Source organism: Mytilus galloprovincialis, chromosome 3 (genome assembly GCF_965363235.1).
Source record: "Mytilus galloprovincialis chromosome 3, xbMytGall1.hap1.1, whole genome shotgun sequence".
Taxonomy (NCBI): domain Eukaryota; kingdom Metazoa; phylum Mollusca; class Bivalvia; order Mytilida; family Mytilidae; genus Mytilus; species Mytilus galloprovincialis.
Genome location: NC_134840.1, coordinates 47,680,009 through 47,824,187, shown reverse-complemented (window position 1 = coordinate 47,824,187; position 144,179 = coordinate 47,680,009). Strand labels below are relative to the sequence as shown.

Sequence of the window (144,179 nt, the reverse complement as noted above, 5' to 3'; positions counted from 1 at the left end):
AATTTTGTAAAATACAGAATGACTGGAGAATTTCAGCAAAAGTATCATAAGTCATAGGTTATTGGGGACAGGAAAATGTTTTTTTACCCTCCACCTTTATTTCCAAAGTCCCCAATTTTTGGTTTTCTATCAATTTCAATATGAACATACATTTAGTATGTTATGAACATTTATTTAAGTAAGGAGCCTGTAATTCAGTGGTTGTCGTTTGTTTATGTGTTACATATTTGTTTTTCGTTCATTTTTTGTACATAAATAAGGCCGCTAGTTTTCTCGTTTGTATTGTTTTACATTGTCATTTCGGGCCTTTTGAAGCTGAGTATGCGGTATGGGGTTTGCTCTTTGTTGAAGACCGTACGGTGACCTATAGTTGTTAATATCTGTGTCATTTTGGTCTCTTGTGGAGAGTTTGAAGCTGAGTATGCGGTATGGGCTTTGCTCTTTGTTGAAGACCGTACGGTGACCTATAGTTGTTAATATCTGTGTCATTTTGGTCTCTTGTGGAGAGTTGTCTTAACATGGCAATCATACCACATCTTCTTTTTTTTTTATGTAATTAATGAATTTTGTAAAAGATTTAATGACTGGAGAATTTCAGAAAGAGTATCAAAAGTTCACATGAATAATTTTAGCGCTTATCTGTATATTATGAACATTCATTACTATATAAATAAAGCGTATTTACTTTCAATTCTAAGTTTACTAATCGATCCATGGTGATCATTGATATATTATACAGACCCTTTCTATTTAATAAACTCTGTGACCGCCGTGGATAGTAAACTTGAAAATGATAGCAGATAAAATTCTGAAAATACACTTTATTCGTAGTATATGTATGTTCAAAGTATACAGAAAAACGCAAACCGGAAGTCTAATCTGACTTAAAATTTCGTACAATGACGGGACAATATCCGGATGCCTTTTTTCTCGTTTTTCTCCTAAAATAACTCAATCTGAATAATCATATGAATGGATGACAAATGCGACTATGCACTGTACCTATAGGACACAGAGGCGTGTTGATTAATTTATTCTGGAAAGAAGAGAAGCGACACCAAAAATGAGGTCTTCTCGTTTAATAGTATAGATAATGACCATTCAACTGTTACCGTGATCATTTAAACCTTAACATTTACATCATTATTATCATTAAATAAAGGCAACAGTTGTATACCGCTGTTCGAAATTCATAAATCGATTGAGAAAAAATAGATCCGGGTAACAATCTTAAACTGAGGGAAATACATCAAATATAATAGAATAACAATGACACGACAGAAACACTAAAATGCAACACGCACAAAAACAAATTTTATCATAACAATGGCCATTTTCCTAACTTGGCACAGGTACATTAGAACATTACGACAAGCTTATAGTCATTAAAGATATCAGGCTTATAGTTTAATACACCAGACGGGTCTTTCGTCTACATAAGACTCATCAGTGATGCTAAGGTCAAAATAACAAAGAAAGACAAACAAAGATGAAAACATTGATGACCAAAAATTCCAAAACGTTGTGCCAAATACGGCTAAGGTTATCTCCCTGGGATAAGAAAATCCTTAGTATTTAGAAAAATTCATACTTTTGCAAACAGTAAATTTATAAAAATGACTATATAATTGATATGCATGTTAACATAGAAGTGGGGTCACCTTTATAGTATTCAAGATATCGTGCTGTCGCGCTGTGTATGAAAGCAATCATTGCAGCAAGTTAAATGTATTCATAAATAAGATATGCATCAGTACGATTTCACTATGTTTTCTGTATACATGTTAATATATCGATAAATGATACAAGTCATTATTAGTATATTGATCATTCATTTAGGCATCAATAAATTGATAAATGATTCTATAATTTATTTTGTCGCACTAAGGCACAACTTTGACAATTGCGTGCTATTTAAAATGTTTAAAATAAAGAAATGATATATAAATTGGAACATCACTAAATATGCTTTACATTCATAAAAACTGATTGTCTTATATATATATATAATGAGCTTATATTTTGGATTGTGTCAGACTGTTTATAAAAAATAAGTAGATTTGGAAACATTGTCATCATACCCTTAATCCGTTATGTGTGTACTAGTTGTTATTTCATAAAATTCATAAAATCAGTCAGGTAAAAATGATTTATTCCTGACACCACTGTCCCGAGATAGAGGAGGTATTGGTCGCTCACAAACACAATAAACATCTACTTATTCTTTATGCATTTAGTTGAACTTAAAAAACCGAAAGAATTAAAAACACAAACTAATTCTTTATCTCTCCAAATATATTTTTAGCATTCTAACATGGTGCAAAATTCTTATTTGGATTTCAACACGAGATAGCAATAATATGGATAGAAAAGTGATACCCTTTCCTTATATCTAGAAAAGATACTCTTGAAGATGCTTGCCAAATACTTTTGTGAAATAATCATGATGAAAAACGCATTTCACCAAACATGCGTCAATAAATATATAGATTTTTTAAACAAATTAACTAAAACTGGTCAGGTTATAGCAAATATAAAACATTTTGTAAACGGATATTTTCGAATATATATATCAAAATTTTTTTTTAAAGGCAACTGAACTGATGGTACACTCTGAATACACTATCGATCATCAGCGATAACATATCAGTTGCAATTGATAAACATAATTTACCCTACCACTTTTAAAACTTGTCCATTGTAATAGATTTAATCGTTCAGCTTCGGCTTGAACACTGCCCATCCCAGACCATTAAGACTGGTTGGCACTACAAAAAGTAAGACGTAAAAACAAAAAAGAACATTAATGTCAGCAAAAATCAATCAACGGGAAACGTAGGATTCAGTTAAGGTTATATTAAGACAAATATAAGAAGAAAAAAAACAAAGATATTTTTCAGAATGCGAGTCCTTATGATTGCAATCCTGTCCAATTTGCATTATTGGCATTAATAAAAACCTCGCAATAATTTCTGAATTTACAGTTTGTACCACAGCATCAACCACTTGGGACAGGCATGTAGAGATGGTGGCGAGGTTAAACATGTTAGCGGGCACCTTTTTTTTTGCTTCTTTGTATCATATTAGTTTGTTTTAGTAGTGATTAAGATCATAACACAATGTTGACTGATGTGCCTCTATTCTTTGACATTTTACCTATTATGTCTGTTTGTTCACACATCGTTGTCAATATAATGGAATTTTTCGACTGTCGTACAAGTAAGAGGTTTGGCTAGATATAAAACCAGGTTCAATCCACCATTTACTACGTAAGAAAATGCCTGTACCAAGTCAGGAATATGACAGTTGTTGTCGATTCGGTTGATATGCTTTATCATTTGATTTTGCCATTTGAATTGGAGACTTTCCGTTTTGATTTTTTTTCGGAATTCGGAATTTTAGTGATTTCACTTTTCACCAAACCCTCCCCTAACCTACGACAGTGGTGTAAGCGTATAACATAATAATAAACTAAACAAAATCAGTTGAAAACGGTTGAACTCCTCGAATGGATAAAAATAAAAATACATCTTAACAAAAAAACACAGAGTGGACGTGGTTAGGTACTTGTATAACAACACAAAAAACACTAATTTAAGACTAAATTATCATTCAGTACACATCCAACATCTAATGGATTAAGTGTAAAGACCTTATAAATAGTCAGAGAAATACATGACCTTGTGCAATGCTCAGATACAGATAGTAGAGCCATGAATATTTATACGTATATAATAACTTTTAATTTGCTTTTAATTTTCTGATGACAAAAAAAATATTAATTCAATTAAAAAGAATATTAAAAGATCTATTTACAGTGTTGAACTATTAACCATTTAGAATAAGTTTATTTAGGATCGATAAGTTTACCAGGATCGTCTGGTACGGTGACATCTCAGACAAAATGACCATATGTTATCCCGTTTGACATAAGTTTTCTACAGGTTCTTCCAAATTTCAATACCAAATCTTTAAATCCAGGGAAGAATGTAGTAAAGGTTTTAAATAATTTGTGGTAACAGAATCGACATAAGAATTTACCAGTAATACATAGACTTCGTTTATTAAAATCCAAAACGTCAGAACAAACACGAGCATAACGAGTTGTGATATGTAAACACCATCAGATGGTGCCAGAGGAACAGTTGTGTTCATATCACAGGTAGTGTGAAACTACTTTTTATCTAAGTGCCTCTTTTCGTACAACAGTAGTAAACAGTTGATATTCCTCTTTACTCATTCTTTATTCTTATCTTAAAAACGGATTGAAGGAATTAGTTGAACAGATATTTTATTTTAAGGATGCACTAAGGTGAAATTTTAAAAAGTCAAGAATTTAAAATTGACACTACCAGTCAAAAGAGCAATAGTTAAAAGTATTGACAGGTAATGGAGCTACTTTACGAGATATTTGAGTTTTGAAAAGTGGCGAAAAAAGTTTGACTCGGAGTTTTGCCTTAAATTTGCATTGATATTATTTGGAACTCAAATAAAAAGAAAAGAAATCAAGACCAGCTTAAATTTGGGTAAATAACCGTTTATGAGCTATTGAAGACTTATATGAAAAGAAAAATGTGTTATGATGCAAAACATTTCATTCTGTATTTTAGGAAAAAAACAAGAAGTCCGAATATCTAACACAAATTCCAAAACCTCACATAAGTACAAGGCCAAACAAGCTTTCTAAAACAAACACTTTGAAAAGCTCAAAGTACGTTGATTTTGTTGAACGAAGAATGCTGCTTTCTCAAAAGCTGCTAAGGCAGGGCTATGAATCAATCAAATTAAGGTCATCAGTCAAGACATTTTACGGTCGCCATCATGAGCTGATTGGCCATTATGACAAAAGTGTGTCAGAAATCATATCTGATATTCTTCCTCAGTCATTATAACCTTCCATCTTTACCGAACTGAACAAAGAAATAACACGACGGGTGTCGTATACGGTGCAGGAAATGCTTACCCTTTCGAAACACCTGATTTCACTCCTGGTTTTTAGTGGAGTTCATGTTGTTTCTTATTTATTATTTATAACTGTTGATGTAAATGTCCTTTGGTTTTGTGAGTCTTTGTTTGCTCCTTGGTTTTGATTGTTATTGTCTTTTATTCAAACATAAAGTTCACTGAAACTTTATCATCTTGATGCTGTATTATTTCATTTTTAACATCTTTGTTAAGTTTGCAGTGTGTGTTTTCAATACAAATGGTATCATTATAGGAAACAACAATGACCCTTTGTTTGAAGACTTGTTGTTTTGTTTTAAAGGGTTTATTTATGAGCTTTTCAAAATGTCATCTTCCGCAATAAATAAGGATGGTCGTTTTTCACGTAGTCCTTCACAATATCGTATCTATGTTGACTACATCTATCCCAATGAACTTGAAATAAAGGATACCACGGATGTAGTAAAGAGTAGCTACTCTCTTGACTTACGGCTGGAAATTGACAACAAAAAACCACGCTGAAGTACGTCCTTTATTCATTTTTCATTATTCAAAATTCAATAATGAATAATGAAATAGTTCATTATTCACTATTCAATGTTAAGTGATGAATAATGAATATTCAAGTTGAAGCGGTGAATAGTATTTTTTTTTTATAAATGACTGTGACACTATTGCTGTATCCCGTATTTCTTATTTCGTCTTTTTTGGTGTTCTCTAACAAATATTCAGATTAATAAAAAAAAAAAACAAAAAAAAAAACACTCATTGAATTTTTTGATTTGATTAGTTTATCTAGTTTCGGAGGATAAACTAGTGGGTTTTCCTAACTATTTTTTAATCTAAATGTATGGACGACCTGAATACCAAAACATATGTATTTAAATTAAAATACTCAACATTGTCTTTTTTTTATTTTCACTGGACCTTTGCTATTCTTCACCCTCTGATTATAGATATTACAAGTCAATTGTGCTACTATGACCATTAGAGGGGTTACGGAGGACCTAAATGCCAAAATACGCGTGAAAATTAAGAATTAGCCAATTTTGAATAATGAAATGGATATTTTGAATAATAGAATGGACTGCTGTGACCCTTCAGCCCCTATTTACACATATACCTTATACCTCATTCGAAAGCTAACGAAGAGAGGAACAAAAGGAATGTAGTCAATATGATCCGTAACACATATTAGAGGAGTATCGAAGGACCTAAAAGCCAAAATACGCGTGAAAATTAAGAAATAGCCAATTTGGAATAATGAAGTGGATATATTTATAGATGTACCTTATAACTCATTCGAAATCTTACGAAGAGAGGAACAAAAGGTATATAGTCAATATGTTCTGCAACGCATATTAGAGGAGTATCGAAGGACCTAAATGATAAAATACGCGTGAAATTTAAGAAATAGCTTATTTTGAATAATGGAATGGACTACTGCAACCCGTTACCCCCTAATTAAGGAAAAATGTATTCACCAAATTACAGCTTATTGATAGAGGAATACACTGAAAATAAACAATATGTGCTGCAATGACCATTAGAGGGGTTACAGAGGACCTAAATGCCAAAATACGCATTAAAATTAAGAAATAGTCATTTTTGAATAATGAAATGGATATTTTGAATGATGGATATTTTGAATAATGGATATTTTGAATAATTGAATAGACTGCTGTGACCTTCAGCTCCTAATTACAGATATACCGTATACTTTATTTTTGTTTTGTTTTTTGTTCTACTACCCGAACAAGTTAATACTAGTAAGTTGCGGAATGATATTGTGAGTCTATCCTGCATAATAGGAATTAATCTTATGAAGATAGATGATAAACGGAAGGGCAGATAGTGCATATGTTAAAGTGGCACGGTAATATTTCCTGACCCATAAGGGATAATGATAGCCTTTTAGAATTTTCTCCACTTTCTAACACTGCCAAAAATTCTACGTTCACAGTTAACTGAAGTACTTTTATTTTATTATTCAGAAATGAATTTGAATGTCCCTCATGACCGTTTACCATGTTTACTTGTTTGCTAATAATTATTTAATTAAAACTGTTTAATTGTTAATTTGCAGCCTTTTCTACTATTCAGCTCGGTAGTTATATTTTTTCAACAGGGAGAAGGCTCTATTCGCTTTATTTATCTGCAATAGGGGAAAGTTTGAAATCTTAAACCAACACTAGTTTATTTAGTCAAAATGAGCATGTGCTTGTCCTAAGTCAGGTAACTCTTCAGTAGTGTATGTCATATCTAAATAATTTTGTTTCAAAGTGCTATTTTGCAAATTGAGGGTTGATTGCAGATCTTCGATTGTTTATGTTTAATTTGATCAGCATAATCCTAAAGTTAACTACTCATATTTTGATCAAACGGATGATACTATTTTCAGCAATTACGATTTCTAAAAGTTCAAAATAACAATCATACCTCAAATGGATTGAATTTTTACCAAGTACAAACTCATCTTTATACGATATACTTACGCTCAGGTGTTGTTTTTTTTTATTTATTTGTTTTTTTTTTTTTTTTTTGGGGGGGGGGGGTATTTTTGTGGTAATTTAACTACACGATGAGCGCTCAGAGCAAAAACAAACACAACTAGGTAAACCCCAAAAGTGTCTTTAACAATATCAAAATATGTCCAATCTTAGTCTGCCTCCCGGTTATAGAAGATTGAACGGCAAATATATGTGACGTATAAAATTTTCTGACGTTAGACACGCGAATCAATTAATGTGTTTGTAGATAGATGTTTTTGTGTTCTGTTAAATTGTTCCTTTTAAAATTGTTACACGATGATGACTGCTGTACCCATATTTTGACTATTTTATTTATTATGTCTGTTTAGTTCACGCATCATTGTAAATATAACGGAATTTGATGAGACTGTCATCAAAGAGAGGTTTAGAGCTACAAAACCAGGTTTAGTCCACCATTTTCTACATTTGAAAATGTCTGTACCAAGTCAGGAATATGACAGTTCTTGTCCATTCGTTTTTTATGTGTTTTGGTATTTGATTTTGCCATGTGATTATGGACTTTCCGATTAGATTTTCCTCTGAGTTCCGTATTTTTGTGATTTTACTTTTTATAGATAGAACATCCAATCACAAGATAAAGTAAAATAACAAAGATACCGAACTCCGAGGGAAATTTAAATCGAAGACAAATGGAAAAATCAAAAGGTCAGACACATAAAATTATGAATAACAACTGTCTTATTTTTGACTTGGTACAGGTATTTTCTTATGTAAAAAATGATGGACTAAACTTGAATTCATAGCTAGCCAAAACCTACTATACTCGTGTTTTCATAACTCAGGCCGTTATGTTTCTGGTTTGAATTGTTTGATATAATCATTTCAGCCAAATTCAGGCCAAATGCGTTATAAGTTTAGTTAATTATGGAAAGTGACGGATCATTATTAACTTCTATGTTAGTTGGTCTCCAGTGGAGAGTTTTTTCATTGCCAATAACGAAAAAAATATATATATCATTTTTGTTTATACAAATAGAAATATTTTTTTTTCTTTTTGTTTTACAAAAACAAACTAAAATATTGATATCAATTAAGTTTAATCTGCAAGTATTTTTTTATATAAAGGTATAATAAAAAAGTAATAAAACGAAAAAAACAATGACAGCACCTCTATTTTCAAAACATTTCAAAACTCCCTGTTTTACAACTAAAACTCGTCGTTTGATATCAAGTGCATTTTTGTCAAAAAATGAAACAGGGTCGTGTATTAATTATCTGTATTTAGTGTTCTATGTTGTGGTTAAAATGCTGTTGTTTGTCTTTTGGTCTTTTACTGTTTTAGACATGGCGTTATCAGATAATTTTCGAGTTTGAATGAACCTTTTGAGACATTTCGTTTTTCTTTTATTTCAATTTTTTGCAGTCTGCTTTATATTCTTATACATTTTTTGTAGCTTATTTCTCATGAGTAGAACTTTTCCATGTACTATGTTGAACTTGGGCGAGTGGTGCTATCATTTTTGGACATATGCAGCTACTTCTTTTGCGAAATCTGAAAGTCCTTTCAACCTTTGTTTTACATTTTTATAATCTACCAAAAGATCTAACAATTTCCGTATTATTGGGTTCACCCTGTCATATTCCCCGCTGATATTATCATCTTTATCCTGGTGGTCTAACAAAGATGAAAAGATAGATGTATCCTCTTGAACAAACACTTTACCATTACCGGTGTAAATTTATGTTTTATGCGAAACAGTATATAATCGTCTAGATGGGCAATTCCCCATTTTCAATTTAAAATAAGTGGGATTGTTAGGCAGTTCTCGGGTTTTAACTTTCAAAGGTACACTTTCACAAGATATGCGTCTATGATAAAAAAAAATAATGACACACATTTGATTTTTGGTCTTCCCGCAATTTTACTCATTTCTTTAGTAAGGCATTTTTTTCCATTCTGAACCAAAAGTGCATAAAACTAGTTAAGCCATATGTATCCATCATCTGCACCTTTAAAGATGCACATTTGTAAAGATATATATTCACTCTGTTTAAAAATCTATACAGATTATTTATTGTTCCACACATGAGTACATCTATATGAGTCACAACCTACTATGTACATTTTATATATAGCTCTTTAGATGTCCAGTTTATAAATCATTTTAATAACAGCGTAGACAACCACAATACTTTTATTGGTCATAATACTAAATCATTTATCTTTAATTGGTTTGTTATCGACTATCGATAACAGTGATTTTATGCTCACTCAGTCTGTCAGAAGCCTTCAAATAGGGATTTAAATAGAATAAAAGAGTAACGTACATGCAGGAGCACGAGAGAAAAAAAGGTGTGAGCATTCAACATTTAAATCAACACACAATGATTGTTTAGGCTTTTGGAACTGTTGTCGACCCCACAGTCCAAATGTATATTACACGTACGATATCACAAGTTGGTGTTACAGACGGACATTAACATAATTAGACAAAGTCAATTGATAACCTGAGCGCGCAAAGAAATGGTCCTGTCCACGCTGTTATGAAAATAATTCTATTTATCTTAACAGGTACACAGCTAATAGGCATATTACAGAATGTGTATCAAGAACGATTGTTCTGCAGTAGCTGAACTAACTTTCTAGATGAATAAACTTTATACAATGTAGTTTTATTAATAACTTTTGCTGCCATTAAGAAAGTTCTGAGCACATGGTAGTTTTCGAAAATATAGTTATCGTCTCAGAGACGTTTGTTCCTAATCGGATTAATTTTCATAACATGAGATGAACTTTTAAAATATTTAATATCCATTGCTAAAGGAACAAGAATACCCAACCAAGGCAACAAGAGACTATCAAGTTGTCTTTACTACTTACTCTATTTTGCAAAGTAAATCTATTGGGGAAAAAACACGAAATTTTAGTATACACGAAAGTAAACGAAACCAAAAAGAAAGGAAACAAGTTAAAAACATTGATCAAGTAATTGAACTATTTCATAACTGATTAATAGAGAGGCATATCAAATAAGGATATAAAAAAAGAGGAAAGTATCTTGGCACTAGGTTAAGAACCTGCTGGTGGACATTTTGTGCTCGGTTATATTACTAGCAAAGTAAGCGGCGCTCTTGTCTTGACATTAAATATAATAAATATGTTCTTCTGTTAATATAATGTTAAAAAAAATGATTTTTGAAGGTTATTTAGGATTTTTAATATCCCAAAACATGGATTGCCTTAAATATATGCGGTTAAAATAAACTGTTTCAAAAGCTCTTCTATTTGAAACTGATCTCTTACCATAGACGAAAGACCTCATAATCATGAAACGGGAACAATTTAGATATTGGAATGTGAAAACATTTTATATTGTTGAAAAAAATTGTAAATACTGATGATAAATAAATATTTCAGGTATAACAACTGAGCTGCGTCGAATAGAAATCGACCTCATGCAATTGCACGAATTACCTATATGAGCTTTTGATTGCAATTTTGAACATTCAACTAGGAAACAATAGCATAATATTTGTCTGTTTTGTGAGGTTCTTATGACAACTAAATTTTAATTAATAATTGGTCACTTTCCGTAGAGAAATACAGTTTAATTTTACAAAGAATCTCTCGACGATAATTATAATGTTGTTCCTGTGGACAAAACTTCAAATGATTTCGCCTTTGTGTAAAGATCGTACTAATAAGAAGTTTGACGGATGACATCACTAGTTGGTAGACAGTTATGGAATATCCGTTTCACCTAATTTCTAAATTCTAAACTAAAATCCAGTCCCCTTTTTCCGAATGTGCCTAACCGAATTTCTAAATTATTATAGGATTTGTACTAACATGTTACACGCCGGTTGCGACATGTGTAGCAGGATCTGCTTACCCTTCCGGACCATCTGAGATCACTCCTAGATTTAAGTGGGGATATTGTTGCTCAGTCTCTAGTTTTCTATGCCGAGTCGACTTATGAGTTGGATTGTCTCTCTGGTATCTCTGATATCTTTCTATTTGATTGACAAACACTATGTCTACATTGTAAGGGGTCATCAGAAATACTATGAAACTATTTACTCTCGTAGTGGAATTAACCATAAGTACAAATGTTTTGGTAATATACTTTTGGTTTGGCTCGGTACTTATACATTCCGTCACTGTGCTGTTGTTCTATGGTAAATGTTTGTATTCTTGTCTTTCTCTTTTGTTTGTGAGCTATTTCTTTATGCCATTTGGTGATCTTTGTTGCCAATTTGTTTTTGTTTTTATAGTGATTAAGATTATAATACAATGTTGACAGCTGTACTTTTTTTGGACATTTTTACATAGCATGTCTGTTTGTTTTGATCACCCATTGTTTTCAATATTATTGAATTATATACGATTGTCATACGAGTGAGGTATTTGGCTAGCTATAAAACAAGGTTTAAACAACCACTTTTTTACATAAGGCATTGAATGTACCAAGCCAGGATTATGACAGTTGTTTTCTATTTGTTTGGTGTGTTAGATCTTTTGGCTTTGTCATGCTTTTTTGTTATTTGACTTTTTTTGGACTCTTTGTTCTTTTTTGTCTTTCTTTAATTATATTTTGTATTCTCCCGGCCGATCTTATGATGCAAGCCTTTTCAACTGATTTGTATAATGTGTTCTACTGTCATGTTATTACTTTACTGCCTAGTGTTATATGGGCGGTTGACCGCTAACAAACTTGTTTATCCTTAACACTGCACTATTCTTCGTATGCACGTTTGGAGCCTGTTATTAAGTCGATTTATTTGATTACTGTCTGCCATGATTGTTTCTAGTTTATAATTTTTAGCCAAAATCAGGCCGTTGGTGTATTCTTTTAACTTCTTTTAAACTTTGTTATTGTGATTCCGTTAAAAGCTTACCTACTGTGTAATTACAGTCAGGGTTCTACTTCGTCAAAATTATCTCCCCATTACGCCAGTTCATGTTCACAATCGTAGAAATGGAAGCCTTTGTAGGGATGACGCGCTGTCAATTTTGCTCTTGAAAACCGATACATTAGCACCATTACGATACTTATGTGTCAGTTGTAAATTTAAAAGACAAATGTATCTACTAGCTAATGAGCATCAGTTCATGATGTTGTCTGCATTGATTCAACTTAAAACTATTGTCTGATCGGTTGTCAGGTGGAATTTTCGAAAATTCCTAAACATTTAAAAAAATTCTAATTAAATATTTCGTGGAAGGGCAGACTAAAATGTTTCAGTGGTTGAAGACTATAAACCCTAGTTATCATTCACAAAGAATTATATATTTTCGAAGATATGCATTTTCATCATCCAACTTAAAAGACTGTCGTTAGACTGTCTTTTAGTAAACAAAAATAGCTATTCGAACACACCTACTCTGTTTTTGTGATTCATAAGATAGGTATTTCACTTGACCCATATATTTCATCTTTTCGTATTGTGATTTTTTTTTTATGTTATAAAGTCAACCTGTAGCTTTGATATATAAAAATGATAGAATCTGAAGCGATATGATATATCAAATACTCTTGCTTTGAACGATGTGTTGTTTATTCTTTGGTTTTCTATGTTGTGTCATGTGTGCTATTGTTTTTGTGTTTGTCTTTTTCATTTTTGGCCATGGCGTTGTCAGTTTGTTTTAGATTTATGAGTTTGACTGTCCCTTTGGTATTTTTCGTCCCTCTGTTAAGGACAAAATAAACACCTCAAACACGCCCTAACATAAAAAGGTGCAATCGATTTTCTCTTTTCGATACAATTGTTCCACATTTTTTGGAATTTTTTCTTGAGTCACATAATGGAAGGGCAGACACGAAAATAACTGAACTAATACATTGATATGTTCTCTGTCCCTTGTATTTTTTTTTAAATCGGAGGTTATGCATTTTACATCCAACTAGATAGATACCCATGTCGTCGACTTGATATCTAATTGTTCTGCATTACTATGTAATAGATAAATTGAAAACTTATGCAAATGGTGTTTTTAAAATAAAACACTTCGTTATTGAGAAGAAAATTGTCGTTTTATTATTTGTTTCTATTAAATTAAAAAAAACATTACAGTATGCATTTTTCGCCTTCTCTAACAAAGAGCTTCGATTCTTTTGTTCTATTTCAAATGGGTTTCCGCCTGATTTACTTTGTATATTGTAAAAGTACATACGATGACCTATATTTGTTTACCAATATGAAATCAAAATTATTTATTTGTATTGAATGATAATTGTAAGTACAAAAATCACATCTTGTAGATTTAGAACACCAATTAACAAATCGGTAGAATATTAACAAGACTTTATTACAATCTTTTCATTCTTTAGTATCAGCGAATTTAGAGTCTTGTGAAATAAGGTTTTCTCCTGGACGTTTGTAGTGTTTAGATTTCTGACTGCTCTTGCGTCAGACGCTTTCTACAGTAGTGTTTGCGTTGAAAAAGTATTGTAGTTATAATACAGCCATTAATTTTCTCTTTTAAGGTACCGAACCACTAATTCAGGTCGATCCATACAAGAAAGTAGTACATATTTCAAACAAAATAACTTCTCGGCATAGCTGCATCTTTGTCAACAGGTGAAATATTTGGATAGTTTTGGTATCAAATTAAAGTTCGGGGAATTTGAAATCCCTGCAGAAACCTTTTTAAAAGTTTTTTTTTTAATAATAGAGTAGTATATGAAATCAGAATATGAGGGCACATTTTCCCTGTTGTACAGATCAGGAGTGCCGGTTTTTGTACTATCTAATGTGCACTTAAGGTATGTTGATTTTCCCGCAGAAGTCAGGATATGTTTTAACATGAACTGATGCCACTTTTTTTTAACTTAAGACAAAGTAGAGATTGCTTGAAATTTCAGAATTTAACATAAAAAAAACCAATGGGGCTATGCATTAGTGGTTTTATACCTATTAAAATCTTTCCCTCGTTGTTTTAAAAAAACAGTACAATCACAAAAATACTGAGCTAAGAGGAAAATCTAATCAGAAAGTCCATAATCACATGGCAAAATCAAATGACAAAACACATAAGAAACGGATGGACAAGAACTGTCATATTCCTGACTTTGTACAGGCATTTTAAAATGTAAAAAATGGTGGATTAAACCTGGTTTATAGCACTAAACCTCTCACTTTGAAGACAGTCTCATCAAATTCCGTTATATTAACAATGATGCGTGAACTAAACAGACATAATAAATAAAATAGTCAAAATATGGGTACAGCAGTCATCATCGTGTAACAATTTTAAAAGGAACAATTTAACAGAACACAAAAACATCTATCTACAAAAACATTCATTGATTCGCGTGTCTGATGTCAGAAAATTTTAAACGTCACATATTTTTGTCGTTCAATGTTTATACAAACAATTTTAAAATTTCACATGGGCAATGTTAGCATACAGTGTTAAAAAATCTAAATTATGTAAGAATTAATTTCAGAAATAGACCGAGATTTAAAATAGTCCAAAAGTTCTGTGGAATTTATAAGAATCCACAAATAGTTCATTCCACCACGCGATTGAATAATTATGACGTTTGTGATTAAACGTATTTTCTAATACATAATAGAAATATATCATAATGACATATTATAGAACAATAACATACTGACGGGATCTTTTAAAGTACAGATTCACGTTATATGAACCAAAGAAGCATAAAAAGTCGTATATACAAAACACACCAGCAAAAAATGAAAGATAATACAAACACATTGACGGAATGTTTAAGTTTAACTTTTACTAAGTTTGCATTTGACATCGGATTTATTGTGCAATTTTCAGTTTTGCATAATATGAAACCCTTGTAGAAAAGCTCTTTTTTCAATTTATTTTTATTTTACATAATGTTATATATTTAACTGAACTGTATCATTTGATATCATTAATTGTGAATGCACTGAAGATCATGGAAGTTGCTACTTAAGAAGAAATCGTTTAGATTGTTTGATTATTGTCTATTTATTTTATACCCCAAGGGTGACTGGGGTATAGAAATATGGTCACTTAGTCTTCTCCCGACCGGCAGTAAAACGCTTGCCGAAGTGGGGCGTCCGTTTGGCTGTGCGGGATGTATGAAGTTCGCAGTCACGTCCGGTCAGAAGGGGGACGTTAAATCCGATGCCTCGTGTAAAAAAGAGTGCCACGCTCTTTGCACGTTAAGAACCCTTGCAACAACTCTTCAAGGGGTCCGTAGGTGGCCTGTTGCAAGGCAAAATTTCTGTCACTATCCAATAAACCCTCATTTGCCAGTGGCAGTCCAAATTTCCCAGACCATAATCCCAGATGGCCTCTATTGTATCAACCTACCTATTGTATTTATTGGGAATTTGTTTTCGTCCTGAATATGCATGAAATATTTGCCACTGGACGTTAAGCAACCAACAATGAATCAATCTATTTATTGTAGATTGCGTTAAATGGCAGAAGTAAAACAAAAGCATTTCAATCTTTGAAAGGTTGTATTTGAAACCATAAAATGAATTATATATTTTATATATCACGTTCAATTTCTTACCATATAAGGTTTGTGTAATTAGTTTAAATGCAACGTAGTAAATATCGTAGTTCATTCTGACTGAACAACTGTCGATTTAAACACATAGGAATCAAAATATAGTTTCTTTCTGATAGGATAGTTGAATGTAAGTATTACACTGGTTTCACATGTTTAAAAATACTTTAAAAGTACAAAAAAAACAAATGTATTGATACATACACAGTTATGAGTGTGTTCATTTACTGTGTAAACATCACATGACACGAAAAAGATACTGAGACCATCTGGATTAAAATGATAATCGAAATTCAGAGAAAGGTTAATCAACGAGAGAGAAAAAACTATGCACAGATGCAATACCTAACATAAAAAGACCAGTACAATCAGATAAAATGATGTATTACGAAAAAGTTTGGTGGTATTAAACTCCCGCCGATTTAAAAATGACAGCATTTGTTCTGGAAAAAATTTCCACAAATCCTAGTATTAAGTACTACTGTGGATTCATTATTGTTCGTTGGATACCAATATTCGTGGGTTTCGTGGGTACAGGTGAACCACGAAATCGAATGTTCAATGAATAATATATTTTGATACTTCCTTTGTCTACAGAGATTGGCAAATCAACGAAATATAATATCCACGAATATACAAGTTTTCAGCAATCCTCGAAAATTGATATCCGCGAAAATAAATGAATTCATAGTATTTGGGAAATCAAGTGAGACCTTTATTGTTTTATCTCGTGCTGTCAAACTATTTGATATGCTTACATTTTTAATGAGCGAAATATCTTTCGTAAAACTTAAATTATATATTCACAGAACAATGTATTTGAAAATATTCATTTTTTAATACGCTTGAAAGATAGTTCCGCGAAAAACTAGTTTTACTCAGTGATGTGTTTAAAGAGACAACACATAATAATACAATAAAAGACAGCAAAATATATTTTCTTTTCTCGGCTACCATGGACTTTTAATTTGAATAACTGTGCTTCAATTTGGTTCAATTGTAAATGATATTTATCAATTTAGTACATGTGTATTGTTCAATTTAATTTTGTTTCAGATGGTATATAATTTCTCAGATATATATATTCAAGAATGAAAAAGTATTCTTCAATTTAAATGGTTTCATTATTAATCAAAATAATAAATTTACTAAGTAGAATTATATTGGATTGTTTGAAATCAAATGTCAAAATTAATGAGCAAATGAGATCATATATATAAATAAGTAGTTTTTATGTTTTTTTTCAGGTTATGGATATGATCATAACAGACGTTTGGTTTGGTATTATCGCGATTTTTACGACCATGACTATAATCCATTGTGATACATATCATGACTGTGGGGCGTCTTGCAAGTGTCTTCTTAAAACCTCTGGAACTGAAAGGACAATTTGCAATGGATATTACATTCCAAACTTGCCAGTATATGTTTCAAAAATTGAAATAAGAAATTCTAACCTGACATATATCGGGCGTTTTGCCTTGGTTAATCGTACATTGCATAGAATACATGCGCTAGTGTTTTCAGGAAACTCCATACGTCACATTCATCAAGAAAATTTTGTGAATTTAACATGGCTAACAGTATTAACAATCAATAATGAAACTTCCTTAAATGTAGAAGTTTTGAAGCAAGCACTTACGAAAGTGTCATCAAAATCTCTAAAAACGCTCCGGTTTACTAACAACAACTGGCAGTATCTTCCAAATGATATGTTTGATTCGTTCAAAAATACAAAGATAAAAAAGTTTATCTAACAGGGAATCAATTTTTCAGCATCAATGGATCAGCATTTAGATTTTTTTACTTTGTGAGAGGTTATTTCTTGAGAACAATCAACTTACAAAGATATATTTCTGGAAAATGCATCGTCTTAAAAGGTTAGGACTTGAAAGAAATAGGTTAGCAAAGGTGCCAAATTTCTGCAGTTTACACGACAGTTTATTTCCGAGACTAGAAAGATTGTCTTTGAGCTACAATAATATCGGGAATATTGATAAAACGTCATTTATTTGTCTACCTAAACTTAAGGATGTACATTTAAAGGGCATTTCCATTGTATAGTTGCAAAACAATATATTTTTCAGTCTTTAAAAACTAGAATATGTGAATTTAGAAATGATTAATACATTAAAGCGGATTGAAGATTTTGCGTTTAACAATACGTCTTTTAAGAAGATTCTCATGCAACACTGTAAATTTCGCTTTGACATAGTCGAAAGATTCAACCCCGTCACAATCTTTAAATTCTGTCCAAATGTAAATTATGTGAATCTTGGAATCAATTATCTGCCAAAAATTCCAAATATGCTTTATTCAATGTTCATACCACTTGATAGTCTCGAGACACTTAAGTTATATTCCAGCAATCTCGTTAACTTACCATTTGGAATTTACTTAACAATTAAGGAAACTTGCGTAAGCTGAATCTCAAAGAAAATAGTTTCAATAACTCGCACCTGAGTCATGTTACATGCGATGAACGTTTAAATTACGAATATCATGCATTATAATATTAATCACGGTGGGTATGGTTGTCCTGCGAGAGAACGTTCTGTGCTGGTGATTTGGTCCTGTCAGGTGCTGGTGGGTCCTGATTCTGTGCTGGTGGGTTTGTTTACATTGTATCAGAACGGCAGAAAACGACTGTTTTGTTGCTTAATTTTTCTCTGATGCGTCATAAGTCCTGGTTCTGTGCCTTTATATTTTAGTTAAAAGTGGCATATATTCAAGATCATTGAGATGTACTGTTATTGGCTAATTAACTGTTGTCTGCTTTCTTGAAATTGACATTGTTGTGAATCTGTTTACTGTTATTATGAGAGAAAAAATACCCCTATATCTTTTTTTTTTAAATTAACTGTAATCTTATTTATTGGCCTGTTAATGGAACCCTTCTTGCACCCTTTTAAGATAAGAAAATGTGTTTACGATTTTCGGGATTACGATCATTTTGCAAGATCACCGAAATACGTTGTAAATTATACAATACTTATATAAAGTAGATGATGTGGTATGTTTGTTGTCAATGGACAAATTTCCATAAGAAACCAAAGGAAATATGTGTTAACAACCATACGTCATCGTACGACCTTCAACAATAACCCATAAAATAAAAATGTAAAAGGTTTTGCATAAAAATGGAGAGCAAAAATATAGAACAAAGGACTTTCTGAGCGTTTGAATCATATGTCTTTAGCAGCTTAAAACACATTTGTTTGTGAACAATTTAGTGCTGACTATAAGAATGACAATAGTATTGCGGGTTTGTTTGTTTGGTTTGTTTGGTTTTTTTTTTTTGGGGGGGGGGGATAAGTTAGAGCGAGATTACAGTGAAAGTTTTAAGCTTGGCAAATATAGTTTCTCGTAAGATTTAAAAGTTGTATTTTAAAAGAAAAATGTATCTTATAGCTATTAAGAATCACTTGCTGTATCTGTAAGATTTTTTCAACATAATTTTTTTGTCTGAACGGTTATCAGGTATATTTTTTCGAAAGTTCGATAGAACACTAAAAAAAATCACTATTTTATGAAAGGGCAGACTAGAATATGTCAGAGAATGAAGACGAGATAACCTTTGTACAGAGATGTTTGTTATGTTTAGCATGGGATCAACACAAGGGTGCATTATCCTTAAAGATCTATTTAAAAGTACCATTTGCTTTGTTAATTGTGCCTTCAATTTCAAAAATTAAAATATCTCCTAGCTTCATACTACCAATTGAGTATAAAACAAGTATATAAGTTTAAAAAAGAAATTCTTAGATTAAACACCTACATTTAACTTTAAAAGGTCATAACAGTTTAAAACAATACAAATCTACACACACAAAAAACTGGCTTCAATTTCAACTGGTTATAAACCCGAATCGCTATAAGATCATATATAAGCTCACCTGTGTCGAGGGGTCGTGTGAGGTTCATGTATTGTCTTGGCGTCCGCAATTACAAAAAGATTTTTCTGAAATTACTTGACCAAATGTTACCAAATGATTTTTCAAGAGTGAATCTAGGAAAAACAATATTCATCAACAAACACGACCACTGTCTGTTAAAATGTATTCGAGCTTTTAGTTACAGCCGATTCCATTGAGTATGTAGGCAAAGGTAATATCTTTGGTTAACTTGCTTGTTAGCTAAACCGTGAAGTCCTTGTTAGGTAATCGGCTTTAATATAGCAAAAGTTCAAGCAATTAGGGCAAAACTTACCGAGTAAAAAAAAATTAAAAAGGCTGATGTCTATCTACCTTGCACATTGTTACAACGAATCATTTTAAATACAAAAATACCTGTTGCAGCCTTTTGTTTATCTATTAATATATGTATACGGATAAAGTTATGAAAGGCTGCAGGGTCACCAGGGTGAGGAGTCCATGTCATCTGAAATAAATGCTAAGCATAGATCTAGAAAGCGACAGATAATCATGACATTAAAAAAACTCTCTTCTTTTCGACTTTTTTCGAACAAATTGACACATAAAATGAATTATATAGTATTGTGAATTTTAACTTGTGTTCAATTCATTGGTTACATCTTTATTAGGTCAACAATCCTGTCAAGTATGAGCTGGGTAAAATATTTCAGAAAAGAAAATGGAAATGTGAAAGTTTCCGTGCGTCAGGTGAAACAGCATACGAACAGCTAACATGCCTCGTCAGGGTGGAAGCTAAAAAGTCCATAAAAATTTGATTTAAAACCTTTATTCGTTCCAACAAAGTTATTGAGATTTTGTTGAGGATTTAACCATCTACGACAACAAGAATTTTTTTTTAGAATTTACAGCTCTTCTATAAATATATGAAAAGCAAACTATTGATCAAATTGCTTGATATAATTGTTTTGATGTTTGCAAACGACAGGTAAGTAGTCTGTTTACTATATACTAGAATTTGTTTGGACAATAAACATTAACTTCAATTCCTGTCAGTTTGTATTTGTTTAATCAAATCCCAGTATGTATTGAAACTCCGCCTACCTATTGTTTAAAAACATCCAAGCAAACATAGCAAGCAAGTCAATCAAAGTTTTATTTTTTGCATGCTTTTATAGAAGAGCTGTACTATATAATGCAAAGAAGCGTTTAAGTTTTTCGCCAAAAAAATACTATCAATTTCTTTTTGTCCTATGTAAACTTCCGTACCATTTCCTTCCATTCATGATCATTAAATTGAACTGTAAAATATTTCTTGGTACCTTCTTAATTCCTTTATAAGTCTAATGTAAATATAAGTATGACAATAACTGTTGTGAGCACAAGATTCACTGCACACTTTTAAAGTTCTGCTTCATCAAACATTAAAATGTGAACTTAAGTTGTGAGACTTTTTTAATCGACACGATTGGGATTTTTGTATATGAGAACATGGTTTATCTATTAGTTGAAAATGCGGCTTTGAACTAGCTTTCAGTACCTGCGAGCATTCGTTGTTCAATAATGTGTGTCTTTGTGTTATTATTTTATGTGATAAATTGTTGTGTTGGTACACCACTGTAACAATGAAGGAGGAAATGAGGAGGGTTGGTTGGGTGGAAGTGGGGAGGGGTATGCGGAGCGCTAACAAACATGTCTATGCGGCATGGGCTTTGATCATTGTTGAAGCATCAATGTAAGGGGCATTTAATATCTTAATAAAACTATTCTTATTTTAGATACTATATATTGTTATCTTATATTGGACGAAAGATGTTGCCCTTTTATGTAATTATGTAATTTTACAAGTTACGATCATTTGAAAACTCATATTAAACAGCCAAATGGATGCACAAGAGCTAAAATAGGAGTCATAGATCCTATTGACAACAACTATCTGCCCAATTGTATTGATTTTGTAACATTTGTTTCAAATATGACCAACTTCTTATCCAAAATCACCAGCACCGTATCAGGACCCACCAGCACAATGACAGGACCCACCAGCACAATGACAGGACCCACCAGCACAGTATCAGGACATGAAAAAATTGAGAAAATGCTAAATTTTAATAAATTGCAATGTTTTTTCACAAAATAGTTTTGTCGTGTGGATTGCGGTATAGAAAGCGGACTCTATGAGCATTTTTGTTTTATTTTTTCAGTTCTAGATTTTCTGAAAATGAGCATTTTTGTGTTACGCTTACTGAAACAGTTTAGAGGGTCAACTTTTTAATAGTTTATATATGAACCCATAAGAAACAAAATTGAAAAATCTCAACTGTTTTCTTCCATTTTTTATGAGTGAAAACGTCAAAAATCATCATTTTCGTCTTTGTTTATATTTTTTCATTGATCACCAGCACCCGTCAGGACCAAATCACCAGCACAGAACGTTCTCTCGCAGGACAACCATACCCACCGTGATTAATAATAATATCTTTATTTAGAGAGAGTAACTCATTTGGATTACACCAATTTTCAATAAGGCTCTCTTAATACAATAATAATTACATTAAGAATAAAAAATGCATCAACAATAATGTTAAATAAAGATTATATACAATTTAAAATACAATAAACAATTATGATATGGCATTACAGTACAAATATGATGGTAATGTTAAAAGTACATAGATTTGTATTTATGTTCAAATTCTGATACTGTATTTGATTTTATGATTGAATTAGGAAGAGCATTCCACACTTTTGGTCCAGTATACGAGAAACTAGACTTATGCAACTCTGTATTTGGTTTTGGAATTATAAAATTATCTGGGGATGAAAATCTCGTATTATATTTTTGGTTTACAGAAGCTGATACAATAAGATTGGACATATATTCTGGAGCTAAGCCATGTTTTGCCTTTTGCATTCGTTGTATACTGTGATGCAGATAGAAAATGGGTAAACAACGTTTTTTTTTTTTTTTTTTTTTTTGCAGAGAATGGAAAGTGGAGAAGGTATAAAATTTTGCATTCACTAAAGGGATAACGATATTGGAAAAAATATTACTCGCAATATTGACAAATATCTTGAGAAAAAACTGGATACCTTGTTATTCAACACTCAATATGATTAGTCAATTCCTGTCATCTCCATCAATGCTTCGATAAGGATGAGTGATAGGTATAGTATCCATGGCGAAAAAATGAAAACAATGGAAACAGTCTACAAAACACCACAAGGAAAATAAAGATTTCATTAATTGTCTACTGTATATTTAAAAGTGTATTCTATTTCATTTTCTATATACAGAAACATAGCATAACAAAGGTTAAAATATAGCACTAAAATATGTAGTATTTTAACACTACATGAAAAATATATTAATTCAGTTTTCTCTACACGTTCTAAACTAAATATCAGTTGATTGGATACCAGTAGTTTGACTTGCCTTCATAAAATGAGCTGCGTGTCGACGTACTTTAGATATGCTTACTAACTATTGGCAGGAAAGGAAAATCAATATTTTGAATCAAAAGTTATCAAGGTCTTTTGCCATGGAATGATAAGGTAAATAAGTAAAAAAAAATGAAATCTCATAGATTTGGAATGTCGATTAAAAAAATTAATAAACTCAACATAATCGTAAATTCCAATGACTTATGAACAACATCTGTTTTACTATCATTTACCAGCGAAATTAGTTTCTTGTGACAGATCTTTTTTCCGGGAAATTGATATTTCAGTTTATGATAGCTCTAACGTCAGATACCTTTTACATATTATGTTAAGTAGGAAAAAGTATTGAAGTTGAAATTAAGTTATAAAAGTTCTCTTTTGAATTGTCACAAATTGCGGCGAGGGAAGAACAAAAAATATGTGAAAGCAAATTTACAGATCTAACATTGTTGGGTTGATGTTTAGACGAGTTGTATATATATATATACATATATATATATCAAGCGTGCATCTATCCAGGTGAAATGTAGATGATAAGAAACTTTTGCAGCTCGACGTCTATGTTGCACTTAACTGCCTTTAAAATAAGAAAATTTTGCAGCTCAATGTCTATGAGCAATTGAATTTAGCTGCTTGGAAAATAAGAAAATTTTGCAGCTCAATGTATATGTTGTATTGGATTTATCTACCTTAAAAATACATAATTGGTAGTTGAAGTTAGCAACGTCCATTGGCCAATATTACGGGATAAAAAGAACGATGCTTTGTTTCAAATTATTCTTTATCTTTCCTGTATCTTTTTTCGTCTTTTTCGTTAAGACCATCAGGTTCTATTAAAGTGTGGAGTTGGTGGATCCAAAAGTTTTCTCTTCTCCTTCTCGCCGTGGTGTCCCATTCGTATTTTCAAAGCAGCTAAATTCAATTGCTCATAGACATTGAGCTGCAAAATTTTCTTATTTTAAAGGCAGTTAAGTGCAACATAGACGTCGAGCTGCAAAAGTTTCTTATCATCTACATTTCACCTGGATTGATGCACGCTTAAAGCTAGTTGGTCTAGCCAAGGATTTGTATAGTAAGAAGGATTGGAATCTCGCGGTTTATCGTAATCTCTTCCGCGGCGAGACTTCGGTACTCGCCACTATTACTACTACTACTACTCGTCACTTACGATATCGGAACGTGATTTTTTGTACACATGCATCGAGTTGTGTTCTTATTTTTGTCACGTATAGACAATGTTGTAATGGTTAAGGACTTTATTCATTCTTAAACGCAATAATTATTGATTTTCACTCAAGTTTCAATTGACGAAAAAGCATAATTTAACAGTTTTATTTGATGGACATTGTAATGCAATGTGAATAACGGCAGTTGACAATGTGTTTGTATCTTCGGAAACTCTTTCAAAAACTTTCAATCTCGGGAAACAGGTGCAAAACATTTTTTTGTGGCAAAAAAGAACTGACAACACATTTCAGGACGAATTACTGCATTGCGTTTTATATACATAGTGGCTAGCCATTATCATAAGTTTGGAACAAGTACTGTTACAGAGGGAGCCCACTGGTAAACCCTATAAAACTGCCTCTGCATGTTACTGTAGCAGGTTTCAATCATCATAAACATATATAGGCATAAAAGAAACGTTAGCCAGTGTGTTATAAATTATCAAAGCAAGCAAATTTTTTTAATTGTACTAATAACATTACATCTTTAAATGCACTTTTGTTTCTTATCAGAGCTCTTTCATCAATTTGTGCATGAATTTGATAGGGCAATTTTATAGTGTCAGCTCTCTGTCATACATGTCATACATGTATAACTGCCTCTCAAGTAGTCAGTCATGGAATTATTCCTGGTTATGTATTATTCACGTATAATACAGAAATTAACTTGAAAAGAGCGACTTGTCATATATCAAAGAAGACTATCTTTTTCTGATTGTACATTGGTACACTTTCATATGAGGTACGCAACAGCAGTTTACATCAAGTATTAAAACAAAAGTAATACTTTTCTGTTTGTAACTTTCATGCTTGGTAGGTCTAAACTGTAGTGTATATAGATATCTATCAATAAATGTCTTTGTAAACATAACTAAAATGTTTCTTGTCTAACAGAAGATACTTTTTGTACAATTTTGCCTTGTATTGACTTTATAGCGCACAGTTACTAATATGCATGTACAAAACTGACTTTTGTCTATCAAGGAAAGATTGAATAATTGCTTACCGGTACTTCAACATCATTTGAACTTTGGTGAACTGAGCTGTCTCATTCGATTGACAATCATACCACATCTCTTTACTCTAAGGTCTTAACTTCAAATTTGGTATAAAAACTATTTTTACAATAAATGTCTTTGTTAAGACGTACATGATAACTATAAAATGGTTATTATCTAACAGAAGATATACTATACAAATCCTTGGTCTAGCGAAATATTGCGTTTATTTTCATCATTTTGTAAATATTTTAAACATTCTTATATTTACATACTAAATAGTGTGTTAAAATTACATTGTTAGGCAATCTATAATTTTATTTGTGTAATTGAATTAATCTCTGTACTGATTAATCCACACTCCCTTAGATTTGTTTGTCATGTGCTGCTATTTATAGGCACTTATATATATATATATATATATATATATATATATATAAGAAGATGTGGTATGAGTGACAATAAGACAACTCTCTATTCAAGTCACAATTTATAAAAGTAAACCATGTTAAAGTGCGGTCTTCAACACGGAGCCATGGCTCACACAGAACAGCAAACTATAAAGGACACTCAAAAAATATCAATGTGAAGCCATCTCAACGGGAGATTGCATTTGACATTGGATTTTTATGGAATTTTCATTTTGGCAAAATGTGATACCCCACGAAGAGAAATTTCTGTTTTCATTCATTTAAATTACATACTGGGATACATGCTACTGCAATTAATCAGATGATATTCCTAATGAAGCGTGCACTTAAAATGGAAGTTGCCACTTAACAATACATCTTTTAACCTTTCTTTGTAACGTACATTGCGATGAATTGTGGAAGTTAAACAAAAATTTCCAATTTATGATTGGGTGTGTTTGAAACTATCAAAGTAATGACAAATCTGTTATATATCACGTTCATCATCTTGCCAAATAAGGTTTGTGTATTTAGTTTATATGCATTGTAGCAAACATCTGAATTCATTGTGACTGTCGAGGTTATTTTTATTTTATAGTTCAATGTAAGTATCTAACTTGTATCATATAATAGAACATTTAAAATATGTATATATATAAGTACGTCTGAGTCAGTGACAACTCTACAACAGATGTATCCATCGGATCGCCATCAATGATGGTGATACATGGCTGTGTACATAATGTATATACAACTCGTCTAAACATCAACCCAACAATGTTAGATCTGTAAATTTACAATTTGTAAAAAATGTTTAGACGAGTTGTATATATAGGTGGTCGTGTGGTCTAGCGGGACGGATGCAGTGCAGGCGATTTGGTGTCACGATATCACAGTAGCATGGGTTCGAATCCCGGCGAGGGAAGAACCAAAAATTTGCGAAAGCAAATTTACAGATCTAACATTGTTGGGTTGATGTTTAGACGAGTTGTATATACATTATATACACAGCCATGTATCACCATCATTGATGGCGATCCGATTGATACATCTGTTGTAGAGTTGTCACTGACTCAGACGTACTTATAAATATAATTATTTTCTGTGACTGTATATTACATTAATTTGTAGGATCCTTTACTATAGATAATTTAGCTGATCTGTAACAATAACATCTTCATGCCTTATATATCATGTACTGTAGTACGCCGCTAGATTAAAACTGACGAGGAAAGGTAACACACGGCCAGCGAAAGCTCTTTTTTGAGAGCCCAGGTGGTCGTGTGGTCTAGCGGGACGGCTGCAGTGCAGGCGATTTGGTGTCACGATATCACAGTAGCATGGGTTCGAATCCCGGCGAGGGAAGAACCAAAAATTTGCGAAAGCAAATTTACAGATCTAACATTGTTGGGTTGATGTTTAGACGAGTTATATATATATATATATAGGAAGATGTGGTGTGAGTGCCAATGAGACAACTCTCCATACAAATAACAATTTAAAAAGTAAACCATTATAGGTTAAAGTACGGCCTTCAACACGGAGCCTTGGCTCACACCGAACAACAAGCTATAAAGGGCCCCAAAATTACTAATGTAAAACCATTCAAACGGGAAAACCAACGGTCTAATCTATATAAACAAAATGAGAAACGAGAAACACGTATATATTACATAAACAAACGACAACTACTGTACATCAGATTCCTATATATATATACGTATACAAATTGCGGCTTTTATCCAACGCAATCATAGCTTAGAACGTTGTTTTCAATTTAGACTTGTTTATATTTATTTCGTTTTGGCTAGTATTATATTTTCCCTTCGGTTAATATATGTCTCTGTTCATACTATTTCGACTCAGTCTTTAAAATTCAAGAGTGTATCCTAAGTTGGGGTTGATCCCTAACATCACTGAAGAGATATCAATTGTCGAAATCTGGATATGGTGTAAAAAAAATATAACCTCATGTTTGTGGTTTACCAACTTTGTCGCAAGTTTATTGTTTTCTGTTTGGTATTAAATTACTATGAAGATCCGTTTTGTTACATCTTGTGATCAATTTATTTAGCAATCGTCAATGGCAGTCATTAGGGTTTGAGAACATCAGTTGTTCGACCTGTTAGTCAAAGGCATTTGTTAAAATATACCTTTCACTTTTTGTCTTTTGGAAGATGTTGTTTGTGAGGTATTTAGACCCCTCAACAACGAAAGTGTATTATATTCACACGTATAAGAATTGGGTTTTTATCCAACGCAATCATAGTTTTGGACGTTGTTTTCAACCTGTTTGATATTTACAGCGATAAGTATGGATTTTAGAGGAAGGTTAAATAATAAACAGGTTTGATGACTAACAATGCAAGTCCTTAAAAAGCAGATAACATTTATTAAGAAATCTTGAGGCAGTTTTAAAGTCGGCAAATTTAAGAATGATATAATTGGTTCTGACAGACATTTCCGCAAATCCTTTTATTAAATACTGTTTTTTGCAAAACTATCAATCTTTATAATTTCTTACTTCATCTTGTGATTTTCAAAAACTAATTACTTTGCCTATTTTAGTGTACGAAACCGATTGAATATCTTGTGTTAAACCTGTATATTAAAGTCACCGATAAAAAAAAATACGTCTAAATATATGCATGTCTTAATATTCGTGGAAAAATAATACTTCAGAAAATTAGTTTTACTCATCCTTGTGTTTACGAGCTTTGTTGGAATAAATGTTCTCGGCTACCATGTATTTAAGAAATGAACAACTGTACTTAACCTACAAATCAAGAAGTACTTTTTAAGTTTTTTTTTTAGGTTAGAAATATGATCATAACAGACATTTGGTTTGGTATTCTGGCGATCTTTATGATTATGACAATAATACACACTGATACGGATCTTGAATGTGGAAAGTTTTGCAAGTGTCTTTCCAGACGATTTAAGAGAGCCATTTGCCATGGATCGTATATTCCAACATTACCAGTATCTGTTTCAGAAGTTGAACTAAGAAACTCTAACCGGACAGATATCGGGCGTTTTGCCTTGGTTAATCTTACATCACACAGAGTGACTGAATTTGTATTGTCAGGAAACTCCATATGCCACATTAATCAAGAAGCTTTCGTGAATTTAACATGGCTATCAGTTTTAACAGTCAATAACGAAACTTCCTTAAGTGTGGATCGTTTGAAGAAAGCACTAACAAAACTGTCTTTAAATTACACTAGAAAACTCCGGTTTACTAACAACAACTGGACGTATCTTCCAAATGATATGTTTGAACCGTTCATAAATACAAAGATTAAGGCAGTTTTTCTAACAGGGAATCAATTTTCCTATATCAATGGATCATCATTTAAATTTTTGACTCTATTAGAGAAGTTAGTCCTGGAGAACAATAAACTCATACAGATACATTTCTGGGAAATGCCGCGTCTTAAGAATTTAAGACTTAATGGAAATAGATTAGCAAAAGTTCCAAATTTCTGCAATTTTGAAAACAGTTTATTTCCGAGACTTGAGAGTTTGTCTTTGAGCGATAACAATATTGGAAATATTGATAAAACTTCTTTTTTGTGTCTGCCAGCACTTAAGTTTTTAAAAATGATGGGCATTTCAATTGTTGAATTAAAAAACAACATATTTTCTGGTCTTACAAAGCTTAAAGACGTAAGTTTAGGAAAGATAAGTACACTAAAACGGATTGAAGATTTTGCGTTTAACAATACTTCTTTAAAAAGGATTTTTATGAATAACTGTAAATTCCGCTTTGACCGAATAGAAAGGTTCAACCCCGTCACAATCTTCAAATTCTGTCCAAATGTGAATTATGTGAATCTTGGACTCAATCATATGCCAAAGATTCCAAATATTCTTCATGTTATGTTTAAACCACTTGATAATCTGGAGTCACTGCTGCTGCATTCCACCGGAATCCTTGATTTACCAAGAAATCTGCTCTCAAATTTCAGAAAGTTGCGCGATTTGAATCTACAAGACAATAAATTACATTTTACCTTTGATCACAGCATAGGAATATTTGGTAATATCACATCCTTGAAATCTCTAGATCTCAGTTCTAATTTGATTTCAATCATAAATAAGACATTGCTATCGTCAAGATTGCTAAATTCATTGGAACAAATAAATTTCGGATTCAATCCCTTTTCCTGTACATGTGACCAAAAATGGCTTTTGGAATGGATAAAGCAAACCAAAGTAAAAATTGTCGGTTATCCTAAAAATTATAAATGTCGATATCCAAATGAATTAGCAGGACAATATTTAAACAGTTACACCCCTACGGATGATATTTGCAAACCATGGAATCAGTTATATACTATTGCGATAGTGTTGCCCTTATTTGGAGTATCAACACTAGTCATTATCATTTTCATTTGGATATGTCAGAATAATATCAAGAATAGCGTTTACCTGCTCCGAGTTGTTTACAATCACATACAAGGTCATGTTGTATTTAATGAAAGTTTAAATTACGAATTTCATGCTTTCGTTGTCTACTGTGATGCAGATCGAGAATGGGTTCACAACGTTTTTTTGAAAAGAATAGAAAGTGAAGAAGGAATAAAACTTTGCATTCACCAAAGGGATTTCGATATTGGAAAAAATATAACTGGAAATATTGACAAATATATTGAGAAAAGTTGGAAAGTGGTTGTTGTGATGTCAAATGACTTTGCCAAAAGTGAATGGTGTCAGTGGGAAGTTGATGTAGTCCAGGAAAGACGACGACGTCAAGGAAAAGACGCTTTCTTGTTAATAATGCTGAAGACAATTGATTCAAAACACATGACAAGTCCACTCCGTACGTTACTTGAGAGTACTCCTCATGTAAGGTACCAGACAGGCGTAGGGGAAGACCTGTTCTGGAGGGCCGCAGCAAAGTCTTTACAAAAACCACTTGGTCTTCCTCCTGTAGCCGTTTTGTGATAACTTGCGATTTTTAACATTACCATCAATAGTTTTCTGCCAATTGTGTTAGCCAAAGGGCCAAATTATAGTTAACGCCAGCCAAAATCAATAAACGGGAAACGTTATTTTAAAAAACTTATGGATTCAATCGATATGGGAAGATGTGGTGTGAGTGCCAACGAGACAACTCGATCTACATCCAAATAACAATTAATAAAAGTAAACCATTATAGGTCAATGTACGGCCTTCAACACGGAGCCTAGGCTCTCACCGAACAACAAGCTATAACGGGCCCCGAAAGCACTAGTGTAAAACCATTCAAACGTGAAAACCAATGGTCTAGTCTATATAAAAAACGAGAAACAAGAAACACGTATAAATTACATAAAAAAACGACAACTGCTGTACATCAGATTTCTGACTTAGAACAGGTGCAAACAATTGCAGCGGGAATAAACGTTTTAATGGTACCAAACCTTCTCCCTTTTTCTGAAACAATAATATAACTTCACAACATAGAAAAACACACGATGAAATATCAATTGGAAGGCTTAACTCAATCAAAAAACGTAATTTAACACACTTTAAACAAATAAATTTCGAAGTAAGCCAAATCCTTGAGGTTGTTGAAACCAACAAGGGAAAAAAATTAACTAAGTCTACTAAACCTCTCGCAATAAATACTCAAATATTACTTAATAGTTTCCTACTTCCATGGCAAATACTAAGCTTTCACTGCAAACAAAGGCACATTATATTTGTTGCAGGTTAAATTCATTTGGTGTCTACAATTTATTTGGAACCCCTTCATACCACCTACCAAAGAGTAAACCCTGAACAATCATAGGTAATCTTTTAAGAGGCGTTACAAGAACGATATACCGCTGTGTCTGCCATACACTCTTCAAAACCTCTGTCCAAATTATTAACATTCGATTTTTTATCAACCAAACCCTAGCAAGAAATTAGCATAATGTTGTTTTCATTTCAGAGTTTATGTGAAACTCCCTTCTCTATGTTTTTGCTATTTTCACATTTGTTGATCGGTGTGAGAAAATAGTATTCTTCACTAGCTGTTCTCGGCAAATGATTTATCGATTTTCTTGGTTTCCAATTGTGACGTCATGAAAAAAGGCGCATACGTCACATATCAGGAACACAACTTTCTGCAAATCTTTGAATAAGGAAGGATAAAAAATCATTAGCAAAACAGATTCCCTCACTTTAACTAATGTTTTACGATATTTCTCCACTCTAAACAGTTAAATTTTAAAAACTCGACAAGCCTCGATCGTTATCTTGTTACTGTATCGAGTAGAAAAGTATCATTATAACACACATGTTGCAGTGGTGTCATCTATATATGTCTATAAAGTTGATATAAATCAGAAGTGCATATAAAAGAATAAAAAAATATCTGTTAGAGAATTTTCAATCAAAGTCCCTCTCCTCATGAAATAATATAAAACTATTGACTTTTCTTCTCTTTACACTCACAGTCCTCGTTCTAGATTTAAAAAGAGTTAAAAAAAAATGTCAAGCAAATATCTGGTTTTAAGAAAAGACCTATTATCTCTGAAAAGACCACTATGATTCGAACAAAATGTTGTATGAAACGTTACATCTCCAACATACTAACTTGTTTTATTTAGAGCATACCTGTAACGTTTGCAGGACGTGTTTTTCAAAAGACAATCGATATACTTAATAACTATGGAAACCAATAGTGTCCTTCTGTTTGCCAATTTGTTCTTTTATTTTTAGGACTTCGTGCATGTGCTTCTTAAGACTTCATCTTCCGCTATATAAATAATATCATTTCACTAAATATTTCATCATATGATGCCTGTGTGGACTGCATAAATCTCAACGAACTTGACTTGTTATAAAGGGATACGTCTTTTTGTTTTGACTTTACATAATAAAATCAAAATTAACATTGAGGGCCGATTGAGAACTAAACTTGACGACAAACTAGATGTCTTCATTCTATTCTATTGTGAACTTTTTATTTGTACCGTATAATATTACAGTAGCGCCTGTATATAAAGGGCACTTTGCAACGTTGATACGGCAGTTCAAGACTTACCACATTCAAGGAAGCTATTGCGTCAATATTTCCATGTGTGTGAGTTTAAGTCGTTCCTGTGAAACGGACGCCATCATGATTTTGTTGCCTGTTATTAAATATCTGTGAAGAAGATAACCACGGATATACATTGCAATCCCGACCTGTTTTCCATGATAGTGACAAAATTATAGGCGACCTATCATTGGATTTGTTTTTCAGAACAGCCGATGGGTGTCAAATGTATAGCAGGAACTTCTTATCATCCGGAGCACCTAAGTGCGTTTGTTTTTATTATAAGTCAATATATCTATCTGTTGTTCCGTTGCTTATCACTATAGTTGATGTGTTTCCATCGGTTTTAGTTTGTTATCCAGTTTTATTTTTCTATTAATCGATTTATAACTTTTGAACAGCGATTTACACATGTTGCTTTTACTAATGAAGTCTGAGTAGCAGCTGTAAAAGAGGGACGAAAGATACCAGAGGTACAGTCAAGCTCATAGATTGAAAAAAAAACTGACAACGCCATGGCTAAAAATAAAAAGACAAACAGACAAATAATAGTACAGAAGACAAAACACAGAAAACTAAAGACTAAGCAACACGAACCCCACCAAAAACTGTGGGTGATCTTAGGTGCTCCGGAAGGATACGCAGATCCTGCTCCATATGTGGCACCCGTCGTGTTGCTTATGTTATTACAAATCCGGTAAAAAGTCTTATTCGGTAGGTCACAATCGTGAAAAGGGAAGGGTAATGCAGTTACGATATAACTATTAAGGAACATATCCAATATCTCTGTGAAACGGTTATTTCATAACGGTCAACCAACTCGTGATGGCGTCCGTAAAATTTACGAAGGGATGATATAAACTTCACTATTTGGAACTCTTGGTTTAATAGCTTCCTTGTGTGCTGGAATGTTGCTACAAAGATTAGTTACATAGGCGTGTGAAGTTGGTAAATTTTGGCTAAGGTGTTGGAAACTTCTAATTTCAAAATTATTATGGAAAGAACTTCATCAATATATAGAAAATGAAATAAAATTATCTGGCTTCTTTGATCTTCATGTTTTTAACAAGTGTCTTAAGGAACTCAGACTCGTCTTAAAATAACAATAGGTCGGCAAGGATAGACGCACAGTTAGTACCCATAAAAATGCAGACATTTTGTTGAAAAAGTATACATCCAGATTCGACATACATGTTGTCTATACACAGCATGAATACAAGTAGAATAAACAAATTAATAGTGGATGACACGTCGCCCATGTTTTTTTTTATCTTATAGTTGATGCGTTTTCCCCGGTTTGATGGGTGACCCGGGTGATTTTTTGCTTAATCGATTTATGACTTTTGAACTGCCGTATGCTACTGTTGTCCTTATTCGTTTCTTTTTTTTTTTTGTGAGGCAAGCGTTGATCAATCTGGTTTGATGTGTACAAGAGTTTGTTTTTTTTTTTGCTTTTTTTTTAAGATTTCGTCGTTTAATTTTTGCCTTGTTGGCAGTGTATGCCTCTTTAGTATCGTCGTTCTGTGTACACATTTCAGCACGCAGAAAACTTATTTAAGAAACTACCTTTATTTTGTACGACTGATGCCAATAGATTATAAAGTGGAATAAATTAAACCTTTAGAGGCATCAACACCAAAAGTAACCGAAACAGGATAGCCGAAACTTTTGATACCAACTTATCATAAAGGCATTCCAATAGCACAAATAGACGATTAAATGTTCATCAGCTGAAAATTTACAGATATAAAATACAATTTTAATCATGTCAATATACCTTAGTTGTGGTTCCTTGAAGGAACGAAATCTTAGTAAAAAATAAATTGATTTTATTGCGTACAACACGTGATTTTATGACTACTAATAATATTCATCAGGTACGATAAAGAGAAAACTATTGAATAGTCCAGTAATTAACTGTTATAGAACACAGAAACAAAATGCGCTGTAACAAAAGAGTACAAACGGTCTGGCCAACTTTGACTCGGTGAAATTAATATTGAGCTTCAGGACAATAACACCATCGAAGCACTGGCTTGAAAATTTAGTAACGATTGGAAATAGTAATCAAAAGTACCAGGATGATAATTTAATACGCCAGACGCGCCTTTCGTCAGTGACGCTCATATCAAAATATTTATAAAGCCAATGAAATGTGTGATTAAACCATAAAACTTTATGAATGATGATAAAAAAAAAACATGTTCATGCAAAGAGTTTATATACATTTCAAACAAGCATTGTTTTGTTACAGTTATACCTGTCACATAACGATGATTCAATTACATTTCATTGGTTTATCTCGCATCTTCTAATCATCGACTTTAAATCTGTTTTGATACAGTACGTACTAACGACAAGCTTTGTGAAAGAGGGGTGAAAGATACCGGAGGGCCGGTCAATCTTGTATATTGAAAGTAAACAAATAACGCCATGAAGGTGCTTTCTATTACATCTTTACGTGCATGTGAAATTAGGCTTATGTCCAGTACAGAAACTTCCACAAAGAGGTCAATGAGTGCAAGTACATAGAAATAAATTGCTCACGTTGATTAATATTCAACCTTTAACACGACGTTCACAGTAAAAGGTAAAATAACAAAAATACCGAACTCCAAGATAAATTCAAGAGAAAAGTCCCTAATCAAATGATCAAATAGCAAAATCAAGCGCTCAAACACATAAAACGAATGGATAACAACTTTCATATTCCTGACTTGGTACAGACATTTTCTATGTAGAAAATGGTGGATTAAACCAGTCCTGGTTTAATAGCTAACTAAACCTCTCACTTGTATGAATATATCATAAAAATTCCATTATATTAACAACAATGTGAGAACAAAACAAACAGACATATAATTAGGGTACAGCAGTCAACATTGTTTACAATCTTAATCCCTTTAAAGAAAACAAATATATCAACAAAGAAAAACAAAAAAGCATTTAGACACAGAATATAAGAAAAAAAAAACAAAAGACAAAAATACAAATATTTACCATGATAGTACAATAATACAATGAGCCGCGTTCAATGGATATTACAAAAAAAATAGAGTAAACATGTACAGTAAAAGTAATACTTTAATAATACAAATAAAGAACACAATCACACGTAATAAAGATGATAAATACATCAGTACCTAGAATCTAAACTTTAAAACCACTTTATTTGTGAATTTTATAATGAATATTTATCAACGAGGTCTTGGCATTTTATAATTAACTTTTTAAGAAAAAGGACGAGATGTTCGTTGATATAACCCGGTTCAACAACTTTCTGCTCAGACACTTGTGACGTTTTACAAAGTCTGAGTATCAGCTGCAAGCTGTTGAATACCGAATGAGTTAGGAAATGTATGTCAAATATGCAGATGAGTTTGGTATATTGCTGCTAAGGTAGGGAAAATTGATAATTTCAATATTTTAATCATTTCGTTTGTCATAGATCTTGAAACTGAGATGACCGTTTATGTCAAATTCGAGGTATAAATCTAAAAGTTAGGTAGAGGAAGAAGCGGTGTCTGCTGTTTCTTTAATTTCTAGTTCTGGAGGGTATAGCAATGGAATCCAATCAGAAAAGTTTTGATTGTTAAAATCCGCAATATGTCTGAATGTGAAATTAAATAATCTGTCTTCTTTGAACTTCTTGTTTTTGACAAGTGTCTGAAGAAACTCTGATTCATATTAAAATAAAACGTTTACACAGCAACAATCACATATTGGTTGATCCTAACTGCTGTTTTGCTGTTAGGTTTGCATAGCGGAAGAATATTATACTGCATTTACAAATAATAATAATTCAGTAATTACAATAACAAAAATGAAATGTTTTATGCCATCACGTTTGAGACATTATAGTTAAAAGTTTTAAAAATAAAGAATAATTTTGAAAGCAAATAATGCTTTCTTAAAGTACCCAATACCCTGCTCACACTATAAATGTTATCACATTTCATGTTCAGTGAATCCGAAAATCTCATTCGATATATACTATAAAGATTTCATATGATCATGAATATGTGATTGGACCACAACTTCCTTCTAAACTGCTTTAACCAAAAATTTAACCTGTACATAACAGCGAATCGACCACACAATTAAACATCATAATGATTGACAAAATTGTAAAATACAAAAAGATTTCATTAATTGTCTAATATTTTAGTGTATTCTACTTCATTATCTATTTACAGAAACATAGCATAACAAAAGTAAATATAGCACTAAAATATGTACTATTGAACACTACATGAAAAATATATTAATTCAGTTTTCTCTACATGTTCTAAACTAAAATCAAGGTCAAATGAACCTGCCAGTTTTTCAAGTACTACCACTCCTTGTGATATTACCAAATGACAAATGTCAAACGGGCATATAACCCTTACTTTAAAAGGATAAATATGAATTCGTTAATCTATGGTAAGACCCAACCAACATGACTGTTTTGTTATCAACAGGTTAGGTATTTTTAGTTTTATTCAACAAACTGCGAGCATACGCGAAATAATGTTCATGTTTGTGTTTTGTTTTCTATAGTATCATTATTTTAGAGTTCAGTGTTTCCTGTCCGTGTTTTCTTTTACGTACGTTTTTGGTAATATATAGATGGAGATTATTACAAAAAAGGTGGCTAAAAATTTAGTTTCGGCCTTTACTGTCGCATTGTCATATGCTGGTTCAAAGTCGAGAAACTCTACAGTAGTTTATACCATATCTTAATGATTTTGTTTATATTCCTGAGAATTGGGTGTTGATGGCAGATCTTTGATTCTTCCTAGTAAATTGTTCAAAACTATCATTTTTTAAGCAGCCCTGCTCAATTTTATAGCTATTGGTATTCCTCAATGCAAAAAGAAATGCATAAGATAAGAAATTCATGTGTATTTACGGTAATATTACACTCGGATGTCTTTAAGGGGTTATGATATTAGAGCAAACAGATAGAACATATAATAACCAAAAAATGGCATGAATTAAAAACCAAATGTGTCCAATTTGATTTTGCATGAAAGTGTTCGCTTTAGCTACACCAACAGTTTATCGTCCTCCCCATTATAACTAGTACATCCAATCACAAGAAACCCTTTACTGTCTACTGACAGACTATATGGAAGAATGATCCCTATGTTCTGTGTTAACTGTATTCCACACAATTCTCCTTTAGGATTGAGCGCGTGTAAAGTATGATTATTCCTATCTGATATTAAAATGACATCACTCGGCGTAACTGCAATATCCATAGGAACTAAGGGTACGTCATCTGTATTATAAAAAGGATGGCCAGTGTAAGAAAAGATTTTATGGCCACTTTTATTAATTCCTACTATTTGTCCTCTTAAATTATTATCCATCCAATCCACAACATATACATTATCGTTCGAATCGGTTGCAATTCTGCCAGCATAATTAAACAGCTTTTTTCCTGTACTGTCAAACTCAAATACTGATTTGCGTGTATACGTTTCGTCAAATATGGCTACTTGCCTCGAACTCCTTTCCGTAATTGGATATTTATTACCTTGGTCTCTCATGCCAATTATAAGATCTCCATGCTTAGTTAAATGAATGGCTAATACCACCATAGGCGAAGCTTTGATAACACTCTTTGCGCTTCCAGAAGCTGATAAAGCTATAAGTTCTTTACCTGGAGGTGCCGCAAATAAAATTTCGTCCTTGTTATTTACGGTGAAGTCCATGCATTTGATGTTGTAATTCAATAACACTTTCAATGACGCTTTTAAAAGTTTTCCCTTAATAAACTTGTGCTTTCCAAGTTCACAATTCCCCATGAAGAAAACGATATCGTTCTCTTTACAAAGCAATTTCCCGATCCCATGCAAGTCTGTGTCATATGAATTATAAACTGAGGCAATAATCTCCGGAAGATTGAGAGATTTTATACGATCTGATATGTCTTTGCCTATATCTTTTACTGATATTACTCTGTGTTTCTCAGACGAGTGTTTGGTAATTTTACAGTTTTCACACATAAACAACTCACATTTGGTACACTTCCATTTTAAGATGACATCGGTTTTACATAACTGACACTGAATTGGTGATTGTGCCTTTACAAAAGATGTCGTCATTATACTCGCGAGTCTCTAGCACGGGATCATTCTAAAGGAACGCGTACCTTTTATCTCAGCAAATATAGAATGTAATGCCATGCACATAATTTGAAATAAAATCAATATTAAAAAATCCTTTCTTTGATCGGAACAAAACAAACTCCGATGTTGACAACTTTCTTTGTCTATTTAAATATACAGTTTTAAAAAATGAACACCATGATAGATTTAAATTTAGAAGTAAAAAATAAGTTCTATATTGAATGTTTGATTATCGTCTCAAGGACGTTTATTCAATATCTGATTTAATTCTCTGAACATGAGGTGAATCATTTTATAATGGGTGTTACCAGATGACATGTATATAATATGTCTCTGGTGTTAAATAGAAAAAAGTGTACGTAAAACAAATGTCCTTATAGAAGGGCCAAAAAGTTTACTAAATTTCATCATCGGTATAAGGAATAATTCGTAAATATAACTCAACATGCAGACATCTTATACGTTCAGGTATTTCACATCCAATCTTTTATGGTAATATTCTTTACAAAGCACAAAAATGATAGTATTCACCTCAAAAGCATACAAAACCTTTAAACAGACTTATTAAGAAGGGATATAGTAACGATACTGTTGTCAGGTCATTAAAGATTGCATTTTTTACTTTAATATTGATTCACTTATAGGGTCTTTTCATTAGAACTAAACACATTTATTTAAAAAAAAAAAAAAAAAAAAAAACAGTTGTTGGCATGACACGGGTTTTGTTCTTCTCATATATTTTATGATAGTATGATACTAAATCCCTAACGGGAGTTATTGTGCCTGATATTCATATGATGAAGACATAATCTTTCAATCAGTTTAATTGAGGTCTGGAGCTGGCATGTCAGTTAACTGCTAGTAGTCTGTTGTTATTTATGTATTATTGTCATTTAATTTATTTTCTTTTGTTTCACCTTCTGACATCGGACTCGGACTTCTCTTGAATTTTAATGTGCGTATAGTTATGCGTTTACTTTTCTACATTGGCTAGAGGTATAGGGGGAGGGTTGAGATCTCATAAACATGTTTAACCCCGCCGCAATTTTGCGCCTGTCCCAAGTCAGGAGCCTCTGGCCTTTGTTAGTCTTGTATGATTTTTAATTTTAGTTTCTTGTGTATAATTCGGAGTTTAGTATGACGTCCATTATCACTGTACTAGTATACATATTTTTTAAGGGGCCAGCTGAAGGACGCCTACGGGAGTTTCTCGCTACATTGACGACCCATTGGTGGCCTTCGGTTGGTGTCTGCTCTATGGTCGGATTGTTGTCGCTTTGACACATTCCCCATTTCCTTTCTCAATTTTATCTAAGGACAGCACAAACACCATTTTCCAAAAGACTGAAAAAGTGAAAAAGTTTATTATAACAAAACACATTTGACTAACAGGTCGAACAACTGTTGTTCTTAAACCCTGCTGACTGTCATTAGCGATTGCCAAATAAACTGATTACAAGATGTAACAAAATATATATAGATACAACTTGTCTAATCATCACCCCAACAATGTTAGATCTGTAAATTTGATTTTGCAAATTTTTTGTTCTTCCCTCGCCGGGATTCGAACTCATGCTACTGAGATATCGTGACACAAAATCGCCTGCAATGTATCCGTCGCGCTAGACCACTCGACCACTGGCCTTGGCTTCACTTGGCTATGTTCATATCGCAAATTACTATATTTATTTTGGCATATCTTTGCAGTCTTTGGGTCGTGTTTGGAAATTTTAAAAATTGTACCAGCGTCTCTGATGTTCGCTTTAACTGTTTTTTTTTTTTTGTGCATAATTTTCAAGATTGTGATAATTTTATAATAAGAATAAATTAACATGATTCATTTTACATCGTGATCATACTGATGAAGGATATCTGTTATATATGTTGGCCGGATGCGGGCATTTCCCGATTTCGTGTTTTCGCGTTTCATCCTTTCGCTCACTTTTCCAACGCGAAATCGGGAAATCGAGAAAGCGAAATCGAGAAATTGAGAAATCGGGAAATCGGGAAATCGAGAAATCGAGAAATCGAGAAATCGAGAAATGGGGAAAGCGAGAATAAGAGAAATCGAGAAACTGGGAAATAGGGAAATCGAGAAATAGGGAAATAGAGAAAGCGAAAACGCGAAATCGAAAAATTCATTTCGCGTTTCGCTTTCGTGTTCAAAATTTCGCTTTTTTGCTTTCTCAATTTCTCGATTTCTCGATTTCTCGATGTCTCGATTTCTCGATTTCTCGATATCTCGATTTTTCGATTTCCCTTTTTCTCGATTTCTCGAGACAAATTGTCTTGTCTCCAAGTACCTAAGTATATTGAAGTAAAATTTTGGCTAAATGGCCATAACACTACAGTTAATTATTGTAGTGTAGCGTATTTTCTTTCCATTTAATGTTAGAAGCAGTCTCATTCCGTATCTGAATTTCCCACGGCCTCCTCATAAATATCATAAAATAGTGACAGAACTTGGGTAATGGCCGATTTCAAGGCACAGAAATTCAGATGGCTTATCATTATTTTCGTCGGGTGGTCTTTACTTTTCCCTCAAAGTATCCGAAATATATTCTCTTTGTTTTAATTTATATCTTGGTTGGGAAATATCATGATCCGTTAACCAGTTAATGTGACCTACCGAATTATACTATTTACCGGATTTGTTATCACATAAGCAACACGACGGGTGCCGCATGTGGAGCAGGATCTGCTTACCCTTCCGGAGCACCTGAGATCACCCCTAGTTTTTTGGTGGGGTTTGTGTTGTTTATATATTCTATGTTGTGTCGTGTGTGCTGTTGTTTGTTTGTTTTTTTTTTTTCATTTTTAGCCATGGCGTTGTCAGTTTGTTTTAGATTGATGAGTTTGACTGTCCCTTTGGTATCTTTCGTCCCTCTTTTTTAAGTGATGTTTCTGTTTAGCCGGTTCAGAATGGTTTGCAACCGATGTAGTATATTTGCTATGTAATATTACAATCCAGTTTCTATAACTAATTTATTAACAAGAACATCGTTTGATGGTCAGACTACAGAATGACAACATTTGTATAAGAACTTCAATTGATCTATTTAATTACATGTTTATTTAAGAATGTGCAGACATGTGAGAGTTGCTGATCTGTCAGTTATAATTACTGTAACAGATGATACGGTAATAAAGTGAGGTGAACTTTATAACACTTCTCCGGCCTTAGATAAAAACAAATTAAAAATAAATTAACTCAATTACAGAAAATTAATGTCTTTTCACGGCTACTGATTGATAAGTCCATATCAGTTTGAAAACAAATAAAAATGTCAGATCACAAAGATTCATTCGTTAAAGTTTGTCTGCACTGAAACTATAATGTCCTACTATGAAAATAAAAATTAAAATGTTCGCACTGGTCTTGTTGTTATTTCTTACACTAATTGATATGTACACACATGCACTGCGAAGTACTTAATGCACTTCAAACGGTTGTGAGGATTATTATGCCTCTTTATAAATCAACCATTTATTTCAACACAAAATCCTTTAAATGCGATGGTTCTTTCTTATTCTCTTCGGATAGCGTGGTTCCATTTGTTCAGTCATGTTTGACGGTTTCTCGATTTGCGGTTGTTCGGTCTCAGGAGTACTTATCGGTATAGTTATTTCTGGCTCAAACAAATCACTGTCATTGTCACATTTTTCTTCATTTTCGTTGTTTTTGCAATCGAAGTTTCGTACTCTGATGTGGTCAATATGTCTACGAATGACACGTCCATCTTGCAATTTAATATGAAATGAAAGTGGTCCTGATTGTTTTATAACTTCTCCTGGAATCCATTTAATCTTTGAACCAATTGCGAAATTTCGGGCAAATACTCCCTGTCCTACATTAATTTGTCTGTTCACAGATTTCTTATCGTGATATTGTTTCTGTTTTTGTTGTCTCTCCTGAACTCGCTTCTCGATATTTGGAAAAACTAAATCTAGACGTGACTTGAGTTTCCTTTTCATTAGCAATTCTGACGGTGCCAGTCCTGTCGTTGTTTGTGGCGTAATACGGTTCAACTTTTCCTGGATAGTTCCTTCTTTGATTTTCTTCATTCCTTCTTTGTATACAATCGTGTACTCATATGCAGCTAAAGTCAGTGCCCACCTTTGAATTCGAGATGCGGCCATTGTAGGTATAGGTTTATCTTCTCGAAATAAACCCATGAGCGGCTTGTGATCGGTTATGATTGTAACGGGGTGTCCATACAAATATTGATGAAATTTCTTGATACCAAATATTATGGCTAGACTCTCCTTCTCAAGAACGGAATAATTCTTCTCTGCTGATGTAAGTGTTCGAGATGTATAAGCTATTGGTTTGTCGCTGCCTTCGTCCATTTTATGCGAAAGTACGGCGCCTAATCCATATGGTGATGCATCACATGCTAATATTAATTTCTTTTTCGGATCGAAATGTACAAGTACTGATGCGGATTTCAACAGCTGTTTTGACTCTATGAACGCTTTTTCCTGTTCTTTTTCCCAACTCCATTTTGTGTCTTTCTGTAGAAGTACATGTAGCGGCTTTAACAAGTGAGACAAATTCGCTAAGAATCTATTGTAATAGTTCAGCATTCCAAGATAAGCTTTCAGTTCTGTCACGTTTGTCGGACTTGGTGCTTTATCGATCGCCTCAACTTTACTTTCCACTGGATATATTCCGTGTTTGTTTATTTTAAATCCCAAATAAACAACTTCTTCGGCCATGAACACACACTTCTGTTTCTTTAACCGAATTCCGATTCTCTTAAATCTAGACAATACCTCAGAAAGAGTATTAAGATGTTCCTCCCTTGTTTTACCCGTTATCAGTATATCATCTACTCGAACCAAAACATTGGCTATACCTTGAACAACATTTTCAAGTGTTCTTTGGAAAATCCCTGGGCTGGACGCTACACCATACGGAAGTCTATTGTATCTGAATAAACCCTTATGCGTGTTTATAGTCACATACCTCTTACTGTCCTCATCAAGTTCAATCTGTTGATATGCTTGATTTAAATCCAATTTTGTATATTCTTGTCCTCCTCCAAGCGTTGCGTATAAATCCTCTGTTTTAGGAATAGGATAATTATCCAACTTTGAAACGGCATTAACGGTTACCTTGTAGTCACCACAAATTCTAATAGATCCGTTCTCCTTAACTACAGGTACTATCGGAGCGGCCCAGTCGGAAAATTCCACTTGCTGAATCTGACCCTCCTTCTCAAGACGTTCAAGTTCCATCTCCACTTTATCCTTCAACGCATACGGCAAAGGGCGAGCCTTGAAATATTTCGGTACGGCATTCTTATCAACATAAATCTTGGCTTTCATGCCTTTTACAATTCCAAGTTCATCTTTGAAAACCTCCTTATTTGCTTCCAAGATCACATTCAAATCACTTGATTGATTATCACTTCCAACGACGGAGAAAATATCCTTCCAATCCAGTTGGAGTTTGTTCAACCAGTCTCGGCCAAGTAAATTCGGACCTTTACGCTTCACTACCAGTAACGGTAATTTTGCGCTTTCCTTTTTGTAATTGACATTGACGATTGCACGTCCTATTACAGGAATCTGCTCTCCCATGTATGTTCGGAGTTTAGCACTTGTCGGTTCGATTCTGAATTTCGACTTGTATTCCTTGTAAATATCCTCGCTCATGATAGAAACGGACGCTCCGGTATCTATTTCCATGGCTATTTCACATTCATTCACAACGATTTGCACTTTATATGCCTCATTAGATTTATTTCCAAACTGAAAAACTGAGTAAACTTCATTTTCACTTTCACTACTTTCATCCTGCTCAATGAAATGAGCACGTGGTTTAAAACGTGATTTAAACTCTCTGTGATTTTCACTTAAATTCCCATTGGCAGATTTGTTACGGCATTTCTTTGCGATATGTCCTTTCTTTTTACAACTGTGGCATTTTGCATCCTTGAACCTGCATTCAGCGGCTAAGTGATTTCCTCCACAACGGTAACAAACTCCTTGTTTCGAATTTCCAGAGTTGTTTCTTGTATATGATTTTGAAACTTTGTTGATTTGTTTCTGAAATGTTCCATTTGTCCCACTCGCTTGGATGTCCTGTGCATTCTTCTCTGCAGTCTCCATAGCGGTAGCAATTTCCAATGCCTTTTCAAATGTTAAATTCGGCTCTGCTAACATTCTCCTCTGTATGCGGTCACTCTTTATCCCGACGACTAACCTGTCACGTAACATCGCGTTTAACGTGTCACCATAATTACAGTGTTCTGTCAGACTTCTTAGTGCTGCAATAAATGTCCTCACTGACTCATCGCTGTGTCTTGTCCTACTGTTAAATTTAAATCTCTGAATGATTTCTGATGGTACTGGATCTCGGTGGTCTTTCACTAGTTTTGATAAATCGGCCAGTGATTTCGTTCCTGGTTTGGCTGGTGCTAATAAATCCCTTATTAATTTGTAGATATTCTTCCCGCATACACTTAAGAAAATATCCCTTTTCTGGTCTTCTTCGTCTATCTCATTAGCATTAAAATAATGTTCCATACGTTCTACATATTGTGTCCAATCTTCGGATTCATCAAAAGAGTCTAATTTCCCGTAAGTCGGCATTCTCACTTGTAGAAATTCACATTTATTTTAATATTCAGTTTTTTTTCCTCGTCGCCAAAATGTGTAGTATATTTGCTATGTAATAATACAATCCAGTTTCTATAACTAATTTATTAACAAGTACATCGTTTGATGGTCAGACTACAGAATGACAACATTTGTATAAGAACTTCAATTGATCTATTTAATTACATGTTTATTTAAGAATGTGCAGACATGTGAGAGTTGCTGATCTGTCAGTTATAATTACTGTAACAGATGATACGGTAATAAAGTGAGGTGAACTTTATAACAACCGATTTGATTTTTGTTGTCAGTCTTCCTATTTATGTGTGCGCTTGTTTTACTTTCTTTCTTTTGTTTGTTTTCGTTTGACCAATAGCGGTTGTTTTGTTTATACTCCAATCCAAAAGTTTCGTTTAAGTACATTGCAGTATATTTTCTAATTGTTGGTTTTTAGCAACAACAATTCGGCATTTGTATTCTCAGCGGTTCTCAGCAGAGAACAATCTGGCGACAACAGTGAATAGTTTGAACCGGAACTTGCGGAAATACAATCAGAAAACGAAACAAGTCAAAATATTGCTACAGCTGATCACGGGACATCCAGATAAAGAAAGCACTCACAATCTTAGTGTAAATTAATTTCCCAAATTTTATTTAATTAGATATGTTCTAAAGTCTCTTTAAAAAGCTGAAATGTCACCATGCTGCTTCATTACAAAGCCTAAAAAAGAACTCGCATATGTCTGATACGACGTTTAACGCACTTGTAAACAGGTAAAGGCCCTCTCCCTCATTCTTCCGTGTAAAAAGATCGGTGGAAAGAAGAGGGAACCAACCTTTATCACCGTACAAAAAACAATATTTAATAATAAATCAAGAGAACAAGATAAACTAACATAATACAAATACGGAATGCAATCAGCATACGATTATCCCATAAACTGGTTAAGGAGAGATAACTCTTATAAAAGTATGTTAACTTTACCAAACGTCCTGACCATACCAGATCATACCAAACGGATATATAACACATAGTTTATATTTAGATTGGACTAGTAAAATCATTTACTCTGTAGGTATTGTTTAATGTGATGACTTGGATGGCTATTTCAATCAGAATTAGAAATAACATTAGAAGGAGTAGAGATTATCCAAGACTTTGTAGTGTGATATGAGAAATATCTATTCATGCAAGAAACAAACAGGCCACAACCATAAGCGAAAAGCAATTAAAACAACATTTACAGACCTGCCAACTATCCTGATTTTTGCGGTATCATCCCGATTTTCATTCCTCAACCCGAATCCCAATATCGGGATCATAAATCAGGTCAAAATTCTGATTTTCACAAAATATACCTGACAAAATTATTGGTTATCGATTTTGAAGTTTTTCTGGTCAATTTTAAAAAATCTATATCTTTCCTGGGGACATATTATGACAAGTTGACGACCCTATGCTGTCAACAGTCACAACAGGTGTCATAATTTGTTGTTGCAAGTAATTAGATTACCTGATGGGTTATACAGTACGCCCAGAGAGTTTGTAATCGCGAACTTTTATCACCGATTTCCGAGTGTAGCGGTGTGACACCGCGAATCACGGATTCTACTCCCAATTTCCTCCAAAGATTCTCTCCCAACACCGCGTGGCTGTTAATTGGTTTATTGCCCATCGGATGAACTGAAAATTAATGACGCGTGACAACATAATCGGATTAGCCAGATTTATTACCTTTGTACATTTAATCGATCTTGATTGCACCTATGTGCTTTAAAATACGTTATTTAAATGTCCATTCATTGTCAGATAAAAGTGTGACATTTTTATTTAAAATAAGATAATTATTCTTGTATGTATATGCCCATGTCATTGTCATATTAAATAAAACGTAAAAACGTATAAAAATACGAATAAAACACTTATTTAGTATTTTCATTATAGTCCGATCAGGTCATAATTTTTGTTTTTTCAACAAAGTTTCAACAAAGATGATTTTACCACAATTAGAACCTTTTATGACCTACTCAGTGAATATCCGGTTCATTAATAGTTCAATATTATATAATTAATATCAACTGGCTTAAAACAAAATGTTGTTTTTACGGTAATTTGTCCAATCTAAATCAAACCCTAGAGTTAATTTAATAAAGTGACAAATAGTTTTGTATGCAATGTGGCAGCCCTATATTCATAAATACTGAGATAATTCCCCGCCCAGACACAACACAATAATCACAACCTTATTTAATTATATGAAGAAATAAAATCATGTGTTTTTTATCTGTTATGATCTGTTATTGATCTTTTATTATTTAAAATAAAATTGGATTGGCGCAATCCGTATTTTACTGCTGTTAAAAGTCCTCGGCGAAATATAAAAAGAAGTATTTCAACAATTTATACTATAGAATATTAAAATGAAATTATATCGTACAAGAAAGAAATATGTAAAAAAAAATGTGGATCGGATTTTTACGATCGACACATTTTCACAGAGGATCTCTACCAACGCCCATCAGGAACTAAACGACATGCATCCTGTTTTCATCTACCATTAATGTATAGTGTTGACTATGGAAGTATAAATAATGTCCAGGTTTATGTCCTCTGTTGACTGAGAAACGTATAAATAAAAGGCTGATGTTCGTTTATTCAGAAAAGGAATAAAATTTAGAATCGGGTTAATCAATTGTAAAAGGACCTTCTAGAGCCTCAATCTTAACGCACACAAATGTCAATCATTACATGAATTTTCCCACGGTTATCCAGAAAGGTCACCTGAGTTTACTGTTACATGATACTATTTCCCGCCAAATAAAAATCTCGTGGACAAAATTGATGTCACTATTTTTAGCATTCAATATTGTGAGCGAAGTCAAGTTCAAGTTCAACCACGCACTGTTGATCACTGAGATGCGTGTCGTCTCCCCACGGCAATTAATTGTTTTAAAAATATTTAAAGTTAACTGTTCTAAATACAACACAAAGGTTTACATTCATTGTGCGTAAATGAATATTATGCAACGACGAGTTGATGCAGCTATAGAAGTATTCCTGTTGTAGCCGAAATGTATTATATCCTAAAGTAATGCTAATCGTGAAGAGAAAATGCCGTAGACTTATTAAGCATAACGAATGGTGAATAGTATTTTCTTTTTTACTTGCATATACAAGTTTTAAGACACGTAATTTTCTTTAAACTCACTGCTCACATTTTATACCTTCAGCGTTAGTTTCCGTTTATTTTCACGCAAGTATGTCTCTTTTCGTAAGTTATATCAATTACCGATAAATAAAAAACGAGGTCATAATCAAGTATAGATTTTTTTTATAAAACTTTAATGCAATTGAAAGCATTAACAACAACATTTTGGATTTTAAAACTTTTATTTTGTAATCGTAAAATGGAAATGGCGTAGAATTATTAGCATAACAGATAAGGAATAATATTTTCTTTTTTACTTGTAGTATAAAAAACTTTGAGACGTGTAATTTTTCTTTAAACTGCCCTCATTTATTCAGCGTTAGTCTCCGTTTATTGTTGCACAATTATATATCTTTCAGTAAATTAAATATTTATTTACTGATAAAAAAACGGAAGTCAAAATCAAATATAGTTGTTTAAAAACTTGATTAAAATGTACAGAGTAATTGAAAGAATTAACAACAACGTTTTGCTTTTTATTTTAATCTTTCATTTGTTTCAAGCAATCAGATATAACCTGATAATCAATAGACAGGAAATACAATTGTTTAATTACATTAGAAATCTCACATACCTTGACTGTCGCGTGCCGGCATAGATCAGACGGATTAGGGCAATTAATTACCTGGTGTCACACCGCGTCACACCAGACTGGGAGAGATGTCGCTAATACAATAAACAAAAGGTAGCGGATTTACGCGGAAGTCGGAGGGAATACTCCCAAATTTCTCCGAGAATTTTGGGAGGGATGTCGGAGTTTCCTGGTGTTACACCAGGAAAAATATCGGAGTATGGAGTTTGGGATTACAAACTCCTTGGGCGTACTGTAACAATCCTCAATTAATATTTGTAAACAGAAATTTGGTCTGACGGCCATCACCTCTTATCAATTTATCATAAAAGCACAGTTTGCAATGTTTACTGTAGTTCCATGACAAAATCTATTAATTGAAAGATGAGAACTGTACTGAACTCTTAAGAAAACATCGTTTATCTTGAAATCTGTTTAATTTTTGAAATCAGACATGTGTCTGTTGATTTGAAATCAACGCCACTTTGTATTCACTTGTACTGTGTGTAAGCCTCCTCCGGTAAGAGCACCTCTGAACACAAAGAAAGATAACTCAAATTTTATCCATTTTCTCATTGAAACTAATAGACTAAATCAAAATCTGTATTCATCCAGGACATAGAGGTTTAGGTTTTTTGAGTCATGATTCAAAGGTAAGAAGTTTATTGGAGGGAGAAAATGGGGGTCTTCACTTTTTATCCTTTATTTTTAAAAGAATGCTATATTTCTCTCTACTTAAGTTATTTTAAAATTTTTAAAAGTACAAGAAGCATGCAAATAAAAGAAATCAAGACTTATACATGTGTAAGCTCATCATCAGTATACCAAATGAAAAAAGAAGAGATATTTTAAGAGTAAAAAACAGTGCACACAGAAATGCCGCAAATATTGGAACCCTTAAGAATCTGGGCGCGCGCTAATTATAAATCCCCCATGGAGATTTTCAAAAGTTGGCAGGTCTGCATTTATGATTTAATGAATCTTGTCTAAATTTTAAAATTGTAATAATATTAATCCTTTCATCATTACTTTAATTATATTAATAAATGAATAGAGAGATATATAATCTGGATACATATGTGTAGAAATATCATTTTAAATGTTGCTTTGATGTCATAAATACACAACGTGAAGTAAGTTACCTAAATGACCATTTACACAAAGTATTGATTAGAACCAATGCAAAAAAATATATTTTATCTACATGATTGAGTTAAACATGTTAAAGTTCTTAATCAAAGATTCTTTTTGGCCTCTTTTTAATCTGATGACAATATTTTATCAAGATCTCAAAAGTAGACTGTTTTGGCATTTTGTTTTCCCATTTTGTATTATATATTAAATTTTGATGTTTGAAGCCCCAAAGCAAATAAGACAAAATTCCAATAATATTGTCTTTTTACATCTGATTTTTTTTTATACATTTATCTTTATTTTTGATTTTCTAATCATTTGCTAATTGAAGAGATCAATAGAGTGGTCTCATTATACAATTTGTACCTTTTACTTTGGATTACTTCAAGTGATTGTTTACTTGACATTTCATACATAAAAAAGAATAGAACATAATATGTTTACAAGTTCATATGTCATGTATGTAAAACAAAAGTTTGGATATCAATAATGAGTAAGATAATTTGTAAGCATTTATATTCATTTTGAACTTTTAGAAGATGCCAGCGAAATCTCGGTACAATTGGACAAGTGTATGTTTAAACAAAGAGTTTCAAATTTCGTGGGCAGTACCTTGATTGAGCATGCACACAAGCATATAGTGGACCTATTGATAACGGTCTCCGTATTTGTATATTTTTTGTGGAAAAAAAGACAAATTTAGGAAGTATGAAACACTACATTAATATGTCATACATTGTATCACAATATTTCCAACTAATTCTATGGTTTCAGAGGAGTTGTGGCTCAATGAAATCAGTCTCCTCCTTTGTCAGTATAGATTTTCCATCATGTCCATAGCAAAAACAATGAAAAAGAAGGAGGAGTGAGAATGGCAAAAAATATAAAAATGATTACTTTCAACTTTTCTTGTGTCTTACTTGTACATCATCATCATCAGAACAGTAAATATGTATGACTCATTCTCATTTTGATTTATCTATTTTGTATTTTTCAGATGATATAAGATTATGGAAGATGGCAGCTGTTGGTAAAAAGACAGAGGATGAAATTCCAGAAATTAGAATTCCAAAAGAACATGCTTTCCTTGATTACCTACTATCACAAATACCTAAAAAGGCTCAAAAGGGGATGCTCATTCAGTGTGATTTACATATTATTTCCTTAGATGCTAATGAGTTTTTTATTGCCCTTGGTTCCAATGTTGGAGTTGTGTTTTTGTATAACCGAAAGACCAAAGAAATAGAAAGACTTAGAACACATGTAGGTCTTTATTAACATTGATTCTGAGGTATACTCGGTGTTTTATATATTATTATGTGATGGCCATTATTACTTGTAGGTGAAGTTTTTCCCTTTGATTATTTTTTGCTTGTAGAGGTGCAGGTGGGCAAAAAGTATATTATTGGTGTATATCCCATATTAATTCTAGTAAATGTTAACCAGCTGCCAATATTTAAAATCTTAAGTAAAAAAAAATGTTTTGCAAGAACAGCTAGGACTCATCTTTATACAATGTTTATCAGACAATGCTTTTATATATTGCTCTTCTTCTTACTATATATATTTTGGTCCATATATTTTAAGGTCTTCAAATGTGTAAAACTCAAAAATTAAATGCAACAAATTGAACTTTGAAACACATCCAAATTATTTATATTACATCATGGTTTTAGTAAATGTAAAATATGATAAAAGTTAATTGCTCATGTTTGTGGAAGTACAAATGAATCATAAAGAAAAATAAATACTGGTAATTCATACAACTCTTCCTTGACTTTTAACAAGTCTTGTTAATAATGTCTTTTATGACTTTATCACTACTTTAAAGATACTTTACTTAGACGATAAGTATGTCCTAAAGAGGGAAACTGAATTTTACAAGTTGGATTTTTGATACATGTATTTTAAAACTTTTCATGCTTAATAGCTTTTGAGTTCTTATCAAACACACTTTTCAATCTCCAATTTACACATTAAACATATTGGTGATAATTTTATATGGCGTAATTTATTTATTTACAGTCCCACAATGATGTGATAACATGTGTTGTGATACATTCCGGGCTTGAACACCAGGTGGCAGTAGCTACACAGAAAGGATTGATCTATCTATTCCAGCTTCCGTCTGTGATGCCATCTCAAAGTAAACAGGTACATTGATAATCAATCAGATATATTGAAGTGCAACATTATTTGATTCAACATCATTCACTGTCCTTTACTGTATATTTCATAATTTTAAAGAACAATGGATGAACACATAAGGTATTAAATCACAGAAGTTAAAAGTAAGCATCATCAATGATTCAATGTTGATAAAACAGAGAAATGAAGAAATAAATCAAGATTGAAACCAGACAATACAAATAAATTGAAAACTGCTTATTTGCACCAATTCAAATAACCAAAACTCGAATTAAATATTCTACAAAATTTTCCCCAAAAAAATAATTATTTGCTTTCAATTGACAAAAATGATGGCAGCATACAACATTTTACAAAAAAAGTACGAAAACACACATCGCATTGTAAATTTGATTACACCTTTTGTAAGAATCATGGATTTTGATTGGTCGATAGCCAGTGTATTTTTCACCAATTAACTGTTATCAAATGAATATTGTTCATTTTTTAATGCCGCCGAGGTATTTGCCAAAATGATATGCCTTTTTTACCCTCTCTGCCGTGGTATTTGACAAAAAATACTCTATCCGACTGGACACTTATAACGTCACGATCATCAATGCGTTTTTGCTTGTTAACATTTGGTGTAATTAAACAGATATATTATGTTCTTGAAGGGTATTTTTGAAAAATACCAGTCTTGAGAATGAATTTCCCTCGCCTTACAGCTTGCTAAATTTAACATTCTCTCGACTGGTATTTTTTGCAAAAACTCCTCCTTAACATGATATATCTGTTTAAAAATATCAGAAAAGTATAGAAATATATGTATTCTTAGATTTCACAACTCATACCCATAGCCAGGGGGGTTCGGGGGGTTGGACAAACCCCCCTCCCCCCTTGAAACCAAATAAGCACTGTTAAAGTCAACGTTCTGTTCAAATTGTGACTGTTACAGAAATGCAACTAATCGTCGGACCTGTCGGACCTAAGGGGCAGAATTTATGCAGATCCGTCAAAACTAGTTGCTGTGCAGGACCTGATGGCCGGCAATATTTGAATCTTCTTGGGTCAGCCAAAACTTTATTCCCTGTCGGTCCCAGCAGAGTATTTTGTTTATAAAATTGTGATTTTACTACCATGTTGCATGATTAGATAGAAAAACATTTAATGCTTCGATTACACAATAGAAATCGGGAGTTCAAACTGTTTTAATGATGTACTTAGGTGAGGTTTTGGAATTTGTGTCAAATGTTTGGACTCCTTGGTGTTTTTCCATACAATACAATGTAAAATATTTTGCCCCATAACACCCATTTATTTTTTCATATAAGTATTAATAGCTCATGAAAGGTCATTTACCAAAATTTTAGAAGATTCTTAATTTTCTTTCTTTTGTTTTGAGACCTAATAATACCAATGCAAATATAAGGTAAAAGTCAGAGTCAGCCTTTTCCCGCCATATTTTAAATCTCAAATATCTCGAAAAGGAGGTCAATGACCTATCAATATTGTTAGCTTATTTTTATCCTTAATTGATGCTCTACCAGCTTATAGTATCAATTTTAACTTCTTAATTTATTAATTTTCACCTAACCTCACCTAAGTACATCCTTAATGATAAATATTATAGCCTGACATAACTTCCAAATATCCCTCTTTAAAAAATAAAAAGTAAACCTTTTGCAGTATAAATTTCAGTTTTGAAATCGTATGTTTGACATCGTCAATTTATTGAAATATTAATATCAAACGCAGTTGTTTAGTTGAAACAGAGAATACACACCATTGGTAATGTTTTGAAAAATGATGTAACTTTGACATCCGTAGCAGAGTTAAAAAAATATATGGGTCACTGAATATTCATAATATATTTCAGATCGTCTGTTGTTTTGATGTCAAAAATTGTTTATTTTTCTTTTCTTTCAAATTAGTTTTAATCCATGAACAAATTAAAAACATTGCCTGACTGTACCTTAAGTTGAATATGTATATCCAAATTCAATTAATTAAAGCTGTAATCCATGATCACAAATTGAATGCTTTGTTAACAATTTTTGAAAGCCATGTGCTTTTTGGCGGGAAAATACGGGAAACCCCTTAACAGGAAACAGTTACATTTCATTGTTATTTATAAACAATAAGAATTTCATTTTTAGCTCACCTGGCCCGAAGGGCCAAGTGAGCTTTTCTCATCACTTGGCGTCCGGCGTCCGTCGTCGTCGTCCGTCGGCGTCCGTCGTCGTCCGTCATCCGTCGTCGTTAACTTTTACAAAAATCTTCTCCTCTGAAACTACTGGGCCAAATCAAACCAAACTTGGCCACAATCATCATTGGGGTATCTAGTTTAAAAAATGTGTGGCGTGACCCGGTCAACCGACCAAGATGGCCGCCACGGCTAAAAATAGAACATAGGGGTAAAATGCAGTTTTTGGCTTATAACTCAAAAACCAAAGCATTTAGAGCAAATCTGACGTGGGTAAAAATGTTTATCAGGTCAAGATCTATCTCCCCTGAAATTTTCAGATGAATCGGTCAATCGGTTGTTGGGTTGCTGCCCCTGAATTGGTAATTTTGAGGAAATTTTGCTGTTTTTGGTTATTATCTTGAATATTATTATAGATAGAGATAAACTGTAAACAGCAATAATGTTCAGCAAAGTAAGATCTACAAATAAGTCAACATGACCAAAATGGTCAGTTGACCCGTTTAGGAGTTATTGCCCTTTATAGTCAATTTTTAACCATTTTTCGTTAATTAAAGTAATCTTTTACAAAAATCTTCTCCTCTGAAACTACTGGGCCAAATTAATCCAAACTTGGCCACAATCATCTTTGGGGTATCTAGTTTAAAAAATGTGTGGCGTGACCTGGTCAACCAACCAAGATGGCCGCCACGGCTAAAAATAGAACAAAGGGGGTAAAATGCAGTTTTTGGCTTATAACTCAAAAACCAAAGCATTTTGAGGAAATCTGACTTGGGGATAAAAATGTTTATCAGGTCAAGATCTATCTGCCCTGAAATTTTCAGATGAATCGGTCAATCGGTTGTTGGGTTGCTGCCCCTGAATTGGTAATTTTGAGGAAATTTTGCTGTTTTTGGTTATTATCTTGAATATTATTATAGATAGAGATAAACTGTAAACAGCAATAATGTTCAGCAAAGTAAGATCTACAAATAAGTCAACATGACCAAAATGGTCAGTTGACCCGTTTAGGAGTTATTGCCCTTTATAGTCAATTTTTAACCATTTTTCGTAAATTAAAGTAATCTTTTACAAAAATCTTCTCCTCTGAAACTACTGGGCCAAATTAATCCAAACTTAGCCACAATCATCTTTGGGGTATCTAGTTTAAAAAATGTGTGGCGTGACCTGGTCAACCAACCAAGATGGCCGCCACCGCTAAAAATAGAACATAGGGGTAAAATGCAGATTTGGCTTATAACTCAAAAACCAAAGCATTTTGAGGAAATCTGACATGGGATAAAAATGTTTATCAGGTCAAGATCTATCTGCCCTGAAATTTTCAGATGAATCGGTCAATCGGTTGTTGGGTTGCTGCCCCTGCATTGGTAATTTTGAGGAAATTTTGCTGTTTTTGGTTATTATCTTGAATATTATTATAGATAGAGATGAATTGTAAACAGCAATAATGTTCAGCAAAGTAAGATCTACAAATAAGTCAACATGACCAAAATGGTCAGTTGACCCCTTTAGGAGTTATTGCCCTTTATAGTCAATCTTTAACCATTTTTCATAAATCTAAGTAATCTTTTACAAAATCTCCACTGAAACTACTAGGCCACAATCATCTTTGGGGTATCTAGTTTGAAAAATGTGTCCGATGACCTGGCCATTCAACCAAGATGGCCGCCACGGCTAAAAATAGAACATAGGGGTAAAATGCAGTTTTTGGCTTATAACTATGAAACCAAAGCATCTAGAGCAAATCTGACAAGAAGTTTAATTGTTAATCAAGTCAATATCTATCTGCCCTGAATTTTTCTGATGAATTGGACAACTGGTTGTTGGGTTGCTGCCCTCCAATTGGTAATTTTTAAAGAAATTTTGCCGTTTTTGGTTATCTTGAATACTATTATAGATAGCGATAAACTGTAAACAGCAATAATGTTCAGCAAAGTAAGATCTACAAATAAGTCAACATGACCTAAATGGTCAATTGACCCCTTAAGGAGTTATTGCCCTTTATAGTCAATTTTTAACAATTTTCATTAATTTGGTAAATTTATGTAAATTTTTACCAAATATAGTTCTCTGTTACTAATGGGCAAAGTTCATTATAGATATAATTGTAAGAAGCAAAATCGTTCAGTAAAGTAAGAACTTCAAACACATCACCATCACCAAAATACAATTTTGTCATGAATCCATTTGTGTCCTTTGTTTAATATGCACATAGACCAAGGTGAGCGACACAGGCTCTTTAGAGCCTCTAGTTATGCCCCACCTACGATAGTAGAGGGGCATTATGTTTTCTGGTCTGTGCGTCCGTTCGTCTGTCTGTTCGTTCGTCCGTTCGTTCGTCCGTCTGTCCCGCTTCAGGTTAAAGTTTTTGGTCAAGGTAGTTTTTGATGAAGTTGAAGTCCAATCAACTTGAAACTTAGTATACATGTTCCCTTTGATAAGATCATTCTAATTTTAATGCCAAATTAGAGAATTTATTCCAATTTCACGGTCCACTAATCATAGAAAATGATAGTGCGAGTGGGGCATCTGTGTACTGTGGACACATTCTTGTTATTAACTGCTAATATTTATTTATGAAAAATTAAAAATTTCTTGAGGTGAATCTGATAATACTTTTTATACTCTACATCTAGGGGTGTGTAAAATTGAAAAGGGCTGTTTTTTTCATAATATTACAAAAAAATATTATTTTGAGTGAAAATATAGGTCTGGCAGAAATGTGATGGGTCTGACAAAACTTGGTACCCTGTAGGCCCCAATGTCTGACAGGAAAAAAAACTGTTTGCATCTCTGCTGTTAAAGTTGAGTTCATGAGTCCAAATAATCCCCAATTTGGAAATTCCTGTCTAAAGGCCTGCAACTCATAATGTTTTTATCATACTGTATTTGTGTATTTATCTTGACATCCAATGAATATATTTTACTCTGAGCCGGGTTAAACAGGCTTACATTCACTAATAAGATTACACTTTTCTTTTTCTTCTTATAACCCATGTTTCTATTATTTTTAGATAAATAACTTTGTCTCTAAAATAAACACTCAAAAACATTCTTTTGAGCTAGTTTTTGTTTTGGAAAACAATATTTTACCTGATAATATGAATTCACTTATACACTATTTAAATAACTGTGGAGCAGTTATGATTTCAAAATTAAATAATGATGATAGAATTCGAATGAAAGTGACTTATTTAAATCTGCTACGTGTTGTTGCGGACCATGTTTGTGTTGTCTTCGGTTATACCTTAAGTTTTTTTTTTGTCCTTTAGAGAATTTGATGTTGAAGGCAAATATTGATTCAGAGATTGATATATTGAATACAACTAATGAAAAGTTGTCTATTTTTATCTGTGTTGTCAATGGTGAAAGAATGACTAGCACTGCTCTACTCAATCCATCAATATATGTCTATCTATTTTTCTAAAAGACCTAGAGTAGACAACTTTTGACAAAGTTTTCTCGGCTTTTATGAAAGTGAATGATTTTGTATTTGGTTTGTAACTTGATAATGTTGAGTTGTAAGTAACATTTACACCTTTATTGTATTTTATTTTCAGCTTCAACAATTTATAGTAAAAGACATACATAAAAGTGAAGTAACAAGTCTATGTTGGAGTATGAATGGTATGAAACTATTTGGTGGTGATAAGAAAGGTCTTGTATCCTGTACAGAAGTGGATTTTTATGCTGTAAGGTTGTTTTCTTCACTTTTTAGCTGAGCTGAACCCAAAGGGCCCCATGTGAGGTTTTACCATCACTTGTCGTCGTTGTCATACACTATTTCAAAAATCTAAAAACTGGCTAAAATGGAACATATGGGTAAAATGCATTTATTTGCTTTTGAAGTATATATGACAGATACAAATATCATTTAAATGGCATTTTTCAACCACTCTTTAATATATAGTGAAAAGAAAAAGTAATTATTGATGAAAAATTGAAGCAAAAATTAACAGCTGAGCGATTCAGGCTCTTGAGAGCTTTTTGTTTCTTTTAGATGCAAAAATGTATAGTGAGGTTTACATGCCATTTCAATTTCTAATTTTGCAATTATTTTAAGATTGGTTTTTTAAGCATTTTTTGCAAAATCAAATTGCCCTACAATCAAGAATACTTGTAAAAAGATATTTTGATAAAGATGTGTTACTGGTCAAAAATCAGCTTTGGCATGTTTTTTTTGGTCAAATTTTAACATACAACATTTTCTCTGTATGAAGCACTTTTATGGATTTAGTTTTCAACAGGAAAGCTTTATTGATTGAAGACAAAGATATTTATGAATATGGAGGTACATTACCAACTAGATATATGAAGAATTTCCAAAACCGTCATATGTTTAAAATCTCCTAGTGGGATTTTCCTGCCTTTTTTATGCCCCACCTACGATAGTAGAGGGGCATTATGTTTTCTGGTCTGTGCGTCCGTTCGTTCGTTCGTCCGTCCGTCTGTTCGTTCGTTCGTTCGTCTGTTCGTTCGTCCGTCTGTCCCGCTTCAGGTTAAAGTTTTTGGTCAAGGTAGTTTTTGATGAAGTTGAAGTCCAATCAACTTGAAACTTAGTACACATGTTCCTTATGATATGATCTTTCTAATTTTAAAGCCAAATTAAACTTTTGACCCCAATTTCACGGTCCACTGAACATAGAAAATGAAAGTGCATGTTTCAGGTTAAAGTTTTTGGTCAAGGTAGTTTTTGATGAAGTTGAAGTCCAATCAACTTGAAACTTAGTACACATGTTCCTTATGATATGATCTTTCTAATTTTAAAGCCAAATTAAACTTTTGACCCCAATTTCACGGTCCACTGAACATAGAAAATGAAAGTGCATGTTTCAGGTTAAAGTTTTTGGTCAAGGTAGTTTTTGATGAAGTTGAAGTCCAATCAACTTGAAACTTAGTACAAATGTTCCCTATGATATTATCTTTCTAATTTTAATGCCTAATTATATTTTTTATCCAATTTCACGGTCCATTGAACATGGAAAATGATAGTGGAAGTGGGGCATCCGTGTACTTTGGACACATTCTTGTTTCAGCTTAAAATTTAAAATGAATGTGATTATGGCTATTGCTTCTGAAAGATACCATAAAATATCACTTTCTGATAAATGATAAGGTAAATAAAACAGTGTTAATGGTAGCTTGTAAAACTATCCATATTTACCAGAAGTACTGTGTTCTTAGTTCTATACTGAACTTGTTTAACACCTCGATACATATACTCAATTCAAACTGTGAGTTGTTATGCAAAGCAAAGTTCTTTTACCTTTGCTCTGTTTGTTTGTCTTTTCTTTGAAAATTTTGAAACATTTTTATCAGGAACAATTTAGTATCAAGTTTAAAGAGAGCATAAATAAATATGCAGTTTTCATATTTATTCTTCATTATTTTTCCTTTATTTCAATTACTTTATTTATTAAGCTTTATGTGAGCATGATATATATACAATATTTGTATGTTGTCGGAAAATATAAAAGTTATTTGTGTGAGCTTTAGAAACAGGACGAAAAGTGAAGCTATGCTGAAATTTTCTCCTGTTTGTAGCGAGTACAAATAAATTATATTTGCCAATATATATTAATGAGTGGCTTTATATTTTCCGACAATGTACATATATTGTGTTTATTCTGAAATTACTCCCAACACTTGTAAATTTAGTTATTAAATTCTAAATTATTGTCTCTAATTTCTCAAAGAAATCTACAAAGTTATAAACACGGACCTGGAGGACCCCAAAATGAACTGGTTGGGAAACAGAAATATTCAACCGCTTGCGCAACATGGAAGTGGGGTAACAGGAGACTTTTATTTGCAAAAAATTATTTGTATACCTTTTATTTGTACAATAGTTGGCTAATTGCAGGATAAACCATGCAATGTATTTTTACATCCATTGCTTATCAACTTCTTAATAATTTAAATCTTCTAGCATGGTAACATAAGTGATTACAGCTTGTTGTTTTTTTTTGTATTTCAGGGATTATGTGAGACCAACATTTGTTTGATTGAGAATAACAGTGAGATTGTACAACTGAATCATGCACATAAAACTTTATTGATATCTACAAACCAGAGATCTATGTTATATCGAACAGATACCAAAGTCTCTCTAGTCCAGGTGGGACAGAAAGACAGAAAAATGTAAGTGATTCAAGCAAAACACTTTGTTTGAATCTTGGTTTACTGGATTTTTGTCTTACTAGCATAAACTTTACAATGTAGGTGTTACCTAAAAGTTATTAACATTTAGAAAGCATTAGATGTACAAATTTTGTCATTCAGAGGTAAGGTCCAAAATTTAACATGTTTAAATTTATACTTTAGCATTGAACACTGTATTAAAACTTGAGGCAGGAAAACAAACATAAGGTTGAAAATGATACAACTTCCGTTTGATAAGAATCAAGATTTTGTGTTATTCATCATTTTACTAAATCAGTTATCGTTTCATTTAAAAATAATAGATGTGGTATGATTTCTTATGAGACAACTATCCACCAGAGACCAAAGGAGGTTCTGTAGAAATTATTTAAACATAATTTTCAAACTAATACCGCAATGTTTTATTAAGTAACAAAGAATTTATATTTAATTATGCAAAGGGGTAGATCTGTTAAGGGCCGATTTTGGCCTCAAATTGCAGGTTCATATGATGAAAGATTTTGGATACTTTTTAAACACTTGAGTGTCTACTTCAGTCGATTCAATTAGTTTATGTGAAAGATTTGAACTGATTTAGTCATAAAAGACGCTCAAATTCAAGCTTAAATATGAAAATATGCCATAATATGTCACTTTTTCGGATGGTTTTTGTCAAAAATGAATGTGGCTGCATCTGTGTTCACTCTCAATTATTATATATGTCATTATGTATGTTATGTCCATATTTATGTAGCTGAGGTATTATACTTTCCAATAAATAGCTAAAAATTTACATTTTAACAGTTTTGAAATACTGCTTTATTTTGGGGCCAAAAAGGGCTTTTACTGGGCCTACTCCTTTGAGAAATTTTGAATTAACTTTGATTTGAGGTTCAATTTGACGTACAATCTATGGTACATCTTCTTTTAGATTTGGAAAGTTTGGTGCAGTTTTTATACCAGGACTTTGTAAACCAGAAGATGCTGAATTATATGCTTGTCGACCAGGTCTACGAATCTGGAAATCCAAAATGGATGGTTCTGTCATCAGCACATATCTGTTCAAAGAACTTTTAAATAACCCTCATCCAACATTAGAACTGTTACCTTTCAATAGAAAAACTAGAATGTTTCTGCCAGAAGCTCAGTTTGGGCCCTTGTATTTGTATAAAGATAAATACATTGTGACATGGTCAGATTCTAGTGTTTTTATTTTGAATATGGACAATACATCTGTGATAGGAGGAACGTTTCATGTTGGGACAATTCAAAACATTGCTGTTACAAATGATGAAATATTTATCTTACGTAAAGATACAGATAGAAATGTGATAAGAATAGCTGAACGTCCTGAGACTTTGGCAGGTATGTGACTAAACCTGGAATCTTTTTCTGATGCCTACATGTATATAACTTTACTAAGCTGTTTGAAGCTATTTGATTAGTTTGACACAAAATCATTGAATATAACATACCTCCAAGGAGCATAATTTACATGAACATTGCACTATTAATGCTGTTAATTGTGCTCATTTTGCCAAGTAACATTTTAAACATTTGGCAATTTCTTTCACTCATGTAAAAATTGATTTTTGTATATGTAATGAATTTGCATTTTTGTCTATTGTTAAAGATAGGGATATGAGTAACCAAGGGATCATTTAAAGCTCAGAAACTGGGAGTGATCTCATGTGCTCCAAAAGAGTAAGCATATCCTGCCTCACTACTGGCACCCATTATGCTGCTTGTTGCAAGTAAAAATTTGGTCATAAGTCTCATTAGATGATTTTACAATTGAGGAAAAGGATAATTGCAATAATAAATGCACAAACAAATTTCTGTAATGACAGTTCATATTTTGTTGAAAACTTTTCATTTCTGATTTTCCAATAATTTCTTTTGATTTGTGTTTAGGTAATACATATCAGAGGTTAGTGAAGGATAAAAATCTGCCAGATTTTATGTCTGAAACTTCTGTAAAACATGAAAAAGCAGAAAATACTCAAACAACACCATCACCACTTAGGTTTATAAAAGAAAATGTGATAGACAAAATAAAAAATTTAGATGTAATCTCAGATATGTCAGATGGTACCAGTTCTGTGTCAAATTTAGCTGACTCAGTGGATAAACATATTGAACAGAAAGAGTTACCTCCCATTGTGAAACTTGAAAATCCTGATCTTTTGACAATTGAAATTTTTCCTGGAATTCCTACCACATCAGAGTCTACTGACCAAAATGTTACTTCACCTATAAGACGAGATAGATTTAATCCATTTTCAACAGATGATTCACATGAATTTGAAGACGATACTGAACTGGATACTTCTAATCTACCATTGTGCAATAAACCAAAGCCAGTTATTCTTAAATCTAGTCATGAAACCAAAGCAGAGCAACATGATTCTAAAGAATCTTCTGGATCACATGACAGAATTAGGTCTATACCTATCAATACTCCCACAGATGACATTGCTATCAGTGTGAAAACAAAGAAAAAGAAAAAGAAGAAAATTGGTAATCCTTTTATTGAAGAATAACATACCGGATATAAACAAATTGTATTTATAAATATTTGCTATGACGGTATGTCATTCACTTATAGGTTGCATGAAATTAGCTTAAAATAATAATGATAAATTACATAATACAAGTATTAATAAAATGAAAAAATTGGATCAATTTACACTACTCTTCCAGCATGTTAGGATGCATCTTGGCATAGGCTTCATTGATTCATAGTGAGTTTAACTTTATAATTCTTTTCTCAAATACTTACTTCATGATCACATTTGGGTCCTATTCACATTTGAATTAAATAACACTTTGACTACAATTTTCAGTTTTATTGGAGATTTAACAAGTTAGTTTAGCTTGTGTATATAAATTTGATATTTCATTACATATATGTATTTTAAATGGCTATTTTGTAGTATGATAAATTGTCTCCTCCTCTAGTTTTATGTTTTGATTTTTATATTCTAGATAGCAAGTTGTCTCCAAACATCAAGCATCAGGACCTTGACACACTATCCCAGAATTCTGTAGAAAGTGAAGCTACCAGTGAACATATGTCAGATAAAGAAAAGTCATCTGACAGTGCATCAAATGATAGAGTATCCATGGAAACTGAAAATATAAATGTGGACATTTCTGACATCATTGGCTTAAAACCTGTAGAAAGTCAAATAAATTACACAGAAGACAATCAATTAAAACATGGATCTGATGGGCACATAATGAATAAAGATGATGTGAAATGTGTACTGGTTCAGGAAGTACATAATATTCAGGATAAAGATGGTGTTGTTCCTGATTCTGAAAAAGTTTCAACTGTGAAAATTTCAGAAATGCAGATTAATGAAACTAAACTGAAGGAAAATTTACAAAAGTCTGAATCTGTGTTAAAAGAGGATAAAACTATTTCTATGAAACAAGAAGAAAAACCGAATAATGACAATGTAGTGGCAGTGGTAGAGAAAGACGTAGCAAAACCAATTACAGATAATATTGCAAAAACAAAACAAGATAATAAAGTAAAACCAAAACAAGATAATATAGTAAAACCAATCACAGATAATAATTCAAAACCAAAACAAGACAATAGTCCAAAACCACAGACATCAAAACCAATTGAAAATAAAGCAGAAAGTTCTATTACTGTAGATGATCTTTTCAAGGAAAATAAATCTAATCTAGATATTGTTGAAAAGATTACAAAACATCCCAAAAAGCAGAGTGCTTTGTCAAAACTTGAAAAAAATCTTGCCAGTTTGGAAGAAGGTCTATCTTTCTCAGGTTTTGAACAAACAAGTCAGTTCCCAAGAAAAAATGATGCTGAAACTAAAAAAGAAGCATTAAATATATCTCAGGCAGATTCTGGTAATGATTCAATGCATGAAGAAACTTTGTCATCACAAAGTAAAGTGACTGAAGATCAGCAGAAAAAGGAAGTGACACAAGTATCTGCCAAAGATGTTTCTCCACTTAGTGGTCCAATTTATCGGTCAAACAGTTCATCTTGTGATGATTTTTATGCACAGTACAATACTTCAGCAAATACAACATCAACAAGTGGTAGTGGACTTAGTGAATGTTCCGAAAATCCACTTTCAGGAGGTGAACCTGAGGAACCAGAAGAAATATTTGACAATAAATCTGAAAGTGTCAAAGTTTGTGATCAGGATAGTGATAATATGAATAAATCAAGCAAGGTATTCAATACATGGACAGAAGTTGTGACATCTGGCAATTTGCTCAGTCTTGTTGTGTCAGATTTACACATATGGTGTACTGACAGAAGCTCAAATATTTGGTACAGTAATATAAAATCTCCTGGCATCAAATGGGTGAAAGCTAATGGTTACGCAAAACAGATTTCTGTTTCTCCCTCAGGAATGATTGTATGGAGGGTATACAAGGATACAGTTTATGCTGGTACCAAAATCACATCAAAACATCCAGAAGGCATGAAATGGGTTGAGGCAATAAGAGGGGTTCAGTCAGTGTCTGTGGACAATTACTCTGCTTGGTATGTTGGTTACAGGAATATGTTTTCTACCAGTTCTTTTGTTTTAACTACATAAGAGAATTTTACTGCCAAACTGGAACCAGAAAAGACATGAATGTTTCCAATGGTTATGAAAAAGATAAAGAAATTCGACTAACTTTGATTTTCTTCGAGTTGTAAATATTTATCCATTTTATAATAGTATGTTACGATCTGCAATACTTTTCAAACTTGATTTTTCATTCTCCCATACAGTGTTTAATGGAACATTTGAAATAAGCATAATTATACCTTTCCTTTTATTTGCAGGTATATCAAGTCTAATGGTGAAGTAGCAATGCAGAAAGGATTATCAAGGGATAGACCTTGTTATAAATCTATAATTATTGACTGTTCTTCATACAAATTACATCACATTGTTTGTAGATCAGGGGTTGTTTGGGCCATCACTGACCAATGTAAGCTAATATATAGAGCTGGGATAAAGAAAGATTGTCCGGAAGGAAAGGAATGGGCTGAATATATCAAGTTAGTATGTTTAATGAAAAGGTATTTTATTTTCACAAATTGTTAAGACATTAAAATCAGTGTATATTTTAGAATACTTCGTCAAGTAAATTTGAAGGCGTAAGTTTAAATAAAGATACTATTTATAATATTGCATGATATAATAAAGTCAATAAACCAAATGTTTTGTCAACAAAAATCAATGTATTCATGTTTCCAAAAAGTACAACTTTAATTGTTATTGATCTGATTAATTAAATGATGTCATAGCAAAGTGGTGAATCCAGTTGATGCCCTAATGAAGAAACTGCATTTCTAAGAGTTTAAAGATGGATTTGTTATGAATTTTGATAGACAGTAGAACCTTGATAAGTCTACACTGAAGCGTTAGAAATGCATAGAACAAACAGGAATTTAGAAGGGATACTTTAACTCATCCTAGTTTTTAACACAACAAGGTTCAACTGTGCAAGTGATTGAATAAAACTTCTCCATATAGAATCATGAAAGTGATTGGAGTGCCTATAATTCAAATCTTGCTTAGAATGAGTAGATGTGCTTTCTACCTTTATTGTGAAATAGAACCTTACACACATTTTTGTGGACAAATCCTAAGTTTCCTAAATAATACCAATTTAACTTATTATTTCCATAAAAGTCAGGTAATTGGAGTCCTTTTTAAAAAGTGCTTCATAAAATTCTGATTTCTATTTTATCAAGACTTAGAACATTTGCATTGACTTATTTCCATCTTACCAAATTTCTAAAAATATTAAATTAAGGTTAACCTTAAGTTTTTATCATAATATTTCAGTCCAGATGGTATGATGTTTTCATCTGTTTCATTTGGAGATGGTAAACTGGCTTGGGCTGTTGATGTACTAGGGAGAATTTATTTCATGACTAATGTTTGCATGGAAACACCATTAGGAGATAACTGTTGGTGGCAGGTGATTTTAACTTTATATGTTTTATAATATGATGTTACAATCAGATGAAAAATTATTCAAAACAATTTGTTACAATTTGTTTGAAGTTATAATAAACATCTTTATCCCCAGATTTGTTTAAGGCACTGGAAACAGTGCATGCAATGTTATGACTAAAATATCTACAGCTGTAGTATTCATCTCTCTCAGGGATGGATTGGCTTAATTTACAGAATTACACAGATTTCACAAAATGTATAAATTTTTATCAGTTAGTAAAATTTATATATTTTGTAATTCTGTGTAACTCTGTAAAGGTATGAATAAATGGTCCAAAGTGAATCATGACACAATATATATAAACGCTAACTGTTCACAATGAGACATAACACACTATATATATAAACACTAACTGTTCACAATGAGACATAACACACTATATATAAACACTAACTGTTCACAATGAGACATAACACAATATATATAAACACTAACTGTTCACAATGAGACATGACACACTATATATATAAACACTAACTGTTCACAATGAGACATGACACAATATATATAAACACTAACTGTTCACAATGAGACATGACACACTATATATATAAACACTAACTGTTCACAATGAGACATAACACAATATATATAAACACTAACTGTTCACAATGAGACATAACACAATGTATAAAACCAACATGTTCTGAAGTGAAACACAACACAATATCTAAAATCATCAAATGTCTATGGTCAAATATTTCAACTGTTTATAAATTGCACACTAAACAACATATTTAGATTCAGGAAGCACAAAAACATAATTTATAAATGTAGTTGTTATAGAATTGAAAGTATATTATCGCTATTTTACAAAATTTTTCTTTGATCTTTCTTTCTCAGCAGAGTCGAATGATATGAAAATTATCGGTAGAAACTATGGACGCACATGCCCGTTGTCATAGGTAAAATAGGGAAAAACAGATTATCATTGGTCATCTCAACTCGATTGCTTTTCTCGCTTGTACCGTACAGATAATCTATAAGTATCAACATAATTAATAAGTAGTTTTGGTGATTTACAGGTACCTATCAATAATGAAATAACTACTACCGATTACACTTTAATTGATGGCATCAAGTCACTAGCTAAAGTATTTGATCCTCAAAAGCTGACAGATTTAATAGGTAGCCAAAGGGGTGGTCTGATAGCAGCAGGGACAGAAGGTGTCTGGGTTTGTCCTGATTGTAAATATACATTACAGCTATGCCGAGGATCAATGGAAGGTAAACTATGCTTCTAATAGGATTGTGAAAATACCTCTGTCAGGGATTTATAAATTGTAAGTTGATAATTTTTTGTATACTCACCTTATTGCTATTTTCACCATTTCTGGATATCACAAAGGCCCTAGTAACATTTTGATGTCACAATAGAAATCGTTTGATGCTGCAAAAGAAAAGTGATTGTTGTATGACACCAATGATCAAGTGTCACAGATATCCAAACAGTTCGGTCTTATTCAAAATTTTAAATGAAAACTGAATTTGTGGTCTTTCTATCCATCTGTTCAATCCCATGCTCTTGTGTCAAACAAATTGTTTTTGTTTTGTCCTTTTGTGTCCCAAAAAAAAACACCAGACTGAAATGCTTTCTTGAAAGGCTGTTTTGCCTATCAAAATATATGTAATGACCAGTTTTGCATAGTGACAGACCTTGATTACTTCAATATTTCATGTATTTAGTATATGATTTATGAGTACCAAATATCCTAACAACATAAAATTTGTTTTGTTTAAGGTCACTTTTGGGAGGCTGTTTTTCTGAGTGGCATTGTTTCTTCAACAGCTTGGAAATTGATTTCAGTGGCAGCCATTCATTTAGAATGGGGTAAGCATATATGACAGGAGAGACTATTTAAAAATTGACATAGAGGCAGAAATAAAATATAACACATGGTCAAATTTGTGTCAACATTGTATAAATTCAGCACCCAGTTTGTGAAAAGACATGGGTTGATATTGGTAACATCACTATCATATGCCTGGATTTAATATGCTGGAACATTGAGTGCAGAGGTAATCCAAGCAGGTGTTCTTGTACTAATGATGTACAACTGGATACGAAAACATTTGCTTACATACATCTTATAATGACATGTGATGAATAGTTGCCAATAAGACAATTATCCACGAGACTAAAGAATGAGGATGTGAACAACTTTTGGTCAACTTAATAGCTCATTTTCAAAATTAAACTAAATATAGGTATAATATAAAAATAGCAATACATGAGAAAAATCAAATGTGATTCAAAATTTATACTGCCTTGATGTTTTAGTCTAATTTATCTATAATCAAGGTTTCTGAACACAAAAATAACCAAATATAGGTATACATGGAAATTATCTGAATTATTTTTAAATCTAACTATTACAAGTTAGAATTGAAAAAAAACTGTATAATGATTTTCAGTAAATTATAATTGGAAGCCACAAAGGTTAGGACATCCTTTTGTTTTTTTTAGGTTTAATTTGGGCTCAGCAACCAAATGGTGAAATATTTACATTCACTCCAACCAAAAAGAAAATAAGGACAGAGCAGAGGCCTCCAAAAGGCATGTTTGTGTGTATGAGCGTATGTGAGGAGGCTGTATGGGGCCTGAATGAGGATGGGAAGGTATACATACGTAGCGGCATAGCAGATCACTGTCCTGAGGGTGCCAAGTGGTGTGACCTGGATCTGAAACAATTGGGTATGAGTTTTCTATCTTTTATGATCTTATACATGTTAGATACCAACCAATGACAAAATAACAAATAATCTACAAAAAACATATTCATATATAGAAAGATTTCAATATTCATACACAACCGAAAAATGGCTTACTAGGGTATTCATGTTTATATAAGTAATGGAGTTTAAATCTAGTGACAGAAATCTTCCCCTTGCAATTAGAAATGTTCAATGATTGGAATATTCTTTGTTGGAACACAGCAGGTAATAAGTTGGCGAGATAGCATTCTGGAAAATAGTAATAATAAACAAACTGCAGCAAATACAAAGTTAACATGTAATGTTATCATTTCCCCCTCAGTAAAGCAAATGATGATAATGACAGGTTTTAAAAGTTTTGTGTAAAAAAGTCAACATGGTCTGTATGGTTACTATAGTATAGTATACTGATTTGTTTTTTTATACAGGTGATGCCCATTTAATCCATCTATCTTGTGGGTCTAGGAATGTCTGGGCTATTGACAGTGATGGTGTAGTATACTGATTTGTTTTGTTATACAGGTGAAGCCCATTTAATCCATCTGTCTTGTGGGTCAAGAAATGTATGGGCTATTGACAGTGATGGTGTAGTATACCAAAGGATAGGAGTAAAGGCCCCTTCCACTCACTCTCTACAGGCTGCCTGGTTACCAGTAGACTCGGGACCATCAGGAACCACATTTATACAAGTCTTCACTGGACCTTCAGACCTTTATGTATGTAATCTGGTATTTTATAATTGTAATATCTGATAGAAAAGCCTATGTTTTTAGACATAATAACCCCAAAAATTAATTTCAATAAGCACAAGTACCAACTCTAGTCTTGAACTGTTCTCAAATGTGCTTCTCCAATAAGTCTTTGACATTTAAAGTATAAGTAATATTTTATCTAAAGTATTAATAGTTCATAGTTCAAAAAATATTGGTGTCAAGGAGCTCCTTTTCAGGATATTTGATATTTAAAAAATGGGGGAAAAAGGCTGACAAGTCTTTTATCTTATATTTGCATTGATATTACATGTATTTGGGTCTGAAATCGAAAGAAAAGAAATCTAGATTTTGCTTAAATTTTGGTAAAAGACCCCTTATGCACTAATGAAGTCTTATATGAAAAGAAAAATGGGTGTTGGGGGGCAAAATATTTTACTGTGTATTAATATTCACCGTGTATCATCGTACAGCGGAGATAGGTACTAACCAACCGGACATGATCGATTTTGAACTGACACGGTAACAAAAATTTTTTAAATTGAGAAAGGAAATGGGGAATGTGTCAAAGCGACAACAACCCGACCATAGAGCAGACAACAGCCGAAGGCCACCAATGGGTCTTCAATGTAGCGAGAATTCTCACACCCGTAGGAGTTCATCAGCTGGCCCCTAACAATATGTATACTAGTACAGTGATAATGGACGTCATACTAAACTCCGAATTATACACAAGAAACTAAAATTAAAAATCATACAAGACTAACAAAGGCTTGAGGCTCCTGACTTGGGACAGGCGCAAAATTGCGGCAGGGTTAAACATGTTTATGAGATCTCAACCCTCCCCTATACCTCTAGCCAATGTAGAAAAGTAAACGCATAACATTATTTTATCAACATTCAGTGTACATTTCTCAACATCTGAAATTCCTGCTCCAAAATAATTTTCGCATCGATTTTTTACTTTTTTATTCTAATAAGAACAATTAACTTGTAAATGCGCAAATAGTTGTGAATGTCAACACCAACTTTCAATTTTGATACAATTGTCGAGACATTTACATGTTTTACCTGAAAGAAAGCTAATACAGGGCAAAAGTAATAGTTACCAATCATAAACCTAATTGTGATTACTCATTCCTTGAAACTTTTTGGGTAATAAAGGAGTATGAAAATTTTGTTTTTGTGTACAGTGTACTGCAACTTAACTATGCACCGTACAGAAAGATTTGTGTGGTCAGCTAAACACCGTACAAGACGCTTCTTTTCGGAATAAAATATCGAAAAAAACATATGCATGAAAGATTTCAATGTCAATTATTGATATAACTATACTTATTACATAGTGGCCTTCTATCAGAAAAAGAGTTGCAATTAATATAGAATTATATCGGATAGACGAGTGCCAACTTCTTTGACAAGTATTTGCACATGTTTTTAGTAATTGTCTTGTTTTGGGAAAATAATGAGACATCTCTAATCATCAACCTACGACCAAATCATTTCTTAAAACAACAATTATGTTTAGATTGAGGTACACATTGATATTATGTGCACAAAACAAAAATTTTCGTTACTGTGTGAGGTCAAAATTGGTCACGCCCGCTTGGTTAGTACCTATATCCGCTGTACTGATGATACATGGTGATATTGAACAGTTGTAATAATTGGAATAAATTATTAAAAAAATTTAAAAAAAATATGATATAACTAGTGTCTGATTCTGTTGTCATTACTAAATCTCATAAATAAATAAAACTTGTTGTGCTGTAATGTGTGTTTAATTGATAGGTATGGGCTATAGATAACAGAAGGCAGACTTATGTCAGGATTGGTATAACAGATGACATGCCTATCGGAACAGAATGGATTCACATCCCTGGTAAGTTCATAGCACAATAGTCAACACACAATTTTTTTGCATTCATCATTACTACAATTAAAAAACAATTTAGAATATGTGTATGTCCTGGTTGTTACCAAATTCCTTCGTGCTTGATTCTAGATCAAACTTAATGAAATTGCTGTCAATCACTGTAACATATATGGCCCTATATCTGGAGAACAAAAATTCCACAGCATGTAAATGTTAGATTTATTGATTAGATGTGTATATTATAATGGAGTACTTATACATGTACTTGATATTGTTGTCATATTAGCTTCTATTTCTTTCATATTTTCTAGCCAAAAATGAGATAGCTCTGCTTTACTGCCATGATTAAGAGATTTCGGATTTAAACATTGTTGAAATGTCAAGTTACCTGATTTGGTGTTATTATTATTAGGAGTATTGCTAGAGTGTTTTTATATTTGGTTTGTTGTTGCATTAGCATTCTTGAGTTTTAATATCCAGAAGAAAAGGATAAAAATGTACCTTTGATATATGTGGTGAAATAAAGGATTTAGCGAGATTTTTTTCTCAAACAAAAATAATTTCAAATCAAAATGTATACTGCATTCAGTGAATTTGATGTCCTGTAAGAACTATACATAGACTATTTCAATCTGTTCTTGATCTCTTTTTAATTTTAGATTATCAAAACTTCTGATTTATTAATGAATGTTAATATCTGATGTAATTAATTTTCAGGCATTCAAGCACAAGAGCTTGCCATAAGCAATACATTTCTATGGGCCTTGGACCCAAATGGAGAAGTACTTTGTCGTCATAATATAACTAAAGATAATCCAGGGGGAGACTACTGGAGAAAGATTCCTGGAATATTTCTCCACATCTCATGTAAGTATCTCATATATCAAGCTAACAAATATTTCTAATAATGAATATTTGTCCAGATCTAATGTAGTTCCATCATATATCAAAATAACATTTATTTCTAAATAGAAGTATTTGTCAAAATCTCATAATATTACTTCCTATATCTATAGAACATTACTTTCTAAAAAAAAAATTTTCAAGATCTTATAGTATTACTTTCTATATCTATAGAACACATAACCTTCTTATCAGGAATATTTTTTCATGCCAAATGTGACTGTCAGATATCAATACAAAAATTGAGAGAATCGAATCAAGGCAAATTACATGGTCCGAGTACACAGTTATCGTCCTTTGATTTTCGTTGTCCACGAATATAGTCCTTAGTGTGGACAGTGTGTTACTTGCCAATTTTTGTTATACCCCTTCCAAATTTATTTCTCCATGTTTTATTGCTCATATAGCAAGTAGGGGGGTGAAATGACACTGTAAAAAAATTTGGGTCATAGATATTAATGTAAAGTAGTGATTAGGTCCAGCTGAAAAAGGTAAAAAATTAGCACTTCGGATGCTGTCAAAAGATTTCAAGACCCCCTTAACATAAAATTGTCCATATTTTGAGTTAGAGCTGATGAAGTTTTCTATAACTTTGATATAATTTGTCCCAAAAGTAGTACAACACACTGTAAAAATATTATTGAGAAAGCGCAGGTGGGATTTTTTTTATTTTCATTTATTATCTAAAAGAAATGCACTACGAAATAATTGTGTACTCGGACCACATGTGTATGTACTGGTAAGCAACTATCAGTCACTGTAAGTCCTTCAACAATGTGTCAAACTCACACTGTATAGACACCTATAAAAGGTCTTGACATGTCAACATGTAAATTGTTTTCAAAAGTTATAGTAAAGGAAGTCATCGTATACATCAGATTTTAAATTTCCATATGCCCTTATACTTCATTAACATTAACAAAAGTATCCAAATATTTACACAACCTTCAATTGTCAGTCCACACACACATTTAATCGAGCTTTTTTGAGACATTATAAAAGCATTCTTTAGTTAGTTATAAAAATAGGCCTAATTTTGAACTATCGAAAAATTGCACAGAGGCTCAGTTTTTCATTTAAAATAATATACACTGTATTTCAGGTTCTGTAAATGACCAGTTGTGGGCAATAGGCCGTGAAGGACAGATTTTCTGTAGAAAAACAAGATATCTATTGCGTAAAGATTCGCCACAGGATGCTCAAAAAGGCAGAAAATCATCAAATTTATCCATCAGTGAAGACTGGGAATTAGTGTAAAACATTTACTTTGAATGAAATTAAACTTTTTTTTCATAGACATAATACACTTAATTTCAAAATTTTTGTGGAAGAGCTCATATTATGAATTGAGAGGTTCTAAATTTAGAAGGAATACATTTTTATGAAGAATTTGTTCAGATTTGTTATACGACCGCAAAATTTGAAAAAATTTTCCTCGTATATTGCTATCACGTTGGCGTCGTCGTCTGCGTCGTCGTCGTCGTCCGAATACTTTTAGTTTTCGCACTCTAACTTTAGTAAAAGTGAATGGAAATCTATGAAATTTTAACACAAGGTTTATGACCACAAAAGGAAGGTTGGTATTGATTTTGGGAGTTTTGGTCCCAACATTTTAGGAATTAGGGGCCAAAAAGGGCCCAAATAAGCATTTTCTTGGTTTTCGCACTATAACTTTAGTTTAAGTTAATAGAAATCTATGAAATTTTGACACAAGGTTTATGACCACAAAAGAACGGTTGGGATTGATTTTGGGAGTTTTGGTTTCAACAGTTTAGGAATTAGGGGCCAAAAAAGGGCCCAAATAAGCATTATTCTTGGTTTTCGCTCAATAACTTTAGTTTAAGAAAATAGAAATCAATGAAATTTAAACACAATGTTAATGACTACAAAAGGAAGGTTGGTATTGATTTTGGGAGTTTAGGTCCCAACAGTTTAGGAATTAGGGGCCAAAAAGGGACCCAAATAAGCATTTTTCTTGGTTTTCGCACCATAACGTTAGTATAAGTAAATAGAAATCTATGAAATTTAAACACAAGGTTTATGACCATAAAAGGAAGGTTGGTATTGATTTTGGGAGTTTTGGTCCCAACAGAATAAGGGGCCCAAAGGGTCCAAAATTAAACTTTGTTTGATTTCATCAAAATTGAATAATTGGGGTTCTTTGATATGCCGAATCTAACTGTCATGACTGTGTATGTAGATTCTTAACTTTTGGTCCCGTTTTCAAATCGGTCTACATTAAGGTCCAAAGGGTCCAAAATTAAACTTAGTTTGATTTTGACAAAAAATGAATCAGTTAGGTTATTTGATATGCTGAATCTAAAAATGTACTTATATTCTTGATTATTGGCCCAGTTTTCAAGTTGGTCCAAATCGGGGTCCAAAATTAAACTTTGTTTGATTTCATCAAAAATTGAATAAATGGGGTTCTTTGATATACCAAATCTAACTGTGTATGTAGATTCTTCATTTTTGGTCCTGTTTTCAAATTGGTCTGCACTAAAGTCCAAAGGGTCCAAAATTAAACTTAGTCTGATTTTAACAAAAATTGAAATCTTGGGGTTCTTTGATATGCTGAATCCAAAAATGTACTTAGATTTTTTATTATGGGCCCAGTTTTCAAGTTGGTCCAAATCAGGATCTAAAATTATTATATTAAGTATTGTGCAATAGCAAGTCTTTTCAATTGCACAGTATTGCGCAATGGCAAGAAATATCTAATTGCACAATATTGTGAAATAGCAATTTTTTTTTTAATTAGAGTTATCTTTCTTTGTCCAGAATAGTAAGCAAGAAATATCTAATTGCAAAATATTGTGCAATAGCAAGATTTTTTTTAATTGGAGTTATCTTTCTTTGTCCAGAATCAACTTAAATCTTTGTTATATACAATATACAATGTATATTCACTTTTTACTACCAACTGATAAATTAAAATAATCTTTACCATTCAGTGATAACAATCAGTTTTTTTTACATCTTAATATTTTATGATGTATTTAAATGAGTAGTTATTGTTGCAAACTCCATTAGAAATTTTAATTGAGATTAGTTTTGGAATAAGGGAAAGGGGGATGTGATTAAAAAAATTGGGTTCAATTTTTCTCATTTGAAATTTCATAAATAAAAAAGAAAATTTCTTCAAACATTTTTTTGAGAGGATTAATATTCAACAGCATAGTGAATTGCTCTAAGAGAAAACAAAAATTTTAAGTTCATTAGAACACATTCATTCTGTGTCAGAAACCTATGCTGTGTCAACTATTTAATCACAATCCAAATTTAGAGCTGAATCCAGCTTGAATGTTGTGTCCATACTTGCCCCAACCGTTCAGGGTTCAACCTCTGCGGTCGTATAAAGCTACGCCCTGCGGAGCATCTGGTTGATAATGTAATGACTAACGGGTATAAGGTAATTTTTTCTAGCTTTTTCTAGTCATTTGAATAAGTAAAATCAAGACTTAAAAAAAAAGGGTTGTAAAAAATAAAACTGCCAGCATTTATTACTGGCCTAGGATCAATACCATGACCTGTATTTTATGCAGAACCCAAATGTGATTATAAATCAGGGTATAGAAAACTTTTGGGAAAAAAGTGGAAACTATTTTTGTTCAAGAATATTTATGAAAAAGTGAATTTCTGATGATAACAGTACAGTGTTTTACATCAATAACACTTTGGTTTAAACAGTATTATATTTCTTTTTTATCCATTTTTTTCATAATTTCTATAGTGTCTATAAATCTACTCAGCATATAACATATAATTATCATTCCATCATTATTTTTTTTAAACTAAAAAATATATTTTTTTAATTTATTTTTTCTTTAAATCTCTTTTGGGAATACTTTTTCACTGTTTAATATATTATTTGTTATAGAAGTTATAAAAACTTGGAAAATCTTGTTTTCCATAAATTATGCTTATACTTATTATATTTATTTGTTTATTGATCATGTTGATGCTTCAGAGTTTGATATGAATACAATTTTAGAAAATAATACATTTTCTGCTAAGGTTTGTGTTTTCATCGTGTACTTGACCATTGGTATTGTCAACTTTTTTCAATCATAAGATGTTTATTTTTTGTACAACAAATCCTTTTGTCATGAAACTTTTGTTTACTTAAGTTGGTGATAGGTATTTTTCAAGACTGGTGTAAAGCTTTAAAACTATTTTGTTGGCTTTGGTGCTATCCTATAGTGTGCTATGTGATTAAGTGTAGTAGCTTACATTTTGCATGTGAAATTAAAATATGACCAAACATATTACTGGTAGTTATATATTTATTTAAGGAATGACTGTTATATTTTTTCTGTCTTTGAAGAAATAACATAAAAAATGTGGTGCACACTGAATAAAGCGCACAGCGGGTTATTTAACAGTGTGCACCACATTTTTTATGTTATTTCGAATAGACAGAACAAATACTTATAATTTAATTCTAAATTCCATTTTAAATCGGCGTAAATCAAGAAAAAACGTTGATGACGTCATGGTCACATGACAAAATTGTGTCTATGATATGATAAACAAAACGACATCAGCCAATCAGAAGAAGCGTTACATCCAAAATTAAATTATAATGTTATATCTACCTATTAGATACTTATTATTATTAATTCATATCAAATAAACATATTGTATGAAGGCTATTGTTTTCTTAGCTTTTAAGTTGATTACTTTGCACAAGTTTCATCTCTTACTCTTTGTACATTTATTTTGGAAAACAGATTGAAAGATCATGGCTGTTTAGCACTTGGTCAGATATATTTTAAATTCAGTTTCAGAAATTTATGCATTCTGAGTAATATTTTTAAAGCCTATACTAGAATGTTGTAATTAACAACATTGGAAACAGTTAATATCAAACCATTTGTGTAACATTGATTTTGAATTGCAACAACATTAGTGTCAAGAGATTTTGAATGTGGAGTTATATTACTTTTAATGCAAGATCCATCTAAAACTAAATATGTCAGAAACAAAGTATTCAAAATGCATTATTCAGCCCTCTTTTACTTTATTCAAAACATTAAAACACTAATTTTCAATTTTTTTTGTTGGTTTAAAAGTACTGCTTCATTTTAGTATTTAACATGATGCTTCTTGGCTGCCATTTCAACCAGTTCAGAATGTGACCTCTCGTCCTTATCTGATTTTGTTGTTCTTTAAAACAAATGAAAAAAATCAATAGTATTGCTAAACAATAAAAAAAAACATTGCATAAAGCTTGCATCAGGTGTATAAAATAAAGCATTTTAGACACCCATAGGTGAAGCTTAATTTTGTAAAATGGGACAAGTTGTTCCTCGGTTTCACTGTTTATAAATGATATGTAACAGCTTGCATTTTTCTGGTTATTTGTTATATATATTGAGGTAATATGCCTTCAAATTATGCATATGACATTTTTAACCATATTTGATTGAAAAAAATACAGACATGTGTTTTCAGTTTTTAATATGCTCAGCCTATGTTTTCCTGTCTGTGCATCCTTCCGTCCGTCCATTTGTCCATTAGTCTGTCCCACTTCAGGTTTTAAATTTTTGGTTCAGGTAGTTGAACATTAAGTTGTGCTCACCTTATCTGAAAACTTAAGTACATGTTCTGGGTAATACATGTATGTTTATTGTATTGTTAACATTTTAAATGATGTGATGATTTACACTTGACCCTAATTTCAGGGTTCACTGAAAAAAGAAATGTTAAAATGTGAGGGGAGCATTTCCTATAGACACGTATTCTTACTTTTTTATTGAATCGCATCGTCTTTTTTGCAGAACATTGTTATTTACGAGGAAATTAAATTTAAATAGATTATATTTTTAAAATAAACTGTGATATATTAGATGTTTGTGATTTTTAAACAAATTTTCTTTTAGCTTTTTGAAATATAGTTCGCAGTAGATAAAGTATAAGATATTTAAAAATGTGTCTTTTTTTATTTCTGATTATTTCGCTGAACAAGGAACTTGCAATTGCCATGAATGCTTATAGTTTCGTTTGAACTGTGTTCATTTTGTAAATTAATTTGTGAATTTGATTTCACTCAACATTACCAGAAAATAGAGCAGGTTAAGTACATATACATGTAATTATAAACCTAAATAGAAACCATGAATTGAAAAGAATATTTTTTTGTTTCAAGTTGCCACATCAGTGCCGTAAAGTTTTATCATGGTAACTCTCAGAAAATTGGGAAAAAATGTTTTTGAATCTTAGTTTCAGAGATTTTTTTAAGGCGCCAACAAATTTTCAATAGCTAGTTAATTTCATAAAACTTTTTTGGAAATATTTTTTTAAGAACAATCCATTCTACAAGTCAATTTAATCCTTATTCTCTTTGAGTTGTGAATTGGTCAGTTTGTAGTTATTTGGTAAAGGATTTGCTATAGGGATTTACATCTTATATATACCAGTTCAAGGTGCTTGGGGCACTGAGGACTACCTTACATCATTAACAGTTTATATTTAGTAAGATATTTTCAATGAAATATTTTTAGCTGAATTTCCTATATCTTTTTATTGTTATTACTTGCACAATCTTACTTTGTTATTAGTTTAAATGTGGTGTCCCCTTACTCTATACTGTAAATTTAGAGTAGATAGGTAGCACATATAAACTTCTTTCATAATAAGATTGTGTTAGTAAAAGTAAGAACACATTTAGTTATGTATTAATGATTTGTACTTCATGTAGAAATAACTACAGATATGTTCCTAATATAGGTCAATATTTTTAGGTCTGTTATAGTACCAGTAAGTACCATTACATTCCAAATCTTTGTAAAGCTCAACTAGAATAATTGTGTTATTATAACCTTTCATTGTATGCATTGTAGACTCTTGTAACCATGTCATAGAGTTTTATTTTTTTTTTGCATTTTATTTGCTGGAGTAATGTAGACTTGGATAAATTACAAAAATACAATGTATATCTTTTTTTTCCAATGAAGGAATCAAATGGCAAAATCATATTTGTGTGTTAAGTTCCATTCTTGTGTGAGGTTTAAATTATTCATATACCATTAAAAGTTGGGGAAAAAGTATCTAGATATTTTTTTTTCTTGTGTATTAGAAAAACCAACAGGAAATTTCTTCTAAAGATCATCATGTGAGGTCATGAGGATGCAAAAAGACACTGGTAAAAGCCAATTACATATTGTACAGTTATGTACCAGAAACAAATAAAACAACATATTACATGTCTATGGAGGGGTATGTGTTCAGTGAAACAGAGCTTTATAAAAAATAAATGGGAAATGTGTCCATTCTCCATAGGGACACAGATGATGCCCCCTTTAGCATATAACATTATAAAGGGACATAACTCAAGACTGTAAACGTGAAACTGGCAAAATTTGAACTTAAATAAAGTTTAGTGGTAATAAGCGTTATATATACATTTCATTATATTTAGGCGAGATAAACTTAAGTTAAGAGAACAGAAACACATTTGTAAAGGGGCATAACCATAGAATGGTAATACAAGTGCTTGTAAGCACTGAATGGTAAAGATTGCTTCAATTTATCAGTTGGTAGTAAAATTGAATATTGCATTGTATAAAGCATTGGTTTTAGTTGATTCAACTACCATTCTGGACAAAGAAAGATGACTCCAATTTTCAAAGAAAATTTTGAAAAGCATTGATTGTAGTTGATTCAACTAAAATCATGGACAAAGGAAGATAACTCCAATTTAAAAAAAATTTACTTGATTGATATTTTTGAAATTTTTCAGTAAGTTTTCCATTTGAAAAGGGCATAACTCTAGAACAGTAATAGTGACGCCCCCAAAAGTCAACTTGATCTGTATATTGTAGTAATAAGCATTGTGTATAAGTTTCATAACATTTGGTTGAGGCAAACTTAAGTTAGAGAATGGAAACGAAAAATTTAGCAATTTTTCCATTTGTAAAGGGGCTTAACTCTAAAATGGTTAAAGTGATGCCACCAAAATTCAACCCTAATCTGTATTTAGTGGTAATAAGCATTGTGTATAAGTTTCATTACATTTGGTTGAGGCAAACTAAAGTAAGAGAATGGAAACCAACTTTGGGACGTACAGACAGACAAGGGTAAAACTTAATGCCCCCTCCACTACGGCGGGGTCATAAAAATCAAATCAAATAACGTTGCTATTGTGGTTGAAAATAAAACATACAGATCAAACTGCAATTTTTGGCTTATATATAACTTGAAAAAAAGCAATTGGAGAAAAACTGAAAGGGAAGAAGTCAGCACAACAAACTATCTACCCTTAAAATTTTAGAAAATCTGTCTACCTGGTTTGAAGTTATTTCCCCTGAAATGATGTTCACAGTTTTTGACTTGTCTTGAAAACTATAGGAGCTAGTTGCAAAAAAGACCTGCAATAAAGAATGTATCAACCTGAAAATAGGAGAAAATTCAATTTTGGAGTTATTGCCCCTGAAACATATTTTGATAGATTTTGCAATATTTGGCACTCATAGTTCAAATTGTACATTTTGATGTTGGTAAAATACATTTTAACATATAAACTCAAACACACATATTAAAGGACAGTAGCTCTTGGAGATTTAAATTTCAAACAAACCGGCTGTTTTCCATGGTCCAACTGTCAGCCAGTTTTGAGAAGTTTAAATGTAATAACCAATGAAAATGTAAATGAGGTCCAATTTTATAGTACATACAGGACAGACATCTACACCTTACAATCTTTAAATTAAGCTGAGCTGTAGATTTAATTATTTAAGATCCAGACTTATCCAGGAAAACTTAACATTTTTCAATGAACCATGAAAATGAGGTCATGGTCAGATGATAAAACCCAGACAAATATGCACACCTTACAATAGTTCCATGCACCAAATATATTTGACCAATTTCTTACTTTTGTAATAGATGTATGTAAGAAACAGACTTAACATTGATCACTGAACATGAGGTGATGGTATGATGAACATAGCCAAACAAACAGAAATGTGCACTTTACAAGTATCCAATACTCCAAATATATAGCTTACTAGCATTCGAAAAGCAGACCAAAGCACAAAATGTTATCAATGAACAATGAAAAAACGGTGAAATTTAGGTATTTACCCTACTGCCTATATAGTATCAAGCGCTAATATTGATCAATGAAAGTAGGTCGGGTCAGGAGAACCCTGTCTGATCGACATGTAGACCTTGCAAGGAATCTGTATACCAAATACAATTACCCTTCTCTTCATAAAAGGTGAGACACATGACAAAAAGATATACATTTTTTCAGCGGTCATTGAACTATGAAAATGAGGTTAATAAGTATATTGGACATATGACAGATGAAAATTTTGTAACATTAGGCATCTTGATACAACAGATAAAGCATCTGGTTCTTCAACCCTCTGAATATAAAGCTAAACTCCACAATCAGGTAGTATTCTGAATGTCATGTATTCTGTGACTGTTAGTACACTCGCACTACAGATGCAATAATAATGACTTAAAGTCATCATTAGAGAGCAATTATTTGTCTTGTTTACCAATTTTCTTTACAAAAAAAAACATCAGCTTTTCCATTGGAACAACTTTATTCCTCTTTTTGTTGTTCCTTTATTCACACGAGGCAGACATCATACAGGAGCTTCTTAGGAAGAATGATATTTTATAAATACCTATTCAAGTTTGTTGACCTTTTAACAGATGACAAGGGATATGTTCCAAATGCAGTAACCACATTCCTGTCCATCTTTTTCCTGAATTCTACACATCACGGGGTTTTTACATGAGCAAAGTGCTTCACACCACATGTGGAACAGGATCTGTTTATTTTTCTTGGGAGACTTAGGTCAAAATTGATCTTACAAGAACTAATATGAACACAGCCACTGAATTAATTGTCAGATGTCTCCTTATAGCCCTAGAATAATTTTTAAACCATTTTGTTATTTTGCAGACATTAAAGTTGAAGAACTACAAATCAGTGAACATGCCTTAAATCGCAAGTCAACTCTTTATAGGAGCAATAACCTTTGGAAGAAAGATCTATTTTTTGACACTTTGTTTCTGGAAATCATCTCTTTACAATTTTCTAGAAAACAGGTAAAAACACCCAAAAAAATCCATAAAAAGCAGTTTTATTGAAGGCAATAACTTAAGTGTATGAAAAATACAATAATGTTGACTTATTTTAGATCGGACAGGGAAAATCATTTACTCTGGATCTAGTACTGTGGAATAATTCAATAATGTTGACTTATTTTAGATCTGACAGGGAAAATCATTTACTATGGATCTAGTACTGTGGAATAATTCCAACACAACTTTTTTTTAAGTTATCATTTTTAAATTTATACGCACTTGTATAAATTTAATGTAATATAGGTGGGAAAAAAATAAAATCCTTGAAGAACCTACCTTTTGTTACGATGATAAATTGTTTGTTCTCTTCCTGATTATACATGAAATATTTGTTACTAGATTTTAAGCAAGCAACACTCACTAATTGATCATGTTTTGTGACATAGATATAAATACCTTAAAGTAAACATAAAATTGAAAATGGAAATGGGGAATGTGTCAAAGAGACTACAACCTGACCTAAGAGAAGAAAACAGCCAAAGACAACCAATGATAACTATTATGATGGCAAGACTACTCCTTATATATCAGTTCTTAGCCTACTAAAGCTCACAGAAAAATAATCTGTATGATGATGTGTAGCCTTTTCAATGCAGACTTGAATAGTCTGCTGTCTCCATGTACATATAATATTAGCAGAAGTGGATCAGTCAAAGTACATGGTATTGTAAAGGAAAACCAAGGTTTGGCAGAATTCTGTCATGTCATTGTGAAGGAGTTGTGGATTAACAAACAGATGTTGTAAGGCAGAAACTGTTAAGAGTCAAGACTAAGTTTATAGTCCAGTCAATCTAGCAGAAATTTGACCCTAACCTGAAAGTAATTGCAATAGAAGATTTTAAAGTTTAATCCATAGCATTATACCCCAAATATACACAGAAAAAAGTCCCATAAAATCTTACTTGAGGAAGACATAAAAATCACCATTTAAAATTCCTATGGAGATTTGCATTGAAAAGGGAGGTTACTCTTGCAAAAAAGGCAGAAATATAAATAAAAATTGATAAAAAAATAATAACTTTACCACTTCTATTCATCAGAATGTATTGATTCTTGAATTTTTAGCGGTCTTTAGAGTATAACAAACAACTCTACAGGTGTTTTTATATCTTTTATCAAGCTATACTCTAGATTTCGTAATTCATTAAAAATAATTAAGCATGTATTCTTCTTTTTGTGGTTTAAAGTTTCTTTAGAGAAGTGAGATGCTGAAAAATTATAATATACAGATATAAACAATACCAAATTTTCACATTATTTGTTTCAAAATGGTCACAAAGCTTCAAATTTGCAATTTCTTCAATGAAAAATGCACACAAAAAAAACAACTACCCATAACATTTCGGTTTTGTACATTTCATGAGCAGAAGATTACATAATTTAGTCAAATGCCAACTTATAACCCCATCAAAGTATCATACTTTACATAAATTTCAAGAAAATAAACCAAAAACTGACCAAAAAAACCTTATTTTTGTGGAGTTATCTCCCCTTTCAGCCATAATTTGCATAGGAAATTAAAAATGCTGATTTTGAGATTTTATGGGACTTTTTTCTGTGTATATTGAGGGCATAATGCTATAGATTAGAATTAAAACATTTTCTGTTGCAATTAGTTTGAGGTTATTTCTTAGTTTGACTGGACTAGTTTCTGCATGGGAAACCTCAAAATGAAAAAAAATTTAAAAGCAGCTGCACAAATTTATGTCCTAAAGAGAATCTTTGCATGTTTGGTTGAATTTTGTCAAGATTTTTTCTACTGTGGAGGTGTTTTATACCAGTTGAGGATAATCAAAGTGTGACACTGACTCAGAAGTTATCCCTGTTGTTACTTAACATACACAGAACATTGTCAGGTAACTATATTTACTTATATCAACTATTCATCCACAAAAGATATGTTATTATCAACGCTAGTTGGGTGGTGAAATATTGGGAGCAGTCACGTAATAAAGACTCACATTACACAGTTCTCTAACCACTTTTGTAATTATTGTATACTATTATGCCAGTGATCCTGACATTTAAGCTATACTCAATCCTTTTTTTGAATTTACTAAGTAAATAAAAACATGTTTTTTATTACATGATATTCATTTTAAAACAAAAACACATCTGTTAACAATAGTCATTAACAAAATAGTAAATCACTGAATTATATCCATTATTTCAGTTGACCATGTGGTCAGTAATGTAATGAGTAGCACTAAAATCTTTTGATAAATCATCTACCCTCTTCTCATTCATCTGCTTCAATAACATTTTCAACTGACCTGAAAAATAACATTAAAATATATAACAACTATGTACACATGCACAAGGCTTAGAAACCAGGCTGTGCCAAGTTTTTCTATCCTGTTTTCAGTCAAGTAAAATAAAATTCAGACTTTGAAACAAATTCATGATTATTCTTTATATATACTGCAACTTCTACCACTGTTCCAAATGAAATATTTGGGGTAAAAAGCAACAATTTTTAAATTGGAGGAGCAACATAAAAATTTCGCAAACATACACTTTTAATGACGTCATATATAAAACTCTACAGAAACGCACTGTCAATGTCATAAACAAGGCAATATACAGTCAGTGTTCTCCATGGGGCCTTTTAGCATCAAGTAGCATCAAGGTAATGTGATGATAATATTTCTTGAATTGGTTTTCTTATACATTACATTATGTATGTGATGGTATAATTTTTAGTAACAAGATGGTATTTAAAATTTACTTGTTTACAGGATGTTAGATGAAGTATCTGGGGGAAACACTGTACAGTAAGTTTCTGTATAACACAAATGATTATCCCTCAATGCAATTTGAAAGCATAAATAGCAAAGTATATTTAAGGAATGACTGTAATATTTTTTCTGTCTATTTAACAGTGTGCACCACGTTTTTTATGTTATTTCTTCATAGACAGAAAAAATATTATAGTCATTTCAGGCCTGGGGTAATGGTAATTTGTAATTGTAATGCATTGTAATATTACTTTTTTTGGATGTAATGCAAAGTAATTTGTAATGCACATTTTCTGCATTACAAATACATGTAATGTAATGATTACTTTAGTTAAAAATTGATGTAATGCCTCCATTACAGTACATTACTTTTCATTACAAATTGGTAAAATAGATAAAATTGAAGAATATTGTATAATAAAAATAAAATATTAACAAAAACAAAAACAAAAGAAAGTTTGGAATAAAATTTTTGTCACAGTTAATTAGTGTATTAAATAAATTACATCAATCTTTAAAACACACATTAAGGTAAGAAATATAAAATGGTAAAAAATATCAAGTCTTTGATCTTGGTTTCTGATATTTGTTTAACATGATATGGGAATATTTTGGTGTTAGGTGGTCTTTGAAAAATCTTATAAAAAAAATTATCAAACAAAACTATATAGATCAATGAAAAAAATATGAAGATGAAAATTTCATAATTCTATACACACCTTACATGTATTTCAATGAAATATTGAATATATCAAAACAACATTTTTAAACCAAACTGTGGTTTGGGTCCTGTCTGTGTTGTTATTTCACCTAATTAATATCACAATGTTTTTATTGCAATCAAATCTTCTCAACTTATGTTTGTCCTCACAGAACCCTTAGACTTTTCACAAGATAATCCTTTAATGACACATTTATTATATCCTTTTGAAATCCTTAATGATGTCTTAATGATTAAGTGATCAATGTTAGAAACAAAATTATATGATAATTTATTTATTTTTTACCACCACCTAAGAAACTTAAAAGTGACTTTTTCAGTTTCATGCCTCCTACTACTCAATCAAAGGGTATAGACACAGATACGGTGCAGTACATGATGTTGACATCTACTTGTCTGAGCCATGTGAAGAAATTTCAATCAATGCACTGGAATAATGGAAGTCAAATTCAGTGTGCCTTTCTTCTTTGCTTAATACAGCTATCAAGTATTTAGTCATTTCCCACACATAAGCTCCTGTAGAAAGGCTTTTAAGTATTGCTGGAAAGGTGTACAGAACTGATCGCTGTTCTCTTAATGGCATCACATTTAAACCACTTATGATGATAAAGTGCAATGGACATATTAAGCATTTGAAGTCTATGTCCCTAACACTGTATACATATGTACATATACCTCTGTTTTTGAAATGCTTTTTGTTTTTATATTGAAAAAGTAATGTGTAATGTAATGCATTACACAGGCAAAGTAATTGTAATGTAATGCATTACATGTGAGAAAAAATGTAATTGTAATTGTAATTGTAATGGAAGAATCACAAAGTAATTGTAATGTAATGCATTACATTGCAATGTAATGGCCCCAGGCCTGAGTCATTTCTTATAATTTAATTCTTAATTCCATTTTAAACCGTAGAAAACCATGAAAAAAACGTTGACGACGTCACCGTCACATGACTATATTATGTCTATGGGCTGATAACAAAATAACATCAGCCAATCAGAAGACAAGTTACTTCTAAAATTAAATTATACTTCATTAACAAAGTGATCTTGAAAAATCTTTTCCATTTACATAAACTGTTACATGTACAGTGAGATGGTTTTTTTTTTTACTTTGTCACATACTATTTTATTTAAGAAATTCCTGAATATGAAAAAAATAATAAGTACCATGTATTTACCATACCATGAGAAAAAAGTGTGGTAAAATCAATAGCCATTCATTAATGTGTATTTACCAAAAATTTGTTATATTTGAAATAAGTGCTATAATTTTGTTCTATTTTTTTAACCTTGAATATTTAACTTTTTGTTCTGACACCATATCTTTTTATACATATTATAAGTATGATGACACAACAATTTTAAACATCCCAACAATTGAAAATACAGTTTTACACTTGTAAGCAATTTAAGCTTATTATGAAAGTTCTATATTATACATGTAGAAATGGGACGGGTTTGACACCTGCTAACATGTTTAAACCTGCCACTTTCTTTAAGTGTCTGTTTCAAGGCAGTGATTCAGTGGTTGTCATGTGCTACTGAATTTCATATAAAATTTGTTTTTTCGTTTCTTGTTTGATACATTTACATAAATCAGGCAATTAATTTTCTCGTTTTAAATTTTTCATTATGCAGCCATTTTTAGCTTTCAATATGCATGATATGGTATGGGTTCTGCTCATTGTGTAAGCCATACCATGACCTATGGTTGCTAATTTCTGGGTCTTTTAATTTTTGTCTCAATTTGAGAGTTATGTCATTGTCAATCCTACCACATCTTCTTTATTTTACTGATACATGTGAATTATGCATCTTTAACTTACTTTTCTTCTTGCTCTCCTTTTTTACTGTACTTGTCAAATAAATCTTTGCCTGTCATTTCTTCCACTTTCATGCCTCTACCCAGGGTAATTTTTGTAGTCTTTGCATTTGAGTCAGCATATCCATACACTAATAATGCTTTTTGTGCTACAAGGAAAATTTAGATCAAGTAGAACAATAATAAACTGAAATCGCAACTAGGATAGAAGTTCTTGCCATGATGTAATATCAAGCTTTCCAAATAATGTACATTTGTACATGTGTTCATTGTACATTGTTGTATGTAGGTCTTTTATTTGTTTGTTTCAGTAATTATAAGTAGTCATCCTGTTGGTAGCTGGGTTTTGTTTCATGTTTTACTTTCATGACATAAATGTATGATCTAGATATATATGAATTACCTTTTAATGTATATGTTATTTTATCTAAAATATACAGCACCAGGTTTGTGATACCCTATATTTTTAACAATAGTGCTTTCATACATGTATGAATGAACATAAATCATTGATCCAGATTTTAAAGGGGCACTAGCTACGAGATATATAAAAAATCTAAAGTTTGATTTTTTTTGTTCAATCAATAATGGTTCAATTTTGTCAAATAACGCTAAGAAACATTGATAATTAGTTATTCACTCAACCTCTTTAAATCCGTATTCATGTGAACTTCAATTTAACCCCTAGCTAGAGATTGACAATGCATGCATTGTACGTGTACTGGTTATTTAAAGAAAAAGAATGTCAACAATGAAAGTGAAACTATGGTAAATCATTTGATTACTAATTCGATGCACATAAAATCTATTACTTCTATTTCTATTCTTTGATTATCAACTGTTTCAATAGCTATGTTTGCTTTGTCAAGATGACGAACTTGTCCTTCGTTTCCTCCAAATCCAGATATTTTCAGTGCAATCTTTTCGGTGGACTCAATTTCTAATTTTCTAGCTAAATCTTCAGTTATGAATGAGTTCTGTGCTCCCTCGTCAAGTAAAATATTTGACATTATCGATCTATTTTCGGACCAAACTGGAGTTACGGCAGTTTTCAGTAAAACATCTGTATGTGCAGTAACAGTAGAATGTAAGGATGTGGTTAGCTCCAGTGGCGTTTCCTCTACGGCGGTATGTGCTACGGTCTTTTGTGTACTATACTGGTTTTCGGTCAAGCTCTTTGGTTCTGTGTTATGTACTTGGACATGTATACTCGTGTGATGTCTCTTTCCGCACTGGCGGCATTTAAATTCAGACTTACATTCAGCTACTCTATGACTTCCGAAACAGTTAAAACATACCTTTTTTCGCTTCACAATTTCTATTCGTTTCTCAACATCTTTCACGTTTTTGCATGTATTTGGATGGTGGGATTCTTCACAAAATAAACATTTCTTACGTGACTGTTTTCTGTTCTTTCCGGGAAATGTTTCGGCAATAAACGAAGCGGTCGGTAAAATTTCTAAATCTTCATTACTTGTACCTGTAGATTGTCCTGCGACCTGTACGCATACTTCCCTCTTTATGGCTGTTCTCAATGATTCGATGTCCCAGTCGTCGTTTCCGCGGTCTCGGGTTATGTTTTTTCGTACATCAAACGGCAACTTATTGTATATTATAGGCGTAAGAATGGCTCCAAATGTACTCTCGTTTGTTCCTAACGATTCTAATCTGCGTATGCTACACTCAATTCTGTCGGAAAAGTTTCTCAAACTGTCTGCGTTTGACCTCGGTGCGGGTAAATCAATTAAATTTTGAATATATGCGTTCGTGATTTTGTGGTTCTGACCAAACCTCTCTCTCAGTATTGATACGGCTTGATAGTAATTTGCACTTGTGAGTGGTAAACCGGCGATACATTGCGCGGCTATTTCCTGAATTTGATTTTGCAAATACGTAAATTTCTGTACGTCTGTTAATGTTTGGTTATCGTGTATTGTTGATTGATACGCATCCCAGAAAGGTTGCCAGTTTAACAAATTGCCATTAAAATATGGTAGATTCAATTTTGGTAGCTTGTGGTAGATGCTAGAATTTGTTGCGCTTATTGACGATCTGTATTGCATATCATTATTCTGCATGGGATGTGGAGTATTACATGTAGATGTGGAGTTGATAAAAACAAAATCTGCTGCATTTGGATTTAAGTTCTGATTAGAGCTAGTTTCATTTGATTTGTTTTTCTGTTTTGAACTTGATGAATTGCGTACTTTTGTCAAAATTCGTTCTATATCTAAAACATACCGATCTGAGTCTTCTATCTCTGCTTCCATGTTTTCCTCTGCAATCTCCTCTAATATTTCATTATCAAGTTCCGAAAGAATATCCCTCTTCTTCTTCAAAGTTTCACATAGGCTCTCTATTTCGTCGCGTTGTGTTGTTTCTTTCTTTAATTCCTCTTCAATCTTTGAAATTAATCTCCTTGCGGCTCCTCGATGACCCACTCTAATGGCTTTCTTTTTCGTCATTATCCTCTGGTCACGACACCAATGTGACGGATGGGTTAACTAAAAGTCTGGACAGGCAGTAAAACAACGTCTGATTCGTTTGATCGTATAATCTCAACTCAATATAGTAACATGATACATAACAATAGAACAACGTTAACAGAAGATATGATGACGTTAACAATGTGAATGGAAACGGCGTTAAAAGTAGTGTTAACGTTTGACGCGTAAGTTAAACTGTCTCTAAATCACCGACAAAATCATTCTTATACGGTTTTAAAAAAAGCAATGAGAAACATCTATTTTTAATCTATAACATGTATAAAATAAAATCAAACAGACCTATAAAAATCCAATTACACGTGTTGGTTTAATCTATTCATATCTTTATTTATGTTTACATCGCTTATATAATGGTCATCTGAGGTTAAATCGATAGTTAACTAGATGGCAACTGGACTAAAATACACACGAAACAAACCTATATATTATCTACCCCATGCTTTGTAAACTGTTTATTTTAGACTTTTGATAGTTTGGATAAATGTTTTACATTGTTATACATGTAAATCAAATATGAGATTTTGAGTCAAATAGGTGACCATGAATTTGACACCTAGTGCCCCTTTAAAACACTTTGACGACAAATTAGGAACAATTAAAGTTGCTTTAATAGTTGATGGAAACCAATTATTTTATTTTTCCTGAATTAAGAATTTTAGGGCCACTACGTATACCCAGCCCCAAACTAGATCTATAGAATAATCCCTGGTTTCAGTAACTGTGAGTTTCTCTCAGATCTGCAAGTAATGTCATTTTGGTGTGGGTATGTACCTGTATGAGGGTAGTAATGCCCTTTATCGTCAGGTGTTAAACAGTCATTTTCAGCTACCGTTAGCGTCAAATTGGTCAAATGTTTACCGTGTTTGTCAAAATATTCTTATCGTGAATCGACAGAGGTGTCAAATAATTATTGTTACCGTTATTTTAGGAAAAAAATTAACGTGATTCAAGAAAATCATTTGGTTTGTCTTATCGTGTAAAAGAAAGTGTTCATTTTATTGTCATGCAAAAAAAAATACCATTAACGTCATCTAGCAAGAATTTTTACCATTATTCGTCATAAAGCTATCCCCATTACTTACCCTCATGTATATAAGCACTCTGTGTTTTCATTATATGGTTTTTTTTGGACAAAAAAGTTTGTTTCCAGTTTTTGGAGAAAAAAATAAGTTGTTTTTGATTCTGAGAAAAAAAAATTGTTTGTTTCACCCTCAGCTGCCACCAGACTTGGGGTCAATTACATTGGAATGTAATTAATTAAATTACACATTACATTGCAAAAATGGTCAATTACACTAATTACACATTACACAGTTTTTGAAATGTAATTAATTAAATTACAATTACTTTACTAAAGTAATTAATTAAATTACACATTACATTTCATCATGATATTTTTTAACAATACATGATATTTTACATGTTTATATAATGCATGTATAAAATGTGTAAAATATTCATGTAAGCATAGTTTAAGCATTGCATTTGATAATCATTTAATTGAGTTATTTTAATGTTTTGTCAATTAGTCTGAATCTTCTGGTCTGAAAACAGCAATTGTAAATAGTCTTTCGACAGGAGCTAATGTTGTGCAAGATATTGCTTGATCGGGACATGGAAGTTTTATGATTAGAAGATCATTATATTGATAGAAAAGGGAATGTGTTCCTATTAACTTGCCAATACATCAAGGGGTATTTTAACATCTCAGAAATGAACTCATTTGAATTAAACGTAATATGAATAAAGAAATTATAAATGAATTTAAAATTAATTTTTTTTTACTTTAAAAATATTAAAAAGTGTGCTTGTCACAATATTGAAAATAATTTTTAGTACAAACAATGTATATAATGTCTAAATATTAGCAATATTTTGCTAATTAGATAAAATATCTGTAATAGTGGCATTGCCCCTGGACATTTTAATCTGATTAATTGCTGTTTGTTTTTACAGCTGTTAATTTTTATTCCTATAATCCTTTTGTGTATACTAATTTGACAAAATGATTGTATGCAGTGATTTTAAATTCTATATGAACTGTCTCAGAAAGATGTTTCACAGTGACACATTTTATTGTTTTTGTTTAACAAGGGGTTTATTACATATCAATCTATTTAGTTTAAGATCTTTCTTGAAAACTGAACAACCCTCATATATGATTATCACATTTTTTAAATCATAAGACTATTTAAGAAAATCTGTAGGTCAAATAAATGATATAAAAACTTCAGAATAAATTACAGACTTCATATATTAAAAAAGCATTGATATTAAAAATATTTGAAAAAATTATATAATTTTACAATTTATATTATTAAACACAAATCCTTAACTGTAACACCATAAAAGTACATGTAATTCAAATGTAATTCAAAAGTAATTGAGCATTACATGCTTTTTTCAATGTAATTAATTAAATTCATGAAATTACCATTACATGTAATTAAAAAAATGCTCAATTACACATTACATTCAATTACATGGAAAACTGTAATGCATTACACTTAATTACCATTACATTTTTAATTACCCCATCCCTGGCTGCCACTATAAGTTATGCTAAAATTGAAAGAAAAAAATTGTTTTCGACTTGTCGTGAAAAAAACAGGACCCTTAATTCAATGTAATAGCTTGTGAGCCAAGGTTCTGTGTTGAAGACCATACTTTGACTATAATTTAAAATGGTTTACTTCAACAAATTGTGACTTGGATTGAGAGTTGTATTATTTGTATGAATAAACCAATTGTTCAAGACGTTTCGGCCATTGGCCTTCTTCAGTTGTTTATTATTCCTCTAAACTACATGGCTGCCATTTCTTTTTTCAATCATTGAAAAGATGTTATAGATAAATGTCCTTGGAAACGTCATGACGTCATAATACTTTAATGTCATAATAACATGACGTCACAATACTTTTGTAAGTTAAATTATATAAGTTTTGATCAATTAAAGTCATTCCTTTTTAACGTTAATTCCAAATGGTCTAATTGTATTTAATTTTTGCATCCATTGTGCCTCAATGTTGTATTATTAGCACTCATTTCTTTTAACCCATCATTTTTTTTGTTAAGCACCAATTTTAAAACTGAAGAACAGAGGAATCCAGGTCCAATCGCCCCAAATCACGTTGCCTCTCAATTGTCATTTGCTGACCTTTTGATGTTCATACCCCTTTTAAAGGTTTTGTTTTAAAATATGATTTCAAAAATGCTTTATTTTGTATTGCTATAAAATAAAGAAAGTTTTTTTTTTTTAATTGTTTTTATTTTCATATATTTTGTCTTTTCGATAGAACCACTACATGTAAATCAAAATACTGAAGTACTGAACATTGGATGACTGCAATTTTTCGGTACATGTGTGCATAGATATTATCAATGATTTTTTCCTTGTATATATATATCTACTGACAATTTTTTTTCATATTAGTAATTTTATGTTCTAAACAATAATATTTTTATCAGTATTCATTGAACATGTTGAAGAGATGTATTTATAACAAATTATATGGAATGATATTTTGCACTCGTTAATATAGATCTGTGTAGTAATTATGTTTATAGATTGGTTAAAAACCTTAAGCAAATATTATGTAATGGAAATCTAGACGAAAGCAATACACTGGAATGCCCTCACGGTCATCTGCGGTAAAAACATCTCTAATTTAACATGTTCAACCAGTATTTGGATAAGAAGAGTGCATGTCGAATAGATACAATACCAGAACAGAGATATGGGAATTACTACATATAGCTGTAAAGCTTACTGTGACTTAAAGAGTCGTATTCTGGATGTTCCTCTTTAGTTTTCTTCATCATTTTATGCCAAGCTATATAGCCAAAAAAATTCCATGCAGTAAAAGCATACATTAAAGGAAGGTATCTTTTCCATCCAGTCCTTTGAGAAGCTGTATACCTATATCTTTTCATGATGTTATATAATTTAGCATTTTCAGCTAATTTAACAAATCAGAAGGAAAAAGGTATTCAAAGTCAAATCTTTCATGGGGGCTGACATGACACCGGAAACATACATACCAACTTTGCTAACGAGTACTTTGATTAGTTATTTTTCTTTTTAGTCGTTGATTGAACCAATCACAAAATAGATTACTAAATACCGGTAAATCTGACAAATCCGCGGGAAAGTCTTAATATAAATAAATTAAGGTTAAAATGAGTGCCGTGGTAATAGACGTAGACTCTTGTAATAGGGCTCCGGATTGCAAAACTCACCTTTTACCGTGTGAGATAAGTTACAATGGTCAAGCAAAGGTCGAAGAATATTTTGCAAGCTCAATTAACCAAGACAAGGAAAGTAAAGGTATTTTATTTTTAATAAATGATCATAAATCAAATTAAACTTCCTAATCCAATTAGTAATTGTACCACAGGAATCGGAAGTTCTAATATGAGGCAGGCATTACCTGTGAATGGGGACGAAGTCTGTATGATTTTTTTGTGTAACTTTTTAAAATATTTGTGAAAAAAAGAAACGGAAATACCGTAACGATTCCGATTTTGGTTCTGTTGTTAGTGATTTTACTTGTGACGTTATTTAAGTTATGACGTCATGTTCAATGTAAACAAAATAACGCAATGCATACGGTAACGTTTATTCATATCAAAGTCAAAGAATTATTAAAAATGAAATATTGGTATTGTGTTCCTTGAGTTCCTATATTTTACTAGACTAATCAAAGTCTCACGACAACAAGACTGAAAAAAGGAAGTAGATTTCTGCGTTCTGCGCAGATCCCGAAATTAAAAAACATGACAAAAATAAATTGAACGAATTTGAGTTCATTAGTAAAAAAATTTGGGAAAATTTTCCCGATTTTAAAAATTTTTTTTTTTTGGATTTTTCTACTGTTATTGGGGACTTCGTCCCCATATTAATAAAATTCTGTAAATTACAAGAAGCTCTTTTGATAGTCGACTTTATTATTTACAGATTAATTTTATTAATAGAACTTCCGATTCCTGTGATTGTACATACATGTACATTGTAGGTTCCATCAATTACAAACAAGAAAATAAGAAGATATAAGTTGCTTTCTTTACAAAACAAAAAGAAAAACAATACGTGAAGCCAAGACCGTTGGGATTCGTTTTTGTTGCCAAGATCAAGTTTTAAAATAGCTCCCATACACATCATACCTTTATACCTTTATCTTCAGGTCATTACATAAGCCAAAGGCTTCTACTGACCCCTCATCTTGGATTGTCATATATGATTTCTCATCTCGTAATAATATATTTATATATAATATATTTAACTTATCAAAAATACTTATTTAGGTGTGCGCAGCTGAAACACTTAACACTAACATGAATTTAAATGGGTTCCAATTTTTGCCATTTAATGCAGACTTAAAATTATTCAGTCTTTGCCGTCACCGTTAAATCTGACAGGTTATTCCACTGATCCACTACTCTAATTGAAAAAGTATTTAGTCTATGTGTAGTCTCACACTGTTTTTTAAAAAGTTTTAATGAGTGACCTCTAGTATTATTAGATGGTGCTAAAGTAAATAGGCTCATCCAGTCGATGTCATCTATACCATGCAATGCTTTGTAGACTTGTATCATATCATTCCTATCCCTACGATATTCAAAGGTTGGAAAACCCAATGAATGTAGCCTGTCTTCATAATTAAGATGACAAATATTTTTTACCAGTTTTGTGGCCCTTCTTTGTACAGATTCCAGTTTGTGGATGTCTTTTTTAAGATACGGTGACCAGACACATGTCGCATATTCTAACAGCGGACGCACTATTGATTTATAAATAGTCAGAAACATATCTTGATCCATGTAATCAAAAGAATGATGAATAAGAGATAACACTCTCTGCACTTTGTTATAAATATCACTTATATGTTTTTCAAATTTCAAATTAAGACTTGAAAGTTACTCCCAGATCCTTTTCTTCCTTCACTCATGCATGACATGATACAGATACACCTTATTAGAAATCTGTGTTGGTTGAGTTGATAATCTGAGCTGCTTGAACTATTGACATAATACATATATAACAATCACTTTTCATAGTGGCGTCGGATATTTCGTATGACTTCAACATGTTACTGGAACCTTTGTCATGTCCAGTAGTCACTAAATCATGCAGTCAGGAATATAACTCTATCTACATGATCTAAGGGTTATTGGAGAAAATATCTTGCATGTGTTATCACAGATACTTTCACGAATTGTTTAATTTCTTAAATTTTCTAAATCTGTAGTAACATATGTTTACTATAATTTGTTAATTAATCATAAATATTTCTACATTGTACATTTTAGCAGGCACTTGGGAATGCATGAAGCTTATTGCAGAAACTAAATACTTAGCCTTGACATGCTTGATAACTTATTTTCGAATAAGATTAATACATTTTTCATTAACAATGGTAAATCAATGAGACAATGGGCCTTTTTAATGATAAACTTATAAGCTGTAATAATAAGGCTTAGTTACAAAATGTACTAAAGGCATGTAACGTTTTTATGTGACACATTTTTGGAATTACAGGGAAGCTTGTGCAGAAAGTCATTACATGCTCTGATCATTTTAAAAATCTTACAATGAAATAGAATACATAATGATTAAGCCTGTGCACTCTTGTCTTTAAATTGATTTAAAAAAAACTGCATACCATTTGTTTACAGGTTTGACATCTACATTTAGAGGGAGGCCTCTTGATGGTGAAGTAAAGGAAGTCCCTTCAGGTTACACAGGTGTGGTATATTGTTTTAGAAGTAAAGAATAAGTATATACATTGTATGAGAAGTGTCCTGATTAATATAGATTTTACAACTGCATCGAATGTGATACCATATTTCTTCTCTTGAGACAGTTGAATTTTCAAGCTTTTTAAATATTTAACTTTTGAGTGGCATGGGTAGATATATATTATTGATAGAGTCTGTTACTTTAATATTAATGATTTTAGATGAAATGCAGACAAAATCAATTAAATTTTCAAATGATCTGCACAATTAATGATGTGTTCTTCCTTCTTTGCTTCACCAGACAGTCTAGTGACCTTTCTTGGTGAAGATTCAATGAGAAATTCTAAGGAAAGCAAGAAATTTTTACATTATAAATGAATTTTGACTAAATTTGCAATGAAGAACTGATAAAGTTAAGTACCACATGTTAATTAAATAAGAATATTCATTGAACAGGTCATGAGAAGGATTTACTGACTAAATGGATAATTGAGAACTAATTAACTTTGTATATCTAAAGCTTGCCTAACAATCTCTATTGTGTATTTGAACAAAAACATGTTACATAAGTATATGAATTACACCCTATTTTGAGTGTAAAATGATTTTTAAAAAATCTATATAATTGAAAAGGTGAAAATTCTGATGATTAATTGCCTGAGGCTCTACATAGATACATACAAAACTTGAGTAGACTCAATTTGCGCCAATAAGTTTTGAAGATGTATTTATTGCACCACTCTATATTTTTCTGGTGGTATTAATTGCGTCAATAAATTGAATCAAATTGCACCACATTTTCCTGTATATTTTTACCTATATCATACTTTAACATGTACTATATATCAGCAACCTATTCACTTGAACTAAACACTAGTATGGTCTCATCAAAATTAAGAAAAAGATTCAGTAATAAATAGTTTTTTTCATGTAAAGATGCCTGTTATATTGTTTGAGACAATAAAGTCTGACATGTCTCATAAAGGAAAACCTGTCAAAAATGTTGAAAAACATGCATTTCGCCAGGCATTTGTTTTGAAAAATATAGAAATTAGATGGAGATGAATAGTAAAGTCGAGTTGTACTAAGTGAGATTTTAATAGTAGTCATGAAACTACATTGTAATACTGAAAAAATAGAAAAGCTGGTTTTGAGAACAGCATGCAAACGAAAAGCAACTGATATTTTATCTGATCCACCTCAATTCATTGAGAGCACTCCAAAAATGACAAAGAACATTTAGAAAAGAAAGTAAAGCAACATATTGAGGAAGGAGGGAGGTCAATTATTTAGTTGATATTTAAATAAGTAAAAATGAAAATATTCATAAATTTGGCGCAATTTGATGATTTTCTTATTGGCGCAAATGATAACTATTCATTTTAAATTGAAGTGGCGAAAAAAAGTTGTCACAAATGAGTTCATTTTTGGCGCAAAAAGATAATGCCCTAAAATTAAGAATACTTGCACTATTAAACGATTAAATCCTAAGATTTTTTAAAGAGAATAGAGAAACAGAACAACAGCAAAAAAAGTAAATAAACTCATCATAGATACCAGGATTTAAATTTTATATTTACACCAGACGAGTGTTTCGTCTACAAAAGACTCATCAGTGATGCTCGAATCAAAAAATATTTAAAAAGGCCAAACAAAGTACGAAGTTGAAGAGCATTGTAACTTATTTCTTCTTGAAAAATGGTTGACAATTTAAAAATCTTTTGATTATTTAATATTTATGTTTAGCTTTTTTTTCAAAGGTATTATATTAAAAGAAACAAGAAAAGCTTATACAGATGAAGAAGAAAGAAAACTGATAGCTACACACAAATTTTCTAACTTCCATTTCTGGAATCTGGACAAAAAGACATCACAAGAGGATAAACTTCATCAAGTCTTGGACTGGATGGAAATAGCTAACGTTGTAAGGATTACTGAATTTTTTTAATAAATATAGTTGTGAATTAAGGTTCCACTAAAGTCAAAATATAGGACACTTCATAAACATCTAAACTTTGCCTGTATTTTTCAACCTATAATGAATAAAGTCATAAACTATGAGAACATATGTTCATTTAAACATACTTAACATATACACACTGTGTAAATTGTAAATAAACTTGAAATTGTTATGTTGTGTCCAAACCGGTTCTTGGGGTGAACACCAAATTTTCAAAAAATCTGGAGGCCTGCGAGACGACTTAATTTGCTTAAAATTGGTATGGACGAATACTGTTACATGTAATGCAGTCTTTTATATATACATGTAGGATATGGTGATGCTGGGCAGGGACAAGTGGATACTGTGGATTTATTATTATTTGTGGGATACCAATTTCATAGATTTCATGGTACAGGTTAACCACGAAATTAAATGTTCTACAAATAATTTTGTATAAGGTTTTATGAAGACTTTGGCAAAACCAAGAAATCAAATATCCATGATAATGCAAGTTTTCCCCAATCAATGAAAATTGGTACCCACAAAAATAAATGAATCCAAACATTGTACCTTATTTGAGTACAGCTTTAACACAGAACCATGAAACTTCTCAGAAGGATTGCACAATTGTGAATGTTTTGCACCTGCTATTATGGTATTTCCACCCATTATTGCAAACTTTAGAAATTAATTATTATTCAGCAATATGCAAATAACAGTACCAATTATATAATAACTTTTACTTCAGTTATCAACCCAGATACTTGAAACTTTAAAAATTAATTGCACTTAAGACTGCAGCTGTGCACCTGCTAATCTTGAATTGTTTGAGGAATATTTCCCTATAGTTCAAGATTTTGAATCACCAACCTTCAATGTTTACAAAAATGGTAGCAAATTTTGTTTTTACTGGTAATCCAGATCTTTGAGAATGAACAGAAATTTGGCTAACCTTGTACACATGACCTTCCATTATTGAGTTGTGATGTAATATTTTTTCCATTAACTAATGATACATTTTAAATTTTAGTTATAGGCTATTCTCAATTTGCTCTAAGAACTTTAACCTACTTTAAAATGCCATTACATCATTTACAAAGCAATTTTTTTTTTATTTATTGTAGTTGCATAGTCCTGTTAACTCCAATAGCATTCCAATAAAAATGGAAGATAGTTAAAGGGTGTAAGTATTTCCTCACACAGTCTTTTTACTTTAAAAATCACTTTAACTCACCAAATATTCCAAGAGAGAAACAAGAAACAAGAAAGAAAAAGACTATCACCAAAGATTTCACTAAATTGACAATAGAAAAAGGAAATCTGATGACTTGTTTATTGATCTGTAGATCCGAAAATTAACCAAGTTTTCTTCTCACCCTTCTTTCGTCCTGATCATGCATGAAATATTTGCTGCTTGACATTAATCAATCGACATTTATCAATTTCACTCTCCTTGGTATGTACACAAGTTTCATTTTGCTATAAAAGCTGTCTTTAATGTGTAACCAATTACTTTTTTTGATAAAATACTGTTGCTTTGTTTTGATTTCATAATGCATGGTTGCTAGTCACTTTTCCAATACAGTAACATGGTCACAATGCAATTTAAGCAACCTTTTAAAGAAAAATCAAATAATTTTAGCAGACATATTGTAAATATTTTGAAAAATTCAATCATATCATAGTTTGATCAGAGTGTTACAATTTAGTTTGATCAGAGTGTTACAATTTCATTGGATTAAAATATGCTGGCATATTTACAGGAACTTAAAGAAATACTAATAAATCCAGATTGGCAATAAACTTTTAATACACAGTTATGATTGATAATAGCTTTCTGTAATTTAGTTGGATAAAAAAAAATGTAAGATGTAATTGCATATCTTTGATCCAATATTTTTATTTTACAGAATATTATTCAGACTTGACCTTGACAGAATGTGGTAGATGTCAAATAATACAATCAACTGGAATGGAAGATTATTCAGTGCAACATAATTGGCAGAATTTTCTTTAAAAAAATACTTTGAAGCATATAAATTTTTAACGAAATGAAAATAAAATACACGTAATAGAGATGTTGAATGACATTCTTCTGTACTCTTGACAATTATAAATGTGAACCAAGCAGTTACAAAAATATAATATCATGAAAAAATTAATATGACTGAAAACGTTATTCAGGTATACTTTATCACTATTTTTAACTGGATTTCTGAACGAAAAATCAGTAATGGATTTGGGGTTGTTTTGGGGCGGGTGGCTGCAAAATAATGTCTTGTGAACTGTTCAAACAAAGTTTATCAATTTATAATATGGTGTTACTGATGACATAATGGAGGTCATTACCATCAAGTTCAATATTTTCTCTTCAACCGTTCAGGAGTTGTGGTTCTTGAAAGATTGAAAAATGGATTTTCCAGTCGTGCCTGCTTTAACTCATGAATGTTCAACCAAAGCTTTTCAAATTTCAATGTGTTGTTACTGATGACAAAATGAAGGTCAAGTTCAATATCAACGATATTCAAATTCATTGTTCAGGAGTTGTGGTTCTTGAAAGATTGAAAAATTATCTTTCCAGTCTTGTCCCTGCATTAACTCATGAACAATTCAGCCAAAGCTTTACAATCTTTGATATGTTGTTACATGTACTGATAACAAGGTAGAGGTCAAGTTTGAAATGGAAGATTTTCACTTTACCATTCTGGAGTTATGATCCTTTTGATATTAAAAAATGCAAAGACATAAATAAATGTTAAACAAGAATGTGTCATCAGTACATGAATGCCTCATCGGCACTATCATTTTTTATGTTCAGTGGACCTTGAAAATGGGATGAAAACTTCATCAAAAACTACCTTGACCAAAAACTAACCTGAAGCAAGACAGATATATAGACCAGAAAACATAATGCCCATAAATGGGGCATAACAAAAATCTTATTTGCAGTCTCTTCTTTAGATTTAAAGTAAAGCTGAACATTTTACACATCCTATATCCATGCAAGAAAGCTGGACAAAGCACAACAAATGGATGCTAATATGACTGCAATTTATGTATAAACCTTTATATAAATCAGAGGAGAAATGCTTCTAACATTTTATACAGAATCCTTATGTTTCAAAGATTTATTTCTGTCAAATGTCCATTTTCATGGTTAAGTGATTATCCAAAATTGTTGTGTAGTTATTTTGTAATGTGAATTTCTCACTTGTAAGAAATTGAAGAAAGATATTTGGTATACCGTAAATGATTATTGCAAGGTTTGTCATTTGGACGTAGGTTAACCTGATCATAACCTTATTTCATAGATCAAAAATGAAAGCTATTTAAAGTTTTTTAGGTCAAGTCTACATATCAGATATTATAAGCAGTAGGTCTATATATAAAATGTTTAGAAAGATTGTAAGGTGTAGATCTCCATCTGGCAGGTTTCCTCAGATCTTATTTTCAAGGTTTATTAGTCAATGTTTAGTATTATAGTTTTGTTCCAACTCTCAAATACTAATTAATACATGTGTTTTCTTTTGGTGTATGAAATGATTGTACAGTTTACAATTTAGTCTGGCACCATTAATCTTTATTTTCATGGTCCATTTGACATTGAGTTTTTATAGTTGGATCTGTTTCTCAAGTAATGAAAACAATATGTCTACTAAATTTGGTGTATGGAGTTTGTCTATCTGACCTCGACCTCATTTTCATTGTTTAATTGTAGTTGGCATTCTTTCGTGAACTATAAGTGTGCCTGACTCCTACTTAATATGTGAAATTTATCCATAGTAAAAATGAAGTCAACAATATAATTCTTGACTCAATTATCTTAAAACAGTAATGATACTTTAACTGCATCTCCCCAATGCATGAGTAAAATAATTACAGATATACCACTGACACTACAAAGTTTGCTCTATACCTTTGACAGAAACATATGAATGGATTGATATTTGTCTTGTGAAAATGATCTTAAGAGTTTGGCGGTGCCATAAAAATACATAAGCTTAGGTCATAAGAACTTCCTGTTCTGAAAATTAAGTATACTGGCCATGGACAGTTTGTAGAGGTCTCTCAATCATCAATTCCCTTAAGCATTATAAGGAAATTCAGCTTATATCTTCAGTGGTTTTGAAAATTGTCCAACCAATACCAAAGGCTTTCTCTAGTCACAGCAATGTTTTTATTAATAAGAACAAAATAAGGATTATTTCAAGAGGATCTAACATATCAGTACATTATTGATGTAAAGTTTGGCTATAATTTGATGTGATACCAGGTTGATGAAATGAAAACTTTACAGAATAAAAGGAATGACAATATATATTTGTAACGAGTGCACACGCTGAAATGTCTAGCCTTCTTTACTAATCATTGGTACATATTATGTTGATAGCTCAAATATAAAGCTTTACTACAACTATCACACAAACTTACCTACCATGATCCAAGAAAATGACGTCAAGGTCATAAACCATGTTCACCTTATAATCATTTCATACACTAAATATAGGTGACCTAGTGCTTATAGTTTCTACGAAACAGACTTAACCAAGAAAACTAAACATCGACCAATGAACCATGCCAGGCAGACATGTACAGATAAATATCCTTCCATACTATAAATATAGTTGACCTATTGCTTCAGGTTTAACAGCCCAAAACACATAAACTGAACCATAATCATTGAACTGTGAAAATGAGGTCAAGGTAAAATAAAATCTGCAAGACTGACATGTACATCATAAAATATTTCCATACACAAAATGTAGTTGACCTATTGCATATAGTATTAGAAAAAAAGACCAAACTCGAAAACTTAACTTTGACCACAGAAACATGACAATAAAATGAAGGTCAAATGACACCTGCCAGCTAGACGTGTTCACCTTACAATCATTTCATACACCAAATATAGCAGACCTACTGCATACAGTAAAAGAAAAACAGACCAAAACACAAAAACTTAACTATAACCACTGAACCGTGAAAATGAGGTAAAGGTCAGACGACGCCTGCCAGTTGGCCATGTACACCTTACAGTCCTTCCATACACAGAATATATATATACTAGACCTATTGCTTATAGTATCTAAGATATTGACTTGACCACCAAAACTTTACCTTGTTCACTGATCCATGAAATGAGGTCGAGGTCAAGTGAAAACTGTTTGATAGGCATGAGGACCTTGCAAGGAACACACATACCAAATATAGTTATCATTTTACTCATAATAAGAGAGAAATTAACATTACAAAAAATCTTAACTTTTTTTTTCATGTAGACACTGAACCATGAACATGAGGTCAAGGACAATGGTCATGTGACTGACGGAAACTTAGTAACATCAGGCATCTATAAACAAAGTATGAAGTATCTGGGTCTTCCGCCTTCTAAAATATAAAGCTTTTAAGAACAAGAGGCTCTCAAGAGCCTGAATCGCTCACCTTAATTCTTTTGGTTAAGGGAGCTACCATTTGATTTTTATGGGGGGGGCTAGGATGAAATTTGAAAAAAATAGGCAGGACAGGAGTTTTGAGTAAAAAAAAGGCAGGATGAGACACTTTGCAAAAAAAAAAGGCAGGATGACAATTTAGGTAAAAAAAGTCAGGATAAACTAATAAAAAAAAAAAGGCAGGACCGAATAGAGTGAAAAATAAAAAGGCAGGACAGAGATTTCAACTAAAAAAAAAAGGCAGGACAAAATTTTTCATCCTAGCCCCCCCCCATAAAAATCAAATGGTAGCTCCCTAAATCTCTCATCAATGATTATTTTGGCTTTTCAATTTATTTAAATGTTTTTTGGATCGTCCTATTTTCTTCAAAAGCCAAAAAAAATAATCATTTTCTCCCATGTTCTGTTTTAGCCATAGGAGCTATGTTTCTTGACATACAAGGAAATAAAATATAAAATTTATACTAGATACTCTGAAACTCATTTAGCCTAAGTTTGGCTGAAATTGATACAGCAGTTTTTAAAGTAAGTCAACATGATGAACAAATTGTGAAAAAAAGTCTTTAAAGGGCAATAACTCCTTAAGGGGTCAATTGACAATTTTGGTCAAATTGACTTAATTGAAGATCTTACTTTGCTGAACATTATTGCTGTTCACAGTTTATTTCTATCTATAATTATATTCAAGATAATAAACAAAAACAGCAAAATTTCCTTAAAATTATCAATTCAGGGGCAGCAACCCAACAACAGGTTGTCTGATTCATCTGAAAATTTCAGGGCAGATAGATCTTGACCTGATAAACAATATTACCCACGTCAGATTTGCTCTAAATGCTTTGGTTTTTGAGTTATAAGCCAAAAACTGCATTTGACCCCTATGTTCTATTTTTAGCAATGGCGACCATGTTTGTTGATAGATCATATCTTCGGATACAATTTACAAACTGATACCCTAAGGAACATTCAGTTAAAGTTTGGAAGTATTTGGCCCAGTAGTTTCAGAGGAGAAGATTTTTGTAAAAGATTACTAAGATTTACGAAAAATGGTTAAAAATTGACTATAAAGGGCAATAACTCCTAAAGGGGTCAACTGACCATTTCCGTCATGTTGACTTGTTTGTAAATCTTACTTTGCTGAACATTATTGCTGTTTACAGTTTATCTCTATCTATAATAATATTCAAGGTAATAACCAAAAACAGCAAAATTTCTTTAAAATTACCAATTCAGGGGCAGTAACCCAACAACAGGTTGTCTGATTCATCTGAAAATTTCAGGGCAGATAGATCTTGACCTGATAAACAATATTATCCCATGTCAGATTTGCTCTGAATGCTTTGGTTTTTGAGTTATAAGCCAAAAACTGCATTTGACCCCTATGTTCTATTTTTAGGAATGGCGACCATGTTTGTTGATAGATCACAACTTTGGATACAATTTACAAACTAGATACCCTAAGGAACATTCAGTTAAAGTTTGGAAGTATTTGGCCCAGTAGTTTCAGAGGAGAAGATTTTTGTAAAAGATTACTAAGATTTACGAAAAATGGTTAAAAATTGACTATAAAGGGCAATAACTCCTAAAGGGGTCAACTGACCATTTCCGTCATGTTGACTTATTTGTAAATCTTACTTTGCTGAACATTATTCCTGTTTACAGTTTATCTCTATCTATAATAATATTCAAGATAATAACCAAAAACAGCAAAATTTCCTTAAAATTACCAATTCAGGGGCAGCAACCCAACAACGGGTTGTCTGATTCATCTGAAAATTTCAGGGCAGATAGATCTTGACCTGATAAACAATATTACCCATGTCAGATTTGCTCTAAATGCTTTGGTTTTTGAGTTATAAGCCAAAAACTCCATTTGACCCCTATGTTCTATTTTTAGCAATGGCGACCATGTTTGTTGATAGATCAAAACTTCGGATACAATTTATAAATAAGATACCCTAAGGAACATTCAGTTAAAGTTTGAAAGTATTTGGCCCAGTAGTTTCAGAGGAGAAGATTCTTGAAATAGTTTACGACGACGACAGACGACGACGGACGCCAAGTGATGGCATAAGCTCACTTGTCCCTTCGGGACAGGTGAGCTAAAAAGCTGAGGCAGCCGCCACAGGATCTCTATCCCTATGTCAAGCTTTCTGCAACAAAAGTCTCGCCTCGACAAAAATCATGAAAACATTTTAGCCATGTCAAACAAGTAAAGCAGCTTTCAATGCCAAATTTTAAAATAGTAGATTTGATTTCTGTAAGATTGGTACATTGTATCGTTTAACATTTTGTTAATTGCATTTAGTGCTTGATGTGCCAGTGGGATGATTCAAGACAATTTCTTCTTTTGTTGTGTTGTGACAACATGGTCAAAGATGAGGATGGAGGGGTTGCAAACTTTTACCCCAAGACATCCTTTGTGTACTCTGCACTTCCCATAATGTTACTCAATGTCCATCCTATAAAATGGACACAAATTTAAGTGCCATGATGTCACAGGACACAAATCTGAGGAAAGGGCACAGACTTTAGGACAGATTTGATTCTTACACATTAATATAGCAGCAGCAATCCAATGACAAAACTAATCAAGACATCACGGGCAACAAACAGTCTTCAACAATAAACTAAGATAAACATTAGTTTAAAGGTGCTTTTTTCAGCAGGTTCAAACTGTAACCATGGAATAGAAAAGATCAGGTGTATCAGTTCGCGACACAAAATAACTCCATGCACAAGATAACAATAAACTAATAAAAGCAAAGGGAACAGTGCTTTTATTGGTATTTTTCATCTTAATGTCCCAGTAAGGACTTCATGATTGATCAAAAACTCGACTCACAGCAAGTGCAATAAGGCCCTAGCACTGGTTTGAGTGAAATTCTTTGCTAGTTGATCAACATATGTGAAGGCCAAGCCCAGCACTAATTGAGAGACTGCATCTTTTTATTTCAATGTTGAATGCTACAGTTTTACTGGTGTTTTATTTATTAAAACTAATAAAATATAAACCTATGACCATTTTTATTAAGAACAATATGAACATTTGTAAATAACATCATATATGGTGCATGCAATAATGTACTAAATATCAATATAAATTATTGGTTTACAATTATAAAATAATTTAATAATCTGTCATAAAAATCTAATTATTACACAATGTACTACTACAATAAATTATCTAATACACTTTTTAAGTAGTATTGAATCTATAACAACCTTTGGTAACTTGTGGTATAAATTAACTAGTGTCTGTCTATCCTAACTACTGATACATGCATTGTGTCCCTGTCCTTTCTTATATTACTATGGTAAATAGTAAATGAATTGACATGTTTCATAAACATACTTTTTCAAATGTAAAACAAAATATTCTTATTCAAAATACATTTTTGTCATTTCTTCTCTGGTAGAGAGTGGTCTCATTATTCTGCGTTCACAATTAATATAAATTCGATTTGCATTAACTAATTCGAATTCGTATTAAAAAAAACGGAATTCTAATTCTAATGCTAATTGGATAATGCAATAAAGCCAATTCGAATCAATTAAAATTAAAATAGAAGAGTGTGTGAATGCAATTAGCGAATTCAATTTGCATTCAATTCGAATAGATTTGAATTCTGCATTCGTTTCGAATAGATTTGAATTCTGCATTCGATTCGAATAGATTTGAATTCTATTCGAATTAAATGTATGTGTGAACAAGGCATGAGAGTGGTCTCATTGTGGCAATCAGACCACATCTTCTTATTTTCATATTAATTGTTTTGTGGAAATTGTCATATCAGAATAAAACAAATTAATTACTGGTACTGTAATTGTAAAATAAAAGTTTTGTTTGATAAATACAAATTACAATTACTAAACAACATTGTTATTTCATCGTTGTCCTGGTTATAAATGTATAAATTTTGAATATCAAAACTCACATAGCATAAAACATTCAAACTTCACATATTTTCTTACCAAAATCTGGCAAAAATCTGAAAAAATTATGCTCAACTATTAGAATCAACATTTAACAACCATTCAAAGAAATCATCTCTATTCTGAAGGTAAAATTAAAAATGGAAATAGGGAATGTGTCAAAGAGACAACAACCCGACCATAGAGTAGACAACAGCCAAAGGTCACCAATTGGTCTTCAATGCAGAGAGAAACTTCTGCACCCAAAGGCTTCCTTCAGCTGGCCCCTAAACAATTATGTACATGTATACTAGTTCAGTGATAATTGCTTTTCTCAACCTAATGAAATTTTCAATTCTTTAAAATAAAGAATTTGCTTTATCATACAAATGAGATCTTAAACAAAACTGAACACCAGGCTAAGTATTATGTTAGTTTGTTAAAGTCAAACAAATCAACTAAAACTATACAAAAGTTTATCTATTTATGTTAAAGCACAACAAATATCACATCTATTTCATAATATGAAGTAAAAACATTTTATCCAAAACGAGAACCAATTATTGAAAGACAAGTTCAATGATGCATAAACATTTATTCAAATTCAAAATTAATGTTAAATGAAACATATTTATCCATTAACTGTCAAACAAATATTCTTTTTCATTTATATGCCTACATCCTTGCAAAAGCTTTCAAAATATACAAATATCCTGTATGTTTTACATGCATGTACCTATCTCCTGTTAATCAAAAAACTAGCTACATGTATTATACTTCATATTCAAATTAGGTACCCTTAATGCAGAAATTATTTTGATTTTTGTATTATTGCAAAAAATGCTACAGGGTTATAGTCGCAATAATTTAAACTCACATTTTGAAATTTTTTATATGAATTAAACAGGATTTTTCTCAATATCACAAAAATTAAAATCGCATTTTAGTCTAAATTGATAAATCGCGACAATAAAAGCACACAATAATTTCTGAATTGACAGTACTTATACAAGTCTTAATGCACTGTATACTCATCTTATAGATAATAATACAGAAATATAGAAAATCGGTGTTCTTTGCCTTTTCCGGTGGGTGTACAAATTAATGAGGTGATTAAATGTTTGTAATTGTATCCTTATGCATACAAGTTAAAACTTCAGTGTTTATTCTATGTTGATTCAGCTCAATTGGGGAAAAAAGTCCTTTAAATTTTAATTTTTGTAGTCGAAACTTTTTGACATTGTTCGTGATTTGATTTTTTGTGTGTATTTGTTTTATGATAATCTAAGTAATTGTTACAGAATGATTATATTTGTTATGAAATACCTTTTTTTCCCCAAGAAATTGCAGTCCATATACATGATATACACATGATATATAAAGTATGAACTTTCATAAAAGTTTTACATATTCCCTTCTTTTTTGCATGTTGCTCAGGTTTAGCCAATACAGAACCAGTGGCGGATCCAGAACTTTTCCTAAGGGGGAGTCTGCTGACTGACCTAAGAGGGGGCCCGCTCCAGTCATGCTTCAATGATTCCCTATATAATCAACCAAATTTTTCCCACGAAAAGGGGGGGGGGGGGGCCGGACCCCCCAGGGCTCCCCCCTGGATCCGCCTATGAGAACAATATTTTATTTACCATGAAAGAGGGTATTCTAGTCATATCAGCATCTTCTACATGATAGTGGTCTTTTACTTTTAAATCTATTGATTTTTGCACTTGCAATGACATAAAGAAATAAGTAGAGGATTAAATTCACAAGGGTCAGAATCACAGGCACTTGTTTCTATCCATACGAAGGTCGACTATCCATATATGGATAGTCGACCTTCGTATGGATAGAAACAAGTGCCTGTGGTCAGAATTGGCCTTTTAATTTTTATCTTTTTTCAATTGGGCTATAGCTAAAATACTGCTAAGTTTACACAAATACATTTGTGATATTATCAAAATAATTTCAAAACAAGAATGTGTCCAAAGTACATGAATGCCTCACTCGCACTATCATTTTCCATGTTCAATGGACCGTGAAATTTGATAAAAAATATAATTAGGCATTAAAATTAGAAAGATAATATCATAGGCAACATGTGTACTAAGTTTCAAGTTGATTGGACTTCAACTTCATCAAAAACTACCTTGACCAAAAACTTTAACCTGAAAAATTTTTTAATTTTTGGAAAAATATGTTAAGCACAGTTGCCACCTAATAGTATGTATTTTAAAGTACAAGTGAGTTGTTTACCAGAGTGAAATATAAATACACGCGAGATTTAAATAATTACAAGGGAGACAATCCAGTGTCAACAGCGACACCTACAGAATACAGAATACAGTTAACCTTGTTGATGATTGGATTTAATCGATGTACATGATTCTCTTGTGTTTTAATTAATTAAGAGATCATAATTTTAATATCAGACTTGTAATAGAGGACAAGCAGACATTTGTTAATGAACTCTATTACGCCAGTCTTTAGTCAAAATAATTTGCCTGTTAGAAATTAATTGTGGAGTTACTTCCCCTGATTTTTCTTATTACAAATAAATGCTCCTCACATATAATTTCTCATTGAAAATTAATATAAAGTATAAATTGAATGCAAAATTATATTAGAATGTTACATTAAGGATAAAAACTTTCTTAGAACATACCAACAAAAATGTTTTGCAAATAATTTTAGAGAATCATACCTTTATTGATACACAGACATTTTATATTAAGTTGGTAGGTTTTTCAAAAAAATTATAGCAGACAAGATTAAAGCCTGAATGTATCAGTATTGTATATTATTGTATAGCAATATAATATTTCCCACAGAAAGTAACCAAAAGTTAGCGTGCAATAAATTCTAATATTGCACTAGTGCAATAAATCTTCAAAATTCATGACGTCATCAACGACAAATCTTAGTTTAAACCAATTTTTACTTTTAAATATTATATTGCTATACAATAAAAGGGTTATTGCATGAATATTGGGGAATATTGTCCCTCGTAGAACATATATTGCACTCGCAAGCTCGTGCAATATAAAATTCTACTCGGGACAATATTCCCCAATATTCATGCAATAACCCTATATTATAAAATTACTATTACATTTAAAACAAAGTATTTGAACTAAAAAGGAAATTAGAGTAATAAATAATGTGCAAGAGATATTAAATAAATATTCTCATGTTAAAAAGAATGGAAAATAGTTTATAATTACAGAAGGTTCTGTATCAAAAATTAATCTAGTTCAAAGATCATTGTTATGGTCAAATCTAACATGGGGAATGTGTAGTGTAACTACAAGTATTGGGACAAAATGGCTTGATCAAAATAAAAGAAGTGACTTTAGTTTAAAGACTAATTGTGCTTTCTTTTCTTTTTCAAAGATATTAAAGTAAACAAACTGTTTAATTGATTTAGTTTTTCTATCAATAATGTTCTAACCCAAAGTCTATATAACACAGTACAAAAGTAAACAAAATAAAGGCAAAAAGGTAATGACAAAAACTAACAAGAAAAAAATAAGCGACGCAACGCAACACAAAATATTATAAAATTCATTTCGTCACGCGTTACCCTGGTGCTATCCAAAAATCCTGGGGAGAACACTGCATGCACTTTCATTTTCTATGTTCAGTGGACCGTGAAATTGGGGTCAAAAGTTTAATTTGGCTTTAAAATTAGAAAGATCATATTATAAGGAACATGTGTACTAAGTTTCAAGTTGATTGGACTTTAACTTCATCAAAAACTACCTTGACCAAAAACTTCATCCTGAAGCGGGATAGACGGACGGACGAACGAACAGACGAACGAACGAACAGACGAACTAACGGACAGACAGACGGACGAACGGACACACAGACCAGAAAACATAATGCCCCTCTACTATCGTAGGTGGGGCATAATAACTTTTTTTGTAAATTAACATTATGAATTATGAACTTATGATTCTTTTATTAAATCATTTTTTATTTATAAGGTTGTAACAACTTTTTGTAATAATAGTAAGTTTTAAGCATATATACAAATTTGACCTCAACAACTGTTGTGTATACAATGTACATAATTGATGTAAACCTTTGAACATTTTGTTCGTAGGATACAGTCAAGGTTTTCTTGGAGCTTTCATGTCCATAACAAAATGCCCAAAATCTACAAAATAGGAAAAACTTAGCCTTTAAAGCTTTTGGAATGGATCTATATATAAACCCTATTGTAGCCTTTTGGATAAATTAATATGATACATTTGGAATTCAAAGCCATGTTTTCATTTAAGTGAACCTTGCCCTCTTTACAACCTTAGATATATATCTATAACTATTCCATAAAACAAAGAAATTATGAATCAAAACCATATTTCAATAATAAATAGTGGAATTTTCAGGAGTAAGAAAATATATAATTAACTAAATTATAAGTGCAATATTAACAATGTGCAATAGTTGATTTATGCAAAATATAGATGTAAAAATCGTCAACCATGTTTAGTAATATACAGGGCCATTCTCTACATGACCTTCTGGACTATAGAATAAAACCTCTTGTAAATCCGATGATACAAGTCATGGCTCAAATCTATCCTTTATAAAAGGTTCAACTATCGATATCATTTACTTTTAGACAAAAAAAAAGTTTATGGCCTGATAACGTGTTATGGGATAAACAAATAAACAAATGATATTCTACAAATATGGAATTCTGTACAGCAATATAAAAGAATTGTTAAGTCACAAATTCAGCACCAATTTTCTGGATATGTTCATTTCACAACTTTAACACAAAATTGTTAACACTTGCACAGATACTTGTGACAAACAGTCACATACTATCAGATTAAAGGCCAGAAAAACAGCCAATATAATAAGTTAACTGAACAACATCAAAAATGTAAAATATGAATGAAATATAGTTCATGTGTCGACCCAATATACAAGGATGTCATATTTTGAAACAGAAGAAAATAATTTGTTCCTTTGCATTGCTTTCACTATGTCATGTCAATACATCTGTTTAACTTGTGTAAGGAAAGACAATCCAGGTTGTGGCAATGCCACCTTAATAGTTTCAAGTAGTCTATTCCAAAGCACTATTTTTCAGTTATTGGAAGTTTTTTCTGCATATTAATGTTAAGTATTTGTTAAAATATTCATCAGAATTTCACCTGAATTTTTATGTGTTTTTTAATCAAATTTCGTTCTTTTAAATTTCAGTTTTATTTTTCATTTTAATGTAACACATTGCCTGTGTAAGCTTAATAAAACTATATTAAATAGTGATATGTACATGTACATGAACTGAATATTCAAGTAAAAAAAAGTCAACAAATTTCGAAGTAGGATAGAATAATAAATGTGCCCACACAATTCACATACATTTGTATATATGTAAGTACAACATGTACAATGTATAGCACTATTAAAAAATAAATCACCTGCATTGCTTCATCTGATAATCTTTTAATAAAATTCAACTTATCTTTTAACAAATTAATGTATACCCTTCCTAACATAAACATCAACATCAAAATTCTGTTTCAGCCCTTTGTTTAAGTTCATTAATCTGCTGAAGAAGACTTGATGTACTACTGTGCACTGAATTAGGGACGTGATTCTCTGGTTGTAAATGAATATCTGCATTCCAGTCATAATCATCCATACTTCCTATAGAGCTGGTCCTACTGTTCATCCCCCAAGAGTATTCTGAATTAGTCTCTGAACATCTCTCCTGTACAACAGCTTTGTAATCTTGTATTGCATCATTCAGTGACCATAGCTGTGACAACAATGACATGTCTAGCTGTCGCAGACCAACCTGAAAAATACTTTTTTTTAATGTACATTTAATTTGAACTTCATTTTTGTAAATGTTTAAAATTTATTTAAAAGAACTTATATAAAGTTCAGCAAAACTCACTGTTATCTCTTTAACATGTTTAATTCAATTACTAGCCTAATTAAATTTATGGATGTACATATATGTACTTAGGTGTCCCATGATCTAAGCTAAAATTAAATAAATCAATAATTCAAAATTGATACTTTAAGCTGGAAGAGTATAAGTTGAGGATCAAAATAAGCTAAAAATATCGATAGGTCATGGTGCTCCTTTTCGAGATATTTGATTTTTTAAATATGGCGGGAAAAGGCTGACTCTGACTTTTACTTCATGGGCAAGGATCAGATGAAGTGTAACATTTGTGTGACATAATGTCTGTCACATTTAAGCCCATATATCAAGATTTTAAATATATCAGAGGAATCTTCAACTTTTCAGTGTTGACTTTTGTGATTATAGAGATAGTTCTTTGTTTCAATACTTGTCAACAGACATTCAAACAAAGGCACAAAATTAACTTTTGTGATGGACGTTACATTGACAAGTTTGACATGCTAATTTTAGATTAAAAAAAGTTTTAAATGTATTTCAAATTAATTAAATTAAATGGTTTTCATTCCTGTTCTGAACTCATGAAAATGCAGATCTTGGAAGTTTTAAGTTAAAAAGAATAATGGGGTTAAAAAAAAGTAACGAACGTCATAAAAATAGGATGCATATTTCTTTAGTTTCCATTCCCACATATCACTACTGGACACCAGAAGAGTCAAAATAGTTTGGATTATATAACTGGTAGTAGTGAAAACCCACAGAGTCAATGGGAAATGGATATTAATAATGGTTAATTTGTTTAGTGTGATGGAAGTTTTGTTTGACAGTTTGACATTTTATAATTAAGTCACATGTTACATCCGTGTAATGGGCTTCACAAAACTATGCTGTATATTTTTTTATTTTTCAACCTATTTTCTCACAACTGGAACCCTGTAGATTCAGAATTGGAAAAATAAATCAAAATGGTTGTATGTAAAACATCACAACATAAAGAATCAATAGCAAATGGATACCTATAATAATTCATTTTTTTAGTGTGACAGACGTTTTGTTTGACAGTTTGACATTTTACAAGTTAGATTTTACACTCATGCATCAGAATTTTAAAAGAAATGATGTACTGAAAACTTTGGTACTTACTCAAACATGTGAAACCAGCATTTCTTGCATACTACTAAATAACATTGTGTACCGTATATCAACACAGTTCGACATGAATTATAAACTAATTATTTTAGGAAATATTGTCGAAAATAATGCCTGTTCTATATGATTCAGATTGTGGAATTTGGAACTGAATGACTCAACTTCGCCTTCTATTGCACAATTTCAATGTTAGGGTAGAATATTAACAGTTCACTGGTATTATGATATTCTCTGTTCAAAACAATGAGATACATACTCGCAAATGTTCACCAGTTACACAGGGACGTCAAACAATAACGGTCGTTCGTTGATTAATTGTCAAATAGTAATTGGCAAAAATATTTTCCTTGTTTTCATTCAAATATTTCATTTTAAAATTATTATCAATAACTGTCACAATATCTATATTATACAATTTACAGCTCTTCTATAACAGCATGCAAAGCAAACCTTTGATCAACTTGCTTGCTATGTTTGTTTGAATGTTTGTAAACAACAGGTAGGTAGTCTGTTTCAGTATGTTTACTACATGTATATATACTGAAATTTGATTGGACAATAAACATTAACTTCATTTCATGTCAATTTTTATTGTTTAATCAAATCCCAGTATATATAAAACAGACTGAAACTCCGCCTACCTATTCTTTGCAAACTTCCAAACAAACATAGCATTAAGTAAGTTGATCAAAGTTTTGTTTTGCATGCGTTTATAGACATGATAGAAGAGCTGTAAATATAACCATATAACATGATACAATGTACTTAGTGGTTATATCTCATATGAGACACTTTGTACAATCATTAAATATAAGAACGCCCGTTATTCTTGAAAAAATATTTGACCGACACTAAAATTTAATACCCTTCTGCAAGTTACACTATCTATTTTTGACACATAGATCAATGACATAGTAATCATGTGTACCCAAACCAATTACAAAGCACATGATGTGATGATGTATACCACTCTTTCATGTAAACATAGACAGTTGGATCGTCCGTTATTTTTTTACGACAAAACTTTTGAAAATTTGAAATGCTGTCTTTTGAAATATCTATGTTTGACTGCAAAATATTTTTGCAAATTTTAAAGGATTAATATTTGAAGGTTCCTGAAGATTTGTAGGGTTATGTTAGACATTGTACTTCAACAGTAAACAAAGTTAAAAATTAGGTCATATTTTGACACAGCATAATGGGCAAACAGTGATTTTTAAAGTTTTTTATCAATAAATCTGCACAAATTATTCCTACTCATAGGTTTGAAGTGTTCCTTGACATGTTATTTCTCAATAATAATAAAGATGGAGAACATGCAATTTGACAAAGTGATCATCATATTCTAATTCAATTTTCTCAAAGGCCTACCAAATTTCACAAAATGGCTGACAAAAAACATTGACATTTCAGGATAAAACCCAATAAAAAATTGAATCACAAATAGTTAATAAATGATTTTATTTATTATATATATACAACATTTTTTACAACTCGTCTAAACATCAACCCAACAATGTTAGATCTGTAAATTTGCTTTCGCAAATTTTTGGTTCTTCCCTCACCGGGATTCGAACCCATGCTACTGTGATATCGTGACACCAAATCACCTGCACTGCAGCCGTCCCGCTAGACCACATGACCACCTGGGCTCTCAAAAAAGAGCTTTCGCTGGCCGTGTGTTACCTTTCCTCGTCAGTTTTAATCTAGCGGCGTACAACATACATTTTATACAACATTTTTAACAATGTACAAACACCACATTTTTTGGTTTCTGACTCTTATTTACACACATGTATAAAATAAAGAACATTTTCACAAGAAAAGTTCGGGCGTTACTTTTTACACTTTATCTGATCCTTGCCCTAATACATTTGCATTGGTACTATTTGGGTCTCAAATTAAAATAATTTAATTTTGGATGTAACGCATCTTCTGATTGGCTGACGTTATTTTGTTATGAGCCCGTAGACATAATTTAGTCATGTGACCACGACGTCACAACGTTTTTTCATGGTTTTCTACGGTTTAAAATGGAATTTAGAATTAATTTATAAGAAATGACTGTTATATTTTTTCTGTCTATTCGAAATAACATAAAAAATGTGGTGCACACTGTTAAATAACCCGCTACGCGCGTTATTCAGTGTGCACCAAATTTTTTATGTTATTTCTTCATAGACAGAAAAAATATTACAGTCATTCCTTAAAGAAAGAAAATCAAGAATCTGCTTAAATTTTGTCAAATGACCTGTTATGAGCTATTAGTCTTATGTTAATTAGACCTCATATCTTGACTTACATCTAGAAATTGACAATGAGGGTCGGTTGAAAACAAAACTTTACGACAAAAGAGATGATTTCAGCTTTCCAATTGTGAACTTTCCATTTCTAAGTAGCAACATTCCAGCAGCACCTGCATATGGGGTATATATCTCCCAATTGATACGATATTCCCGTGCTTGCATTTCCTATCATGATTTTCTTGATAGAGGGTTGCTGCTCACAAGGAAGCTATTAAACCAAGAGTTCCAAATGGTGAAGTTGAAATCATCCCTTCGTAAATTTTACGGACGCCATCACGAGTTGGTTGACCGTTATGGAATAACCGTATCACAAATGATATCGGATATGTTCCTTACGTCGTAACTACAATCCCCTTCCCTTTCCTGAATGTGACCTACCGAATTAGACTATTTACCTGATTTGTTATCACATAAGCAACACGACGGGTGCCGCATGTGGAGCAGGATCTGCTTACCCTTCCGGAGCACCTGAGATCACCCCTAGTTTTTGGTGGGGTTCGTGTTGTTTATTCTTTAGTTTTCTATGTTGTGTCATGTGTACTATTGTTTTTCTGTTTGTCTTTTTCATTTTTAGCCATGGCGTTGTCAGTTTGTTTTAAATTTATGAGTTTGACTGTCCCTTTGGTATCTTTCGTCCCTCTTTTATGTTAAAATATAAATAGGTGTTATTGGGCAAAATAATTTACCTTGTACATCAATCATATGGAAAACAACCAAGGAGTCTGAACATTTGACACTTATTCCAAAACCTCACCTAGGAACATCCTTAATTCTTGAAGATGTATGGATTTGAAAGTGTGTACAATATACCTAATATAGTTTATAATAGATTATTATAACATATGGGTTGAAATATATATCAGCGATATGGGCTTTGCTAAATGTTGAAGGCCGTATGGTGACCTATAGTTGTTAATTTCTGTGTCATTTTGGTCTCTTGTGGAGAGTTGTCTCATTGGCAACCATACCACATCTTCTTTTTTATAGAAGTACAAAGTTGGGGAATATTACCAAACATATAACTTCGCATTCTTATTCAATTTTTCACCTTTTTATACTGATATTTCCATTTTTTATTTTTTTTTAATGAGAAGTCCATAGTGGCACATTGATAGTTAAAAAAAAGAAGAAATAGTAAATAGAAATAGTAAATAATGCTCCCCGAGGTCATTAGTCCAAATAATTATGACATCTTGAAAGGCTATTATATTTTTTTTCTTTGACGCCTTAGCAAAAACTTAAAATAGCCTTCCAAGACGTCATTATGACATAATTATTTGGACTACGAGGTCATATGTAAAATTGTTATAATAGGACTGTCTGTACCAAAAAGATATTGTCCACAATATCATCATGAAGTGCACGATATCAATAAGTTTGTCTTTACCATTTCATCTTTGAGTCTGTTGAGTGCAACATTGAGTCTTGAGAATGGTGATGAATTTTTCTCCAATTCATTATGTCTCTCTGTTTTCACAGAAACTTTTATTTTGATAACATCTGCATCTTTCACTTTGTCTTTTGCATCTTGGTCAACACCATTCGTAACTTTTTCACCGTTTGCTAAAAGCCCATTAAAACATTTTGGCAAAGGTGGGAGGCCATGGACCTCTGACATCTTACTTCATTCAAACTTCCAAACTGAGAGATACTTGCCGAAAGGCAGCATTGAAGTTGCTAGATTTCAGTCCCTCACGATTGATATTTCCGGTAGGAATTATCGTTCTTAGGGACACACAATTTGGCGAGATTTCAGTGCAATCACTTACCCATAGACAGGACTGAATTTAGCAGAATACTATCTTCATTTATTTCCCTTGCCAGAGGAAGATATGAAGATTTGTTCACCCATTAATATATTTCACCAGAGACATATAATACAATTGTATTATATGTCTCTGATTTCACGAGGGCTATCCCCGAGGAAAATATGATTTTTCGAGGGTGAACAAATCTTCATATCTCCCGAGGCCACTTGAAGGGAAATGATGAATGTTTCATTCCACTACCTATGCTTTGTTTGCTATCTGAACTTTATAAATTAGCTTGTCTACATTTTTTTTATATATACTTTTATTAATATTAAGGTGGTACCTAACACTACAGGGAGATAACTCTGTAAAATCAGCTAAACGTTTTAATTACATTGTGTTTATAGGAAATATTAAGCTTCTCAATGATCAAAATAAGTGTTTGTCAAACTGCTATATAACCAGTGTAATTTTTCTTTGGCCTTAGCCGATTTAACCTTCGGGACAAATTTGTCTAAATTGATCTCACCCTTCCTTTTTACAATTTTGGAGTCCGTGGTGTCTTTTCTTTTCGCTGATTTGGTCTTTTTACCGGCTATTTCAGTTGATTTCACTTTAGGAGCACTCGACTGTGGCTTATGCGGATTGTTCGACTTCTCAACTACACCTTTCTCCTTGACCGGATCAATAAGTTTACTCGACTCCCCATTTTTCAAACGAGTTTTTGGGATAGCCCCCTGTTTTTCAAAATCAGATTTTTCAAGTTTCTTTTCTTTTTCGGAAATGCTTAATTCTAAATTGTGGATTCTATGTTCCAACCTATCCACTTCATCAGGTGAAGTCTCGTGATCAAAAATGTCAGAAGTAGGATCCGACACATCGAGAACGTCCTGATCAAAACCAAATTCACTTAATAGTTTATAATTTTTTTCTAGCTTTATTTCGGGTTACAGGCAGCCTCCTGTGTTAGACAGGGCAACTTGAAAAAGTAATAATTTTTTGCAACAAATGACTTGATAAAAAAATTAAAAACAAAACAAAAAGAAAATTAATCACCAAAATAAGTACTTACGAAAAATAAAGATACAAAAGTTTCACAGCTCAAATAAATCAAATGTAGTTGCCATGCCTCACAGGATGAACTTTTAACGGAAAACACAACATTAGTTTTCGGCTATTCTTCAAATCACAAGTATATAAAGGAACCAATCAGAATGCAATGTTATGTTATAAAATTCATAACAAGTTGTATGGAACGCCACGACTGCCTTATGTTAATAATCAGCATTATACGCAGTGTTCACAGCATTATATGAAGTGATCACAGCATTATATGTAGTGCTCACAACATTATATGAAGTGATCACAGCATTATATGCAGTGCTCACAGCATTATATGCAGTGTTCACAGCATTATATGCAGTGTTCACAACATTATATGAAGTGCTCACAACATTATATTAAGTGCTCACAACATTATATTAAGTGCTCACAACATTATATTAAGTGCTCACAACATTATATTAAGTGTTCACAACATTATACGTTTTTTGTTGTATGATGAGATTGATGTATGATGAGATTTATTAATGATGAGATCATTCGGTAAACTTCGCTTTTTAGCGGAAATTACCGAATCCATAATTGGTAAATTACGGTAATGCCCAGCAAACAAATTTAAAAAGTTATTAAAATCATGTTATCATAAGGTAGCATACAATATTTAAAACTGATTGAAATAAGTAAGGAAAGATGAAACTGAGAGGTGAATGATTGAAGTAGTTCTGTTCGTCGTAAGAAATACGAATTGCAAAATGTAAGTTAAATAATAAAAAGTTTATTTAATGAAATATCGTAGGAAAATTTGTATGATATATTCTCTAGTTCATTTCCTACTGAAGAAATTTAGCAAGGTGCCACTTTATAGTCCGTACTCAGTTTTAAAAAGCTTAATTACCTTTTAAATAAAACAGTCAGCTTTCTATAACACATAGGTGCCATATTACGCTAGCTTATATATGTCATGATAGAGTCATTTTTGGCATCGATTTCCAGAATTTGGCATTTTTACATGAATAAGTATCTAACAGATATGGAAAATGCAGTTTAAAGCATTTCACTGTAGGTGTTAAACATAACTTTACATCAATTATTCCATTTTTATACAAGCTTTTTAGCACGGCAAGTACTAAGATTGTCTTCTAAATATGATCAGCAGTCTTATATAGAAATTTAAACTTTCATAGAAAAATTTACCCTTTCAAGACCCTGTTTAACATTTTCATTTAAAGTTATCATCTCTTATGAAAATTGAGTTTGTGGGGATGAATAAAACGTTTACTACGTTTGTTCGTCAGTTTGCACGGTACATATATATATAAAAGTGGTATGCTTGCCAATGAAACAACTTTCCACAAGAGACAAAATGACATCACAGAAATTTTAAACAGCTAAACGGCCACAGTATGACCTTCAACAATGAGGAAAGCCCATACCGGATAGTCAGCTATAGAAGGCCCCGAAATGATAAACGAAAAATATTCCTAATTTATGTACAAACAAACGATCGAAACACTAACATGTATATAACACATTAATTAACAAACGACAACCACTGAAATAAAGGCTCCTCCTGACTTGGGACGGCCACATATATGCAAAATGTGGCGGGTTTTTAATATGTTAGCGGGATGTTGGTATCCTCCCTCTAACCTGGGACAGTGGCGTAACAGAACAACATAAGAACGAACTATGAAAATCAGTTGTAAAAGGCTTGTTAGTTTTCTCGTTTGAATTGTTTTACATGGTCGTATCGGGGCCTTTTATAGCTGACTATGCGGTATGGGCTTTGCTCATTGTTGAAGGCCGTACGGTGACCTATAGTTGTTAATGTTTGTGTCATTTTGGTATTTTGTGGATAGTTGTCTCATTGGCAATCATACCACATCTTCTTTTTTATATTAACTCATTAGATGGGTACAAATATAAATACATATGATCTAACAAGAAAATAGAGTGAACGTGCATGTGGGCGGGTACTTGTATATCCCAACAATAAAAAGACACTATAAGTACTGATCTGAGAGTATATATAACTAATATAGTACCATGCTGTTGATTAAAAATAACATCACTCCAGACCCTTTTGTTTTCCACATAATTAATATTGCCAATAATTAAGAAGTTCCGGGTCGAATCGATACCAATAATATATTCACCTGTTAACTATTACATTATCTGTACGTTCCGCATCTGACAGGAGTACCACGAAACGCTGTATTTAAGATTTTGCTATATACACGGGTCGTAATCACAGGGTTGAAACTACTTAATTCAATCATTGTCACATTGTTCCCGATTGTAGTACTTTAATCAGTATGACTTTCTAAGATGGCAATACGAATAATAAAAATCTGGACTTAAAATAAGGCGTATAGGTACAGCATGTACAGTTTTCAATTTGTTAGACGTAAAACAGCGAATCAAAGATTCAATTTTATTCATAACTCATAAAGGACAAAACTGTTGATTAAAAAATACTCCTTTCCAGAGACTTTTGTTTTCCAAACAAAATCAATAATACCAATATTAAATTGACAAGTTCCAGGTCGACGGGTTCAAACAGAAAGATGTTAAAAGCAGAGAAAACTTCATCTTATAATCGGCATGACTTTATCAGATGACAATACCAATACTAAAATAAGGCTTACGCATAGTTATATTCTTTAATTCAGTCACAGACCCGCGATATCACGGATGTGTTCTAGTAAATATATATACATATTAAGTTGTGAATATGGTGAAACTAATCCTCAAAATAAGTTTAAAATGCCCTGCATGGTGTGGAATAAACTTGGGTTAAATTGATCATACTTCTTAATTTACTTATTTCAATCCGTTTTAAATATTGTATACTGCCTTAATGATCACATATGTAATAATAACTGTTTAAATTTGTTTGCTGGGCATTAATTTACCGTAATTTACCAATCATGTTTTCGGTAATTTCCGCTAAAAAACGAAGTTTACCGAATGATCTCATCATTCATAAATCTCATCATACATCAATCTCATCATACAACAAAAAACGTATAATGTTGTGAACACTTAATATAATGTTGTGAGCACTTAATATAATGTTGTGAGCACTTAATATAATGTTGTGAGCACTTAATATAATGTTGTGAGCACTTCATATAATGTTGTGAACACTGCATATAATGCTGTGAGCACTGCATATAATGCTGTGATCACTTCATATAATGCTGTGAACACTGCGTATAATGCTGATTATTAACATAAGGCAGTCGTGGCGTTCCATAAAGTTGTATCATTAGCTGTATGTAAAGAACCGAAATAATTCGAACAGTATAAAGTCCATTTCTTTTATCTCCAGTCGCCAATAAAAATTTTTTAATTAATTAAAAATAGCACGTTTGTCAAACTGCTATATAACCAGTGTAATTTTTCTGATAAAACGGTTGGTTCAAATTTTATAAAATTTTTATATTTTTGTCAAAGGGTCAAAGTAAATTACTTTGTCAAAATTTTATGAAAATTAAACGAGCCAAATTAATTTTAGTGAAGGTGTTGGGTACCACCTTAAATACGACATACACATTCAAGTTGATAAACAGTACAGATAAACAGTTAGTTAATTAGACTTTTTGTTTTAACGTTTGACATAAATTTGATTTTGACATAATGCCGGATAATAATAAAATTATTTGCTATCGCTATTTAGAAAAATAAGAAGTTCAAGACGTGTATGTACATAAACCGCGCGTAACGTCGCACGATTTAGTCCCGACATTTCAGAGGGGAATATGAAGATTTGTTCAATGACACGTGCGAAAATATGTATAAACAGTGTCAACAGTGGAATAATATTTTTTATTCACCAAATTATGGCAAATGTAGCATAAATTATAAACAATATCAATATAAACAAAGACAAAGACAAAGACACCGGCATGCGTGAATGCAATCTAGACAATATAGATATGTAAGATCAGATCTCGAGATATGTTACATGCATAATTAATAGGCGCGCTCTCTCCCCTGCGTCGAGTAAAAGCCAGTATTGGTACCTTCGACGTAACGATACAGATGCAGATAGGCACTGGCTACGGTTACGTGGAATTATTTTACCATTGTTATATTGGAGACTATAATTGTCGGAATGCAGGATTGGGTAAGGAACCGATTAATGACGAATGTAACAATAATAATTGAGTCTACGGTTACATTGCGTTGTTGTTACATAAATGCACTTCAATATACGCTGGAACTAGTAATTTGTATAAAAATAAAACTTGCAATGACAGTTTTTACAAATCCAAATTGCACTAAGCAGCCATCACAAACGAGTGATGCATGCAGCAATGTGCACGTCTGTTTTGCATGCTGTACAATTCCATTCTGCACTATCGGATGACTTTCTTTTTGAAGTTAAATGAAAGGAGTAGGTCCGGTAAGGCCTGATTTCGGCCTCAATTTTCAAGTTCATCTAACGAAAAATTTTAGACGCTTTTTAAACACTTAAATGATCTTAAATGTCTATTTCAATTGATTCAATTAGTTTATGGGAAAGATTTTAAGTTTTAATTTTTAACTGATTACGTCATTAAAAACGCTCCGATTCAAGCTTAAATATGAAAAATCTATCAAATATGCCAAAAATCGTCACTTTTCAGATGGTTTTTGTCAAAAATGAATGTGGCCGCATCCGTGTTCATACTCAACCTTTATATATATTATGTATTATCATAAAATACAACTTACATTTCAATATTATGGATGAACACGAATGCGGCCACTTTCATTTCAGACGGAAACCGTCTAAAATTTAACTAAAATGATCAAATTGTGAAGATTTCAGTAACTTAGCGCGACTTAATGATGCTAGTACTCGATATATGTGCATTGTATTGTCAAAAACAGCCCATATTTATGTAGCAGAAGCATTCTACTTTTCAATAAATATCTTAACGATTACATATTCACAATTTTCTAAAACTGCTATATTTTGGGGCCAAAAATGGGTCTTACTGAACCTACTCCTTTCAATGTCTGTCGTGATGCTGGTAAAAACATATGTTTACTATTGCGATGTTTATATCATGTCTCATTCAATATATTTGTTTGAAGCATGTGGGTTGTTATATGATTTTATGATCACCTCCTATTTCAATATCCAACTTAGCATAGCTGAAAAAAACTAATAAAACTTAAAAATACAAGTAAATTTACGAAAGCAATCGATGTTAACAGAATGATGCCGACATGTTAAAACTGATAGAATCAGAGTTTTCTTTATTCAGATTCCAGATAGTATTTCCTCGTTGTCACAAGAAAAAAAGTCGTACGTTTACCATAGGCAGATACAGAAATACAGAATTACGTTGGTGGATCCAGAATTTTTGTAATGGGGAGCCCGCGGACTGACCTAAAACAAAGGGGGCACACCAGTCATGTTTCAGTGATTCCCCTTATAATAACTAAATATATCCCACGAAAAAGTGTTTGGGGCTGGATCCGCCTATGTCACAATTATATATGTACATGCATATGTCTCTGGTGTTAGCATAACAGTCACAGAAAGATATTGGCATGCATGATAACAAATAGTTACATGTAATGTAGGAAACAATTTTCAATAAAGTCAAAATATATACAAGGTCGACGGTTCGGTGACCTGTAATTGTTTTTATCTTCGTCATTTGCACTCTAAAGACTGGTGGATAGGTGTCTCACTGTCAACTATGCTCATACTGTGGGCAACATCTACTCATGTTTGTATTTTAAAATCAAAGTAATTACATAACCAAAAATGCTATAGGAGAAGTCTCTTATATGACACCAGATAACTAGAAATTCTTCTAATTAATTACTGATGTAAATTAAAGTGCTTGATTTTAAAATTGCTTTCGTAGAATTTATCAAGTTTTAATAGCGACTTATCCTATATTGATTTTATGCACCTACTGGCATTAATCTCGTTGCCATTACTCAAGACTTTCGTGTTATTGTTGACAAAAGAAGAAACAATAAGGTTTTAGTTTATATAAATACAAAAGTTATTCAAAATGAATGTCAATAAAAACATATAAAAAACAATTGGAAATTTTAGAAAATTGTTGATTGTGCAATATTTCCGGTGCTTTGATGGTTATTTTTTGTAATCGACAATTTATTTCAAGAGTCTCTTCCGTTAAATAGAATAATCCAGTATAAATAGATATTTCCTTATTGTACTCTGGTGTCAATGTGCATATATATGCACTGAAATCATATGAAAATGTCCAGCATGGATCGCTATGGTTCTACTTTATACCTTTATTTCAAAATTCTTACCTGTGTTCTACTTTGCTGTAATAGTCATGGAAAAGAATACACTGGACCAAACGTTTGTTGGTAAGAATATGTTTCAGTTATTGTAGTTATATGTACCAAAAGTTCGAAGGGAACAACTTATAGTGCATGCCATTCAGTGAAGACCACCGTGAATGTTCAGTCTCTGGAATGGTAGCAAGAAAAAGGGATATTGGTATATCGATCTTGTTTAAGAATTGTCATTTTTTTTATGAAAGGCACAAATCAACATAATTAATTACTGTACAGAATATAAATATACATGTACTGTACGTACTATGGGTTTTTTTTTTTTTTAATTTGATCTGCCGATGCATCGGAAATTTCAGTTCTTGCTTCGAAATTATGATTTTAAAGTGATATATTCTTTTGACGAGGTATCAAAACTAGTGTTTTCCCATTTCGTTTGCACTGTATATTCCAGGTGAAGAGTTGGGATTTTTTTTAATATTCGGAGAGTGCAACGACAATAACGAATTGATATATCATTCATAATTCAACTACAATTTCATTTACATTACATTTCAGCAATGCATTACCGAGATGTGCATGTTATGCATCTTACCCGTTTACATAATACCATGCCGTTTATTTTTCTTAACTTTAATAATATGTACATGCAGGAGGACAATGATGAATATTTTGTTTTTACAAGTTAAACTTTCAATATCGATTTCTTGGATTCCTGGATTTTGCTTAAAATAATGAATTTAATAGAATGAATAATAAAATCATATGCAATGAAATCGCGTTTAATTTACTATAAATTAAAAAAAAAAATCCATCTAAATTAAAATTTGAATCAGAATACTTTTATAAAGTAATTAAGGAAACATAAATATTTGATTATCTTTTTAAGCAAAAATTATTTTTTTATAAAATTTTTCATAATATTCACATTTTCTTAAAGTTTGTTATGATACACATTTCTTCTGATTTGACAGAAACCATTTGACACGGGGAAGAGAAGATATTTATTTGTACATGAAAACTTTTATATATCACAAAATTTAAACTCTGGTAATACATACATTTTTTTTTAAATTTTAATAACTTTCTCAAAATATCCTGGATTTCTACCAAACTTCGACATAAGCTTGTTATCATAAGATAATATCCAGAAGTAAAGTTTGTAAAATACATATATCCTTTTTTCGTATATTTCTTATAAACGGACTAGTTTTTTTCCGTTAACATAACATACACTCTGCAGTTAAAGTTTTTAAAACATTTATTAGTTTTCATAAACCATCCTGAATTTTTACCAAATTTGGACAGAAGCTTCTTACAGAACTATTGAAAAGATAGTATCTAGAGAAACATTTTAATATTTTTTTTCTTATTTTTGTTGGGCCTGCGACTCACAGCAAAAGTAAGCGAGACACTGGGTTCTGCGAAACCCTTACAATTTTACTAGTGTGGATCTAGCCGTCGATAGCAGCCGGCGTTAATATTCATGAGGCCAGCCTTCAATAATATTTATGAGCCGGCAATAATATTCATGAGATGACTTGCGTTCGAAGAAGTGTTGTTAGAAACTATGAACGATAACTATGATTAAATAACGTTCCTATTTATATGTGATATTACTCCAAACAGGCATGTCAATGGGTGTCTTCTTCGAGGTCCGCGTTTACTAAATTAACTTTTGGTCTTCTTCAAGGACTTCTAGATCTGCGTCTTTAAATAACATTGTAAATGTAATAAAATCAATGCAAATGCTTCCATAAATATAAAACAAAGTAATGGTCTTTTAACATTCTGTGATAAGAGAAATAATGTAAACTGAAGCAATAACAAGTTGAAATAAATATAATTAAATATAGAAATTTAATGGGACATTACAACAAACAAATAAAGTAAAGAACAGTTCTTATTAAAATTTTGTGATTATTGAATTAATGTAAGCTACAATAAATAAAAAAAATGATTGAATACTAGTATAGAAATTTAGAAATTACAGAGAATTGATGGTCATATGGGCATTCCATAATTTGTTCGTTGTTCGTTGTCTACAAATATAGTCCAATCATGAAACTAAAACATACAATACAGACAGTATTTTCTATTTAAACAGATCAGAAAAAATAGAAACATAGTTAATTGCAGAAATAAAAACAACAGAAAAATAAAAACTGTCAAGTACTATTTCAATGACATATAATTCTTCAAAATTACGGAGACCAATCTCAGTCATTAATCTTAACATTAACAATTTATATCATTGCCTTCAAAATGGCCCATAGCACTTATGCCCTAAACCCGTACGAGTTAGTCAGGAAAGGATAAGGGGGGGGGGGGGGGTACCCTGGTATATCACAAATTCGAAAATGAACTATTGCCGGCTGGCCAAACGAAGAGATTCTCCACGTGGGCAATAATACCAGAGGAAGAGGTACTTATTGCCTTTAAAATGGCTCTTAGCACTTGTACCCTAGACCCGTACGAGTTTGTCAGTAGAGGGTTAAAAGGGGGGATATGGTATTCCGGTTTACAACGAATTCGAACTGAACTATTGCCGGCTGGCCAAACTAAGAAATTCTCCACATCGACCATCATACCAGAGGAAGAGGTTGGTATTGCCTATAAAATGGCCCAGAACACTTATGCCCTAGACTCGTACGAGTTAGTCTGGAAAGGATAAGGGGGGTACCCTGGTATATCACAAATTCTAAAATGAACTATTGCCGGCTGGCCAAATAAAGAAATTCTCCACGTGGGCAATGATGCCAGAGGAAGAGGTACTCATTGCCTTTAAAATGGCCCATAGCACTTGTACCCTAGACCCGTACGAGTTTGTCAGTAGAGGGTTAAAAGGGGGGATATTGTATTCCGGTTTACAACGAATTCGAACTGAAGTATTGCTGGCTGGTCAAACTAAGAGATTCTCCACATCAACCATCATACCAGAGGTAGAGGTTGGTATTGCCTATAAAATGGCTCATAGCACTTATGCCCTAGACCCGTACGAGTTAGTCAGGAAAGGATAAGGGGGGTACCCTGGTATATCACAAATTCTAAAATGAACTATTGCCGGCTGGCCAAACGAAGAGATTCTCCACGTGGGCAATGATACCAGAGGAAGAGGTACTTATTGCCTTTAAAATGGCCCATATATATATATATAATATATAGCACTTGTACCCTAGACCCGTACGAGTTTGTCAGTAGAAGGTTAAAAGGGGGGATATGGTATTCCGGTTTACAACGAATTCGAACTGAACTATTGCCGGCTGCCCAAACTAAGAGATTCTCCACATCAACCATCATACCAGAGGTAGAGGTTGGTATTGCCTATAAAATGGCCCAGAACACTTATGCCCTAGACCCGTACGAGTTAGTCTGGAAAGAATAAGGGGGGTACCCTGGTATATCACAAATTCTATATTGAACTATTGCCGGCTGGCCAAATAAAGAAATTCTCCACGTGGGCAATGATACCAGAGGAAGATGTACTTATTGCCTTTAAAATGGCCCATAGCACTTGTACCCTAGACCCGTACGAGTTTGTCAGCAGAGGGTTAAAAGGGGGGATATGGTATTCCGGTTTACAACGATTTGGAACTGAACTATTGCCGGCTGGCCAAACTAAGAGATTCTCCACATCAACCATCATACCAGAGGTAGAGGTTGGTATTGCCTATAAAATGGCTCATAGCACTTATACCATAGACCCGTACGAGTTAGTCAGGAAAGGATAAGGGGGTACCCTGGTTTATCACAAATTCGAAAATGAACTATTGCCGGTTGGCCAAACGAAGAGATTCTCCACGTGGGCAATGATACCAGAGGAAGAGGTACTTATTGCCTTTAAAATGGCCTATAGCACTGGTACCCTAGACCCGTACGAGTTTGTCAGTGGAGGGTTAAAACGGGGGATATGGTATTCCGGTTTACAACGAATTCGAACTGAACTATTGCCGGCTGGCCAAACTAAGAGATTCTCCACATCAACTATCATACCAGAGGTAGAGGTTGGTATTGCCTATAAAATGGCTCAGAGCACTTATGCCCTAGACCCGTACGAGTTAGTCAGGAAAGGATAAGGGGGGTACCCTGGTATATCACAAATTTGAAAATGAACTATTGCCGGCTGGCCAAACGAAGAGATTCTCCACGTGGGCAATGATACCAGAGGAAGAAGTACTTATTGCCTTTAAAATGGCCCATAGCACTTGTACCCTAGACCCGTACGAGTTTGTCAGTAGAAGGTTAAAAGGGGGGATATGGTATTCTGGTTTACAACGAATTCGAACTGAACTATTGCCGGCTGGCCAAACTAAGAGATTTTCCACATCGACCATCATACCAGAGGTAGAGGTTGGTATTGCCTATAAAATGGCCCAGAGCACTTATGCCCTAGACCCGTACGAGTTAGTCTGGAAATGATAAGGGAGGTACCCTGGTATATCACAAATTCTAAAATGAACTATTGCCGGCTGACCAAACTAAGATATTCTCCACATCGACCATCATACCAGAGGTAGAGGTTGGTATTGCCTATAAAATGGCTCAGAGCACTTATGCCCTAGACCCGTACGAGTAAGTCTGGAAAGGATAAGGGGGTACCCTGGTATATCACAAATTATAAAATGAACTATTGCCGGCTGACCAAACGAAGAGATTCTTCACGTGGGCAATGATACCACAGGAAGAGGTACTTATTGCCTTTAAAATGGCTCTCAGCACTTGTACCCTAGACCCGTACGAGTTTGTCAGTAGAGGGTTAAAAGGGGGGGATATGGTATTCCGGTTTACAACGAATTCGAACTGAACTATTGCCAGCTGGCCAAACTAAGAGATTCTCCACATCAACCATCATACCAGAGGTAGAGGTTGGTATTGCCTATAAAATGGCTCATTGCACTTATACCCTAGACCCGTACGAGTTAGTCAGGAAAGGATAAGGGGGTACCCTGGTTTATCACAAATTCGAAAATGAACTATTGCCGGCTGGCCAAACGAAGAGATTCTCCACGTGGGCAATGATACCAGAGGAAGAGGTACTTATTGCCTTTAAAATGGCCCATAGCACTGGTACCCTAGACCCGTACGAGTTTGTCAGTGGAGGGTTAAAACGGGGGATATGGTATTCCGGTTTACAACGAATTCGAACTGAACTATTGTCGGCTGGCCAAAATAATAGCTTCACCACATCGACCATCATACCAGAGGTAGAGGTTGGTATGGCCTATAAAATGGCTATAGCACTTATGCCCTAGACCCATACGAGTTAGTCTTGAAAGGATAAGGGGGGTACCCTGGTATATCACAAATTCGAAAATGAACTATTGCCGGCTGGCCAAAAGAAGAGATTCTCCACGTGGGCAATGATACCAGAGGAAGAGGTACTTATTGCTTTTAAAATGGGCCATAGCACTTGTACCCTAGACCCGTACGAGTTTGTCAGTAGAGGGTTAGAAGGGGGATATGGTATTCCGGTTTACAACGAATTCGAACTGAACTATTGCCGGCTGGCCAAACTAAGAGATTCCTCACATCAACCATCATACCAGAGGTAGAGGTTGGTATTGCCTATAAAATGGCTCATAGCACTTATGCCCTAGACCCGTACGAGTTAGTCAGGAAAGGATAAGGAGGGTACCCTGGTATATCACAAATTCGAAAATGAACTATTGCCGGCTGGCCAAACGGAGAGATTCTCCACGTGGGCAATGATACCAGAGGAAGAGGTACTTATTACCTTTAAAATGGTTCATAGCACTTGTACCCTAGACCCGTACGAGTTTGTCAGTAGAAGGCTAAAAGGGGGGATATGGTATTCCGGTTTACAACGAATTCGAACTGAACTATTGCCGGCTGGCCAAACTAAGAGATTCTCCACATCGACCATCATACCAGAAGTAGAGGTTGGTATTGTCTATAAAATGGCTAAGAGCACTTATGCCCTTGACCCGTACGAATTAGTCTGGAAAGGATAAGGGGGTACCCTGGTATATCACAAATTCCAAAATGAACTATTGCCGGCTGGACAAACGAAGAGATTCTCCACGTAGGCAATGATACCAGAGGAAGAGGTACTTATTGCCTTTAAAATGGCCTATAGCACTTGTACCCTAGACCCGTATGAGTTTGTCAGTAGAGGGTTAAAAGGGGGGATATGGTATTCCGGTTTACAACGAATTCGAACTGAACTATTGCCGGCTGGCCAAACTAAGAGATTCTCCACATCGACCATCATACCAGAGGTAGAGGTTGGTATTGCCTATAAAATGGCTCAGAGCACTTATGCCCTAGACCCGTACGAGTTAGTCTGGAAAGGATAAGGGGGGTACCCTGGTATTTCACAAATTCTAAAATGAACTATTGCCGGCTGGCCAAACGAAGAGATTCTCCACGTGGGCAATGATACCAGAGGAAGAGGTACTTATTGCTTTTAAAATGGCCCATAGCACTTGTACCCTAGACCCGTACGAGTTTGTCAGTAGAGGGTTAGAAGGGGGGATATGGTATTCCGGTTTATAACGAATTCGAACTGAACTATTGCCGGCTGGCCAAACTAAGAGATTCTCCACATCAAGCATCATACCAGAGGTAGAGGTTGGTATTGCCTATAAAATGGCTCATAGCACTTATGCCCTAGACCCGTACGAATTAGTCAGGAAAGGATAAGGGGGGTACCCTGGTATATCACAAATTCGAAAATGAACTATTGCCGGCTGGCCAAATGAAGAGATTTTCCACGTGGGCAATGATACCAGAGGAAGAGGTATTTATTACCTTTAAAATGGCTCATAGCACTTGTACCCTAGACCCGTACGAATTTGTCAGTCGAAGGCTAAAAGGGGGGATATGGTATTCCGGTTTACAACGAATTCAAACTGAACTATTGCCGGCTGGCCAAACTAAGAGATTCTCCACATCGACCATCATACCAGAAGTAGAGGTTGGTATTGTCTATAAAATGGCTAAGAGCACTTATGCCCTAGACCCGTACGAATTAGTCTGGAAAGGATAAGGGGGGTACCCTGGTATATCACAAATTCCAAAATGAACTATTGCCGGCTGGCCAAACGAAGAGATTCTCCACATGGGCAATTATACCAGAGTAAGAAGTACTTAGTGCCTTTAAAATGACCTATAGCACTTGTACCCTAGACCCGTACGAGTTTGTCAGTAGAAGGTTAAAAGGGGGGATATGGTATTCCGGTTTACAACGAATTCGAACTGAACTATTGCCGGCTGGCCAAACTTAGAGATTCTCCACATCAACTATCATACCAGAGGTAGAGGTTGGTATTGCCTATAAAATGGCTCAGAGCACTTATGCCCTAGACCCGTACGAGTTAGTCAGGAAAGGATAAGGGGGGTACCCTGGTATATCACAAATTTGAAAATGAACTATTGCCGGCTGGCCAAACTAAGAGATTCTCCACATCGACCATCATACCAGAGGTAGAGGTTGGTATGGCCTATAAAATGGCCCATAGCACTTATGCCCTAGACCCGTACGAGTTAGTCTTGAAAGGATAGGGGGGGGGGGGTACCCTGGTATATCACAAATTCGAAAATGAACTATTGCCGGCTGACCAAACGAAGAGATTCTCCACGTGGGCAATGATACCACAGGAAGAGGTACTTATTGCCTTTAAAATGACTCTGAGCACTTGTGCCCTAGACCCGTACGAGTTTGTCAGTAGAGGGTTAAAAGGGGGGATATGGTATTCCGGTTTACAACGAATTCGAACTGAACTATTGCCGGCTGGCCAAACTAAGAGATTCTCCACATCAACCATCATACCAGAGGTAGAGGTTGGTATTGCCTATAAAATGGCTCATGGCACGTATGCCCTAGACCCGTACGAGTTAGTCAGGAAAGGATAAGGGGGTACCCTGGTTTATCACAAATTCGAAAATGAACTATTGCCGGCTGGCCAAACGAAGAGATTTTCCACGTGGGCAATGATACCAGAGGAAATGGTACTTATTGCCTTTAAAATGGCCTGTAAAAATTATACCCTAGACCCGTACGAGTTTGTCAGTAAAGGGTTAAAAGGGTGGATATGGTATCCCGGATACAACGAATTCGAACTGAACTATTGCCGGCTGACCAAACGAAGAGATTATCCACGTGGGCAATAATACCAAAGGAAGAGGTACTTATTGTCTTTAAAATGGCTCTTAGCACTTGTACCCTAGACCCGTACGAGTTTGTCAGTAGAGGGTTAAAAGGGGGGATATGGTATTCCGGTTTACAACGAATTCGAACTGAACTATTGCCGGCTGGCCAAACTAAGAGATTCTCCACATCAACCATCATACTAGAGGTAGAGGTTGGTATTGCCTATAAAATGGCTCATAGCACTTATGCCCTAGACCCATACGAGTTAGTCAGGAAAGGATAAGGGGTACCCTGGTATATCACAAATTCGAAAATGAACTATTGCCGGCTGGCCAAACGAAGAGATTCTCCACGTGGGCAATGATACCAGAAGAAGAGGTACTTATTGCCTTTAAAATGGCCTATAGCACTGGTACCCTAGACCCATACGAGTTTGTCAGTAGAGGGTTAAAAGGGGGGATATGGTATTCCGGTTTACAACGAATTCGAACTGAACTATTGTCGGCTGGCCAAAATAAGAGATTCACCACATCGACCATCATACCAGAGGTAGAGGTTGGTATGGCCTATAAAATGGCCCATAGCACTTATGCCCTAGACCCGTACGAGTTAGTCTTGAAAGGATAAGGGGGTACCCTGGTATATCACAAATTCGAAAATGAACTATTGCCGGCTGACCAAACGAAGAGATTCTCCACGTGGGCAATGATACCACAGGAAGAGGTACTTATTGCCTTTAAAATGGCTCTGAGCACTTGTACCCTAGACCCGTACGAGTTTGTCAGTAGAGGGTTAGAAGGGGGATATGGTATTCCGGTTTACAACGAATTCGAAATGAACTATTGCCGGCTGGCCAAACTAAGAGATTCTCCACATCAACCATCATACCAGAGGTAGAGGTTGGTATTGCCTATAAAATGGCTCATAGCACGTATGCCCTAGACCCGTACGAGTTAGTCAGGAAAGGATAAGGGGGTACCCTGGTTTATCACAAATTCGAAAATGAACTATTGCCGGCTGGCCAAACGAAGAAATTCTCCAGGTGGGCAATGATACCAGAGGAAGAGGTACTTATTGCCTTTAAAATGGCCCATACAAATTATACCCTAGACCCGTACGTGTTTGTCAGTAGAGGGTTCAAAGGGGGGATATGGTATCCCGGATACAACGAATTCGAACTGAACTATTGCCGGCTGGCCAAACTAAGAGATTCTCCACGTGGGCCATTATACCAGTGGTAGAGGTAGGCATTTCCTCTAAAATGGCCCATAACAATCATGCCCTAGACCTGTGCAAATTTGTCAGCAGACGGTTTAAAGGGGGATATAGTATCCCGGTGTACAACGAAGCCAAAATGAAATATTGCCAGCTGACCGACTAAGATAATCTAAACGTGGACCATATTAGCAGAGGTAGAGGTGGCCATTGCCTTTAAGATGGGCCATAGCACTAACCCTGATCGCGTTGTCAAACATATCAGATGTATGGAATAATGTTGCCTCGAAAATTACCCATGGTTCTTATGTCCTAGACCCGTACCTGTTGAACAGCAAAGGGAAGTACTCTTGTATATCACAAAGACCAAACTAAGAGTTTCTCCTTGTGGGCTAACAAAAAGATTAGCGTAGGTGTTTTCTCTAAAAAGGCCCATGTATCGTATATCATAGATCCGTACGTATTGGTAGGAAAAGGGTAAGGGAAGTACTCTTGTATATCAAAATATTCAAACATACTTTTACTTGCTGGTCATTTTAAAGGTAATTAGTACCTTAACCTCTGTATCATGGTCCACGAGGAGAATCTTTTAGTTTGACAAGTCGTCAATAGTTCAATTCGACTTTGAGATATATAAAGGTGCCCATCTTTCTCTTTGCTGACTAGGTCGTACGGTCTAGGGTATAGTAGTATGGGTCATTTTAGAGGCAATTCCTATTTTTTCCTCTGATATAATGACCCACGTGGAGAATTTCTTAATTTGGCCATCCGGCAATAGTTTTTTTCGACTTCGTGATGAATCGGAGTACCACAACCCTTGTTATCCCCTCCTGACAAACTCGTACGGGTCTAGGACATAAGTACTATGGGCCATTATACAACTACTACATATACCTCTTGTGTCATGACCCATGTGGAAAATGTCTTGGTTTGGCCAGCTGGCAATAGTTCATTTCGACTTTGTGATATATAAAGGTACCAACCTTATCCTTTCCTGGCTAAGTCGTACGAGTCTAGGGCATTAAAGATTTTTGTCATTTTTGAGGCAATGGATACCTCTCCCTCTGATATAATGACTCGTGTGAATAATTCTTTCTATTCAAGCTCTAATGTCAACATGTCACACATGTTACAATGAATATGGGCAGCGAGAACGTTGCGTTTGTGATTTTGCTCTTAACATACTTGGGCCGCACATGAATTACTTTAAAATAAATGAAAGTGATCACAACATTAATTATTAAAGTTCTAATAAAATAAATTACTAGTAAAATTTTAAAGTTTATATGTAAAATATTTAACAGCCCACGGTTTAAATTCATTTTAATGTCCATATGCTAATCACACGTTATCATTTTACTTTTCACGATTTATATTTAACACATGTTAATCTATGTTTTTATTTTCGTCTTTTCCTCACTCTGAGCTGCTATATTTTCAAGTTCCAAAGAATTCAAGTTTGATGATTGGTCTAGATATCAAACCAGTTTTTGTTCGAATTATAACTGATCGTGTAAGTCCATCTTTGCCGTAAAAAAATTTGTCACTGATCGCCAAAGTCCAATTTACTCTAGATACATAGTCCTGAATCTGAACTACATATTTCCGACGTTAATGTTCTATGTGTTTCGATCTGTGTATCGGTAATATTTCCTAAGCGAATTTATGTATTCCTGCTTCCATCTTTTTATGTAGTTTTTAAGAATTAATGAAAGAAACTTCGATTGTCTAGCCAGTTACTGGTTCATGCGTAGTGTCTTTGGTTCCTGGTTGTAAACTACAGTCTTTAAGGCCGTTATACGGTAGCGTCTTGGTCCGTTTTCAATATAATAAATGTGACGGAGTAAGGGGTTCGTCGTCCGCGTTTGATCCGATGAAACGTATGTTAGTGGGCGATCACTGAGTAAACGTTCTACTTCAGTCATTATCGTGTTGAGTGTTTTATTGTCCATATGTGCTCGTTTAATGCAGTTTTTCGTTATTCCTCTCAATCTCTCCCACCATCCACCGAACAAAATTGTTCCATAAGGATTAAGCTTCTTGGTTACATGATGATTTTGATAAATGTTCAATTTCTTATGCTCTCGCATCATACAAATCATTTAGAAATACTAAACGTGATGCATGGAAGAAGTCTAACAAAGCTCTTTGTTAATTAAAGCTCGATATAATATTGTCAACATAAAAGTATTTCTTTAACATTGCTGTCCAGTCTGTTGAATTGCAGTCAAATGTTTACGTATAACAGCATTTAGGATAAACGGAGAGAAAGTTGCTCCAAATTATACTGACTTGAATCTGTTTGCGGTTAGTTGACTATTTGGGTCATCCGGGTTACTACGCATAAGAGAATCTGGTAACATCACGATCCTCTTCATCCAGCCCATAATAAGTAAGGCTTTTTCTATACCTGTCGAGACGGCGTATTTGTGCATTCTAAATCGGAGAAAAATTCCGGTTAAATCATTAAAGTTTGGCCAAAGATCCATCAAACAATCATTTAAGCTTAGATTAATAGGTGAAGGTTTGCAGCTACAGTCAAATACAATTCTGATTGGCGTGGTTGACGACTTTTTACGGAAATGATGGTGCGGTATGGAATGAACAATTGTTTTGGCTGATCGTTCATCAACTCTCTCGATAAATCTACGTTTTTCTTGTTCATTAATAATTTTTCCGTTTTTCTGTAAAAGTGTAAGTTCACGATTAAGACGCTTAATGACATTTTCTGTTCTCCGTTATTCAATACTTCTGTTGTCTAGTAAGGTGTGGTGTTCCTCCTTACAAGGTAACTTATCAACATATCTTTATGTTTCCATATGGTAACCTCTACCATTTGATTTATATACATCTTGGAATTGTCTGTTTTCAGATTTGTTGTCACTATTATTTATACTAGCAGCTTCAACTTCCATAAATTTCTCCATTATAAAAGTTCTACTTTTCAACTTTGTGACCTACTAATATGTTCATCATTGACGTAAGTGTGTGATCTGGATTTGCAGGTATTCAATTGATTGTGCCGGACAGAAGGTTACGGATTTCCGACTTGATGGTAGTAGGTCCTGTTCCTCATACTATTCTATCATCGACAATTGACCAGTAATAATCGAATTAGATATAATTCAATAGAGAATCTTCAACCATTGGGTCATGTGAGACCGGATGGTCTAATTTCAAGCCAAACAAATACTTTAAATTTGTTATATTACGTACATAAGTCTTCATTGGTACAGCTATTTCTGGTACAATCAAAACGTTGATATGTAATTTGCCGTTGTCTGTGCCATCACTTGTGTCACAAAATCCTGACAAGTTTATGGTCTTCTTTCTGGTAATTGTCAAATCAAGCTCTGTAGCTTATTTTTCTGTGATGAGGGCATCTGTGCGCCCTTGTCAAATAATGTGTTTGTGTAAGTACATTGAATGCCCGAACTTACTTGCGCTACGACAGTTTTTAGTCTGTGTCTGTGAGTGAAGAACTGTACCCGTTTTCTTCGCGTTGTGTTGTGTTTACTGAATTGTGTTACTAGTAATATATTCATTAGTGTTACTCTGTTTTTCATCTTTTTAACCTCGTCTTTGCATAAACTAGTATGCTGCTTTATTTTACATTTCCTGCAACTTTTGTGTGATTTGCAATCAGCTATATTGGGGGTCAAAGACAGTTAAAACATAAACGATGCTGTTTAACAACAGAAATATTTGCTGTTTGATCAATTATCTTAGTGCAATTAACGGGAACATGTGATTCGTTACAAAAGTACACATGATTTTACGTTTATTTGTGTTGATTTATTTTGTACGTACCTTTGCATTGGTGTGAAATGCTGCTGTAGTGGTTTAAGTTTCCGTATGATCAGAGGAATTGCCTCTCTCCATAATGTTGAGTTCTTGAGATAGTATATGTAGTAGTTCATTTAATTGCCAACTATTTGATTCATGGTGTCTTGTAAGATTTATGCGTACGTCCCCGGTAACTTTTTCAATATGATAGGGACCAATAATGGGTCATATGTATTCTCTGTCTGACCAAGGGATTCTAAACCACGTACATATGTTTCAATTTTGTCGTAAAAAATAACGTAAGCTCTTGTATGAAGGTATGTAAAATTATGCATTCATGTACGTTTGCGTGATGTTGCGAACTTGTGGCATTTGTGTTTAGCGTTGATGTTTGTACTTAGATAAATTTTGCTATTGGCTGTATTTTTTTTCTAAATTAAATAAATAATCATCAGAGTTAACGATTTCTGTTTCGAAGGTTATTGGAATCAACAAGTTTTGTGCCGCTCTCCCCATTTTTCGTCGAATTTCTGGAATATTCCGGAGACGGCACTACTATGTCCTGCTAGTATCGATTTCAGCTGTAAATTCATCCTGGTCACTTGACACCAATATCGTTAAGAGGTTCACTTGACACCAATATCGTTAAGAGATTACATCGGACAACTATATAGCTAACAATAACAAAAGTGAATAGAATGTATGTATATCTATTTTGACTCTAATGTCAACACGTGACACTTACGTAACATTACAATGATTAACAACAGCGAAAACTTGATCAATTACTCCTTAACATATTGTCTAAGTATCGGTACCCAATACGATTGTAATACGTAAATAAGCGTAGCATTGAGTCCGAATTAAGTGAACGCTCGTGTGCGTCTGTCACTATCAGTTTGGTAAGTAAATGATTCGCAGGTAATAAATACGGAAATTTTGTATTCTCTAAAATGATTCCGCTGTGAATCCTTCCATTGCATCTCAAAAAGCTACCGTCATCTATGAAGAGTCACAATTGTCTAGTGCTAGGATATTGCCTTGTGTTTTTATCTCAGATGTTTGGTATATCGGTATATTGGTAGTTAAATATGAACCGCTGAACGTAAGCAGTTACTCAAATCACTTTCCTGAAAATTTCAATATTTCCAATTGTCTATAACGTTACTGATATCATAGTGATCAGTATGAACTTCATTGTTTAGAAATTCCTCGTCTTCGTTTTTTTCTGTAATTGTCAATACCGTTAACTAATTCTGTCTTTTTTTAAAGGACACTATCGATGTATTGATCGACGTCAATTCCTCGTGTTAAGAGATTGGTTGGGTTGCATTCTTTTGGGCAATATCTCCATTAATGTTGATTTTGTAGATTTTGTTATTCCTCGCATTCGATTCACAATAAATCGTTTAAACAGTTTCGATGATTTAACCAGTGCAATACTATACAGCTACCCGACCAGAAAGCCACGTTTTTACATTAGAAGGTCGATTTTACATGAAAAGCTAGTCTAGTTTCAATAACTGCGGCCATAAGTTCTAGTTGAGGTTATGTAAAGGTTTTCACTTGCGCTAATCTGCTTTTCGCAATCACTAACGTAATTTCGGTTCCGTTGTTCAGATAGTCAGTCGCAAAATACGTGTAGTTCAAGGTATACCGAAGATTAGATGAAACAAAGGAGAATACAAAATTCGATCAAGTAGAAGTCATTACAACACTAGGAAAACTTGTGCAAACACAAACATTGTTTTAGGACTTGAATGAACAAATTCTAAAGTTAACAGAACCGGAAGATGTGGTAAATTAGATTATTTCATTCAGATGAATTTTCGGTTAATATGATAACCTTGATTTGACACGTACGTAAGTTCATACAAATGTCCAAAATCCTGCAGTCCGTCACATTGAATCAAATACTAAAGTACCAGAACGCACACTTTAAATCCAAAAACTATACCGTTTGTTTCAACGCAAAACATAGCAAACCTACACAACGCACTGTCGTTTGAAAACCAGTTTGCCCAAGCCATTCTCACAATCAACACGCAATAAAGTACATTTCCTGCAACTTTTAATCTGAGTAACGTACCAAAACTTACGCTTCCAACTTTCGAAGTCACGATATCAGAATGGCAAACCTTCTGGGACTCATGTGAGTCGTCCGTACATCTTAACTAGTTACTTACAAATATACAAAAGTGTAACTGCTTGAAAGCTCATGAAGTAGAACACGAAGCACTAGATTTAGAAATTCCTTCGCCTATAAATCAGTAAACAATCTTACGAAGTTTTTTACGATCAAATTGGAGGTAGCGTCAAGGTCTAGAAACTTTGGGTAAGACACATGAAACATACGGCACACTACTTCTTCCCATTATTGTCAACAAATTACCCGTTGAAGTCAGAAAATATCTCGCGCGAGGACATAGAACAAAAACGTTGGTATAACGGACCTCCCTGAAAGCATATTAGACGATATCGTTATACCGGACACAGGACAATAGAGTCGACATCCGAAATTGGTGAAATCTAAATCTTACAAGAATATTGAGACTAGACCTAGCGTTTACTGTCACGAAATACATCCACCAACTCATTGCAGTAAAACAGCCTACACATAATGCCGTATGAACAAATTTGTTATCTTTAACTACCTTGGTATACACAGACTAAACGAATGTAAATCTAAACGCACATTGTAATGAGAAACACCACACAAACTAATGTAATGCACGTTAAACCCACTATCTTCGAATTCGTCCAACGTTCAACTCGTGAATGACATTGATGATACGGAACATAATACTACTATTTTGTATTCTCAACGGACAGAATTGCAATCGAATGTACTTTTGAAAACTGCCGTGGCACAAGTAGGCTCAAATCAGTTCTTTATCGATACGGATATTCTTTTTGACGAAGGAGGGCAAACATCTTTTGAAACGCAAAACTTAACTAATTTTACAGATAGCGGGAACATAAATAATATATTAATCGGCATTTGGAGGTGCAGAGAAAAACGTGAGACACATAGAAAAGTCAACAATCTATCTGAAAACCGATGTAGGACACGTATTGTCAATCAAAGTACTGATAGTACAGATGATCGGCATGCCTATACAGAATCACATACGTAATATTGATACACAGAACGGTTATTTGCGTGGTTTAAAGATAGCGCACACGGTGACAAAGCACGATTCATTCGAGATATCGTTGCTGGTAGGCGCATATCACTACGGGGACATTGTTAACGATTATATAGTCCGTGTAAACGATCCGACCGCCGTGAAATCCAATATCGGATAAATGCTTTCGGTACTTACATACGGTAAGAAAACAAACACGTCGAAGACTGGTATGTGTAATGTTCTAGTATCACACAAAGTTAAAGAATTCAATCTGGAGAGATTTTGGAATTTAG

General features: G+C 32.8%; 5 protein-coding genes across 6 annotated transcripts; 3 read left to right on the top strand and 2 right to left on the bottom strand.

The window, feature by feature from the left end:
* The first annotated feature begins 28,731 nt into the window (after positions 1–28,731).
* LOC143066444 (toll-like receptor 6) lies at positions 28,732–31,070 on the top strand. Its single transcript, XM_076239369.1, has one exon. The coding sequence runs from the start codon at positions 28,735–28,737 to the stop codon at positions 30,859–30,861; it is 2,127 nt and encodes a 708-aa protein (XP_076095484.1). The 5' UTR covers positions 28,732–28,734; the 3' UTR covers positions 30,862–31,070.
* A 15,122-nt stretch (positions 31,071–46,192) lies between these two features.
* Positions 46,193–80,305, top strand: LOC143068162 (tectonin beta-propeller repeat-containing protein 2-like). 2 transcript variants are annotated; one of them, XM_076241984.1, is made up of 18 exons: positions 46,193–46,282; positions 51,564–51,829; positions 52,592–52,720; positions 58,460–58,591; positions 60,877–61,040; positions 61,972–62,405; positions 62,955–63,560; positions 64,029–65,574; positions 65,863–66,081; positions 66,875–67,010; positions 68,075–68,276; positions 68,791–68,880; positions 69,517–69,744; positions 70,193–70,266; positions 70,361–70,480; positions 72,266–72,356; positions 73,068–73,217; positions 74,356–80,305. In XM_076241984.1, exons 2-18 carry the CDS (start codon positions 51,584–51,586, stop codon positions 74,508–74,510), a joined length of 4,722 nt encoding a protein of 1,573 aa, XP_076098099.1. In that variant the 5' UTR covers positions 46,193–46,282; positions 51,564–51,583; the 3' UTR covers positions 74,511–80,305. The 2 variants fall into 2 exon arrangements, with proteins under 2 accessions (XP_076098099.1, XP_076098098.1); XM_076241983.1 differs by lacking the exon at positions 70,193–70,266 and having other exon boundaries at positions 70,287–70,480.
* Positions 80,306–85,428: 5,123 nt separating this feature from the next.
* LOC143068161 (uncharacterized) lies at positions 85,429–95,202 on the bottom strand. Its single transcript, XM_076241982.1, has 3 exons — positions 94,927–95,202; positions 88,654–88,798; positions 85,429–85,636 (listed from the first exon to the last, which is right to left on the bottom strand). Exons 1-3 carry the CDS (start codon positions 95,087–95,089, stop codon positions 85,603–85,605), a joined length of 342 nt encoding a protein of 113 aa, XP_076098097.1. The 5' UTR covers positions 95,090–95,202; the 3' UTR covers positions 85,429–85,602.
* Positions 95,203–95,276: 74 nt separating this feature from the next.
* On the top strand, positions 95,277–102,010 carry LOC143068160 (ribonuclease H2 subunit C-like). Its single transcript, XM_076241981.1, has 5 exons — positions 95,277–95,483; positions 97,832–97,900; positions 99,655–99,818; positions 100,961–101,019; positions 101,747–102,010. The coding sequence occupies exons 1-4, from the start codon at positions 95,336–95,338 to the stop codon at positions 101,012–101,014; spliced, it is 435 nt and encodes a 144-aa protein (XP_076098096.1). The 5' UTR covers positions 95,277–95,335; the 3' UTR covers positions 101,015–101,019; positions 101,747–102,010.
* Positions 102,011–114,641: 12,631 nt separating this feature from the next.
* Positions 114,642–120,241, bottom strand: LOC143068159 (protein FAM89A-like). The gene is made up of 2 exons (XM_076241979.1): positions 119,934–120,241; positions 114,642–115,016 (listed from the first exon to the last, which is right to left on the bottom strand). The coding sequence occupies exons 1-2, from the start codon at positions 120,162–120,164 to the stop codon at positions 114,726–114,728; spliced, it is 522 nt and encodes a 173-aa protein (XP_076098094.1). The 5' UTR covers positions 120,165–120,241; the 3' UTR covers positions 114,642–114,725.
* Positions 120,242–144,179: the final 23,938 nt, after the last annotated feature.

Coding starts and splice junctions, on each gene's coding strand:
- LOC143066444 (XM_076239369.1), top strand. CDS start 28,735: ATGATCATAACAGACATTTGGTTTGGTATTCTGGCGATCTTTATGATT.
- LOC143068162 (XM_076241983.1), top strand. CDS start 51,584: ATGGCAGCTGTTGGTAAAAAGACAGAGGATGAAATTCCAGAAATTAGA. Junction 61,041..61,971: donor GGACAGAAAGACAGAAAAAT/GTAAGTGATTCA, acceptor ATCTTCTTTTAG/ATTTGGAAAGTTTGGTGCAG. Junction 73,218..74,355: donor AATATTTCTCCACATCTCAT/GTAAGTATCTCA, acceptor ACTGTATTTCAG/GTTCTGTAAATGACCAGTTG.
- LOC143068161 (XM_076241982.1), bottom strand. CDS start 95,089: ATGAAAAGATATAGGTATACAGCTTCTCAAAGGACTGGATGGAAAAGA. Junction 88,799..94,926: donor ATACGACTCTTTAAGTCACA/GTAAGCTTTACA, acceptor TTTTCCTTGTAG/CACAAAAAGCATTATTAGTG. Junction 85,637..88,653: donor AAAGGAGAGCAAGAAGAAAA/GTAAGTTAAAGA, acceptor GTTATTTTTCAG/GTCAGTTGAAAATGTTATTG.
- LOC143068160 (XM_076241981.1), top strand. CDS start 95,336: ATGAGTGCCGTGGTAATAGACGTAGACTCTTGTAATAGGGCTCCGGAT. Junction 95,484..97,831: donor CCAAGACAAGGAAAGTAAAG/GTATTTTATTTT, acceptor ATTTGTTTACAG/GTTTGACATCTACATTTAGA. Junction 97,901..99,654: donor AGTCCCTTCAGGTTACACAG/GTGTGGTATATT, acceptor TTTTTTTCAAAG/GTATTATATTAAAAGAAACA.
- LOC143068159 (XM_076241979.1), bottom strand. CDS start 120,164: ATGTCAGAGGTCCATGGCCTCCCACCTTTGCCAAAATGTTTTAATGGG. Junction 115,017..119,933: donor ACAGACTCAAAGATGAAATG/GTAAAGACAAAC, acceptor AGTATTTTTCAG/GTTGGTCTGCGACAGCTAGA.